Here is a 144,179-nt window from a genome sequence, read left to right on the forward strand (position 1 = left end):
GTGACAAACGGTGACTCACCAGTGACTCACGGCCTACCCGTACCCGGCCGCACCAGGGTCGCAAACGGGTACCCGTACCCGGCCGGGTACGGGTAGCCGGGTATCGGGTAGGGTACGGGTATCGGGTACCCGATTGCGACCTCTGGTTCATTGGCTTCCTTCAAACAGTAGATTGAGACTACAGCACGTACATAGAAGGGAGTATAATGAAACTAAATACTTTAAAATGTGGCTCTGATCAATGCCATTCGAAAAACAGTGCCGTATTGTATTTTGGAATGAAGGAGTCGGCACATGCCTCAGGAGAAGTTTGTGTTGGGCATCCTGGAAACCTTGGGGTGACTCCTTCTTCCTGTGCATACCTCCAATATTAAATTGAAGTCTGAACAATATTCCACTACACAAGATGTCCAAATAAAACCAATGTGTCTCGGCTCGCTGCCTGCAATGAAGTTGTTATTTAACTCCCGGGTTTACATTTTAAAGCGAAAAAATAATCTTTGGAGATTTCCATAACATTCTCCAGATAAACCCTTAACCCCTTCCGCAACAAACTGCTTGGTTATCATTCAGAAGCTCATTTACAACTATAATTAGTATACATTCACCCCTCAGAAAATACAGAATAAAGGACAGAACATGGTTCACTTCATAGGCAAAAATAATCTTGTCAAAATTAACGTGGCCTGGGTCTTAGCTCGGAAAACTAAAGCAAACAACTTAATCCAGGGCTTGAGAAGACTCAGAAACGTCTGTATCAAAAAATATCCGATTTTCCAATTCAAGTTACTGTACTTTAGTAAAACAACTGACAATCGAAACCAATTCATAAAATATATACACATTTAGCTCAACTACAGGACCATTTCAAAATCGTCCATGATTAAAGTCTCTCCGGTCAGCCACCTTTGTACCGTCCAGGATATGACAATGGCACGGCAGTAGGTACAATAACAACTTACCGTATTGATTATGGTGACATGATTTAAGCTACTCGGAGCACAGCTCTCAGTAGCTTAAGCCCCTGTTATCTGTCCCGGCGCTTTATTGCAAACGAGGGGGTTCGTGCTGTTGATGACTGTGACCTCTGCTTTAAATATGGTCTGTCGCCTTACATTATCTCGTCCGAGAGAGACGCACGTAATACGCCGCCGGTCTACGTTTGCTCACGAAGCGATCGAAGCAAGAGCGGCCTCGACTCTCAATTTGGTTTGCTTGTGCCAAATTAAACTCCCTGTGATCCAAAATGAGCTGTAAAACTCCTCTACAATACGCCGAGGGTGTAATAGCACATCCTGGAATTTGGAGAAAGATCCAATCGTCCACGGTGCTTTCGCATGCCTGGAATAGGCTGCACGCTTTCACTTTGCAGTAAATGTCTGTTCCTTTTAAATTTTACTTTTTATAAAAGTCCGAGCGTGTTTTTGCCTCTGAATTTGCACCGTGTTTTATGACAGCTCTACGTTCGCATTGCGTTAGCTTTGTCACGATATTCTGTCAAGTTGTGCTTAACTTCGTTGTGTCTTTAAATCACTCCGTAGATCACGTATCTCTGTAAGCTCACCCTTCAGTGCACTGCGCTACCGTCATCACTTGCTTACACCCAGCTCACCTTTGCGAATGAGATGTGATGCCTCAATGGGGGGTGGGGGGGGGTCTCACCTGTTTCAATAAAGAATACCAGTACTAAATGGTGCAGAGAAAGAAAATCAGAAACTGTTATTTTTGGTTAGACCTGAGGCAATTAGAGGTGAAATTTGCCAGCACGGTTTCCAATCCAAGAACAATACATTTAGAATGCAGCCCTCCCTCGGTGTCACAATATTGACCAGAAAGAACATCGCGGTCCGATTTCAAAATCCACTGCAGCAGAACGTTTTAATTTTCATCTTGGTGGAGAGTGGAAAGTTTTTGCAATCACTTTCCACCAGGCCAGAAGCATCCCAGGAAAATTCGAGTCGAGCTGTGATTTATAAGGACAGCGAGTTAAGCCAATACACTTCGACGAGGAGATCTTTTGGAAACAGCGATTGCGGTACTTCAACGACAATGACCACACCGCTCCAGATGTGCACCCTTTGCTTTGAAATACATGCGTGATTTGTTGTCCACTATGAAAGAACAAGACATTAGACCAAGTCTCCTGAAATTCGCCCAATCTGATCAGGTCTCGGAAGCTATGTGGCCTTGAGCCTATTGAGTACTCGGATGGGTACCTGGTGCTTTTGTAGGTTTGGGCTGCGGAGATGGCCCCAGAGATGACAGGAAGGAAATTATTTTCTGACACCTACGAAGAGTTTTGAGTGGTATCGCATGCATCGTTTTATTCCAGCGACCCCGCTTGCCTCACACACAAAGCCAAAGAAATAAAGCCAAACACATTATAGTGCAGGATCCTCCTGAAAAAGACATAAAATAAACTCTTTGTATTTAAACTAGAAAAAAAGTCCGTCCCTCCCTCCCTCCCTACCAGCAAGCCAGCCAGCAAAAATGTTTTTTTCTCATGTAGTAATATAGTACGATAGCATATCCCGCACATTTGCGTGGGATACACGGGCAGGGTAGATGGCGGGTTCGCGGAGGGGCATGGCGTTTGCACGCACGAATCTAGCTCAACGCTGTGAAACGTGGGTGAAGTAATAACCATGCACGCAGACTTGCCCACTTGCGAGCCAGCCAGCCGGCAAAACTTATCTTTTCGAATATACTACCATGAAAAATTGCATCTCTGCATGAAGGTGTAAGAGGGCAACCATCTTTGCAAACATTGCTACGTGAAAACTCGCAATAGTGCAGACGTGGGTTGGGTTCCGAATTGTACAACTGCGTAATTGATGCAAGGGATTCAACGAAACCGATCCATGGAGAGTCGTAAATATATCTTTTAAAAATCAACATGCGTAGCTCTTTAATTTCCCTCGTGTATTTATTAAAAGAAAACAACAGCCAACTCTGTAAAGTCCAAACGATGGGCTCTGTAAATGGGGATGCCGTACGGCCTGTAATGTCGTGGCCGTATGTTTGTCGATCGAGTGTGCCTTGGCGTCGAAAACGTGAACAGAGAAAGCGACTATATACATTTAATAATGTATACGGTGGTCTATTTCTATATGCACCCACTAAAATGCTTGAGAAAAGAACACTTTTTGTCAAAGACTCTAAATGTATCCCACCAACTTCAACATTCTCCTCTGTAAGGAAAGCAGCCATCGTTTTCACAACATTCAATCGCCACGGTGGTGAGATGTTAACTACCTCGCCTGGTAGACAGGGGGTCGTGGGTTTGATCCCGACCCTGACACCTGCTATATATTTGGATTTTACATGTTCTCTTTTTCTCTCTCCCAGTGGTCGCGTGGATTTTTCTTCGAGTCCTCCGGTTATTCCCTCCACATTTAGAATAAACATGCGTTTCGAGTCTTTGGCTGCTATAAATTTCCATGCCATAAGCCAGTTTGTTGAGCTATCATTTGTGGCAAGGTCTGAAAAAGAGTGGGCCTTAGCTGGATAAAAAAAAATATATTTTAATAAAGAGTTTATAGTAATACGATTAGTGAAAATAAATGATGAGTCTACAAATTGGTTACGTTGTACAATATTATCGCTTAAAACATGTATGAAGGTGAAACTTATATTTTATTTATTGTTGGAATTTAATTAAAGGTGTTATTGATGTCAGGTTATGCAAATGCATATGAAGACAGATGCTAAGTCAAATAAATTATATTTTTTGTATCTTCCTCTTTTTGTTTGACGTATTCTACCTTGAGATGATTTTGTCTCGCGGCTCATTTCACTATGTGACTGACTTTAATAAATGCGGGGGGCAGTTCAGGTTATGCCTTTGAGGTTCGCTTAAAGGTATAAAGTAATGTCACACTGTGAGAAATTGGCTTTGTACATGCCAAAAATGGGAACAGCCAATTCATTATCACATTTTTTATTAAATTGACATCCGAGTTGAATTCCGAAAACTCTCTTGACAGATAAATCACACAAGTTTCCATCTGTCCAACCGTCCGTCACGCTGTGTGTCTCTCAAAAGGTTATTTTGAGGAACACGTGAAAATACTAAAAATGGTTCTCCTGCCGAGGACATCATCGGAAAAATTTGCACCCTTTATTATCTTCAAACATTTGTCTCCCCAGCCATGCGGAGACAACCTTCTGAGGATCCAACCAAAACCTTCACTTTACCGTACATAGCAGGGGTTACCAAATTTTTTTCCAAAATCTTAAACCTAAACACAAGATCCAGGTTCGTTTCAACACAGTACACAAAATCCGTGATTTAATCCCATCTGTAAAGGATGTGATTCCTGACATGCAATACCCTGGTGTCTACAAACTGAGTTGTGGTTGCGACAGCAGTTACATTGGGGAAACGAAACGACATGTCTCGGACCGCGTTAGTGAACACAAGGCAGATCTGAAACACGGTAGGACCAATACCTCTGCCGTTGCCGATCATTGTTTTAACGCTGTGGGCTCACACGAAATTTATTTTTCCAAGATGGAGGTACTCTGCAAACCTACCGGCTACCTTCAGAGATTTGTTCATGAAGCCATCCAGGTATATAAACACAGACACAACTTCAATCGAGAGGATGGGTACAAACTGAGCAATCATTGGAAGGACGTTATTAACCAGGCAAAGTCTTAACTGACTGTCATGTTTCCATCCTACCTGCCTATGTCAGCTGTTATTTCCGACTCTCTGTCTCTCTCTCTCTCTCTATGCCTCTCTCTTAGATCTCTCATGCTCACATGTCCTTTGCATTGCACTCTCATGCCTTTGGATTGCACTCTCATACTCACATGCCCTTTGGATTGCACCCATTGGGTTGCACTCATGCCTTTGGATTGCACCACTCTTCGATTGTACATTAACATGCTAATCTCTCACATTAATGTAATAACACGCTGGAGACGGCTTGTAGAATCGGTCCTTTTATTTCACTTCCTTTGCAGTTCACAAACACTCCCCGTTGCTGGCAGGCAACGGGAAGCGGGCAGACAGTCACCAGAGACCCACCACCACGTGACACCCGGAGCCCCACTTGCGCGTGGCCTCTCCCTCTCTTAGTTCCGTGTCTGACCCCGTGTCTCTCCTCTCTCCCCTTATTTAATGCCTGGGTCACGTGGTACACTCCAGCCAATCCTCAATAGCCTGCGCCGAATGTTCCAGATCCCCCATCAACTCCCGGGACCACGCCCCCGACTTGTCTTCCCATTGGCTGAGGCCAAGACCACCGAAACCAATCACCTAGCTGACATCCCGTGATCACGCCGGGGCCATGCTCCCAGGCTCTCCCCCCATTGGCTGTAAAGCGGGACCGGCAAAGCCGATCACCACGTGAATCTGACATAGGCTCTTATTACATTAACATAGCCACTTCCGTACCCTCGTCGAGGAGGCCGCTCTCCTATCTTACATTTATATGCTAATTTCTCACATTAACATCACTAGCCCCGGCCACTTCTTTATGACCCTTGGGCTACACCCATTTCAAACCTTTTAAAACAGTCTGCCTCAGCAGCAGACCATGCTTTCCCACCTGATGATGGACGCTTGTGTTGCGCCCAAAACGTTGTTATTTATTTTATACCCACGTGACTTTACCGAAATAACCAAAGAGTATCGATTCTTGCAGTCACGAAAGCTTCAAATCAAGATTTGATCCCACCATTTCTACCAAACGCATCGGAGCGTACAATAGCACGCACCTCCGATTCGCGCGGTTGGCTACGTACGGTGTAAAATAAATTCAACACACACACACAAACATACATTGAAACGCGCCTTGCACTTCGTCGCTCAAACAAGATGAAGGAGTTGGGATTAACAGTATTTCGATTGAAAGCTTTCGTGACTGCAGGGATTCATCTTCTTGATTTTTTCGGTAAAGTCACGTAGAAGGGAAATAATAAAATAATAAAAATAAAACATAATAAAATTATTCTCACGACGTTTCGGCCACAACGCAAGCAGCCATCCTCAGGTGAAGAACAGGTCTGTCGGGAAGACAGCGTTGTGGCCGAAACGTCGTGAGAATTATTTTATTATGTTTTATTTATATTATTTTATTATTTCCCTTCTACGTGACTTTACCGAAAGAACCACGAAGATTAAAAGTATTGTTTGGATTATAACAAATGTCCGGCTTTGGAGCACGTGTGCTTGTGACAAGCGTGTAATGTGTCTACACGTGTCGATGATGATGTTGACGTGAAGGCATGCGTATGCAGAAGCATGCATCATTATCTAATGTAAATGTGCTCTATATCTCTGACCTAGTTATGTTGCTGTGAACAAGGGCCGTTACCTGAAACGTCTCCGATGATATACTCTATTTTAAAGGCGGTGTTATTGACGAATGTGTTGAGTTATTTTGGTTAATAATGTACACGTGTATGGATGAGTGAAGTGCTGCATACACACGCCTCTCTGTGTGTGATGATTTACATATACATTCATATTTTTTGCATACATTCTATTTCTAATATGCATGAACACGTGCGTATGTTTGCCGTATTTGCACATGTGTATGCATGAAATGCACTGGAGTGTGCGCGCGATTGTTTGCTAAGCTGTTCATGTTCATGTGCGAACGTCTTGTGTATAGACGATGTATGTTGAACGTAGCCAACCGTGTTAAATGGAGGTGCTGGGGAAGGACAACAAACTTAATACCGTAAAAGCAGTTGTAAAGAAACGAGTTCTCAATTTGCACGTGTGTACGTGTACATGGCGTATACGCGCATTGTTTACCTAATACCCTACGCACCTGTGTACATGCGTGTTTGTATTTAGTATACACGTGTGTACACATGTGTAGTGTCAACGATTCAGAGACAGAGTTTCTAGTTTCTAGCAGGCAGAGTTTCTAGTAGCTCAGCCTAGCCTTACATTACACTAGCCGTCTAACACTGACAGCGCTGACAGAGATAGCCAACTACTACCCTTCATAGCACAATGTCTAGCGGAGACGTTTAGCGACGACGGCGACGAGACGACAGCGACGACGGGATGAGTCCAATCCCAGCACCGGCAGTCTTGAGCCCCCCGCTCTCGGCTCCTTTTATGCTCCTAGCGCGGCCTGGCTCCGCCCTGACCACGCCTCCCTTCTCTAACTCGCTAGCAGATTCCAGGGGCCTCCAGATGGAGTCCTCCGTGACCCTTACCCTAGTTCCCCCCTCTGCCAACACACCGTGCACACCCCAGAGGTCGCAATCGGGTACCCGATACCCGTACCCTACCCGATACCCGGCTACCTGTACCCGGCCGGGTATGGGTACTGGTAGCCGTTTGCGACCCTGGTGCGGCCGGGTACGGGTACGGGTAGGCCGTGAGTCACTGGTGAGTAACCGTTTGTCACTCATCTCCCAACGTCTTGTCTCTTCTCACAATTCAAGTTCCTAGAATCAACCCACCCGCGCCTGCAACATGACTTCATCCCAGAGGTCGCAATCGGGTACCCGTACCCTACCCGATACCCGGCCGGGTACGGGTAGCCAAGTATCGGGTAGGGTACGGGTACGGGTACCCGTTTGCGACCCTGGTGCGGCCGGGTACGGGTACGGGTAAGGAATCAAAACCCGTTTGCGACCTCTGGCACACCCTCACCGGCGTGTGTGCTGTCTGTCCACCACAGTTGCCGCTGCTGTCCACCACCAGACGGCGCTATTACACTACACATACATTGCTTGTTTCACGTCGCATGTACGAGCTTATATGCACTCTTTAATAGACGTACGTGCGTGTGTGTAGCTGTGTTTATATAACAGGTATCGGTGAACATGTACATTATAAGCCTATTATGTACACACGTGGGTGCGTGTGGTGGACCGGCAGTTAACGCGCTGTGCTACAAACTCGTTGGCGCTGAGTTCGATTCCCGCTCACGGCCAACACCAGTGCCCGTTATCTGAACCGGTCCCGAGCATCCCTTATGTTGACTCAGCCTGAAATGAGTTCCCGGTGCGATGTGTAAATATTGCCACTGGGGAGACAAAGGAGGCCGGGCGTGGTGCTGGCCACCCACCCCGTCCGTGTGCCGTGTGGGCGCTGGTTAAGTCGTGACGAACAGCACTTGTCCCCAACAGTCTGTTAAGGCGATACCGGCGATCTTTGTCCATGTGTTTAACCAATGGTTTTGATGGGATAAGGCATCCAACCCGTTATTGCTGTTGACATTACAGATACATATTTACGCGGCATATTCATAACGTGTGTTTTATGATGTATAATTCAGCGAACACAAATCCATTTGGAAGAAACATTTTTCTTTCAATTTTGTGCAACAAAATACCCAAAAATATGGCTTGACATTTGATATTAACTATTCAATTGCACGTTACGTCGCTTTTCATGACTCACAATTGCCCTTTATCTCCTAAATTAAAACGTATTTACGAAGTAATTATTTCTTGCAATTTAATATTTTTTTGAATCACTCAACCCTGGCCGTGACCTACATTTTCACGGCTACGCGTTCCTCAAGTTTCAACACGCTGACTACTGCAGTCGGCATTTGTTGTTAACACGACACGAAGCGCCTACGTTCGCCACCCCTCGTGCCCATGCCATCGCAGAATGACCCAGCCAAACATTCCCTTGCCGTTTTTAAAACATGCGCGCCTTGCGTATCGATGGCCAAATGTGGGGGGGGGGGGAAGTCACCGCTCGCGGTTTCGTTGGGCCAGATGAAGGAATTCACGTGGGCCTTTGCTTGACGGAGGTAGCAAGAGGCCCAACTCCGTTGCAGATAAACTGGTGCCGTTCAGCCGCAATCATTCGGCCTCAGACTCTTCTCGATCGCCGTTGGAAATAAAATGAAATGAAACAGACGTGGCAAACGCCCTGTTAAATCCTTGGGTGGCTGAAGCTGCGAGATTAAGCTATTACTTTAGGAAAGCCTTTAATGATCAGAAAACGTGATGTGGTGTGGTTAATTTAATATCACATTTCCAAGAATTGTAAAACTTTAACCTAGTTTTTCTATATTGTTTTCGTGTGCTATTATATAACAAAAAAAGTACGTATAGAAATGTAACAGGGTACTAGTAAGCATAGACAATGGACAACGGTGTTACCGCCGTCACTTTGTGCTATTGACTAATTGCGAGAGTGAACAGTTGACGAAACTTTACTTGCAAAAAAATCGAAACCAAAATATTTCAAAAGGATACAAATTCAGCAGTTGGCACTTAACAAAGAGACAACGCTGCGTTTGGGTATTTAGCTAATCCTCAAAAATAGACGGCTGGAAAGCTAAACCTACTTAGCGCGCAGGCGAATTACACCAAAGTCCAATAGTTGAACTTAAAGTTTTTTTTTTTAACGAGGCCATTTAAGATTGCACCCGTGTAACGATTTAAACGTTCACGTTGACACTCCCTGATGCCGCGTGCTTCGGCAGAAAGGCGGCTCGTCTAATTCCGTCGGCCGTCTCCTTGCCAGCGTGGTCATGGCTGAAATGTGAGAAGCCATTCAGCGGAGAGCGCCATATCTTTGCCTGCGTTCCCAATGTGGCATGCAGCTGCCCTCTGTGTTTGGTCACATGAGTGCGCGCGGTGTGGCTCACGAAAATATATGAGCGGACTGTATGTCCAACACAGGGGCGACCTTCTCCGGTTCAGCTTCGTGGGGCGACAGGAAGAGGGGTGGGTGAGGAGGGGAATTGGAGTGCTGGCGGATTCTGGAACCTCGTGGGGGTTTTTTTTGGTGGGGCTTGTGATAGAGCAAAGTCTTCTTGGTTCTTTCGGTAAAGTCACGTAGAATGGAAATAATATATATATTTTAATAATATTCTTTTTTTAATTTAAAGCTTTCGTGACTGCAGGGACTCATCTTCTTGGTTCTTTCGGTAAAGTCACGTAGAAGGGAAGTAATACAATAATAAAACTAAAACATAATAAAATAATTCTCACGACGTTTCGGCCACAACGCAAGCAGCCGTCCTCAGGTGAAACCAGGTCTGTCGATGCGACAGCGTCTGAATGAGACACTGAATGAGACGCTGTCGCCTCGACAGACCTGGTTTCACCTGAGGACGGCTGCTTGAGTTGTGGCCGAAACGTCGTGAGAATTATTTTATTATGTTTTATTTTTATTATTTTATTACTTCCCTTCTACGTGACTTTACCGAAAGAACCAAGAAGATATTCTTTTTTTAATAATAAAATAAGACAGAGTCTGAATGACTCTGTCTTCTCGACAGACCTATTCTTCACCTGAGGACGGCTGCTTGCGTTGTGGCCGAAACGTCGTGAGAATAATTTTATTATGTTTTATTATTATTATTATTATTTTATTATTTCCATTCTACGTGACTTTACCGAAAGAACCAAGAAGATGAATCCCTGCAGTCACGAAAGCTTTAAATCGAAATAGAGCAAAGTGTTAGGTCATGTGTCAGTGGAGTTTGACCCAAGTTGAAAAGGTTCCACGCCGACTGAAATGGAAGCGTGATGCACGCGCTTCGAGTTCTCAGTGGTTGCTAGCACTGTGCCACGAAACCTAGAGACCCGAGTTCGACATCTGGAAAAAGGCTACCAGTGGCAAATTCGATCTGAACCCGTCACGGGACCTGGGACCATCCCCGTCCCTCATGTTCACCAATGCGTTCTCACCCAGCATGGTAAGTTAAGGTCAAACACGACTGACATAATACCTCCATCTAGCAGTGGATTGACAAAGGGCCGTCGCTGTTATTTGTACACGTATCATTTTACGAGTGCACGTGTGAAAAGACAAGTTGAGTTACGTCCATTCACTGGCCTTGTAACAGAGGATGGCGCAGCCTGCCTTAGGCGTACAGCACAAAGGCCGGGATATGTAATACAACATAACACATATCTTTAAACACATGGAGCATTCAGTCTGTAACTCCCTCCATATGTGTGGCCTCAAAAGGTCTGCTGCTGCTGTTATAAAGTATTGGAATCATGCGATGGCTTTCTGTCCTTTGGCGTCACGGTGTATGCCATTTGGAATTGGCTTCGACTGTTTTTGGGGGTAGCAATGCAGGCTTAGTAAGGCGCTTACCCTCAAGTCCAAAGACTAATAGCTAGGTTTTGTTGACTGAAAATGTGCGCTTAGTTTTTGCACAGTGATCGGAAGCTTGCATTTGGGATCTATTTTTGATTGGTGTGCAAATATGCTTTGAGATGGTGACTTCATATGGGCATTAAGTCCACGTGTCTGTCAGCTAAAGCCAAACAGTAGACTCGTTAGTGGGTGACATGCTACGTTTCAGAGCACACAGACCTTTGGAGTTGCACGCATCACAGCCATATTAATGCACAGCAAGCCACAATAAAATAGTATTTCTTACAGAAAATAAAAACAAAGGATGCTCTTAAGACAGGGTTCGTGAATGTTTGAATAACAACTAAATCTGAACACACTTATATTTACACCTTTAGTTTATTTTAGGATGTGTATTGTAGCCCACTTGTGGGCCAGGGAGGTTGACACTGTATTCCTAAACATTTACTCTATATTTAGGGTTGAACACCCATCATTGCTTCACATGTTTTCTGATGACATGAGTGTTGGCAGCAATTACCGTGTATGTATGTTCGTGCTGTGTGGAGAATAGCAGGTGATGGATGATCATGGTGAGTTGATTATCGTCAGCAGGACAGCGATGGCAGTGTTCACATGAGCTTGGTGCTTAGCTGATTGCTTTGTCACCACTCGCATCATTTTAAAGTTAAATCGAGAGCAATATCTCTTCCAAGTCAACTTCAGAAAGTAGGAAATCACCCTTTACCATCAAGTCCAATCCAGTTTGCTAACTCGTAAAATAAAACCCATATAACCTCGGTTGTAAAATTAACTGTCAGGAATGTAAAATAAGTAAATAAATACCAAGTGTGGAAATGTCCCTTTGAAATATAAGGTATTAAACTACATTGTTAATTTGTGGTTGGGCATTTTTTACATGTGGCTATACACTAAGCATTGTGCTTATAATATACAAGCAATGTTCATGACCTGAATGTGGCGTTACTTCTATTATTTGTATGTAAACATTTGAGACGTCCACTTTTTCTTGGCACCACATCAGTTTTCTTTTTTATCCGACCTCTTAATTCTAGATTTGAAGCTTTCGTGACTACAAGGAATCATATTCTTAGGTTTTTTCGGTAAAGTCACGTAGGTAAAACATCAAAATTAATGAAAATAAAATAAAATAAAAACAAAAATCACGACGTTTCGGAGGCAACACAAGTCTCCGTCATCAGGTGGGACCGTCACAGCCAGATTAGCTGCATCAAGTGAGGCAATGATTCAAGATGTAATCCCTTAAAAGCGAGTTGAGGGGGGAAGAGAGGGAGGGGGGAGCTCATCAGAATATGGTAGCCAATGAATGGAACGTATCGAGAGGGAGGGGGAGCGGGGCCAAAAGGGTGGGCGACGGCGTGGAAGCGATTGTGCGCAAGCGACAAACTACTGCACACGCCAACACAATGGACAGAGAGGGGGAGGGGAGGTCTGATACACATGATAGACAAAAGAACGAAAATGCCCATGTTTATACCAATGCTGGCTGAACAATGATGAGAGTACTGTTAAAAAATAACTGGGGATGTTAACACTCGGTAAAGTAAAGTAAAATAGTGCCTGTCAGGTAAGATGGTCCAAAAAAATTGTAATTAAGTCTTTTTTGCGTGGTTGATAACATCTTTCCAATGATTACTAAGTTTGTACCCATCATCACGGTTTAAATTATGTCTGTGTTTGTATATTTGTATGGCTTTGTGTACAAACCTTTGATGGTAGCCGGGAGGTTTGCAGAGAACCTTGGTCTCGGAAAAGACAATTTCATGAGAGCCCACCGAGTTGTAGCAATGATCGGCAACGGCAGAAGAATCAGTTCTGCCGTGTTTCAGATCTGACTTGTGCTCGCGGACACGATCAGAAACATGACGTTTCGTTTCTCCAATGTAGCAATCACCACAAATGCAACTCAATTTGTAGACTCCAGGATACTGTAAGTCAGGAACGACATCCTTCACAGATGGAATCAGATCACGGATTTTATGCACTGTACTGAATCGGACTTGGATCTTATGTTTGTTTAGAATTTTGGAGATCTTTTTGGTCACGCCAGCTATGTATGGTAACGTGATGGTTTTGGTCGGAGTTTCATGTGGCTGTTTCTGTGTGGTGGGAGAGACAGCTTGGCGGATAGTACGGTCAGAGTATCCGTTCATCCTGAGGGCCCGATGTACATGTCTTAATTCACCGGTCAGGTGGTGTTTGTCAGAAATGCCATGGGCTCTGTGGTATAGCGTTTTGATGAGAGAATTATTTTGAGATGGGGGGTGGTGGGAATCCGGTTTCAAGTAGGAATCTGTGTGGGTGGCTTTCCTGTAGACAGAATGTCCCAAGGATCCGTCAGGCCTCCTCTCAAACAGAATATCCAAGAATGGTAGTTTACCGTCTTTCTCCACTTCCATGGTGAATCTGATGGATGGGTGTCTAGAATTGATGTGGTCCAAGAAGTGGTTCAATGCTGGGAGGCCATGTGGCCAGATGACGAAAGTGTCATCCACATACCTCTTCCACAGGGAAGGACGCAGGGTGGATGTCTGGATGGCGTCTGATTCAAACTTTTCCATGAACATGTTGGCTATAGCTGGTGACAAAGGGGAGCCCATAGGGGTACCCTCATTCTGTTTGTAGAAGGTGCCATTCCAGGTAAAATAGGTGTTGGTGAGGCAATGCCTAACCAGCGCAGGTGCATCAGAATTCAATCCATGTTGGACTAAGTCCTCAATTATTGTTAGGGTGTCCGGTACTGGGACTTTGGTAAACAAAGATACTACATCAAAGCTGACGAGGATGTCATCAGGAGATAGTACCATGTCCTTAACCATAGAGACTAATTGGGTTGAGTTGAGTACTGCCGAATAAGTCTTGCCTGTGAAAGGGAGCAGAGTATCTGATAGAAAACGGGCAAGTTTGTACGTAGGAGAGTTTATCGTCGACACAATGGGTCGTAGCGGGGTGCCTTCCTTATGGATTTTGGGAAGACCATAGAGTCTGGGAGGTCTTGCCGCCGATGGTTTTAGAGAGGGACGTTTGCTTGGTTCGATTAGGGAAGTCGAACTCGTGATGATACTGTTGGTTTTCGTCGTTAGGCTTTTAGTGGGATCGTTTTTAATTTTGGAGTAACTCCCATCATTAAGAAGGTCCAGGATTTTGTTGTTGTATGAATCTTTATCCATGATGACCGTGGCATTGCCCTTGTCTGCCGAGAGGATGACTATATCATCTCTCTTTTTTTGGGTCCGCGAGTTCAGAGCGTTCGTTTTTGCTGATGTTACTAGTGGGTTTCTTAGCATTCTTAAGAATAGTAGCTATTTCAGCTCTTGCTACATCCGCATGGATGTGTCCTATGCCTCTGAGGGCTACATCAATCTGGGAAATCATATCCTCTACTGGTATATATTTAGGGGTGACGGCGAAATTTAGTCCATTGGCCAGTACCGTTTTTAGAGTGTCAGAAATTGGGATGTTACTCTGATTAATCACGGTCTTGTTAACATCCAGCTTTGCGATGTGTGGCTCTGGTTTCTTCTTAGATAGGAGGTTGAATTTAGAAATCAGGTTAGCTTTGCATTTGGCTGACATTGAGTCAGCAGAAGCAGAAGTCATGTTATCAACGTGGTTCCAATCAGAAGGTGACATTTTTTGTGTTAACATTAAATGTGTTTGTAAGAGAGTCTTGTCTAAATTATCGAGTTCAGATCGGAGTAACCTTATTCTCTCCGAGATTAGTGATAGGCTGGCTTTAAATAAGATCTGTTTGGAGTTCGGTGAGGACAGCAGCGGATGTGAGTGTGAAAGCGATGGGTATTACCTTGTTATCTCGGCATCTCTTGAGGAAGGCCAGCGTCTCGAGAAGCTGTGACTTCTTGTCTCGTTGTCTGTTAAAAACTCTAACAGATAGGTGGAATTCCTCCCCGTAGAGGGCATTAATTCTAGATTTGAAGCTTTCGTGACTGCAAGGATTCATATTCTTAGGTTTTTTCGGTAAAGTCACGTAATATCCGACCTCTTGTTAGCTTTAGAGTTTGTCAGTGATATATTTACTGGAATCTATCAGCTTGTTGGTTAGTGATTCAATCTTCAGGGCGGCGCGGACGAATTTGCTTTTATCAGTCAACAACTCGGCGCTAGCTTTCTGTCCAAGTGATTTTTTTTGGCCCAGGACAAACCTGACCTCTGGTGGTTCTTCATTGAATATCACAGATGCAAATTCTCCGGCCAATTCTGTACAGACGTGTGACATCGTGTGCCATAGACAAAATGTAATAATGTAATCCTTATATTCAGTGAGCTTTTGTAAATGCACTTTGTTTAGCGTCGGATTATTCATAGGCTGGGTGGAGTGGTGCGACAGTGGTGAACTCGGCAACCCGAGTTTGATTCCTAACATCAGTGGCGAGTGATGCTAGGACCGATCCTGCACCAACATGCAGAGCCTCACCATTCTGGCGAATTGCTCGATGATGCTGGATGCAATTACCAGCGAAACGTCGTACTCAAATTATAAATGTTGTGGTTTCACGCTTCAACACACCGGTGGGCTAAAGCAGTGAACTATTTGTCTTTTGTCAACGTGACACTTTTTTTTTACTGATTGGCCGTGTCGGGTGGTGGAGGGTTACGACACATTTATAAATAACGCGATCTAAACCCAAAAACGTTGATTATGACCAACATGCATGTCCAGCATTGTGCAGTATGGTGAGAAACAAACCCCTCATGCCTGACGCCACATGGAGATGCCATCATGTGTTTGTGGATAAATAATAGATTACATGTTTTTTTGTACTTTATTTGTGATTATTACTAGATTGGTGTCTTCCATAACATTGTCATTTTTTCACCCCTGAATCAATGCCTACAATGTGTATGTATGATTTGCATTTCAATGGGTGACGAGTCGAATGTGAAAAACGCTAGGCGCGATGGGCCGGTGACAAATTGAGTTTGGACCAGCCTGGCATAGAGATGTATTTAAATATAAATACACAAAGCTTAATTGCACAATATGACAGTGGTGTTGTCAGGGGAAACCCCACATCGACCAATAATAACTGCTGCCACCCATGCTGGCGACAGAAACCTGTAGGAGGTTCATCGCGGCAGGCATCCGTGTGCATGTCCTTTGATGGTGATGATGACACTTTGAGCCTCACCCATTCCAGAAAAGGCATGGCCGTACCACGTGCCCTTTGGTAAGCGCAACTCAGCAACTCAACCATGGTTAACCAAGCATTGGCAGCAACATCTGCCAGTCCCGTACGGTGTTAGGTCCCCACCTCGATCTCCCAGGGCTAATTTAGGACACGTGGGAGGGCAAGGCCACTGCCATTACTCACGGAGTCTGAAAGCTGAGGGGGCATGGGTGAAATATTATGCGAAAGGGGGATGCATTTTTTTCCAGAGGCCATCCACGGGAAAAAATAGTCCCAAAGCAAAACACCAGGGTGTGGCCGCACGCTGCATAGTTATGTTTGATTAATTACACCGGTAGTTTTGTATAGGGTAGTTTGTGGACGGTTGTTTTAGTACTGTGGTAGGTGTTCGTGGTTATGTTGCACAACTCTCAAATTTAGATTTAAAGCTTTCGTGACTGCAGGGAATCATCATCTTGGTTCTTTCGGTAAAGTCACGTAGAAGGGAAATAATAAAATAATCAAAATAAAACATAATAAAATAATACAAATAAAACATAATAAAATACAATTCTCACGACCTTTCGCAAGCATTGTGGCCGAAACGTCGTGAGAATTGTATTTTATTATGTTTTATTTGTATTACTTTATTATTTCCCTTCTACGTGACTTTACCGAAAGAACCAAGAAGACAACTCTCAAATGTTTTTTTGAGATTAATTCATTCATTAATTTCGTGTCCATCATCCCAGCTTATCGATGTTGGTATTGACCGTGTTGCAGATTAATGAGTAAACTCGCAGGACTTGCGGCGAGCGGCGCTTTCTCTGTGGGTTTTTTGAATTGCTCAGCAATATTGTTTTGGCATGATGTCAACGTTTCACCCCACGTGCTCGGGGATTTTGCAGTTTTTGAGAACTAGTTTGCCGAGCCGGTCAGTAACCTTTCGTTTACTGGGTGAAGGTATCATCCGTTATTAACGAACTACAATTAGCAGTTTTAACTGCATGGTTGTAATGCTGGCAACACTTTGGATTTTATTAAATTGAAAAGCTCTTGTGATCTTCAACAGCAAACAAAGGAAGCACCTAAAACAGTTGCTCCCCAGGTGTTGACAAACACCCGAAACTCGAAAATCTTGATGCGATGTGTTTCGCCAATTCTATGGCAGACACGTGGAAATGTAGAGGCATTAGATTCAGACGATAACATATTTACCCCAACAAACATGGAACGTTGGGGCCAATGTCGGTCCAAAATTCCTACCACGCATTAACATTGACCCAACGCTTACTGGGCCAATGTTTACTGGGACACTGCCAAGTGGGTGTGTGCAAATTTATACACCGAGTATAAAGTCCTGCATAATTCTCACTCCTCAATAATGGACATAACATTCACGGATACTCCATATATGATAAATGTAACCTATTGTATTGCTGCGCATACCTTTAAGATGTATATTTGTGGAAACAAACCAGCCCGTGTGCAGGATGTGTGCGGATCGTTGCGATTGTGAGATCAGGAGAGATGTGGAGGGCTTTGGAAGGCTTTCATACAACAATGGATTAAGCATGGCTGACGATGATGTGTACGCAAATCAAGCAGAGTCGGTTCTCCTCTCAAGCACGCACGATAGGCCGGAGCCAGTGGAGAAGATTTCACATTGCGATGGCACAAGGGAGTCTATCTATAGGACCATCACTGTGTGCTGTCAACACAGTAGTACTGTGTTCATTAACCAAAGGCTGAGCCATATGACGACATCGTATTTAATATGATGTAGAGATAGATGTCTGAATACCTAATGAGGAAAGTGTTTCGTTGATGGCACTACCTGCTGTGAATTATGGATCGATAACTTAGAAAGAAAACAGTATTAATACTTAACTATAATCTCCAGAGGAATAGCAAGCAATTAATTCAGCCACGTATAAAGCCTTCGAGTGGCTTCACAACTTGGATTTAGATGTTTAAGCTATTATTAACTATGCCATTTGCAATAATATTTACAATGTTTGATGTTGGATCTGAATATTATTTATCTATACTCTAAACACTGGGAAAACCGTGCCAGCAGAGTGCAGCAGAGATATCTGGAGTGCAGTGTTCGTGAACGATTGCACTGCAGATTAGATGACTGCGTTTGGTTCCAGCCACACACGAATTTGCGTGACTTTGTTTTACAAGTAGATAGTCTGCATCATCACCACGATAAAATAACAAAAAAATGCAGCAGTTATTTCCACTGTCCACCGTTAAGGGAGCACGAGTAGGCACGTTAATACTGGTAGGAACTTCCTGGTTACACCAGCCCACAGGGGATTATTGTGTCCGTCCGTCCGTCGTGCATCCAAAAATGGGAGGAGTGGGGCTGGGTGGAGAGGGGAGGGTAGGGAGGGGCTGGGTGGGGGGTGGGAGGGGTGGGGCTGGGTGGGGAGGGGCTGGTCACCCCGTGGTGCCCTTATAAAACTCAACGTTTAACCTACTCACGCCGGCTTGTGCCCGCCCTCACAGTCCGCCATATTTGCGGAATACACCACGCCGCCGTTGACCCTGCAGGCCATTGACCGAGCAACTCAACGTCCCTACCAGCTCCCTCCGCAGGACAATGTGTTACATTACTATGAGAGCAGTGTGTAAAATATGTGTCTGCCAATGGGTGTGTTGGTGTTTGCGGATTTGTATGAGCTTGAGTAGTAATTCGCGAGTTTTTGCTGTTATTGTCATATGTGCAAATTCAAAAATGTCTATTTGTTCAACGTGTAATTTTTATTGTTTTATTCATTATGAACTGAGATATAAACTGTTTCTTTTGTGAGTGGCCAGCAGATGGCAGTAATAGCAATGGATTTGGGAATATCTCTGCGCACAGAGCTCTCATGTCGCGTTTCTCTGGGTGCTCCGCATTCCCCCCAAACAAAGATACACTCAATAACGACATTGGCTCAATATCCCAAAGCAAGGCCCTCCTGAAAAAAACATTGTTGAGACTCAGTAAGGATTACCCTTTGAACAAAATACATTACGATATTATGTAATATAATCTTAGATTGAGTTTGTTTTACATCTCAACCTTCGATTAGCACGCTTAGCTACGTATGGTACGAAAGAAGTCCAACACACATCCACAATTCTAACAACGTTCATTTGTGAAAATGTACAAATATTATCACAGGCGTGAGATTGGTTTCTAATTGTAAAAAAACGAAGGGCATTATTGGTGTTGTTATAATATTGGAGTACTGCCCACCTCGTTGTTGTATGCAGCTTACGGTCATCGGATAGAGCAGTGACAACAATTTATCAAGCGCCCTGAAACAATCGTTCTCAGGGTCGCTGAAAGTTAGCGAAAGATGTAAATCATTCAGACGAGAAGAGCGATGAAAATGAGGATATGAGAACGAAAGAAAACAAAACAAGGAGCTAAACAGGAGGAGAGGAAAGGCGCGAGGCAGGAACGCTGAGACGAGATGCCGGGTTTCCCTTCCAACCTGGAAGCTTGTGATGATGGCCCAGTGGTCGTGCATTCGTCGCTTGGTGCAGTTCGCAGTTCGAACGTGGCAGGGCACCCAAGGTTCGTAAAACTGTAAAAGACGCGTCATCTGCGTCGCAGTGGATGTGCGATATCTCGTGATGGCATTCAAAGAAGAATAGGCCATCGTGGACTGAGCTCGTGGTCCGAATTTGATACATTTAAATTATTACTCGCACCCACTCATGCAACAATTGTATAAGACCCTCCTGAAAAGTTGTTTTGACACTTTCTTGTATAAATAAGCATGATTAATATATGCATGGTTTTCATGTTCGAGAGAGAAATGACAACGTGGTTTCTCGTTTTGCTACAGTAAAACACGTTACAAGTGATAATTGTTTTTTTACCCTTCTATCTGGCAACAAAACTGACACCTTTTTACAAGGAGTCATGTTTGCATAGACCACAATACCTGCAGTCATAATGCAAACAAAAAACATAACTCTGATAATGTGCACTGTCCTTGAAGTTGATTGGTCCACACCCGAGACAGCTTTCCTTAGAGCCTAGTCTCACATGGGTTGGACCAGATGACGCCGGGTGTGGACCAATCAACTTCAAGGACAGTGCACATTATCAGAGTTATGTTTTTTGTTTGCATTATGACTGCAGGTATTGTGGTCTATGCAAACATGACTCCTTGTAAAAAGGTGTCAGTTTTGTTGCCAGATAGAAGGGTAAAAAACCAATTATCATATTTTTACTGGCAAATGAGGTTCTCATGACGTTACAAGTGTTTAATTAATTCCATCTTCTTTTTACATCACGAAGATGTCATTTTTTCTCACCCGATGTCATCTCATAGCCGCGGCCAAAATCGGTTTGGGTTATCATAAAAAAAAGAAACACACGCACGAACAACCTTGCTTGCAAAATGAATCCACCTTGAAAAATGTTGCAAACATTTATTGTGGGAAAGGTGGCAAATCAAATTGTTGTGGCACACTGATAGAATCAGTGCCCGGACCATGGCTACGGTGTGGCGAGGCTCCGTGCATGGCAGCAGGTGTTTACGACACGCTACGATTACGTCTCCTATTTGCATTTTTTCAAAATTTGCACAAACGTGCTCCATCAGCACGGGCCTGTTCCACCCTTACAGGGGCCGGAAATGCAGGGCCCCCGCCCACAATTGTATATATTTTTTAAATCCTCACAAGTTTTAAATCATCACAATCGGGATATGCATTGTGTGAGGCATATCTTTGGAGAATGCTGATATTATCATCGTCATCATTAGTCATGGTCAATCCACGACTAGATATGTAGGCCTCCCCAAACTGCCACCATCTTCCACGCGCCTGGACATGAGTTGATTTTCACAAGTCCATCTTGCCTGGTGGATGTCCTTTCAGAAACATTTACAATAGCTGATTGCAGCTTCATCACTCATCTTGGCAATGTCCGCACTTGTGTCTGTTAAGCATAGCCTTGCTATAACATCATCGTTCCCATCACCAGCCAATGTCTATCCATCTTCTTGGTTCTTTCGGTAAAGTCACGTAGAATGGAAATAATAAAATAATAAAAATAAAACATAATAAAATAATTCTCACGACGTTTCGGCCACAACGCAAGCAGCCGTCTTCAGGTGAAGAACAGGTCTGTCAAGAAGACAGTCTGAATGACAACCCCAGGTTTGGAGCGTCTTTTTTAAGCTTATTTCCATTCTACGTGACTTTACCGAAAGAACCAAGAAGATGAATCCCTGCAGTCACGAAAGCTTTAAATCGAAATGTCTATCTACTGCTGGATGAAGGCCTCCCCATTGCTGCCACTGTCCCTCATGGCCTTGTACTGCCAGAGCCCCCGTCTATCCTTCACGTGAACTAATCTCATTGCTCAGTTTCCGTGGATGAGTTCCTCCCGCCGTTCGCTTCCTTCCTGTCACCAGTCTCGTGCATGGACCCATTATCCTTTCCAACAACGTTTCCTGCCAAAGCGCCCCACTTAGTTTTCTTTGCATATTGAATTGTCTTTTCACCGGTGTTTATGTTCGCGATTCCACCTGCTCCTCTTTTTGACCTGCAATGTAATCCCAGCGTGTGTAAAGGAGAGCCGACACAAGATTGCAGGGGTTTCGTCCTTTAATCCTTTTCTCCCATCCACACCTGTCCCCAGCCGTCCCAGTCTCGTTCCCGCCAAAGGCCCCGTCTTGCCGCCCGTTCTCCCCTTATATCTCCTCGATCACCCCTCCCACTAACCCTCCCAGAACCGGCCCTAGACCTTTGGGGGCCCTAAGCAAAATTTGGTTGGAGGCCCCTTTGATGTATGATTTTTTTGACCCACTCGCTAGCAGTGACTCTAGGGGGCCCTCTGCTGGCCACGGGGCCCTTTGCAATTGCAAGGGTCGCTTAGTGGCTGGGCCGGCTCTGAACCCTCCTATTGGTGGGAATCCTTCCCCTGACACCCCTACGCATGCATATCTCCATGCTTCTCTGCACACCTTTCAGTTTGTTTTCCAATTTGTTGTTTTTTTCATAATGGCCATGTTTATGAAGCAAATGTCACGTGTAGTTGGTAGGCACATTTGTCCACTTACCTTTCGTTATTAATTTCGGCTGTCTGAAAACGCTCCAACCTGTTGCCATTTGCCTCGTTATATAATTATTTTGACCCGCCTCTGTCTTCAAAAGCTGGCCATGGGAACACATTCTGCTGTGTTTTTTCATTTGTGTTCATCCAACAGACATCTGCTTTCTTGTTCGGTGAAATAGTTGCGTGCTATATTTTGAAACAATATTTGGTCTGCAATTACAGTACACATTTCAAGCCTGAGGAAATTTAGATCAGCTCTCGTGTACAGCTGTCCAACCATGTGAATTGGTCAAAAAAGGTAGCATTACAATTCAAAAAGCAGTATTGATATTTTTTAAAAGTAAAATCGCACAAAAAAAATGTTTCCACCTGTTGGTGGTCAAATGAAGATAGGCGGCTTTAGTTTTGCACATAGTTGCTCACAATGACAGAAACCACGATAATTTAAATTATAATTGTGCATGAAAACTGTTAGAATTCAAACGTGCAATACTATTGTACTTGGGCTCTGTCTGAGACATTAATATTTAATTGGTTTGCAATTGGGGAAATTATTTTGTTTTTGAAGCGAGTGCTCTGAAAGTTTGTATCTGGAAGTTTTTTAAATGTCCTGACGATTTTTTTTTATCTGAAGCCCCAACTACATGAATAGCAACTTCAGTACAAAGCGCTCAGTGAAGGTTTGAAGTCATGTAGACTTACCCTAGCGTGATATAACACATGTGCTTTAATCGCATTACTACTTTCGATACTGTATAATCCATATATTTAGCGATATATCAACATATTAAAATATATACCTTGTGTGCATCTGTGCATGCACCGCGTATTATATTACAGAGGCCGATTTTTTTTTATTACAGTGGCGTTAAAAGGAATGTATTTATAGAGAGCGTTAATACGAGGACGACACTTGGAGACACAAAACCAATACACTAAGTGAACTTAATTGAATCAACTCTAATGTATTTTGGGGCACACGTATCGTTAACAATAGATTTATTGTCCCGAGGCTTATTACGAATTCTGTAGTATATACTGCAGCGTGTCATGTGGCTTCGATGTTCATCAACGTTTTGAATGCGTCATGGGTTATCGTGAGGTCTCTAATGCACAGTAGAAAAAAAATGCACTGTACATGCACGACCCTTAAGTCAATCCACTGCTGAATGAGTGCCTCCCCATAGATAACGTTGTTTGACGATGCTTCATTACCGCGAGTCAATGCAAAGTCGAAGGTGGGGGAGAGCATAGACGGATCATAGTGCAGTACAACAATGATTTTTGCTGCACTGGGCTTCTGCTGATCATGTAGCCCCGCAGTCAACAGCATCGGTTTTTATGCATGGAGGTCACGCATCCAAGCACTATTCAGGCTCAAACCCAGCTTTAGATTGTGAGATCTGAAGACATTTCATGCATTATGAGTTATTTGATCATAGGCAAAGGAAAAAAATATTTATAATATGATACATTCTCAAAACAAGGTCAACATTTTGGTCAAAGGGTCATTCTTATACACGGCATGCCTACAGTACATACAGTGACAGCACGCACCGTGTGTATTCATAAACAACAATAGTATGCTGTTAGAGTTACTTTTTAAGCTCATGTGTCTACATGGCTCATGCTATATATAGCTGGTCACGAGTGAGTGAGTGTGAGTGATGCAAATGTTAATGCTATCATAGAAGGTCTGCGGCAGCTACAGTTGGGCACACATATGGTGGAAGTCTCTGCCCATATCTATAAGCATCTGAAAACGAAATATATTTAAAAATAGGCTCCAAAAAAAAAATCGAGGGGCCAAAACCTTGAACTATTTTGTTTTTGAAGCGAGTGCTCTGAAAGTTTGTATCTGGAATTTTACAAGGGGTTCCGATTCCAAATATTACATATGGCATCAGATTTTACAATGTCAAAACCATAGCTGTTCATTCTTGGTTTCTCCAAATTGAGAAGCGATTTGCTTTCACCTTTTGTTGTTAAACATAGGCGAATGTGCATTTGCACCTGCATGTTTTGAAGTGTACTGAATTCAAATATGACATAACGTTAATGATAATTCCATTTTTGTGAACATTTTTGGAAGGACATAATGGAAAAAAACAATGCTAAATCCCACCCCCAGTTATCTGTGTCATTGAAAACAACCCAACAGATTAATTAGGGAACCCATTGAGATAAATATATAGACTTCAATCTAGCTGATAGGCATGAATTAAGCGCTGCTTAGAAACATTAAAATGTAGGTGTTAATTCAACAATGAATATTGTGATAGTTCTTACATCTAGTTTTAGGCTGCAGTGAATACAAAGCTGCAATGTTATCCTGCTACAAGCTAGTATATATATGAGTAGTTATACTGAATAATGAAGAGAATGTTACTCATTGACTTTCATGAATTAGAATTAAATTAGATCCCATTCGTATTTCTTGGCTGATATTTAGTTTAAATATGATTGGTTGTTCCTGAGGTCATGACATTATTTAAGGAAGACAACAACAATAACAACCCCGATCGCCACTAAGTGGCCGTGATACCTAACCTGGCACTTAGCCTGGCACTTGTGCCAAGTGCATCTTGAGGCCACATTAAGTGTCAAAGGTTTTCTGGCAGGAGGTCACGGAACAAACCCAGGTGCCATGGGTTGAATGTGACGACTTACAGATCCACCACCTGTGCTCCCACACAGTGGCAACTTGCTGCATTCTATCCGCCTCGCTGTCTGCTCGTTGTTGTGAGCTTCACTCATCTGCCCTCCACTGTTCTTGGAGGGTGGCAGCATCTGACTCCCCAGAAGTGTCATTCACGAGCCTCCTGCACATGGGCCAATCTTGACACCGCTGGTAGCAATTATCTGCAAGTCTAATAAGCTCCACATCCTATCCCGCCTCAGTCCATCCCGCCTCTGGCACATGCCGTGCCCATTTAGCCCCATCTATTCAGCCAAACAGAAGCAGCTTGGACATGCGGTGGCTGGGTATGCGGACTATACGGCCCACCCAAATGCAGCATCGGTTGCCAGAGGATACTCACTGTTGGGACTGTGTCAAGAACTCTCAAAGATCTGTGAGCTCACACAATCCAGTCTGGTTAAACCCGGGATGGATCGAAGGCAAGCCAGCCTGAATGTTTCAAACGGGCACAGATGGTCGTTCCAAGGGATACACATTTCGCAAGCATAGAGAAGGGAGGGCATCTATGTGGCCGAGAAGACCCGCAGCTTCAGAAGGAAGATGGGGCAGGTGACACAGTCACTTCCAGGATTGTTACTGGATAGTTACTCTGAAATTCTAGATAATGTCTGATGATGTTTGACCAACGTACTGGTGAGCTGAAATAATAATAATAATAATTGGTACATTAAATGCTTGCACATTTATTTGTTCGGCTGTGTCGGGTGGTGGAGGGTTCTGAATGACACAGATCATTCCCAAAAATCTATTTTGAATTATATTGATTTTTATGAAACGTTTTGTGGGCTTGGACAGGACGTGGCACCACAAGGAATCCCGGCCAGTCCATTGTTTAAGCCTCATGACAGCCAAAGCAGGCAATGCACCAGAGAGGAGATGGAGCGTGCAATGAGATCCTCTTATAAGATCGCACTCATTGCACACAAAGCGCTTGCCACAAATGAACAACAGCACCTTGCTGATCTCGTCAAGGGGCAACACCCATCACGTGAACTCCGATCATGCTCGCAGTGGCTTTTGGCTGGCCATCAAACAAAGACGGTCACTGCATCGCGTGTATTCAGATGCGCTTCTGCGGCCGTCTGGAACGCTCTACCTTCCGATATTGCAAAGCCATTAGAGCTATGCACGTTTAAAGCATCTATATATATATAAAAAAAGCATTTTTTTAGAACTGCTTTTTGTGGTTAGATCGTTGTCCTTTCCCCGTACCTCCGATTGGCATGGTTGGCTACGTATGGCGCAAAAGAAGTTCAACATGCACACGTACATACAGCTCGTGCGCAGGATAAAGATGGATTGTTGAATCGCACGACCTTGAAGGATGATGATGGCATGGTGGAGGCCTTCATCCAACAGTGGATGGATCATGGCTGCTGCTACTGTTGATGATGATGAAATGGGCTCTCTTATTTCCGCATCAATCTGCTGTGTTAGTAATACTTAGAAACTAAAAAAAGCCCAAATGATGTTTGTTATATTGAGTATCAGGTTCTGTGTCCCATGGCTATAATTCCATTATATAACAAATAATTGACCTTACATATTTTTGTTGTTGATATCCCAAGTGGTAAATACAGCTTCGGTGGAAATGTGTTCTCACTGGTCTCTTTACTGATTTTTCATAAAATTTGTAAGAGCGTTGTGCTTTACAGCTCTGTATTTAAAATGTCCCCTGGCTCGAATACAATGCCACGTTGCGGTTAACATTTGCCAGGCACACTGACTTGTAGCAGGACATCGTGTGCAGCAAGCCAATTTAATTTAGAGCATAATAATTCATTTTAGGGATGGATAAAAGAGAACGCAAATAATGTTCTCATATGTCCGTCACGTGATCTTGTTTTAATCTTTGCGGACACTATCCGTGGTTCTTATATTTCACCGCGATTGAAGCACGATATCATTGTTCTAAACGGCTGTAATTATTTAAGAGAGTGCTTTTAATGTGCACAAAAGACGTCGTCAAAAAATATTGCGAAGACATTTTTGGCTTTCTGTATTTTTGTATAAGAAAAAAATTTGCAAGTGATTTATTTGCTTCAATGAGCATTGAGGCAGTACTCATATCCTGTGTATAGCCTTGAGCCAGTGGTTGAAATTCCACATTCCTATGGTGGGGATATGTCTTTTCATAGGACGACCACTTTTGACACCCCCCTCCCCCCACAAAGTGGTACTGATTTAACGGTCTCGGACGGATGATGGGCTGAGTTAACCCCCCCTACCAGTATTTGAACTTGCAACCTTCTGATTGCGACCCGCTGATGAACCTGGCCGGATATATTATATGTTTACGAGGTCGCAAATATCCCAAATAAAGGTTTTGTCGTTTAGAGCGTGTACATATTAATGTGTCATTAACCCGACGGCCAATTAGTAAGGTTTATCATGTAAACAAAACGTGACAATTAGTTACTCATTGGCTGTGTCGGGTGGCGACGGGGTTAACGACACATTCATATTTACGCGATCTTACCCAAAAAACCTTTGTTACGGATAATATTTGTCGCGATAGCCTGTGTTTTCAACAGGTCACACATAATTATTACAAGAATTTACCTGGGAAAGCCTTGCTGGGTCTCAAGGCTCTTCTTCAGGGGGGTATTGTGTATTGATGTTTCGCCCAGTTCCATGAATAATGGGCCTCTCGGAGGAAACTGGAGAAACACTTGTGAATAAATCAAACAAAGAATAATCTCATGGGACCTCCTTTGCCAGTACAGTACCAAAATATACTAATAGGGATTTTCCCCCTTTTTCTGGCAACAAAACTGACACCTTTTGCAAGGAATCATGCCTACATTAATCACAATAAAATAATTAAAATAAAACATAATAAAATAATTCTCACGACGTTTCGGCCACAACGCAGCTCTGTAAGAACAGGTCTGTCAGAAAGACAGCGTTCATTCAGACGCTGTCTTTCTGACAGACCTGTTCTTCACCTGAGGACGGCTGCTTGCGTTGTGGCCGAAACGTCGTGAGAATTATTTTATTATGTTTTATTTTTATTATTTTATTATTTCCATTCTACGTGACTTTACCGAAAGAATCAAGAAGATGAATCCCTGCAGTCACGAAAGCTTTAAATCGAAATTTAACCACAATACTTGCAGTCAAATGCAAACAAAAAACAATACTCTGATAATTGGTTAATGTAAGCATGATTCCTTGCAAAAGGTGTCAGTTTTGTTGCCAGAAAAAAGGGGAAAAACCCTATTAGTATATTTTGGTACTGGCAAAGGAGGTCCCATGATGTGGCTGCTCACCCCGAGCTCTCATTACTCTGGTAGTGCGTTGTCTTTGAACTGTGCGCCTTCTGGCGTCATCTGGTCGAACACCATATGAGACGAGGCTCTAAAGAAAGCTGTCTCTGGTGTGGACCAATCAGTTTCAAAGACAATGCATAAATTATCAGAGTATTGTTTTTTTTCATTTGACTGCAAGTATTGTGGTTAATGAAAGCATGATTTCTTGCAAAAGGTGTCAGTTTTGTTGCCAGAATAAAGGGGAAAACCCCTATTAGTAAATAATAATCTACAGCCCTTTGTCAATCTACTGCTGGATGAAGCATTCCTCACGCCATGTTAGCCATGGGCGGTCGTTTGACCATACTTCACCATGCTGGCCAGACCAGAGTATGCACGTAATCATATTTATTATGAGCATATATGAGTGGCCAAAACAAAAATGATCATTATCCACAGTTAGGGTGGCTTGTGGTTGCTTGTACTGGTAGGTACCACCTGGTTACACCAGCCCACAGTGGATTATTGTGTCCGTCCGTCCGTCGTGCATCCAACAATGGGAGGGGTGGGGCTGGATGGGGAGGGACTGGGTGGGGAGGGGCTAGGTGGGGCTGGGTGGGGGGGTGGAAGGGGTGGGGCTGGGTGGGGAGGGGCTGGTCACCCCGTGGTGCCCTTATAAAACTCAACGTTTAACCTACTCACGCCGGCTTGTGCCCGCCCTCACAGTCGGTCATATTTGCGGAATACACCACGCCGCCGTTGACCATTGAATGAGCAACCGAACGTTCCTACCAGCTCCCTCCGCAGGAATGTGTTTAACTGTGGCACGACAAGAATATTCCATTTACTAGTTGCAACACCTACCCAGCAGCCAGACGTCGTGTGCCACCCAGCATTTGCCAAGCAAACAATTATGGGATTATTCGTGTTCTCAGAATCTCAGGGCAGAGTGTATGTGTTTTTTTTTTAATGTGTTCTTAACTGGACCGTGCCAAGGACATTCTGTGAGTAGAAATATTGTTTTTTGTTGTAGCACCTTATTACGGGGCTTTGAGGTGTGCAGCGACTGACTTGGTCTGACACAATTGTGCCGCCCCATTAACCGCAATGTGGTGGCGGTGATGATGTCCATTTTTTGTTCCGTGCTGTGACACCGCCCGTTATGGCTCTGATTCCAATTGTCACACTTGCCTTCGCAGTCTATGAGGACAACAAGGAGATTGTGTATGCGTATGGAGAGATGCATTCTTGGAATTACACTCAGAGTCGAGAAGCAGAACGCATGCATTTGAAAACATGCTCAAGTTTAATACGTAGGCTTTCGCGGCCACTATTAACCATAACAAAGGTTTTTTTGGGGGTTAGATTGCATGAATATTTTGTCGTTAAAACCGCCACCACCCGACACAGCCAATTAGTAAGGTTTGTCACCGAAACAAAACGTGCAAATTCGTTACTAGTTCAGCACACGGGTGTGTTGGAGAGTAAACCCACAACATTTACAATTCAAGTCCGACGTTTCACTGGTGATTACAACCAGCTTCGCCAGGCGATTTAGCCAGAATTGTGAATACGTCTTCCTGTTTGGTCATTTCTCAAGTTACATACATCAGATTTACCGTTGTAACGTTGTTATCCGCCCTAACTGGACATCTATGAAAAATACCTTCATAGCTCATCGGATTCCTCCAGGATAAATATTCTGATTCTGATACCGCTAGAAGGGATGACGGCCGATGTTTGACATTAATTACAGACTGCCAGCCAAGGGATGGAAATCATACTAGACTGTACGTCCGCTGCAGAGATGGAGCCACGGTATTAGCTCGTGTGCAGGTGCTGGATGGAACGCTACACCACAACACCTCCCCATGAGGAGATGGTGATGGCTTGGGGAGGACATCATCCAGCAGTAGAAATGATCATGGCTGATGTTTGTGTAAAATAAATGGAAGTGTTTCCCACGTGCACAAGCGTGAGTAACTTTTTTGACACATAGGCATTCGTGACTAATATTATTTATGATAAAAAAATATGTGGGGCTAGGCCAGGGCCGGATTAACATTTTGTAGACCCCTGGGATACAGGTAGTGTGAGGCCCTCAGTAATATTTTCAAAAGGAAAACAAAGTTAAAGATTTTATTTTTTTCACAAGGCTAACAAAAAATACAATTCAGCATTCACAAATGAAATAACTTTTCACTTTTTTTCGATTTAAAGCTTTCGTGACTGCGGGGTTCATCTTATTGGCTCTTTCGGTAAAGCCACGTAGAAGGGAAGTAATAAAATAATAAATATAAAACATAATAAAATAATTCTCACGACGTTTCGGCCACAACGCAAGCAGCCGTCCAGCTCTGTCGAGGCGACAGCGTCTGAAACGTCGTGAGAATTATTTTATGATGTTTTATTTTTATTATTTTATTACTTTCCTTCTACGTGACTTTACCGAAAAAACCAAGAAGAACTTTTCACTTCAATCTCTGGAGGCCCTTCCAGCTGGCGGAGGCCCCTGGGTTGCAGCCCCTAAAGTCCCCATGCCTGAATCTGGCCCTGGGTTAGGCACGTTCTCATCACGTGACACACCTTACTAATTGGCTGTGCCGGGTGGAGGTGGGTGGATGGGTGTACAACACGTTTACGTTTCCGTGAATGAACTCAACTGAAAACTTGGCTATCATGAGTTGGCTATCATCTGAGCCGGTGGAAAAAATGAAACTCCACAATTCTATGGTAGGAGTGAGGCTTTTTTTAGGATACTCACTTCGGATTGGCAACAAAGCAATGCTGTACTCATTTTATAATCATGGAGAGTTGAAGCACTGAATCATTATCGCTATATCGTATTTCATACCATTACTAAATATTAGACGATAATTACTCAGTGACTGAGTGCCTGATTTCAAATCTAATCATACGTAGGAAGGGCTCGAAAGATAACATTTGAGGTCAAATGTAGTTGAGCATATCTTAAGCACTATCATCATTGATGAACATTTATCCTTGTAACTAGAAAAGATAAAAAAAAACTTTTGGCTCACAAAACTTATGGCCAGGGGGTTAATTGGTTTTACTAGTAGGGTAGTGTCAGCCTAAAATTTTAATGATGATGATTATCTCCACAATCATAGAACCAAGAAATATTCCACCCGTGGAGTGTGTTTCTTAAGCCATTAGAATGTACCATGCCTGCTACAGGTCACCAGTTTATGCGTGTGTCACGCATACAGTTGTTCTGTGCCGCCATGTCCTTTCTCAAAAACGTCGGCAATCATGGCTATCTTCCATTCAGCTCTGCCCATGATATTTACTTAATATCTTTTGCATCGGGTACCCCGGGATGCATTCAATTGATCAGATTTCTGAAGTCGTTTGCCATCTTTCCCGCCATCTTGTAGCCGCGAATATTCCCCAAGTCAAAACGTATTCAATCTCTCATGTTCTCACGACAAGTCTAAGAACTCTAACTTGCCTTCTCGAATCGATTGTTTATTTTCTTTCCGCGCCCAGCTATCCGAAATGCATGTGCGGTGCTCAGCTTGTCTGTCCATACGGCGTGCGCGTGACAATAGGACACACTGATGTGCCAACGTTGTCGAGCTTGGCTGCATAATTTATGACACTGGGAGGATTACCGAAGGCCGCCGCTCTTTAAGTGTTTGTTAAATTCCCCGCACGAGTTTACAGCTCCGTGGACATGTCCTTGCAGTGCTGTATATTTAGGTTTGGTTATATCTTGATTTGAAGCTTTCGTGACTGCAGGAATCCAGTTAGTTTAACAAGTAGGCTTTCGCGACCAATACCATTTATAATATAGGTTTTTTCATGTTATATCTCGTAAATATAAATGTGTCGTTAAACCTGCCACCACCCAACACAGCCAATTAGTAAGATTTGTCATGTAAACAGAACGTGCCAATTTGTTACTATTTCAGCACACCAGGGGGGAGGGAGGGGAGGGGGAGGGGCTGCCATAAAGGGCGAGAGGGTGGGGGTGAAATTCAGAGAGGGAACAAGGAGAGAGACAAAGAAAAAAGATCAAACTTATCAAACTTAGAAATGTAATGCAACTCAGAGAGTCGGCCAACACAACAGTTAACACTTCACCTGGTTGATCAACGTCCTTCCAAAGATTGCAAAAATTTGCATCCATCTTCTCGGTTGAAGTCGATTGCTGGTGTTGCAATCGAAACGTCGTGATCTATTCGTTATTTTCTATCCACGTGACTTTATCGAAAGAACCAAAAAGTATGAATTACTGCAGTCACGAAAGGTTCAAATAAAGATGTTAGAATTGTTTATTTACAAGGTATGCAATATGCATACTCTTAGGTTTTTTCGGTAAAGTCACGTAGGTAAAAAATAAAATTAAAATTAATAAAAGTAATACTAGAAATAAAATAAAATAATAAATCACGACGTTTCTTGATACAGTAAATCTAGCTGTGTCGGTCCCACCTGATGACGGAGACTTGTGTTGCCTCCGAAACGTCGTGATTTATTATTTTAACTTATTTCTATTGTTACTTTTATTAACTTTTATTTTTTACCTACTTGACTTTACCGAAAAAACCTAAGAGTATGAATCCTTGCAGTCACGAAAGCTTCAAATCTAGAATGCAATATGCATGCCAATTATTTCCTCCCGATCCATTTAGCCTCAATGGAGCAAACGTAACTTTACAAAGTGAGAGAAAAGTAAATTGAGAAACGATACAAACGAGGCAATAGAAATGAGACGCAAAAAGAAAACACCCTCGAATCAAGTGGCGAATTCGAGTCATGGGAATTCGGCGAATCACTGAAGCGTTAGCACCTTCGGTGTCGTTTCTGCCCTTCCTCGATCTCAGGGCTGGCTGCGAAATGGACTCTCCTGCACCAACGGGCCCCGTTGTTTCTAGATTTGAAGCTTTCGTGACTGCAAGGATTCATACTCTTAGTTCTTTCGGTAAAGTCAAGTAATAAAAAAATAAAATTAAAATTAATAAAAATAAAATAAAAATCACGACGTTTGCTGCAGCAAATCTGGCTGTGACGGTCCCACCTGATGATGGAGACTTGTGTTGTCTCCGAAACGTCGTGATTTTAATTTTATTTTTATTAATTTTAATTTCATTTTTTACCTACTTGACTTTACCGAAAGAACTAAGAGTATGGGCTCCGTTGTTGGCAATCATTGCGAGGGGTTGTTCCACACTGATCCCTGCCCAAGCAGCGTTCTTACCCGCCCCTACTGGACATGTGTGAAAAATAACTTTATAGATCATTGGATCTCTCAAGTATAAAGAAATAGTCTGATTCTTTCTGGTTCGGTAAATCCAAAAGTTTTGGGGTTGGCGTTTACGAAACCTGAAGAAAAAAAATAGGCAACAAAAAATGTGTGAAACTAACAATGGAATTGTAAAAAGATAAAAAAGGAATTGAATTTTGAAGAGGACCACTGCTTGGAATTTGATTGATTTGCTTGGGGTAAGGTGGGGGTGAGTTGAATAATTATGTGTATATAATACCATTGTACAATAATCAATATGTGTATACCATTGTACAATAATGCCCGCAGCTCACACATCTCTTTGATCAATTTTATTCTCAACAGAAAATAAATACAAATGCATTGCCTGCTGTAATGCACAAAGTATGTGGCGCTTATAAATAAATTACAATATATTGTGACTGAAGAACACCCATACTGTGCAACAGTTAGGTACAAGATCAGGATAAAGATGTGAAGCCACATCTAATAATGCTTCACTGCATGGTAAGCTAACAGACTTGAAATTCTGGATCTGCAAATACAAATAGCAACATTTATACAGTACAATGTACAAATACACCAAAATGAACTTGCGTTAAATAATTTCGCATTAATTATTAGATATTTTTAAAGTCTATTTTTCTTGATTGCCAATGTGCTTTGGATGTCAGTTTTGAGTACACATCCTTATTTCTTTTCCATTGTGCAGTTTTATTTTAACCTTTTACGTGTTCTAAAAATCACTGATCCCAGTTTGGCACAACACACACACACGCACAATTCTCCGAAATTATCATGCTCCCACCGTGTGTCCAATGTAACCTCAACTCTGGTAGACAGGGAGGCATCCTCTGCTTGGCATGCAACATGTCCACTCAAAACCCCCCTTCCTCATGTTATACGCTCGGAGCTCGGTACAATCAAATCAAGTGCAAGCACAAAATCCCGAACCAGTGGTGTAGCGTGCTTGGCATGGGCCCTGATGCAATGAATGAAATAGGGCCCCCACTGTTCAATTTCTCCTGTTCTTTGAAGCCTGGCAACTGGGCCGCCCCTACCCACCCCACCCCGCTCCAACCCTTAGTCCCTTTGTGCAGTTGCACCGCCTGCACACTCGATAGCTACGTCGCTGGCTGGAAATGATAACATTTTGTGCAGTCGTCGTCATAGGCTGCAATGGAAATGTCAAACCCATCGGAACGTGTTTTGTTGTTGGTGGAGACAGAATGAAAGGGTTTATTTTTTTAATTGTATATCAACGCCGGAGTTTGAACTTGAGAACCACTGTGGCGTTCTGCTCGGTACCCTGGTGTGGTGCATTAGCCCTTTTGGTCACAAGATAACGCTCCGCCAATTTCTCACGAGTGTACGAACCACGCTCGAGTCCTCTTGACATTTCATGAATGAGCAGAAACAGCACACAAATTGTTTTCTTATCGTGAGAAAAGTATGGTATTCACATTTAAATGTTGGATGCAAAATTACCATTTGAGCACAGTACTTGTGTTGGCGCTACCCAAGTGTCCTCTGCCATGATAACAGATTTACAACGGATTAATTTTATTTCAAAGAATAACGACGTTAACCATGAATTTCTTCACCAAACAAAGAGCTTAATATAATCCTAAATGAATGTTTTGCACTTACCCTTCTCCATTTGCTTTCATTTATACGTATCTTTTTGGCCACTAAACATGCCCTGTGCTTGCAATGAGCCGATTGAATAATCCGGGAAAGGAGATCACGTGCGTGCGTGAGTTAAGTGTGGTTCCAATGCAATGCGTGTAATTTAGAACCAACCGCACATGTGTCGAAGTCAAGCAGCATAACAGATAATAAAAATCTGTTCAAGTGAACTGCCTTTGGCCTCCGCCTGTATGAGGACGCTCATGTAATTCATATTAAGCATTTTACATCGACGCTGCTGCCGTAAAATGCATCATCGGTATTCACTTCAACGTGCAATAGTGGATTCTAACGCCTATCCCAGTGCACTGCATTGATTCTTACAGAGTCATTTATTCAGGAAAAGGTGTATTTTTAGCACGTTAACTTAATGATCAGCATGACCTTATCAGATTGAACTGGGTGATGCTCAGCGAGGGGTTAAAATGGATGGCTTTGGACTGCACGTTTAAAATTGCTCTTTCTCTCTCCACTTGAAAATCCAAAAAGCTTAGGAACTTTACAAATAATATTAAGAGTAATTGTAGCCAATTTTAAAGTTATTCGCAAATAGAATGCGGCAGTCTTGTCATTGACTCGAATTATTCTTTGGGCCTGGATAACGTTGCTCTGTTTTCGTTTCTGCAACATGCTATTTGAGAGATAAAAGAGGACTAGGCAACCCAATTCGGCCGCGTGGAAGACCGAGTTGGGTTTATTTGCGTACGTGGAAGAAAACGGATGCACGAGCGCTGTACATTGAGCTATCTGAAGAGTATCCTGACAAGTTTTTTCGTGTGCCAATTATATAACAAAATATATATATCTAGATTTTTTTTTACCAAAAAAATGGTTGCATTTAATACAACGATGTTCTCACAATGAATACATTATCAGTAAATGCACGTGATAAGAGATTAAGCATCTGTCTCTTGGTCTGACAGTCTTAATTATGGCAGCTTAAACCATCTGTCTCTGTTCCTTTGCTGACACAACTTAGGCCGCAAGAGAAAAAACACAACCGTTGGAGCTCACACACGTTCGTGCCCACAATCACGTGCATCGCTACACGCAGGCCAATTCTAGAAAACAAGTGGAAGCTCTCATAAATGCTCGTTGTTGGGTGTTCCCTGGTTGTATATTGGGCTGTGGTTTGCCAAGACGTCCCGACGCTCCACGTGCTGGGAGCATTTTTATATTCGATTCCTAAGAAGAAGCTCCGAGCACATAAAGCCAAAGGTGGGACATCGCGACGAGCGACGGAGCGGTACCGAAAACCCATCGCAGAGCTACGAACGGCACAATCGCGAACAACCCCGCGCAGTAGCTTATTATACCAGCAAGTGACCCTGCAAGATCTCAACTTGGGTTGGGCAATTTCCTCTCCAGCAACCCTAATTCAACCCCTACTCAATGCAGCATTTTAGCACCGTATGGAACATTGTACATCCACGTCCGTGTATTTGGCAGCCCCAGGAATTTGCAAAGGAATAACCCCATTGCCTGCATTAGGAGTATGCACCCTTAATGGGTGCGCGTGTGTGTGCATGTGTGTGCGTGTGTATGCGTGCGTGTGTACCGTTCCAGCCTTCATAGGTGCTCGCTAACAGCACTTGCCCCTACAGTCTGTTAAGGCTATATGGGGGATATTTATCTTTGTCTTTGCGTGCGTGTGTGTGTGTCATCTCAATGATTTCAAACATAGTGCCCTCGTGATAGGTAGCCGTGCACTATACGTAGTGGCGCGAACACCATATGTACTAAATGATCACGATGTATCTCTTTATCTCTCAAATAACCTGGCACGAAAGTAATTATCATGTTTATTTTGAAGATTTATTCCCGGCCCACTCATTTTGTGAATTAGTTTTAACAGGTTGCATCTATTACACACTGCATTTAGTTCCCTGAAGTTTCATCTTAAGTTATATATGTTTTTAGTTTAATAGCAGCAAACTCTATATATCTGTACACAGTTTTAAATCACTTTTCAATATAGATTTTTGTTGTTAAATCAAGTTAAGCGCGGTACATGGGTTTTAATGTGGGGAACACGGTTACAAGCTTTACTACACATGGTACAGAGTCTGCATCAGCAAGACATGGTTGCGAGACATTATCTACAGCATAAGTTTGTTTCAAATGTGCACAATTCATGTCTCTTGTGCGTGCGTGCGGTGCGGTGCGTGTCCTGTCATTTTTTATTTTTTGCGAGACGACATTCATTGATTTCGATCATTGCACAACGTGTAACAGAAGCGGCACTTCAAAATTCGGACACGTGGGCATCGGTTTCGAAGAAAAGAAGTGAAGAAGCACTGTTGTGAGAACGCCAACGCGATTGACCCCCGGGGCGCTGATCGTTTGCCACGGCGCATTACAGCGGCGCGTCGCCAATGTGTCCAATCATACCCGGTGAGGGAGGGGGGGGACCGCTTTTTGGTCACGAGCGATCAAAGAGTTTGCCCACGTGCATTTTCACATTTTTTTTGTCGTTGCAAGATATCGCAAAAAAAGTGTGCGCGCCGATGGCCTCTCTATGGGGTTTTTTCTCTCTCTCGAAAAAGCTTCTGCTTCCTGAATAAACCCTCAAGCTCCTTTTCAAACCAAGGCACTCGCCCGAGCTCCCATTCCTTCTCCGTTCAGCAGCAATCCGACCGCTAGCCCGTGCACATGCCCTACCCAGAACGTCGGTGATGTGAAATCGGCGAAATGAAATATGATTGTGCACTTATGCATAACTCCACGTGGAATGTGCGTTGGTTCCAAATGACGGTTGGAGAAAGAAAACAAACACAAAAGCCCAGGAGCCCCGTGAAAGAAGGCTGCCGTGTAAAATGAAATTCATCTCCTAGCGTGACATTGCCAGGAGATAAATATCAGTCCCATCGGTATCCTTTAATTAACCAGGAGGACGAAAATTACCCGTTGAGATGCATGCAACAGCATTGCCTCTTTTGCAAGCGTGGCCTGGTTTCACTGGTATCAATTTTACTTCACTGGTACCACCCAATCAGTGTTTGTTCTATGACTGTGCATTTGTTGAATATGTACAGTATATACAATACACCTCTTCTAACTTCACGTTTGGTTCACCATTTAATGTATTAATTTCACTTCCCGTTGCTTTAAACAAAAAAAAACATCGCTTAAAGCCATTTAGGCTTTTAACGAGGGGTTAAATCACCGTATCGTGCCAAGTTTAGTAAATGGCGTTTAAAAAGCACAATCCAGGATAATGAAGTTCATAGTGATGATGAAACATTTTTCAATTGCTAGATTACATTGCAATTACAATGTATTATAAACAGCAAGGATATATGTAGTAAAACAGGCCTAAAAAAAGTCTCCATATAAAAGTCCCTCCCATTGCTTTATTTATGTATTTGATCAGTTTTTGTTTTATATTGACGTAATAATCACCATCACAAACGTGTGAGGGGCAGCACGAGTTAATATGTTAACATTCCATAGAGTCACGTTTAACAAGCACACGTCTGTGCAAATAGATGAATTTGCTCAAAAAGAAATGTTAATCAAAGATTTGTTTTTCATACACGTAGACAAAAGATACTTTTTTTTGCACATCATAATTTTATATATCTTTTATACATATATTCTGTCTCTTCTTTTACGAAATCATGAACTCAAGTAGCCACGGCTGGCTTCGCCAATATAACAATCTTAAAACCGCGTGTAAAAAAATTAAAATAAATAAGCAGCAGATACTGTATTGGTATTCAACTTCAGTTTTCATAAACACCCACATTTTTTTTTTTCGACCACAAACACCCTTTCTTTTTTCCCTGTAATACCACATGCCACAATACAGCAGTTTGTCCTTTTTCCCATTATATATAAATGTAAAAGCACCCGTTAAGTGATTTCTTCAGCGGGGGTTACAGCGTCTCACTCTTTGATGACCTCCGTCACGCACTTGTCCGTGACGTTGCTGCCGTTGTACTTGACCTTGCGGTTGCGCTGCGGCTCAATCCATGAGTTGTGGATGACGGCGCCGCTGTGCGGCGGAAGCTGGTCCACCTCCACCACGGACACCACACGCTTCTTCATCTTGTTCTTTAGCACCTTCTGGAACTTCTGTCTGGTGAACGCGTAGAGCAGCGGGTGGAAGATGGTCGTGCCGTAGGCCATGGCCAGGAAGCAGAGTCTGATCTTCACGAGCACGTCGCTCGGGCCCATGCACAGGATGACCGTGTTGAGCACCGAGATGGGCGTCCAGCAGACGAGGAACGTGGAGATGATGATGAGCGACATCCTGAAGACGCGCTTCTGCCTCTCTCGCCTCTCCCTGTGCCTCTTGACGGCGCGCTTGAGCGCCAGGATGACGGACACGGACGTGCGCACTCCCATCGGCGCGTTGTTCTGAGCGCCGCTGCTGTGCGACAGCGTGCTCTCGCGGTGGCCGCTCGACGTGGTGGATGCCGTGTGCGCCGTGCGCTTGCGCTTCTTGTTGGCCGCCTTGCCGGGCTTCTTCTTTTTCCTCTTGGGCGCCGTCACGGAGAACCGCGAGCCGATCTTGATGTTGAGCGCCTGCAGGATTTTGGAGTAGGTCACGAGCATGACGACGGTGGTGATGGCAAAGAAGGGCACCTGGACCAGCAGGTGGTAGTACATGCCCATCTCCTTGTGGTACTCGTTGCGGTTGACGCACAGGAGCGTCTTGTTCTGCCAGGGTTTGGAGTTGGGCTCTTCTGAGGCCGCCTCCATGAAGAAGCTCACCTGCAGAGAGAAGAATCTTAAGTAATCCTACGCTGTCGTCAAGGGAGGAGCGATCGCTCAGTAGTTCACGCAGTGCTACAAACCCGGCCGAACCGAGTTTGATTCCTCTACATGGCACGAAGTGGAATCAGTCCTGGTCTCCTCGCGGCCTCCCCTGCCCCCAAACCCCTTCACCATCTGGCACTGAACAGCGTGGTGAGGTATGGTCAAACAACCACCATGACTGACGTGTCATGGAGAGAGGCCTTCATTCAGCGGTAGCTTGACAAATGAAATAAATTAAAATTCTGAAGAGTGCTTAACTTGAAAACAAAAGGCCACAATGGAAGGAGTGAAGCGAAATGTATTTGGAAGAAAATATATACTCGCAAAAGTGAGAGGCAGTCACATTTGAAGGGAATGACGGGAGATACAATTCATATTACACGCACATTCTTCGTCTCAAACTTACAATTTTGCTCTTTAAATTCATATCATTTTGATGCCTGGCACACTGCAGCAATTTATCAAGAATAATTACATCATGCTCCGCCTGGGAACAGCACCCTGCATTCAATGGAAAATGGGTCTATCTGTGCGAGCACATAAGTGACTGCAGCTCAAGAGGAGTGCCTGTTTTTTCGTTCTCTCTTTTTTGGTAGAGAAGTAAAATTCGAGAGGCAAGTCCCACATCAGCGGTGGGGCTCATTGGTTCGCTCTTACTGAAAGCCCGTGCCGTTATTGAGTTCATCTTCTTGGTTCTTTCGGTAAAATCATGTAGAAGGGAAATAATACAATAATAAAAATAAAACATAATAAAATAAAATAATAATAAAATAAAATAACATAATGAAACAATATAATAATCTAATACCATTTTATTATTATATTATTTAATATAATTTTATTTTATTATGTTTTATTTTTATTATTTTATTACTTCCCTTCTACGTGACTTTACCGAAACAACCAAGAAGATGAATCCCTGCAGTCACGAAAGCTTTGAATCGAAAAATGTTCTTGAGTTTTCACAGCTTCACCACGCTTTGATTTTCTGTAATTGTTTGCATTCTGTATACTTTGCAGAGACCTTCTAAGTCTCAAACATGAGCAAAGGTTCACCTGATTCCAATACACCTTAAAGGAATTTCAATGGTTTATATTCCCAATGCTCATGAAAGCGCAATCCCCGATGTTTACGTGAATAGCTGATCTAACTGAAATCTGTCAGAAGAAGTTTGCTCGCAGCGTTACGACAGCCGGATAGTTTATGACAGCTATGGCACAGGGGATCACTTTTATGTTTGAGAAGCCAAGAATTTAATCTCAACAAATACACTTGAACGGAAAATGCGTAGTGGATTTTGGCAAATAAATAAATTACTGTTTTGTTTTCTTGGACACTGCCACGTATAACTCCACCGTCTGTCACATTTGGTACTTTTTGCATGAATGGCATAATAAGTCAAAAAATTCCCACGGTTGCTTTGGCCGGCGTAGTTGTGCCACCGCGTCGCGCTATGAATCACAAGCACACACGGCGTCTATTTCCTCGTTGTGTACGGGCAACACATTTATAATCTATTTTTGGAAATGTGGCCTTTTCCCCAATTTTCACTCCGATAATTCTTTTGGTGACATCTCATGGGGGACAAAGGATCCATTTGGAATTCTGGCAGAGCAATGCAATCGCACTGTTGGACATTGGCCCACAGATGGAGATATAACAAAACTACATGTGGGCTCCCTTTAGAGCAACCTCTTATCTACACCCATGGAAGCACTTTCCCACATGCTGTGCTACACAGAAATGTCCACTGCAAGGCAGTCAAAACAATATTTTTTTTATTCTCAAAACTGGGCTTTGGTGTCCAGGCTGAGACCACTAGACTTGAGAAACCAGTTTAAATCGCAGTACACTGCCCAGATTCGAGGCCAGGGTGTCGACAGTGCAGGCTGGCTCAGTGCTCTGACCTCTGAACTCCCGGGTCACCTCGCACTGACCCATGCTTTCATCAGCCAGCATTCAGCGTCTCGTAAGAGAGACGCTGCTATTGTCTCTGCCACTCGTGGTAATCTTATCTCGGACACCGAGGCGATGTCTGTCAAAGGTGAACACAACTTCCTTTCGAGCTATGTCGAACAAGACACTCGAATTCATTGCATGTTGCTGATAAAGTGGCTTAGTCTAAGCTTGGAAAGTATGCTAACCATTCATCTTCAATTAGCACGTGCTGCATTCGTGCTGTAGTCCACCTCCAACAACAACATTCCATTCACCCCCCCCCCCGCCCACAGCTCCACTGCCCCTCACCTCCAGGAACGGGATGAGGAACGCCAGGAAGGACAGCGCCCACACGATGGCGAGGATGGCGCCGGCCCGCGCCGGCGTGAGCACGCGGTTGGCGGGCCGCACGGAGATGTCGTAGCGGTCGATGCTGATGACGAGGACGCTGGCGGCGGTGGCCACGCCGGCGAAGGACGTGGCGGCCTCGTGCGAGCAGCACAGCAGCGGCGTGCTGCGCTCCAGCGGGGACAGCAGCAGGGCCACGGTGAGCGGCACGCAGCCGAGGCAGATGAGGACGTCGAAGACGTGCAGGCTCACCGTCACCGCGTTGCTCACCGAGCCCACGAGGCCCGACTTGGCGCAGTAGAGGGCCAGCACGATGAGGTTGCTGCCGAGGCCCAGCACGATCTCCAGCGTGAGGAGGCTGGTGAGGGCCACCTGCAGGGCCAGCGGGTAGGAGGGGCCCTCGGAGGCCGAGGAGTTGTCCCGCGGTGGAGTGACGCCCGCGGCCAGCTCCCCCGGGGGGATCGGCGACGACGACAGCATGTCGGTGACCATTTCGGAAAGATTCCTGGTGCGCATCACGGAGGGTGGCCGGATTTCCCGGTGCCGCAGCTCGATTTCCTGGCCCTCACTATGAGTTCGAAATTGAGAGAGAGAGAGAGAGGGAGATACGAACGTATCATGGCAACGGTGAGCAAAGTTATATTACTCTCGTGCGGTGTTTTTGTTTCCAATAAACATTGGCCAAATAACATTATGGGCCTTAAAACACATTTTATGTAACAAATTAGTTGTTTGTAAAAATTGTAGCTTCACCTTCAAGCGTTATTTGCAACGATAAAATTCATCTAAACAATATAGAAGTTGGGACCTCCTTTGCCAGTACCAAAATATAAGAATAGGGTTTTCCCCTTTTTTTCTGGCATCAAAACTGAAACCTTTTTACTAGGAATCATGTCTGCATTAACCACAATACTTGTGGTCAAAATGCAAACAAAAACATGCTCTGATAATATATGCATTGTCCTTGAAACTGATTGGTCCACACCAGAGACAGCTTTCTTTTGAGCCTGGTTAATGCAGACATGATTTCTAGTAAAAAGGTCTCAGTTTTGTTGCCAGAAAAAATGGGAAAAACCTATTCTTATATTTTGGTACTGGCAAAGGAGGTCCCATGATGTAGATGCTCACCCCGAGCTCTCATTACTCTGATAGTTCATTGTCTTTGAGCTGTACGCCTTTTGGCGTCCTCTGGTCTAACACCGTTTGAGACGAGGCTCAAAAGAAAGCTGTCTCTGGTGTGGACCAATCAGTGTTTTTTGTTTGCATTTTGACAACAAGTATTGTGGTTAATGCAGACATGATTCCTCGTAAAAAAGGTTTCAGTTTTGTTGCCAGAAAAAATAGGAAAAACCGATTCTAATATAGAAGTTGTATTCGCAAAAACATATTAATATCTTTGGTTTAAGACATAAATTACCACCGTGATATGTTTACATACTTTCAGAGCCAATTTTCCGCCAGCAAAAGAATATATATTGATATCTCATTATCCACAAATTCAGAAAAGGGCTTCTCAGAAATGACTGTAATTTCAAAAAATACGATTGGTGTTTTTGTTCCTCCAATGTTGATATCTTTCATAATTAGGCAAAAGCCCTCGCGTCATTTTTTGACACGGTATATTGCGTTTTACACGCTGAAAGACGACGGTACTCACTGTCAAAAAGGTCCCAAGGGGGGTGACGTTAATCCGACTCGGTTCCCTCATCCAGCGGCTGTTGCATTCCTCTCCGTGATTCATATTCAGGGTAACGTGCGCGCAAACACGCGGCGGCGGCTGCGGCGGCGGCGGTGGCCTCTTGCCCCAACAGCCCCGAGCTCCCACAGCGTCCACCCGATTGAACTTTGTGAGTCACTGGCGGCGGCGGTGGCGGCGGAGGAAAGCGGCTGACTGCGGCTTCCTGCGAGATGATTTTTCCTGCTGCGTGCCCTGCTCGTGAGCCCTCCGCATCATTCCGAGCGGTGCCACCTGTCCGACGAAGAGCAATCTCCGTAAATCACGGTTTTCAGTGCCTCTCCTGCGCTCATTTAAACGTTTTGTTTTTGCCATGTGCTCCAATGATAAGAAACAAAATGCACGCTAAATTTGATAAACCGTATAGAACCGCGCGCTTGGCAGGAGGCTTCATTTAACTGGATTAAACAGGTCATCCCAGGACATACGACAATGAATCACACACACTAAGCCAATTTCCCTGTTTAAATATACATTGCTTTAATATTTTTTGACATACTAGAGGGATTATGTTAATGCGAAGAGGTCTACGGGAAAGGGTGCGCCCAAAGGCTTTCTGCAGTGCAGCGGCAGAATCTCCGGACTGGCCGAGCAGACTTGAAGAACCGAACTGATGAAGAACCCAACTGATTCTCCTCCCCGTGCATGTTGTTGTTGTTTTTTACTCTCTTTCCCCCGCGGCAGAACAAAGCAGAGGAAATGTCATTACAAGGAAGGTAATGCTCACTGCAAGGGAATATGTTGGCCTGTGTGGCCAATATTGAGCACTGAATCTGTATGCAGCACCCAGTGGGAAGATTGATGTTGTGTCTTTCGACATTCTCTCCCTATACATTATTTACCGGCCGGTTCCAGAAGTGGCGAGCCCCACATTTTCCTACAATGTGATTTTTTAATTATTCAATACCCAAGCTACGACACAGCCATGAGACCATTTGTATTATTTATCTTGGTCCGTGCCTCATGTCTGCTTCCAATCCTGCTGACCTCCAATAAACATAAAAAAATTGTTACAATTCACTCAACCTTTCAGAAATGCACACCCCCCCGCATCCTGACAGTAACAAGCCCCCCCCCTTCCCCAATCAAAAAAACAAAACCGCATATGTACACACCTTTTACAAATCCTGTTCGTAAATCATGGAGTTCCACACAGGATTTAAATGATTTCTCTGGCTCCCAATTGACTGCTGGGTCAGGAGGTAAAGCTGAAGAACCGGGAAAAGGTTCCTGGTGTGTGGTTTCAGCAGGAAATTGAATCTAAGAATGTATCATTAAGATACACATGATGTATGGACAAGATTTATTGTCCGTCACGTTGACTGCCATGCGGCAGCAGAAGTCTGCTTTCCATCCCAGCGTCACCGGCGATAAATTTACGGACTGAAGTCGAAATGGCTGCGATGTGTGACGCGTTCTTGCACTTATTGCAAAAACCGTAAATCATTCGCGGCGAGGCATTTTTCCACGCCGCGTTTTCTGATGAAACGTTCGAAAAAAAAATGTATTATTATTTTTTTGACTGAAGATCGCTCGGGTCACACTGCCGGAGTGACAGCATTGTTTGTATCGATCAGGCCGTGACCTATCTCGAAGCCTTCAAGACTCTTCCCGGTGTATTTCGTGCGCTCCTCCCTCCTGCCAACCTCCTTTTATTTCCTACATCTTCCCTCCCGCACGATTGAGCTTTTGTTGTCACTCATCCGGAGCGCACAATGAATACATTAATAAGGTTGGGGGGGGGGCACCCAGAAAGCTTTTTTCTAGATTGATTTTTTTTCCTCCCTACCTTCCTGCTCTCTTGCGCCGCTCAATCTGTCAGCTTCTGGACATTTTCTGCTTCCCTGCTACCATGCAGGGCTCAGCCAAAATGGTTGTAAATCCACTCGAGCAAATGTTTGCTTAGCTCTTTAGGCACTGCGCTTGCTCAGTACTGCCCTCCTACCACAGAAGGAAGAGGCGTGAGGGCTTATTACCGAGCAGTCCTTTACTGCCGCTCGTAAATTACGCTGCTGCTGCTGCTACGTGCGGCACCGGATAGTACGTACGTATGTTGAACTTCTTTGGCGCCGTACGTAGCCAACCGTGCTAATCGGAGGTGCGGGCGACGGACAGCAAACTGAACACAGAGAGCAGTTCTAAGGACGAATAGGAAAGCGGTTCTCGTTCAAAAAATAAAGGCGCAGCCCTGCAAATCTTTGTTCATGCGACTCCTGGTGGAAAGGCCTCCCATAAGAGAAGCTATGGAGAGGGGTTTAGCGTCCTCTGGTCCAACACCGTTTGAGACGAGGCTCAAAAGAAAGCTGTTTCTGGTGTGGACCAATCAGTTTCAAAGACAAATATACTGTATATATTATCAGAGCATGTTTTTTTTGCATTCTGACCACAAGCATCGTGGTTAAGGCAGGCATGATTCCTTGTAGAAGGTTTCAGTTTGGTATTTTAACATCTTAACACAGCTGTTTTGTTACCAGCAAAAAGGGGAAAACCTATTCTCATATCTACGGAGAGGGTAATATTGGCCTACTCTTTCATGCTGGAAGAGCATCCACATTTTACCCCTCGGCACACGTGACCTGCAGATGAACTGACTGCGTCGTACCCACACGCCGCAGTCAGGAGACACAGACGGGGTTGGGTGGAGGGGTTTAAGAAACCTGCCGATCAGTTCAACTGCCGCGCTTCGAGATCGAACCGGCGACCTCTGGATTTGACATCCAGTGTGCTACCCCACTACATATCGTGGCAGCATGTAATGCCGTGGGGGTCGTGCCCAGGCATCAATGTGGATACAACGTGCCCACCCCCCCCCCCGGCTTCCCCAAGTCCTACTCCAGCTTGCGGATAGCTAAAGTAATGACGAGTCTTGTTCCTTACGTTCGAAATATATCTCCTACAGTCACCCGAAGCCTCGTTTGATAAGATACCCTGGCCGATAGAAAAACCATCTACACACACATTGTTGGTTTTATCAACCCGGGACTTGCCGCACAAAGGGCAAGGAACGGCTCGTGTCAGTTTTGACGGGATGAGCTCCACGATTCTATTACAAAGCTATCTCTCATCGGCACCGCATCCGCCAGTCTTTATATGTAGCCACGTGTCGCTATTTTTAAGCTTGCATTTTGCCCTGCCCAGTCGTTTCCGTCATTCCCACAAACCCCTGGTAACGCTTTTGACAGTTTATTGTTGTTGTTGTTATTGTACGTGCAGCGATTGGGATGAGAGCTGAGTGAGGTGTCCCCAAAGCAATGCCCTCCTCACCCCCCCCCCCCAAACTCTTCACTGCAGCGATTCCATAGCTGCAGAATCAACAGCCGTGTGGATTCCGGGTGCTGATTCGCACCAAGGGGATCATTTCACATTAGAGGCGCTATTGACCGTTTTGAATTGGCGCGCCGTCTTGTGAACACGACCAGCCCACTGTCGCCGGTCTAGTCTCAATCTTCTCTCTTCTTACAACGGAACACAGTGGCCCGGACCCCATGAAGACTTCTAGATTTGAAGCTTTCGTGACTGCAAGGATTCAACCGAAAGAACTAAGAGTATGAACCCATGAAGACTGTAAGGGTGGCAATCGCGTTCACCATTGTAGCAGCACTGCCTCGCACTGAGACTCGTTCTGTTAGTCGGTCATATAATTAAAATACGCCACCCGGGGATTGCCAGAACTCCTGCAATAATGAAAGGCAATTAGACAGGAAACAAAGAGGCATTAGCAAACAAAAGAGCCTCGGGTTATCTCAGCCAATCTGGTAACGTGATACTGGCCTTGCTAATCATTGCGAAGTTATACACTGGAGATGCCTCCCAGAATTACCTTGTTATGCCGCCAACACCGCTACGTTGAATACATTTTTGGTAATAAAAAAAACGTTGCTGTAATTTGGAACAACTAAGTGTTTTTAATATTACGTGTTAGCTTGCAATGCAGCCAACAAGACTACAGTGGCTATATTATTGTAATTAAAAAAACTAATTTTTCAGTATTATGGAAAAAAAGCCTCATTAAAATTATATTTTAGATTAATTTGCTTATGATGCAGCAAACATGACTACGTTAATTACATTTTTGCAATTTATTTAGTTAATTATTATATTTTCGAGAGAGAGAGAGAAAAAAAAATTAAAGTCAATTACATTTAATAGTTTAAATCCTTTTTCCCGGCTGAAGCTATTTTTGGTGCTTGTTGGAATTTCAGAGTAATTTCATTGTTTATCACAAATCATACACCCTATGTATGCGCAAATCCGGAGGTCCACAGCTTATTGTAGAATCTGATGTCTTTTTAATCTGCGTACAGTACATATGTAATGGGCCCAGCTGGTGTGATTTTTTTGTCTTGGCTGTCTCTTATATAATACGGAGAATGTTGCCGTCGTTTCATGGATGGCACACTCGACTTGAAATCCAGAGGTCCCCAGTTCGAGTTGATCTCCTGGTGTGGCATTTGTAACGATGGTGCAAGATTCTTAAATCTCCCTTCCTCTGGCCGCGCAGCAGTACAGACGAGTACGACAATTAGTAGATCGACGCAAGTGTGGGCACGCTCGCGTATGTTGAAGGAAGTGAAGTGGGACAGGGCAAGATAATTGCCGATGGTCGAGACTGATGCTGGAGTGGCAGCCAGAGGAGACAAAAAGATTCCCAAGAGGATGTCCACCATGAAAGTGGAGTGATGGTATCAGCTCTCATGCAAGGAGCGAGACTGATTGTTTCATAGCGACACCGTGAGATGGTGGAGGCTTACGAAGGCCTTTCGTCCAGCAGTGGATACGTTCTTCCCCCGCACCTCCGATTAGCACAATTTGCAACGTACGGTGCTAAATAAGTTCAACATACATGGCTGATGATAGTATCTAAATGCAAACGTATCTCACGTTGCCCTACTCAACAGCGGGATGTGCATCGCAGGGAGCAAGGAGTATATTTAAATGTTTTTTTTTTTGAAAGATGGGAACCGTCTTAGGCAGAGGAGAAGAGGCTCTTCAGCGTGGACCTGAGCGAGGGCTGGGAGTTGAGAGCACGAACGACCGAGTGCAGGGAGTTCCAGATCACAGGTGGTGGGTGCGAGGAGGGTTGGGTGGGTGGGGGGGATAATTGAGTAGGAGCAACCTCCCACTGATCTGAAGAACAGGTCTGTCTTCTCGACAGACCTGTTCTTCACCTGAGGACGGCTGCTTGCGTTGTGGCCGAAACTTCGTGAGAATTATTTTAGTATGTTTTATTATTTTATTATTTCCATTCTACGTGACTTTACCGAAAGAACCAAGAAGATGAATCCCCGCAGTCACGAAATCTTTAAATCGAAACCTCCCACTGAGTGAAGAGCGAATGGGCATGCATCGGGTGCCGCTTGCAAATCATGCATTTAACAAGATATGGAAATTGAGTGGGTGCAGCATTATTGGGTAGCAAGTGAATGAGTGACAGCCAGTGATTAACGGGCCTCATTACAAAGACCTGTATATGAATAATGGAGCTTTGTTTTCCACGCGTATGGCCCCCCTCACTCCTTAATTCAGAAATAATGAGGTCCCCACCTGCTCTGTGTTGTGGCGTGTACTCGACGAGGTTTGTGTGTTATTAATAATAACAACAACGTTGTATAGACTGAGCCATATTCTCCGCAGGAACAACAACAACAGCAGCAACTGCTGGTGATGTCCAGGCCTCAATATTAAATATCGCAGATGGTTTGTACGCTTTCACTTTGCGTGACAAAAGCATTGGCATACATTGAGGCGGGATAGGGAATGGAAATTCAGCAAAATGCACGCTTGAATCGACCTGTAAGCACCGCTGAGTGTTTATTCCCTCATATGCACGGGTCTTCTCCGGCTTCTCCGTTTTCCTCCCAAAGGCAAAATACTCCTAAATGAAAGCGGCCAAGCATCCCAATGCAAGGCCCTCCTAAATACGAGTCTTGAATCTCGGTGGAGCTTTCCTTGATAAATAAACGATAATGTTCTGGAAAATAAATATGGGCTACATAACACCAATGACTCAAAAGTCAGTAGAAAACAACAAGCCCTACTTTATACAAGTAAAAGTTGCGTACCGCTAATACAAATACCGTACGACCACTGCTCGTGTTTCTCCACTTTAGCTAGCTCCTTAAAGTAATGGGCAATTAGTAAAGACCCACGGCATTGACAGCTGTCACTAATCTCAAACCGCGGAACGCACAGGTTCCTTCATTTGCTGGCAGCATTTCAGATGTTTAACGTGACGCTACTCACGGAAGCTGCTGCCCACTGGCTCGCTCGTCAACCTCGACGTGAGCATTTAGATGTCACGGCTCATTTCATTCCGTACGAAAGAAGAGGCGGCGGGGGGAGGGGGGGACAAAAGTTCATAGAGCTTCCCTTGCATTTCACTACAGCTCCTGGGCACGGCAGAACTCAGAAAAGACGTCTCTCTCATATTCGCAGCGACTCCCATGTCAGCTGTTCCTCCCTGGTCACACATGCCAAAGCTTTTTCGCCGTGTTAAGTCAGACTAATGCCCACTGTCACTTGCAATGCACACACATGCACTGTCACTTGTGTCTCTGTGTGTGCCAATTGTGTTGTGCAGACGCAAACCAAAAAAACAACATGCCACCCACGTGTTTGTCTCTGTTCACCATAGCTTTGCTATAATATCATCGTCATCATCATCGTCATCAGCCAATGTCTATCCACTGCTGAATGAAGGCCTCGCGAAGCTGCCACCCGTACCTTGAGGCCTTGTCCTGCCAAAGCCCCATCTATCCTGCACGTGAACTAATCTCATCCCTCCGTTTCCGCGGATGCGTTCTCTCGCCTTCCGCTTCATTCCTGTCGCCACAGTCTCGTCCATCGGCAATCACATCCCTTCCGCTAGCGTACCCTGCCAAAGCCCACTGACGCTTCTCAACAGTCAAAGACATGTCTCTCTCTGTCTTGCATCTTCCCCTGATCCCACGCGTGTTCATCTTTCTGTCTCTCAGTGCAACTCTCTGTTTTACTGGTAGGAACCACCTGGTTCCACCAGCCCACAGGGGATTGTTGTGTCCGTCTGTCGTGCAGGGAGGGGCTGGGTGGGGAGGGAGGGGCTGGATGGGGAGGGGCTGGGTGGGGAGGGGCTGGGTGGGGAGGGGCTGGTCACCCCGTGGTGCCCTTATAAAACTCAACGTTTAACCTATTCACGCCGGCTTGTGCCCGCCCTCACAGTCGGCCATATTTGTGGAATACACCACGCCGCCGTTGACCCTGGCCATTGACCGAGCAACCCAACGTTCCTACCAGCTCCCTCCGCAGGAATGTGTTTCTCCATCGCTTTTCAGCTTTTGTTCCACTTGGGTTTGTTTGTGCCCATGCTCTGATCCGCGTCATAGCAGCTACACTTAATATGCACTGATTATAATTGTGTGCATATTATGCGACGCATGATAATCTCAAATAAGCTATCTGCAATATGTATACTGTATATTTTATGTCAATCCAGCGTGGTCGAGCACATCTTTAGGGTAAGGTGGATAAAACTCATGATTGTGTTTCTAACACATGAAGAAAACCATATTCACTTCTCTGTACCAGCAAATGTCTCAGTTTAATCATCATCATCATCATCAATTGTTCACGTTGAAGCCAAAACAAGTATTTTGGTTGCTGGGTCCCTCAAACGCAATCATAATAAAGTCACAAATTGTATACACAGTTGCCAACGAGGCATTTATCATTGTTAATATTACCGTCAGTTTGTTGTTAATTTTTCCATCCACATATGTGCGCATTAGTTTGGCGACGAAGGAAAACATTTAAGGAACCAAACGTGTGGAACTTAAGAATGTGTGTTCTTGAGGCTGTAGCTGCCAGATTGCTCACCGATAACCCGAACTACATCTCTCATTGTCCTCATCACCATCAGCCATGGCCAATCCAAACAGCTCAATGTGATTTAAATTTCGATTTAAAGCTTTCGTGACTGCAGGGATTCATCTTCTTGGTTCTTTCGGTAAAGTCACGTAGAATATAAATAATAAAAACGTCGTGAGAATTATTTTATAATGTTTTATTTTATTATTTTATTATTTACATCCTACGTGACTTTACCGAAAGAACCAAGAAGATGAACTCAATGTGGATTATACACAGCAGTCATCGCCATTTACTGCGAAAACTTGTGGCAGGAGCCTCCTGCAAAAAGATTCAGGAGACTCGGCGAGGTTCTCCTGAGTTTAACAAACTTAGAAATGAAATAAAAGAAAAACACCCGCTGCATGATGAAGGCCTGCAACAAGCTGCCGCCATCTCCCACAATCCTGCGGTGAAACAAGCCACCGAGCACCCCTGGACACGAGCTGATTTCGTTGCTCCATCTCCCCGGTGGACGTATTTCTCTCAGACGCCGCTCCATCCATTGGCAGCCACTCCCTCATTGTTCTTGCCCATCGGCCATCGCCGCTTCTAGCGACGTGACATATCCCAACTCGATTACTTTCATTCACAGTTTCAACCCAATGGGTCAAGTACAATGCTCACTTCCTATATTACCATTTCATTGCTTGATACATTGTATTTCAAGCGACTTAAAATACACGGTATGTTATAAATACCTTGAGTTATTGCCTCAAAGTCAGAAAGTCAACGTTGTTTACACTTCAACGAGCATGGTGCGGTACTCATTTGAACCTTACAGCGGTACCCCGGGGTACCATAGTACCCTGGCTCTCGCATAATGTCCGTGATGCAGTCATTTTTAGTCTCTGTTAATGGTCGGCGATTCGGTAATCGACTCATCTCGACGAACTGTACACGATGCACCGCTACGGTGCGTACGAGCGTTCAGGGTTTCGGCGTAATCTTCCTCGCTGCGTTTCGACATCGCGCAGTAGCACTGATTTCGGATTGATTGGTACCCCAGTCGCGGAGTGAAGTACACCCCTGGAAAAAATAGTGTTCCAGAAATAAAATATTTAATTGCCTCGGCCCATTTTGTATTATTTTGTACCCCGGGGGACTGCCATAAGGTTCATTTATTCTTGATGGCTCGGGTCACCACCGAACCCAGGCATGGTTCTTAGTCAGCCGAGGTCTATCAAAACTGTGCAGCACTGCCCATTATATTGGAGTAAAGTTCAACACAATGCCACCAGATCTCGGTACACACAATCAATTCCTGCCACCTGAACACAGATGCCAATTCGTGAAACTGTCCGGGTCAAACCAGGACATGTGGCAACACTATATATCCCTAAGCCAGTGGTGGAATTTCCTCATTCCTATGGCAGGGGTGAACTCACCTGCAGGACAACCAGTGTTTGCCTGCCACGTGAAGCGTTAGGCATTGAACCTGCAGTGACAATGGTTACACTCATCTCCTGGCGGTGATTTAAAATCGCATCCTTCACGCTCCCACTGCAGCACCACCCAGCTGCAGTCACATTGGTATAAAACTACAATGTTCTTCTTCTTGGTTCTTTCGGTAAAGTCACGTAGAAGGAAAATAATAAAATAATAAAAAATAAAACATAATAAAATAATTCTCACGACGTTTCGGCCACAACGCAAGCAGCCGTCTTCAGGTGGAGAACAGGTCTGTCGAGAAGGCAGACTCTGCCTTCTCGACAGACCTGTTCTCCACCTGTTCTCCACCTGAAAACGGCTGCTTGCGTTGTGGCTGAAACGTCGTGAGAATGATTTTATAATGTTTTATTATTTATTATTTATTATTTTATTATTCTCCTTCTACGTGACTTTACCGAAAGAACCAAGAAGATGAATCCCTGCAGTCACGAAAGCTTTAAATCGAAATAAAACTACAATGGTTTGTGAAATATTACATTTCCTCCATGGCACGGAGTGGTGGCGCAGCGGCTAGCACGCTGCGCTATGAACCCAGCAACCTGGATTTGATTTACAGTCATGACTAACATCAGTGGCGAGTGATATCACAATCAGTCCTGGGCCGCCTCTAGGTCGACTCGGCTTTAAAATGTGTACTTTCAAATGAGTGGTGTGTAAACATCACCATTGGGGAGTCAAACGCACCGACCACACGATTCCCTGATGCACCACACCGGGCCTAGAGAGAGGCTATAATGTAGATTTTTGGCTTTTTTGTATATGTATGTGTATATAAAAGACTGTATTCGGACAAGATGAGATCTGCCGAGTGAGCCAGCGTTACTGGCACTTTAAGTGCAACAGCCTAGACGTTTTCCATCGCCATGGTGTGGGGAAAGCCTGTTAACTTTCGGCTTTTGCATTTAGATTTCGCATCTCCTTGCCAGAACTGCATTGATTTGTGATGTATCTTTTACCCTGGAATGCAGCAGCCAACACACGGGTGGCTTTAAAACCCAGCCCAAATGATCTCAGCGCAAAATAAAAATGAATGTCTAATGCTAAGCAGTGCTTTTAACTCGAAGCATTCAATAGAATCTGGCACGTGGTCCCAACATAATTTAGATTTTGCTCGATTCAATGTAACGTATGCTTTCAGAACATCGTAAGTTATAAAGTAGTTGCGGAAAAAGGTACGTAATTATAAAAAAACAACATTGTTATAGAACTAAGCCATTCTGTATGTCGGAGACTGTGGGTTCGAGTCTGGGTTTCGCATAACTCTTCCATGTTCTTGAGTGCAGCATGTTGATGGTCTCAGTCCAGGCACCAATGACTGCACAGGAAAAAAAATCCCACCAGATTAAATCGGGGCTTAAACTTAATTTAGAAAAAATATATAACAAAAATCCAACTTTGAGAGTTAAAATGTAAAAAAATACGTTTCATTGCTGTGAGACGAACACCTCCATGGCGGAGTGCGTGGGAATGTGCAGAAGGCTTATCTCAGAAGTAGCTCAGTGGTATCTACTTTGGTAGGCCGTTCTCTAACACGCGGTGATGCACTGTCTTGTTCGATTTTTGAATGGACATTTCGTTTGGTGAAATGACATATAGCAGTGAAATATGGGTAAACGCAGCCTAAAGTGTGTAATGCAGTGTAATGCTCATGGAGTGTAAAAAAAGGCGGATGGGTGTTGTTGTTGGCACGCACGACGTATCGGTGTGTTGTCCTGACCTTAATAGGTGCTCACTAACAACCAGACTAACAAGGGCATCCTTATTCATTATTTATTTGTGCATTGTTTTTCATGTACACGTGTGTGTGTGTGTGTGGTTATCTAATCTAGCCCTGGGTCCTCCCCTCGATTAACTCAGCCTCGAATGAGTACTGTAACTGGTGCGGTGTGTGAACATCGCCAATAGGGAGACAAAGGCGGCCGGGCGTGGTTCTGGACACCAAACCTCCTCTGTGCGCCACGCCAACCTTCTGAGATGTACGCTCACAGTACTTGCCCAAGAAGTCTATTTCTGGATATATATAAGGGGGATCTTTGTCTTATTTGTTGGGTACACAGTGTCCTTCGGTTATAGCATGCGGTGCAGTCGCCATATGTTTACTGAATACAACCCGTGTGTATAAAACAGACAGACCTAAGGCAATCTTTTACACTCTTGAGGCAGTATGTCTCTTGCAAGAGACCTTGGAATACTCAAGCAAAACTCGATACAGTCGGTGTGTCGTGAAACATTGTTCAAAATAATAGTCCGGTGTCAATTCATTTCGCATGAAGGCCTCCTGCCCCCCGCCACGTTTGACCGTAGGCATTGTTTGACCATACTTCGCCGTGCGCGTCGGTGAGCACTGCTGCGGTAGCGTAGAGGTACGGTGGTAGCAGAGGTTGAAGGAGGGAGGCCCAGGACTGGTTTAATTATAATTACCACTCGCTGCCGGTGGTAGCCGTGGCCAGGAATTGAACTCAGGATAATCAGATTCATTGCGCAGTGCGTGAACCGCTCTATCGCAACCGTTTTTGTCGACCCACTGTTATGTGAGGGGCCTCCCCACACCATGAAGGGAGGGTCATGTGGGGTCATTTGACCATACTTCACCGTGCCGGTCAGTGCGGGTTGGTGAAAGTGTCGGGCATAGACATGTTGCCAGATAGAAGGGTAAAAAACCAATTATCATATTTTTACTGGCAAATGAGGTTCCCATAGTGTAGATGCTTGCCCCGAGCTCTCATACTCTGATGGTGCATTGTCTTTGAGTTGTGAGCCTTTTGGCGTCATCTGGTCCAACCCATGTGAGATTAAGCTCTAAGGAAAGCTGTCTCGGGTGTGGACCAATCAACTTCAAGGACAGTGCATATATTATCAGAGTTATTTTTTTTGTTTGAATTATGGCTGCAGGTATTGCGGTCTATGCAAACATGACTCCTTGTAAAAAGGTGTCAGTTTTGTTGCCAGATAGAAGGGTAAAAAAACAATTATGAACAATTTTTATTTTATTTTACCAGGTAAGGCCCACTGAGTTATGAAGCTGTATTTCAGAAGCGAGCCGGCTTTCACAAATGATAGCTCAACGAAGCGGTTCATCACGTGGAAATTTATATCAGCAAAAACACTCAACTCTAAACTCATGTTTCTAATTGTGGAGGGAAAAACCGAAGGACCCGGAGAAAAATCTACGCAACCACAGGGAGAGAGACACCGCAAACTCTAAATATACAACAGGCGTCAGGGTCGGGATCGGACCCACGACCTCCTGTATTCCAGGCGAGGGAGTTAACGTCTCGCCACCGTGGGTGTAAAAATAGTGCAACGGCAGAATAGTACAACAATGGACTTTACAACCCTGTCCTCTGCTGCCCGCAGTGTATCCCCGCAGCAGCCTATAACACCTGTTTTATGCCTGGTGGTTGCTCATATAAGCTCTGTTAAGGCTCAGCCCTGCTCAGCTTACGGCCAAAAATCGCCCACGACGTGTCCGATCCCGTCTGCCCTCATACACGACAGCGTGAAACGATGTAATTGCATCGAATGAATAGAGCAGGGTTCTTTTTTTTTTGGTAACACAATCACATGAACCTTAACTGTGCTCCAGGGCACGCTGAACTGTCATACAATATTCATAACAGTTGCTGGCAGTAATGAAATGTAGATAAATAATATAACCTCTTAAGCATAATCGATATGAAGAGCTGACCACTAAAAACCCTTGATCAATAGAACCAAAGTGCACGTACGCTGTGCCATGTACAGGCGCTCGCGAGCAGAATGCTGACCTCCGCGTACCGTCGTCGAGCCATGCCGGTACTCGGCGCGCTATAAATGTGCAACCCTAATAATGCCTTCTCACGAAACAAATGCATTTACTGGTGATGTTATTTCCTCCGATAATGTACGGTGTACAATTTAATACGGCGGATGATGAAGCGTTGTGTTTGCTCGAACCAATTTCAGTGTTTTCTAAATTTCGATTTGCATTATTGAAATATTACTCAATGCACGAACGTCAACGGCGCATCATTTTGTTTTGCTTCATGAACACAATCACACGGACGTACCTGTGCCGATGCTTGCATCCTGGGATTATATCCCGTCATTGGAGGCAAGGAGAAAACGAAGGCAACGAATAGCAAAGGTGAGGATAAATCCTTGTTTGTTATAGCCCATTGGAGTAAATCTCCGCCGAGGTCCTTTCCCTTTTCCCTCCCACGGCGCGCAGATTTCTGCGGGGAAATCGCTCCGTCTGCCGTCAAGCCAACATTCGGCACACACACACACTCTCTCTCGTCCCCCCAACACCACCGTCGCTATCACCCAGCGCTCGCCAACCCCTCCCCTCCCGCGCTCCCTCCTGCCCGCCCCGCCAGCCCACCAGCTTCACACGTTAGCACCCACGGGTGGATCAATAAGCACCCCCCCCCCACCACACACACACGGAATGAAAGCAATTTAAATCTCGGCCGACACTCTTCTGCTCTGCTGCCGCAGCCGCAAGTCGCTTGCCGGCCCCCGAAAATTCACTTTCACCAGTGAGTGGCTTTGCCACTGTTACACTCTGGGCCGTTCCGCAAGCCGCAACGAAAGCCAATTTGTGCCCTCCCGAAATGTTCCCTCCCCCCTCTCCTCACCCCCCCCCCGCCCCGTTTAGACAAACCGAGTTCGTCACCCCACCGCAATTCCTGCACATCGGAATCGGAAGTTTGTTTTTGCCGAGGTTATAAAGCCCATGAGAGCGATGCAGCTTCCTGTGCAAAGGCCCACCTCGGCCAGCAGAGAACAGTCGGCCCGGCCGATGACAATGTTTGCAAATAAATACAATGAAATATGATCCTGCCCAGGGCTCGTGTTCTACGCCCTGCAATGAAGGGAGGATCTGGAACATTGCGACACGCGGGTCGTACCTAAGAGGATGCCGCAGCACACGAGTGTATTATAAAACTAACACTGGTCAACACATTTTTTTTTCTGGCCTGGACTTTTGCAGCTGTTTTAGACTAATTTCAGGGTGTTGATTCCAAATCTGATCTCAGATTGGCTCTATCACATCTCATTCTTATGCTATCGGCATACCCCATTTTCATTGATTTTACCCGAAATTAACTCTGTCACTTATGATTGCAAGTTGTTGCGAGTCAGTGACTGCTTTAGTGTTAAAATATGGTGCTGTATTTTTAGGATAGTGTGTTTATAATATCATTTTATGTAGATATCCACATTTATTCAATATTTTTCTTCTGCAGTTTTTATTGAAAATGCAATATTTGATATCTCAAAAACCTGATGTGATAGACAAAAACTGATGCCAGATTTGGAATCGGCACCCCCAAAATTACCTTAAACCCGTTGGAATACCGTATGCCAGAAAAAGTGTGTTGACCAGTGTAATATATGTCACCATCATCTGCTGCGCGGTCTCGTGGCTGGGTATGACAGCACCGCAGAGGTGCGCAACAGCAGCAAGTGGCATTACCGTCACGAGACCCCATCGGGCAGCGCGAGCCGCAAGAATTGCTTGACAGCAAGAGGATTTATGTCGAAGATGCCCTTGCAGCCGCCTATCTGTATTGCCGAACGGAATCTTAAATGAAGGACCTCTCTTGTTGCCTGCAACTGGGAAGGAGCGTTCGTCGTGGCAAGGATCGTGAGGCGGATGGCATATTTCCCTGCACACCCATTGATCGATGAGAAAACACAGCAGAATAATGACCCTCTGCCCCGAAGCCATTCATTCTGTTGCTTTGCGGACGCGAGGTCTACAGAGTTTTACGCGAAGACACCGCATCGCCTGCGACTGCACTCAAGGCACTTTATCACCCGCGACAGATTTAAACAATATTGGGTATCAGCGCTCGGTCCCCGGCGTTTGAGGCTGTCTGCCGGTGTTGTTTTATTAATAAAACTTCAAATTGTGCATCATATACTGCTGCAAGAAGGCTTCGCGAGTAAAACATTTACGAGACTCGCGCTGTCATCGTTTCCGCCATGGCGACGCGACGACGTTTGCATTTAATTTGTGCAAAACTCTCACGGAAATAAATATGCGATCGAAAACATCATGAAAAAAAACAAGTTAGTGTATACATTCGCGACGAACAAGAAAAACGTGGGAGGGGGGGGGGAATAAATAAACGGAGCTTCAAACCGTCGCTGAAAAAGGATACAAAATGGGAAGAGCGCCTGTTTAAATAAACTGTGCACTAATCATTCAGCATGGGCCGAGAAAGCTTAGGAAAGCGTGGTGACGACAAATGCGTTTAATCGAAATGCATGCAAGTCCCTTGCGAGGCCACCAAATCATTCTATTGAACCGACGGCCCACACCTGAATCGGGCTCTCCGCAAAAAAAAAATCCCAGCTTGGCTTTTGCCAGCGCGGTGCCTGTAACTTATAGGCCAAGGCAGCCAGCCACCAGGGCTGACAACATTTTAATGACATTTTACCACGGGATGACATACTGCGCACTGCCCGCCGCCAGCGAGTGCGGGGAAGCCGGTCGACTGCGGGAAGCTGCTTATACAACTCCGGCGATGCGTTGACTTAGCGATGTGGACGAGGTCCAGCGTTCTTGGCCGTCTTTCACACGGCAAGTCGGCACTCATTATGTTCTGGGTGGTTTTTTTTCATCATCGGTGATGCCATGGAGGATGGGTGGGTGCAGTGGGGGGCGGGGGGTTGTTCCTTCTCAACTTGACAGACTGTTGGAGGGTGGGGGGAGGACAATGGATTGTAGACCCGCCCCACTAAATATCGCTGTGTACAGAGAGGTAGGAACCAATATACTTCATTTTAACAGTATACAAACTATTATCTTTAGTCCAAACGTTTTATTTACCACATATAAGTTTTGATCTGCGCATTCAATCTTTCCATTTGACAAATGTGCCCCTTTGTAATATTTCTCCTCTACCTCAATGCAACCTCTCGTTGGCGTTTGGACCCACATTTCTCTCCGTTTGCCTTCTCCCCTTTTAACCCTCCACTTTCCCCGTGCACTGGAACGCGTTCCACAGACTCACTGGAAGGTCATTGGCGGGTGGGCTGGGGGGGGGGGCACAGCTGTAACACCCCGCAACGCGACAGTGGCCCTCGTCTGCTCTGCTGAGGGACACTTTGCTCTTCCTCGTGGTTCAGCAGCAGAGATCACGGACCCCGCCATACAAGACGGTCGGTATCGGGGACGCCTTAAGTCCACTCCAACTGAGTGTCTCCTGGCGCTGTCTCGCCTGGCATCCGCTGCGACGCCATCGTGCAACACAGGATGGGCCACAACAACAACAACAATAACCCGTAAGCAATTCCCCGACTTCCCATCCACAGAAGACTTCAAAAACCAAACCACGAAAGCGCTTCAAATGTTGTTGGTCGTTCTGGAAATTAAAATTGCGGCCGCTATTCATGTAGCTGGCACCAACCCATCATCTGGATGGCCAGAATCGTGGAATGCATTCAACATAGAGGACCAACACCTCATCGCCGACCTAACAGGTCCCTGCCTTCGACCTCCCGTGAATCCGCACAGGACACAAGGCGGCCACCTGCTTCGCGAGCGGAAGATGAGGGATGACCCCCGAGTGCGACTGTGGCCACGCGTCCCGGACCGCGGAACGCATCGCATCAACCTGGCCCCACACGCTTCATTTCTCCGCTTAGCATCTCGGGTGGTCGCCGAGTGGATCGACAAACTGGACGTCCCACTCTGAGCCCTTTCCCGTCGTCACGAAATCAGAAGAAATTTGCACGATTCATGACTAAATTACTTGTCCTAGAAATAGCGTCACTTTGTGGAGGAAAAAAAAAAGCTCTAGCTGAGCCGAGTGGGCACAAGAAAGTGCCACGTAATCTGAGGCAGGGACTCGTACGCTTGTCCCCATCTGCTCTCTCACCCCGTCCTCTTTCTAATGAACGCCTGGTGGTGGTGACTGACACCACCGGAGTCATTTGCCCTGGCCCCTTTTACGCTCCCGCCATCGTGATGCCATTCCGCCTTGTGAAACGGTGGCATCGCCCATGGCTTTCAACATCGACCGAGCGCGCAGCAATTGCTATCAAATTCCCGAACGCGGGGCACGCGTGTACGTCGAACCTGAATTTTGATTTAAAGCTTTCGTGACTGCAGAGATTCATATTCTTGGTTCTTTTGGTAAAGTCACGTAGAAGGGAAACAATAAAATTATAAAAATAGAAAAAATACAATTCTCACGACGTTTCGACTGCAACACAAACGTCGTGTAATTTAATTGTTTTATATTTTTATAATTTTTTTGTTTCCCTTCTACGAGACTTTACCGAAAGAACCAAGAATACGTTGAACCTCTTTCGCACCGCACGTAGCCAACCGCGCTCATCGGAGGTGCATATCCACATCTGGCTTTTCCCACATCAGAACTCCCTCGACGTCACGTGTAAATCGGTTCCATTTTACACGGGCGATAATTTAAAAGGACTCAGGTCTCGAGGCGCACACGTATGGGTCATTGAGTATGGCCAATACCACACTCCGTGGGAGACGACGGAATGAAAGTTACGTGAGGAAGGACGCGCCGAGCAGGGGCGCTACAAGTGAGTGGCGAGGTTGGATTTGCGTGACAGGTGGCATCACTTACGCAGCAGGAGGGCAAGGATCTTGATGATGTTCCTGCCAGGAACCCCGCGTAGCGAGTGAGAGAAGATGCTCGCTTGCGTACTGGCTTCCGAGAAGGGGCTTGCGAAGGCTTGGCGGTGGGTAGGGATCCCTTGACCCCCTTTAAATGTACGCCCCCCCCACCCTACCTCAACCCCCATCTAGGGCTGCCTCTGTGGACTTGAAACCCATTTCGTCAGGCCGCATCGCTGTTTTCAGTTCAGCGGCAAGCCACTTGCGGTCAGCCGAAATCGTGGCCGCTGCTTTGTTAATAATGGCCCCCCAAAGTACGATCGCCAATCTAATAACGGATCCATTAAAAGCGGAGTTTGTTTACCCCCCCCCCCACTCCTTTAAGCGTGATATTGTCACTCTGCTGTTATTCCAGTCACGTCCTGCAGAGTAAAATAATTAATAAAAAAAGGGGCAGAATCGCTTCAAAGAGACGTGCGGATCGTGAGTGAATTCCTAATGATGGAGATTTTTTTGTACATTAACCCATTTACCATGCCTAAAAAAAAATATTCACACATTATGGAAGGGCTTTTGACAAAATTTGATCACATTTACCTAATGAGAACATAGCAGCAATGCGAAATTGACATCTTAAATTGTTCTCCGCGTGACGATAGGCGAGCTTCATACGTCGTCTTATGTGACATGTCAATATCTTCCTTTTGGTAAATTGCTTCTTGAAAAATTGACTGCAATACTGACGACCAAAATAATGGTTTATGTTGATGCCTTTTGAAAGACCTAAAATGTGGACTGATTTTCTGAGTAGCTGCAGAACGAAACGCATTTTCTAAAAAGGTATTGAGCACCCAATTATGGTGCTTATTTGCGTTTTAATGCAGCAAAACTCACTTAGAGCTCTGTGCTGACCATACGAAATTAATTATTTTCACAAATATAAATGCCGCCACCTGTCACCCTTCAACACCTTGTGTTGTTGGTGATGTATGTTACAGCCCTTTGTCAATCCGCTGCTTGATGAAGGCTTACCTACATTGTGTCGGTCATGGGATTTAAAAATAAAATGTGTTTACCTTACCATACTTTACCACGCTGATTAGTGCGGGTTCGTGAAGGGTGGGTGGGAGGCATAGTAGGGGGTGGGGCACAAGACTGGTCCACACATCACTCTCGCCCTGGCCGGGAATCGAACTCAGGCGGGGTTCTTTGTGCTGTGCACTAACCACTGATCCATCTTGGGGAAAAAAAACCCACTGCAGCCACACTTCAGAGGTATATTTTTACCATGGTAGAACTCGCTTAGAGCTCCCGTGCCAACATTAGAAAATGATATATTTCACAAATATAAATGTCTACAACTATCACCCTTCAAACCCCTATCAAAATTGTGCCATTTCACATTATAGTACTGTTATTGGATGGCTTTGTAGTGGTTCTGCGAGTCTTAAGTGTATATCACTCGATCTCAGGACTCTCAATTTACCTGCATGGTATACTACTCAATAATAATAATAGGGTCAAAAATTTACGGTCTCACCCCAGGTTCCCACCTGGTTAATACATTGATCAGTGCAAATGAGCCATGCAAAGAAAAACGATGTCCATGTCACACAGTATAATGGGGAAAACACCACAATTCCTCTCAGCAACCGGAGCAAACATCCGCATTTGGCTTTCTGCTGGCCTATGCATTTATTATTTGGGAGTGATGCATGATTGGAATTAAACTGAGAGACAGACAGAGGAACGCGTGAATTAGAGAAGAAACATAGGTTAATTGGATCATTGAAACTGTTAAGGGAAAATAAACAACTGGGGCTTGGGCAGGAAGCGTCGCTCCGAGGGTTGATGGCGAGCGGTCAAGAATGATGACGGAGTTGCAGCCGCGAGATGGAATGCGCCTGAATATGACGGCCACCCAGGAGATGGAGCTACGAAATCGGCTCGCGTGCAGGTGCGCTACGTGGATTATTGCATCACAGGAAGGCCTTCATCCAGCAGTGGATTGACCGTGACAGATTATGACGATTTTCTTGGTTTTATGGGAATTATTATTAACTGTAAAAGACATTAGATTTTTTTTTCTAAACAAAGCATTATCTGTAATACATAAATTATGATTAAGTAGGGTGGGGAGGAGCGACGGTACAGTGCCACTGCTTTATTAAACCAGCTGCCAGGGCTAACACGATTCCCAGCCGTGGCTAACACGAGTGGTGAGTAATTTCTGAACCGGTCATGAAACCCGCTTCACCATCCCATACCAGGCAGCGGTGTGAAGTATGGTCACATAACCACCCTCCCCCCCACCGACAGCATGTGGAATCACACATCCAGCAGTGGATTGTCAAAGGGCTGTAAATTATTATTATCCACCCCCGCTACGTAAACGCTCCACCGCAGGTCTGTCCGAAACCCCACGAGTTATCCTAAACCGCGCATTAGCATGCGCAACAATTCGTCACGTTTAAAAAATTAAGGCATTTGCTCATCAAGGTCACAGCGGCTCAACGCGCACGTTGATTATTGCCGCACGTCCCTGTCGGGATTTTATCTATTTTAAACACCTGCGCAAGGCAAAGATAGACTTTTTGCACTGAAGTCAAGTTCTTTAACCGTGGTTGGTTGGTGGCATTGCCACCAGCACAACGAACGTTAATTGTCATGGTCACGGCCAAATATAAAAGCGGCATTGATGCGGCGATGTTTGCCGGGCGGACAAAACTAAAGTTGGCACGGTCATGAAGTCGTTCAAGAAATATGAACGATAACAATCCCCCAGTGCCGATTATCGTAGAAGCAAAAGTAGCATATGCTACGGGCCCCGATATTTAAGGGCCCCGCGCTAAATGTTTTCAAGCCATCAATTCCGCTTCAGTGATTCTACACTTGCTCTTACGGTCGTACTATACCGCCTTCAAACTTTTATGAACGACTGCGTGTTTACGGTTAGCGATTTGTCGTATTATCTGGCTGTATAGCAAATGAAAACATCTAATTACTTTACTATGCAAGTAATGTTTTAAATATATTTACGTATTTTTATTATATTTAAGGCCCCTTTATAACATATAGGTTAATCTGGCACTGCAACCCCCCTCCTCACGCCACCCAGAAACGTTACCTATTTCCTTCCCTGTGAAAATGACGCATCATGCACATTTAACCGGCGCTGCCTCCACCAAATGTGGCGCTTTTCCTCACGAAGGACATACAGGCTGCACACCTGGAGAACTCCACGCGCTCTTCTGAGAGAAAATGCTGCTCTGCGAAACTATACAAGGGCACACACGAATCTAACTATAGCTTTTGTCAGGATGTTGTAATGGCAGAGTAATTCCACTGCATCAATGCAAGGTTATAAGCTGTAAATAGCCTCAGAGTACTTGACGGCTGTGAGTGCATTTTTAGAAGCAAGAGAGAAACGTACTAATTGATTGTAAACATTTTGAGCAGAAAAAGAAGAAGAAAAACCGCACGCTATTGCTGCCAACAGCCAGCATCCTTGTTTACAGACAAACTCTCTCCACAATGCGCCGAGAATGACAGCGGCGCTTTACTGCGGCAGGCATCACGGCGTGTGATTATTTGAACAATTGTCGCAACAAAAAAATCATCGCCGAAAAATGAAGGCTTTTATTTGCAGAGAGCCGCAGCATCGATTCACAACCTGAGCAGAGTGGTAATATCTTGAAATGAAAGAGATTTATTTTTTGGGGGGGAGGGGGGGGCTGGATGGGTTGGGTGGGACGGGGGGATGATGGAGTGTGATGAACAAAAACGGAGCCAATCACGCGCGGGTTACCTTTGACCCCCCAGGTCCGAGCTGACATGATGGTGGCATTTTTAAAAAGACCTCACTGCAACTCCCCCACCAAACTTGCTTCTGTAACTGGCCATGTAAAAAAATGGAATACTCTGCATTGTTCTCGTGCTCAAGCTGTGTGAGGGCCTCCATTTTGTAGCGGTAATGGAGAATTCTAAAACAAATGCCCCTTGCTTGACCTCGTATCACCATTATCATCTGTCATGATCATTCCACTGCTGGAAGGGAGGCTGCTCAAGCTGTCGCCATCTCTTACAATCAATCCCGTTATGTAACAAATCATACTCGCACCTAATTGTTTAGAATTTTTCTAATTTTACGTGGAGTTTGCTTTTTAATGTGACAGCGCTTTGTGTCAGAAAGGCGCCACGTGTAAAAAAAAAAATACTTGACTAACCTGTCGCCATTGCTCAGTCAAGACTTTTGCACGTAACCTAATTTCATCATTCCACCTCCATGGGGGACTTTCTGTTGGGCCCGTTTCCTTCCTTTGACAGCCATTCTGTCGTTAGTCTCGCCCACCGGCTATCTCAAACCCACTTACTTTTCTAAACAATCAATGCAATCTCTATAAGGTGCCGATGTTTTTTAATCCACATGTACATTTTCCCATATCTCAATGTCATTGGAAGCATGCATCTCTTCTCATATGTTTCTTTGTGCATTGCACCATATGAAATGCCAAGGGTGTGTTTCTGCTCACATGCTCTGGAACACATTGTTTTCTCTTTAATTTGAGATGGGATATCTCTGACAGAGGCATCTGCTGTGTGTATGGATTCACAGGCAGGCCCGCGGCCATGTTAAATGATTAATCATAACGTCTCTTGCACATCCTTCAGAGCTGCCCGCTCATATGGGGAGATGAGGTTTTTTTTTGATGTGGAAAGATTTTTGTTTATATTGGCTGAGTTTATTGTGACAACTTTCATTACACTGTACCGTTCGTCTGCCCTCAATTTCAGAGATAGTTCAGTAGGCTTTGCGATTATGTAACTGTACAAATACGTGTAAAGCACTAAGGTGCGATCAGAATATCCTTGCGATGACAATTTACTGATACGGTGTGTGCTTGAGTTAACTTTTTTTTTATATTACTGCCCTGAGAAAAGACACTGCAGGAACCACACCGAATGCAGGGGCAGCGAAGGGAGGGGGGCGGACTGAATTTCTGGCAAACAATCACGTGCATAGTTGTGCTTCATTAATGAGACATGCTAGGGTGCGTGAGGCAAGGTAGGCTAAGCAAGGCAGAAGTCCAAAATAAGAACACGTGGACAGGTAAGTGTTTTAAAAAAGGTGAGGCAACAAAAGAATGGACGGCCGTTAGGGAGACGGGCACAACCTTTGAGTGGTCTCCACGAGTCCAACAACCAAGGGGAAGACATCGGAGTAGATGGTGGATTCGTGTTCAAATCAAATCTTGGAGGTTCGCCACGTCGACCGTGCAGCAGCTGTGGGAACTGGCTGAAGGTGGAAAGTGTTGGTGCCGACGTGTGCATCCGTGGCTTCGGCCACGGTTTCTGCTTGATCTTGAATGTTATTTCATAATTGACGTCATCACACAAGGCCATCCCGAGCTCACAATACACGTGTAATGACCGACAATGACCCCAAGCCAATGTGCAGCCTAACGGCTATTCAAAGACAAACCAAGGTCTCCAATTGGCGGAAAGAGGCTTCCACAAGCATTGGTCGGGAGGCGTCGCTTTCAAAGTGATTGGAGGAAAAGGTTTGAACGAGAATAGGCGGGAGACAAAGTGCAACCCAGAGGCGACGGTTGGGATCCATTAGAGAGGACGGACAGGGATTGGCCAACGGAAATAGTGAGGGAACATTCGAGAAGGAGACTGAAACGATATACAAGGGCAGAGTGACAGAACATAAGCGGAGGAAACGTTTGAGGGAAAGTAGAGCTTCAAGGTCAAGCATGAAGCCCCGACCTGGATTGTTCTATGTCAGTGGTTCTTAACCTGGGTTCGATCGAACCCCAGGGGTTCGGTGAGTCAGTCTCAGGGGTTCGGCGGAGGTTAAGACACACACCCGACTCGTATGATTGTGCACCAGTAAAACATATACCTATGTTTTTAATTTGAAAAAATCATATTCTATTTTTACAATTAAGAAGGGTTTGGTGAATGCGCATATGAACTGGTGGGGTTCGGTACCTCCAAAAAGGTTAAGAACCACTGTTCTATGTGAATACAAGTGGCTCCTAGTACTTCGTTGTCCGAGTCTTGACACATGGGCACTGAAACATGCACGCGTAATGAAGGTGGTGACATTTTGATAACTCTTTACGTAGAAATATGCTTGTGATGACCCATCTATAAATTGGAATTGACTATTCTTACAATACAGGCATCGATCATCCGCACAGGAATCGATTATTAATTGCTTGATTAATGCATGTTTTGGTGGAGTGGTGGTGTAAGTGGTCAGCGCACTGCACTGTTAACTTGGCAAACTGAGTTCGATTCCTGGTCACGGTAAACATGGGTGGAAAGTGATTCGTAGACCGGGGCAATAATGGTGCAGTACAACAGTTGGCTTGTATTCCCCGCCATCTACTACACACCATGTAGCCTCACAGCCTATACCAGTCTGGCAAGCCGTGTGGTCTCCCGTCCAAGTACTATCCAGGCTCAAACCTGCTTGGGCTTTCGAGGCCTGACAAGAGGAGGTTCGACACACAGGTGTGGGATCCGTGTTTGTTGCTCTGCCATTGCTGCTGAATGACAGGTGGACTTTTGAACCTCCCTTTTTCGTTATACCTCTTAGCACTTTTGCCTGTCACGTGGTAATTGTGTGGTGCTTTCCCCCTAAATGTTTAATAGGGGACCTTGGCATAACCCTCTGACATTCAATTCCCTAAATATCTGAGATGAAATAAAATTATGACAAGATATCTTTGAAATGAAGGGTTGTATCCCCTGGACCATGAAGGAAATGATCATGGGGGGGCGGGGGGGGGGGTGGAAAGAAAAAAACTGAGGCCACAATCTGGGGACCTAAAAACATTCGCAAGACGCGTTTTGTGAAATTGCCGGGAAACCAGCAATCCTCGAGAAAAGCCAAGTTTTAATATTGTTATTTTCAAATTCACGCCTAAGAACATGCTTTTACCCAATTGGAGCTGCAATTTTGGAAACATTTCACGGACCCGACCAAGGTCAAAATAATGGCCTGGTTGTTTCGTGTGAAATTTCCTTAATGTTTGGTTGACACGACAGTTTGTGATGGGGAAAAATAACGCCCTCTGAAAAGGTTACGTACCAGAGGTTTGACGAGGGATTCAGTTTCGTAAGAAAAGGTGGTCTGGAAATATCACATATTGAAATTAAATATATTCCCACATAAAATAACATATATGATGTCAAAGATATATATATGTGATATGGCAATTTTCTTTTCCGGTGAAAACGCCTGCTTGTAATGTGGATATATTTAACATTAACGACCTTCTGTGTCCTGGTGGCAGGAGCAGTGGCGCAGTAGTTGGCCTATTGCGTGATGAACCCAGCGACCTGTGTCGTTCAATACCACGGCCACAGCTAACATGAGTGGCGAGCGATATTTAAACCAGTCCTAGGCCCTCTAATCACCAATCGGTAATGACCAGCGTGGTGAAGTATGGTCAAACAACTGTCATGACCCCTAAGATTTTGGAAGCCCTTTATCCAGCAGTAGATTCGAAAATGGTCTATTTGTTATTATTATTATTAACACAGTGTACTTGGAGAAAAGCACATAACATGTTTCCCCAGTGAAGTAAAGAGGCTTTCTATATATAGGTGCTGCTGGATGGTGTATTGAAGCTGTCACGGCTGTAATGTGTGATTGATCATCAGATACAAGTGTTTGGTGAGGTAGCCTCTCCATACATTATACTTTGTTAAGACCAATGGGGAGATGAAATAAATGTTTTATTTTGAGACATTTATCATGCCGGGCGAGAGAGAACTGCAGGCCAATCGTGACATCGGCAGTGCTGAGAGGGCAACCTCGTGTCGTTGGGAAACGCCGGTTCGGTACGTTGGACTGCACGCGTATGATTTAAGCATGGGTGATGCGTCGCACATTCGAATTTGTAATGCTGGCGTTAATTTAAAAGGGACTTAGAAAGGCAAGCTTTAGATTATAATCAAATGCCGTGGCTTTCAATCTGTTCTGATGTGACGTTCCCCAATTTGATGGCTGCGACTGAGGTCTTCTGTGTGCATTTTAGACAACCGCAGCTTTCACGTTTCACTTTATACACTCGGATTTTCTGTACCAATCCAATTTTTCGGTGACCCCCTTTCTGGAGGTCAAGAAAGCATTACTTCTCGGTTTCTTTTCATACATTTTTTTATGCATTTAAGAAGTTGCGGTGGAAAAAACAGTAAGGTGTTATTTGCCGAAGAGGTGACTGTGGTGGTTTTAAATATTCTGTTTGATGAAAAAAGTCATAAATATGTATATATTCTTTCAAGCAATGATGTCACGGACTGCTGTTTTTGTGTGTATATAGCTGCTTCTTACCATTAGAAGCATCCTGTTTGCTGAAGCAGGTAATACTCACGATCAATTTTGTTTCTGCTACGTGGCATTTGTCAACATTTCATCCGTGGAAATCTCAACGTGACTAGCCGCCACTTAGCCCACAGAAGTTCTAGTTGTAATTTATTTTTAGAAACATTGGGCGAATTGGCAAGGATAACAAATTGACACAGCGTCGACGATACGTGCGCACTCTTGCATGCCACTCTGGTATGATACTCCGGCATTCGCAGGATGTGTCCGTGACTCCATGTTCGAGTGACACTCAATAAGATTTGAGTGGCGCTGGGATTCGCAAACAAAGAGTCAGACACATTCTCGCAAGGGTGCGCAAATTAAAACCTGTACAAAGACCCAACGCCACCACAGACGGATGGCTCCGTGATGCTCCTAGGTCACCGGTGCATGTGAGGACACTAAAAGAAAAATGTCCCAAGAGTTTAACAAGTGTGATTAAAGTGTCGTGTCAAGCCCCGTCATTGTTACGTGCGGGACACATCTACTCACTGCGAGAGTATAAGGGCACTCCAACGGAGCACTACCCACACAGATATTGGCTCCCTCCTCTCTGTGTTGGCTTAAAATTATTTTTGCACAAGTGCTGCAGGTGGAGTGCATCTGTGATTAAATTCGAATCTGGATGTAAGCATAACCCTCGGGGAGCAAGGCCAGATGTGCTTGTATCCAAGTTGTACTTTGCATTCTACCCACCAGTGTAATGTAAGGACATGTTGCTAATATCAAAACTTTCGATTTAAAGCTTGATACGCGGTGGTTTGGGCTGTTGCAGTTCTTTATTGTTAAAATTTCCCTCCCTTTATTACTGATAATCCTACATAATACACTACCATAATATGACTTTGAGACCCCCCACCGCCTACACATTCCACAAGGAGTGACTGATCTCATATCTGCATTTGTCATCAATATGCTAAATTCATCTGTTGATACGTAAACTCCTTTGTCAAGGCGCTCTCCTCCTCCCACCCAGCTTAAAATACGCTGCCAAGCTTTGCAGTGTCCATTGGGACGCTGTCTTTCCGACAGCTCTGTTTCTTCACCTGAGAACGGCTGCTTGCGTTGTGGCCGAAACGTCGTGAGAATTTTATTTTATTATGTTGTATTTTTATTATTTTATTATTTCCCTTCTACGTGACTTTACCGAAAGAACCAATAATATAATATCGGAACTGTTATTTTTATAAGGCGTGCTTATGTACAGCTTCTACCAGCAGGCTATAATAATAATAAAAACATAATAAAATATAATATCACATTGACAATCGTCCGCTGAGTAAAGGCCCTTCCCTCACTGCACTGTTGTCATGGGAGTTGCTTCACTATTAATCGCTCCTACTGGACATCTGTGAAAACGGGCTTCACAGGTCATCGGATTCCTCCAGTCTAAATAAAGATTCTGATTCTAAATCAGTGGCCACATATGTTTGGGTCACAACTCGATTCAAGAATATACGTTCGTGTGTGTGCCAATGTGGTCCACATCATATGCCTCTTGTGGCTGGCTGCAGGGTTTATTCGAACCAATTGCATCCAAAATATCACGCCAAGTCGTTCACAGCGGATGTTCAATTGTTACTTCACCACGCTGGTCAGTGCTGATTGGTTAAGGCGAAGGGTGACAGCTTATGAAGGAACATGGAACGCTTGTGTAACGTAGCTCTCAGAGACACCGTCTTGTATTTATGTATGTTTATTATGAATAAAGTCCGCTGACAAATTGACGAGTAACTGCGGGTGACTATCTACACTTGGGTCATCAAACGACTCTATTCTGAGACGACATAACTCTAGCATCAAGACAACTCGAAGACGACGATCGAGACGACCCGTTTCAAGGCGACGGCGATTCCCAACAACAACGGTTGACAGGTCCGGTCCGCGCCGACCACGCCCCTATTCCCGAACTCTCGCTCACCGCACCTGGCCCTGTCAATCTCCGCCCTTAAGGGCCGTCCATAAATGACGTCACGCGATTTTGTACGATTTTTGACCGCCCCCCCCTCGTTCAACGGCGTCACAAAAAGTCAGACCCCCCCCCTCAAATATGACGTCACAAAGCTCTGCCCCTCCCCCCAAAAAATAAAACATGCTTCAAATCGCGTTAAACTATTGTCGTTGTAGTGCGTATTTAATGTGCCGCTGCACTCTGATGTTGCAGGAAAAACATTTATTAAAAAGTCAATTTAATTAAGGATTTATTTAAAGTTGCTTTTTGATGTGACGTCACATTTCTGAATCTCCCCCTCCCTCGTCACACATCGTCACGAATGGCAGAGCTAAACTTCCACGGACGGGGGGAAAGATTCTAGATTTGAAGCTTTCGTGACTGCAAGGATTCATATTCTTAGGTTTTTCGGTAAAGTCACGGATGCTGGTCCCCTTTGCGCGTGAGCTTTTGCACGATGCGCACGAGAGAGAGAGGGCGAGGGCCGGCAGCTCCTGTAGTTTATTTACGGTGTTCACCAACTCAATTGGGCCTCCGCTCGGAAAGTCAATGCGGCAATTCTTTCTTTCCGTGGCGGCCGGAGTCACGCTCTCAGTGGCAGAATTTAACGATCGGCGATTCAAAGAGGAGCGGAGGGAGGGGGGGGGCGACACGGTTCGCAGTGCATGGCTCACCCGGGGACCGATGATTGGATTGAAATGCAAATTGGGCATTTACGTCTTGGTGGCCTATCGGTATGAGCAGCTTTTTTGTTGTGACATTTGCAACAAAGGATTTACTCTTTTCTTTCTAATAAGAGATTGGATTTGTATTTGTATTAATGTCATGCGTGACTTGTAGACGTCTACCACTGGAGAAAAACATCGTTTGCTCAGCAAATGGAAGGCAACAAGCACGGCCAATCCCTCCCCCCCCCAGGGAAAACCTAGATATTGAAACTTTGTGAATGAATTTGCCTCACTCCAAATTGATGGGAAAAAGATAAAGGTGCAGCCCTGCAATTGCATGCTCATGGCACTGCTGACTGCAGGGTCTCAAAATAGTGAGAGCTCAGGAGGGCCCCTCCAAAGGTCACTTGATCTACCCTCCCATGCTGGCCAGACATCTTGGAAGAGGTGGGCCTTTGCCCACGCTTTACCCTACCGCACGGCACCTGCCGATTAACCGACCGCAGCGAACCTATCTAAATTTCGATTTAAAGCTTTCGTGACTGCAGGGATTCATCTTCTTGGTTCTTTCGGTAAAATCACGTAGAATGGAAATAATAAAATAATGAAAAATAAAAACATATTAAAATATTTATTTTATTATGTTTTTATTTTTAAAAAAACATAAAAAAAAATCTAAAAACATAATAAAATAATGATTTTATTATGTTTTTATTTTTTTATTATTTCCATTCTACGTGACTTTACCGAAAGAACCAATAAGATGAATCCCTGCAATAATTATTTTATTATGTTTTTATTTAAATTTTTTATTATTTTATTATTTCCATTCTACGTGATTTTACCGAAAGAACCAAGAAGACGAACCTATCTACTTATGCCGCCCGGTGAACAGAGGCGGCGTGGGGAATTCAGAAAACCTGCAACCGTCGTTTCAGCTGCCACGCCGGGAGATCGCATCGACGCAGTGAGCCTTTCGGTTGGCGAGTCGAGCGCGGCTGCTAACCACTGCAAGCATGACGTCATCCCCTGGGGCTCACGGTAATTTGTGCGACGGCCAAACGAGAATCTCTGAGCCATTCCCACTTGCGACGGAGCGAAGCAAATGCTCGTCCGAGCGTGGTGGATTGATTGACCGGTCCTGATGTACAAGGCAGATTAGAATTCCCGCTCGCGGGAACTAGCGCGGTGACATCAGAATGCCGGGGGAACAGGTAAACTGCCACGTGTTAACTATAAACTATTGTTTTTATTTTTCGATTGAAAGCTTTCGTGACTGCAGGGATTCATCTTCTTGGTTCTTTCGGTAAAGTCACGTAGAAGGGAAGTAATACAATAATAAAAATATGCATATTCTTTTGTCAAGGCGCCCTTTTCCCCCCTTCCAACCCAGCTTATATATATATGCTCCAAGCACGTGTGCTGTTTCATTCAGACGCTGTCGCCTCGACAGACCTGGTTTTCACCTGAGGACGGCTGCTTGCGTTGTGGCCGAAACGTCGTGAGAATTGTTTTATTGTTTTATTTTTATTATTTTATTACTTCCCTTCTACGTGACTTTACCGAAAGAACCAAGAATATATTTTTGTTATTTTACCAGGTAAGGCCCACTGAGCTATATATCTCTTTTTCAGAAGCGACCTGGCCACAAATTATAGCTTAACGAAGAGGCGTATCACGTAGAAATGTATAGCAAGGAGCCAAATACTCTAAACGCATGTTGATTCTAAATGTGAAGGGAAAAACCGGAGGGCCCGGAGAAAAATCCACGTGACCACGGGAAGAACATGCAAATTCCAAATATACAGGTGCCAGTGTTGGGATCGAACCCACGACCTCCTGTATACCAGGCGAGGTAGTTAACATCTCGCCGAGTGAGGGTGGGGATGCTGTGGACTGGAAGCACCAGGAGCCGGTTTCCTTGCTTGAAATGCTGAATAATGAGCAGGGGGTGGGGAGAAAAGAAAACGCTCCCTCTTTGGTCGTTTGGCAGCGACTGTCAGAAAGCCCGCCTGACGCTGGGATTGCCGTTGGGCAGCCGAGGGAAGTGCAGTGGAGGTCGGGGGCTCAGGGGCACCCGAAGGAGATGCGCGGCTCCTCATTGCCGTCCCTTTGTTAGAGCCGACGCAGCAATCTTTAAAGCATTTTTTCAACCGCGCCACACCGTGACAGCTGAATAGCTCGGCGCTTAGCGTATTTGGAATACTTGCTGGTAATGCTGGGGGTCGTTCGTAAAGTGTGCCGTCTACCGCAGTAGGGAAGGACATTGACGACTCTATGAAGGAAGAAGGTCATTGTTCACATGTAGACGTGCAGCCTCTCCATAATGTGTGTTTGTAAGGAACATATAATTGTATATTGATGTTCCCGAACCAATTCCCTGCAAATGACAACATGGATTGCGTAAATATATTCGAGGCAAGGTGGGCCAACTTTATGGAATTTCAACAATTACAATAAATATATCTTGGTTTTTTCCCGCCGACAGTGTCATATTGAGAAGAATGGTTGATGTTTTGAGAGCCAACTTAGAACATCCCTGACTATTTACACAGTTTAACCTATTCGCTCATGAAATCATATGGTAATTATAATTATTCGTATCATGAGAGACAAAGACGCCGTAGTGCCAATCTCCATAGCCAATTGGCTGGAGGCCAATAATTATCATATATATTAATCAGTCCATAGCGGGTTTGGCCAAATAGATGATTTTTAATGGACATTGATTCATCAATTAAAATTTAGTTTTATGCTCATGATACATGCATTGAATCGTCCATGTGTTAATCTATATAATTTTAAATGCATGAACATTACGTGCAAATGACGCGTGCTTCGAATTACACCGACGACAGTCGGGAAAGAGAGGCATGTGGATCAGCGAATGAGCTCAAATGATATGAGACATCATCACGTTGACTGTCAAGGAAAAGGAGCGGGGCTTGTGCAGCACACATCGCGAGGAGTGATGGTAGCGGACGGACAAGACTGGCCGTGGAATACTCTTAGTTTTTTTCGGAAAAATCACGTAGGTAAAAAATGTAATTAATAAAAGTAAAATAAAAAATCACGACGTTTCGGAGGCAACACAAGCTTCCGTCTTCAGATGGAACCGTCACAGCACGATAGCTGTATCAAGTGAGAGAAATTCCAAGAAAACAGTCCTTGTATATATACTGGTTGAGCTGGGAGGTGCCAAAGTTGTTAAGGTGCGTCTGCTGCTGGCAGTGGAATTCCAGCCAAAGGCAGGAGCACAACCAACAGGGCGATCGCCCGCTGCCGAGATGGAGCGATGAGGATAGTTCATGCGCATGAAATGTCATGGACTGTGGCATCACGGGGCCTTGTTGGGAAAGCAACGGCACAGAGAGGCCTTGATCTCGACGATGGCTGTTGGTGACGCTTTGCTTGTAATAATTTCACATTATAAGTGTTACAGCTCGGCTAATGGGGAAGAACGCGACTGCACCGAGGAGACTAATCGTCGTGGAAACGATAGAAACGACGGAGTGAAATCGAAACGACGAGCTAAATCTATCCGCACAATTGAATCGCGCGATACTGAATCGTGACTCTTCATCAAACTTGCTCGGGGAGCGATGACGTGCAGTTGATGGGAGGGAATTGTTACGGAGCTAATTGCTTATGAAGGTGGCGGTTTGGCAAGCCTGCAAACGCCGCTCTGTTGTTGACAGACAATCGATGAGCGTCGCCTGATGTGCGAAATTAAGAAAAAGATGCCTCCCTCCTACTCCTCACAAGTGTCCCTCTCAACATTGCAGCTGCAGCTTGCATTGGCCAGATTCCCCATCCACTCGCTCAAGAGGCAAATCATTGGCGCCTTATCTCGCGACGAAGCACGAGGCGCCTGAATTATCAGCTAATGAGGTGGGGGGGGGGAATGAAGATGGGAATCGGCAACAACTGAGAGCAACAAAAAAAATGTCTAAAGTGATTTCGGTTGCTTCCAAAGAGGAAGTTGTGATGACAATCGGGCGGGTTGTGAGGCATGTTCGCTGATTAATAACTGACGCAATTGGAACGAGCGAGGCTTCACTCTCTGTGCGAGGAGAAGCCCTTGCCACCATCGGCACGGAAGTGACAGAGGAGTCAACGGTGTGGCGAGCGAGCGAGCGAGAGGGACGACTGCTGGTCACGTCGTGCGAGTCGGGTCGGCTACCAGAGCATCTACTCGGGAATCAGGATCGTGGGGAAATAAATCCGCTAGAAAAGCCGTACCCCAAGGCTTTGCTGTTACAAAATATCCAAGAGTTTTAAAAGAACGCCACCCCCCCCTGTTATTCGATGCAGCGACGCTCTCCGAAGAAAGTTTGGATGTCAGGGTATAACACTGCAACGGCTGGATATTTTTTTTCTTAAAAGCGATTTGATTGCATGATTGAGGAGTAACTGCTAAAGTACGAGTGTGTGTATATATAGCTTTAATTGTGAACTCGAAATGTTCGCCGTGGAATGGTTGACAAAAAGAAATAACATGTGGCCTGTCAAACAATTATTTGACGGTGCCCAGAATATTTTGAGAAAGGGAACGACTGTGGGTTGGAGTCCGCCTGGGACACTGCCGTGTGTGTGGTGTGTGTGTGTCGTGTGTGTGTGGTGTGTGTGTGTGTGGTGTGTGTATGTGATGTGTGTGTGTCGTGTGTGTGGTGTGTGTCTCGTGTGTGTGTCGTGTGTACGTCGTGTGTGTGCCGCGTGTGTGTCTGTCGTGTGTGTGTCATGTGTGTGGGTCGCGTGCTCATGCCAGGTCTAGACCGAGCCATTCCCGGTGCAATTATGGAGCATGGAAACCCCCCACCCACCTAACTGCACTACAGGCACGAATCATTCTACTCCCCTCGACACACTCTCCCAACCTACCTCTCCCCTCTCATCTTAATCTATTCCCCTCCACGCTGTCTCATATCTATTCCATCTCGGATCACTCTACTCCCCTCCACACACTCTCCCAACTCTCCCCTCTCGTCTCACTCTATTCCCTTCTGCGCATCCTCCCACCTCTCTCTCTCTCATCTCAATCTATTCCCCTCCACGCTCTCTGCTATCGACTCCATCTCGTCTCACTCTACTCCCTTCCACTCTACCACATTCTACGCTTCAGCAACCGACGTTTTCTCGTGAAGCTCCCGGTCCACTTTCGCTCCGTACGATGTCGCCTATTCTCCTCTGCTGTCCCCACATTCAGGAATTCCACTCCCCCAGCAGTCTGTGTTCTCGACTCCCTGCCTCGATTACACATTCCTGCGGAGGGAGCTGGTAGGAACGTTGGGTTGCTCGGTCAATGGCCAGGGTCAACGGCGGCGTGGTGTATTCCGCAAATATGCCCGACTGTGAGGGCGGGCACAAGCCGCGTGAGTAGGTTTAACGTTGAGTTTTATAAGGGCACCACGGGGTGACCAGCCCCTCCCCACCCAGCCCCACCCTCCCCTCCCAACCCAGCCCCACCCTCCGCACCTAGCCCCTCCCTCCCCACCCAGCTCCTCCCTGCACGACGGACGCAATAATCCCCTGTGGGCTGGTGTAACCAGGAGGTTCCTACCAGTATAAAGTTCAGGCTCAAGGACTTTATTTTTCTACTTTGACGGACGTGACCGCTGTGTCTGTACAGCTTCTTAACGATGCACGCTCAGAATCGCGCGACTGCCCACGGGAGAACGCTGTTCGTGGTTAGACATCCACACGCAGACGCAGGCAGTGCCATGAAAGTGAAGTTGTCGCAGTGAATGCGCTAAGCTGCACGCGAGGTCGTTGATGCACATTTAGAATTATAGCGAATTGCATTGTGGTCAAATTCGCGAACATCTTGAATCTTGATGTTGAATAAAGGTATTAAATTATTTAAGTTTGAATGGATACCTTTCAGCATTAATTATTCGAGTATGGCGCAGAGGCTGTGTCGTTTTTTTTTCATTCTATAAGCGTCAGGGGGGAGGTGGGAAGGCGCATACAGATACGGTATTCAAGATTCACGCCTCGAGGTCGGAACACCAGGAGGAAAAAACCTATCATGGCATTCGACTGGTTCACGTTCTCGTGCGAAGTGCGCACGATATTCCCAGCCGCAGTCCATTGATGGTTGTGAAAAAGGGAATTAACCCCCCGACGTTGCATTTGCACCTCTCGTTATGGATTAATCAGCCACAGGTGCGCGTCGCAAATCCGCGTAGCTCGTTCCAGCCGGGGGGTGTGGTGGTGCACAATTGCCGGCAAGAGGGCATCTTGAAGAGCTTCTGGAGGAGCGCCTGCGGTGCGTCATTTGTGGTGGTTCCACCTCGGCGGCGATGAGTTTGAGGACCGTGTGAAATGGGGCCACCGGCTGCTGCCCAAATGGCACCCACAACGACGTCGTGGCACCCACAACGACGTCGTGGCACCCACAACGACGTCGTGGCACCCACAACGACGTCGTGGCACCCACAACAACATCGTGGCACCCACAACGACGTCGTGGCACCAGCATTTTGCACCGACGCGTCTTGGCATCGGCCGCGTGCCAAGACGCGTCGCTCGATGTGTCGCGACCACGCCGCGCACAGTAATCACAGACGACGGGGGCTTGTGGGATGAGTCTCCGATTCACTTTAGGGCAAGCACGTGGGCAAGCGTTACGGATCGCTGGCTGCGTAGCCGCAAGGAGGCCTAACGCCCGCGCGCACACTCCTCCCTATCCCATCTTGCTAATTAAAACTGCACGGGGAAGTCGGACGTGTCGCACAGAGGAGAGAGAGAGAGGCGAGGCGGCTCCCGGGGCTTGTGGGTAGTGTTGCAAGCGGTGGGGGGTGGTGGGGGGTTACTTGATGGTTTCCCTGCCGGTTCTCACACACCCAGAATCTTAATTTGCAAATTACAACGTGGGTTTTGTCGACGTGTGTGCTGTGCGCGCAAGCAGATTTCAGCCTCCCACGCGTTTCGCCACCACCACCACCCACGTCCCTGTTGCATGAGTGTGCATGCGTGTGTGTGTGGTGAGTGCGAGAGAGAGGAGGCACCGTAAATAGCGGGTGTCTGGCCTGCGACCTTGGCGTGACATTGAGGACACTGACATGGCGCTGTATCCCAAACGCGTGGCTGCTCTCTGAGAGCATCCACCCCCCCCCCGCCGCCCTCTGACGCTTATAGAACAGAAGGAAAAAAACAACGATACAGCCTCGGCGCGTTGCTTATGTGTTGATACAAGGAATAATTTAATACATACAAAATGAATGGGCGTAGCAAGCAACTGGTTAGAGAGGCTGTGGTTGTGATCCAGTAAGCACAGCGTGACAAAGGCATTGGCAGGACTTTTTTCAGGTTTGTATAATTTCGCCATGGGATATCTGTCACTGCTGTTATGGACTCTTTACCGATGGCATCGTTGGAACGGTTCGGTCGCGCGTGTGTGTGTTTTTGCGGAGCGATTAGCTTAACGTTGCCTTTATTCTCTCCTTCTCTTTCAAATTTCAGCTCTTGGAACAACTTTTGGTCGATTTGTCGTCCGATTTTCACGGGCTTCTTGCCAATGTGCAGAACACATACGGCTTACAAGTACACACGGCGGCATTGCGAGCTGGCCTATAAATAGAACGGTTACGGTTAATGAAATAAGGGAAAAGCCACACTCGCACGCTTTGTTTGCCAGCGCAGTGGCTTCTGATATATTGATTAATGACTACGGGATGACTCTCTTTTCAACAAAATTAAGTCCTTGAAATGCAATCCAGATAATGCATTTCACTGAACACGTGGTCGCAAATGCGCGTCTAGAATTAGAGTAAATAGCATATGGCTTTTTTTTTTTCTTGTTGAGTTCATAACAATCTTGAGGCTTAATGAAGACGTGAAAATTATCCACTTCATTTGATGCCTCTCGGAAGAGCCGTCCCTCGGGGTACGTCGAAACGGGAAGACTGCCTCGGGCCCCGCGCTTTGGGGGACGGTGTCTGATGTAGTACTTCCGGTTTAGTTTAAAGGCGTCGGGGTGGGGGGGGCACACACAGTGGGGTTTGCCCCAGGCCCCGCACCCCCCTTATGGATGGCCCTGCCTCTGGGGGTTATTTGTTTTTTCTGACAGGTCATTATTTAGGAGGTGATGCAGTTAAAGGGCTAATTATGTCGGCAACCAAATCTCCCTCCACGTGTCCGATCGTCGCTGGATTTCGTAAGCTAAGGGAGGGGTTTGAGCGTGGTAAGTCCTTGGATGGGTGACCGCCAGTGCATACCAGGTGTTGTAGGCAACAATCTGTGAGTTGCCAGGAGATGGCAGCACAGCAATAGGTTTGGTCCATTCACTGGAATGGTTGTGTCACTGGACTGAATCTATCTCTGCGGACTTTTGAGTGTGGTTCCTTCGTATGCGTGGATTTTTTTTCTGGGTTCTCAACTTTTCTCCTTTGCGCCAAATTCTCATTCATTGAAATGAGCAAACATCCCGATGCAGGACCCTCCTGATTTTTTTTTTGTTTAAATCAAAGACTTGATGAGCGTTTGCATGGGGAAAATAAATGTGAAATTGCGGAGATGTGCGACGCATTCTGATTAGGTTACAGTGTACGCTCTTCAGGTTTAGTTTTACGATGCTGCCCTTAGCGGCTGCTGCATCATCGCCCCCGGTAATTACACCTTCAAGCGAACAATTTATTAACCTGAATTTCACTCGAGCGCAGACAATGTTGTGCACCCCTTCTCCGTGCAGAGATATTACCTTTGCTCGTCCCGTGACCAACCCAAACCAAACTAACCCCAGAGCATCCAAAACCATTAACATTTGCGGCGTTTCGTTGTGCCCTGACAACCTTAACGAAGCGATTCTAGATTTGAAGCTTTCGTGACTACAAGGATTCATATTCTTAGGTTTTTTCGGTAAAGTCACGTAGGTAAAAAATTTAAATTAATAAAAGTAAAAAAAAATCACGACGTTTCGGAGGCAACACAAGCTATCGTGCTGTGACTGTTCCACCTGAAGACGGAAGCTTGTGTTGCCTCCGAAACGTCGTAATTTTTATTTTATGTTTTATTTTACTTTTATTAATTTTTATTTTTTACCTACGTGACTTTACCGAAAAAACCCAAGAATACTTAACGAAGCGTTTCGTGAAAGTATGCCGAGTTTGTGATCTTGTCACGTGGCAAGAGTTGATTGTGTTTCGAGGCGCCGCGTAACTTGGGCCCATTTTTTTACGAAGCGCCCGTGTGCTCGCTCTCTACCTAACGGCGCTTGTATGAAATAGACCCCCGTCAATGTGCATTACCGAGCCCCTGTGTAACGGCGACACGCGTTTTATGGACAATCAATGGGGAAAGCGATACGACATTTTTTCTCAAACCGATTAAAAGGTGCGAGCGACGAAAGCCTGTCTGGAAAATGCCACTCCGGTTCGGAATCTTTGCTGTATTATTTATCAACAATGTCACATCTCCTCCCTTTGGCAGTCTCTGGCTGATCAAGGGTCGACTTCCTTCCACCGTGGCACCGTGTGTTCTGAGATGACTGAAGGGCCCAAAATGCAAGATGCACAGACTCTGCCGTAGGTGGGGCGGGAGGTCTTGGGCGCGATGGATCCGTGGGTGGGTGGGTGGTAGTGAGCTGCAGAGCACTCGATTGGCTTCCTTATGCGCTCGCCGGTGAGACTCAAGATGCACGATGCCAACCCGAATTCTTCCCCTTCCAAGTGTGTGCGATCTTAAAGTAAAATTGCATTTGTAACCATGGATATAATAGAATAACGCATTTTTTTTTCAACGCCGTGACGTGGCATTGACACACGACCCGGCGTTTGACTTGCAATCCGCGCGTCAAACACATCGATGTGATTTAAAGGCTACATTTGGAGTTAACATTATTTATATATGGTTGTATTTTGGAGCTGAACAGATGGCTCATTTGGTAGACTCGGCCCATCATCTCTCTGGGGTTCGAGAAATGAAGTACCACTTTGTGGGGAAGTCAACAGTGGTTGTCCAATGGAAAGGCCTCCCTCCCACCATAAAAATATAGAATTTACACCACTGGGTCATGGCTGTAAAGGGCATATGAGCACCACCTCAATGCCCATTTGAGCAGAATGCGTTTTATTGTTACATGTTCTACACGATCTTTTTCTTTTTCGCCTTGGTGGACAGCTTAAGAGCGCGTACCCTGAGGGGTTTTTATGATTACCTTTATTTAATTCACTTAGCGTTTTGCCCCGTTGCATGCCCGATTAAGCAAAACAACAGAGAGCTCTCCCAGATGTGTGGAGTTTACAAGCGCCTTCGCAGTACGACGAACAAATACCTGGCACGACACATACGCACACACCCGTCCTGGCTGCTTGCAACTCGGTAAACATGTAAAACGCGCACCGCTGGAAGTCCTCTCGCATGCACCCATGCTGCCACACTTTGAAGGTGCAAGGGCTGCAGCAGCGAGTGACACCGCTCAATGTTTGTTCTGCGTTTGGGTGCAGCAGTTGTGCAATACCACCCCCCCCCACCCCCTTCCTTCATTAAACGCGCAGCGAGCAGTCGTGATGAAGATTGACCAAATAACCCAACTGACCAATTTGTCTGTAAGGAGGCAGGTCTTGATCTAGCAGTGGATCGACAAAGGACTGTCCTGTAAATTAATTTAAAGGTCCGTAAGTACCGTTGTGCAAAGCTCTGTGATTTCCAGCTCAATTTAGCACGAGGCAGTGTCCATCTCCTGTTTACATCCCCGAGCCAGTGGGGGACATTCCTCATTCCTATGGCGGGGACAAGTCTTTCCATAGCACAACGACGACGTCTCTTCCACACATCGTGGTGCTCATGTTATCCCGTCGAGTGAAGCTTCATTCGCGCCTTGAATTTACGTCTTAAATATGACAGAAATATGAACCAAACAATTATTCACCTCGTTACTATGACATGGATCGGTAAATTCGATGCAGCGGCCAATGAAAGAGCCGTGAGTATTGGCACCTCTGTGCCAAGACGCATTACAAAAGCAATAACGCCGCATCGATGACATCCGCGCACGTCTTGAAATTTCACGAAGAGACCAAACAAGTGTTTTTTCTATCCCACCCACTAGGTTGAGGCGTGCAAATCCAACTCGTATTTTTTCCCCCAGAAAACAACGATGACAGGTTAATAAAAAAGAGAGATATATATATACACATTTTACCCGGCCAACACAAACAAGCGTTTTCTATTCACAGTGTGGCAATGCTATTTTCCCTTTAGTTTCGTGAAAGATAAGGGGTTTAATTCACCTCGTTGACACTGTGAAAAATGGATATTTAAAAAATATATATGACTTTTTAACAATCAGCATTTGCTTTGGGTGTTTAATTAATGCACTTGCTTGAAGCAACCACCCAACTCTCCATTATTGATCGGGCGGTATTGATCACAATTTAACGTCGAACACTCGGCAAGAATGCATCTCGTCCTTGAACACTTCCAGCGAGGGTGAAGCATCTGAGGACAGCCTTTTGACCTCAAAATGTCACATTCCTGTCTCAAAAGACCTTGCCAAAGGTCTGACATTTATGCCAATAGGGGTTGTCCTTTGCGGACGACGGATACATATGGAAGTTTATATATTTCATGTTCATCTTTGCTGCCACAATTTCTCTCCCCTGCTTTGTCAATGACTTTAGAAAACGAATGTGCACATTAAATTGCCATGTTAGCATGTATGAGACGGAGGGCAGTCTGGCTTCATATGCATTCAATACATTCCAGAGAAAAGACAAAGCAATCGAATGTGCTTATTTGCAATGAAGCTCTTGCTTTGAAAGAAAAGCAAAATCCAGATGCATTTCATGACCCTAATTATTAATCAACTATGCCGTAGTTATTAGTTTTTTTTCTAACTTGTGTGTGTGTGTGTTTATGTAACAAGGCGGCTCTGCAGCGAAATTGAATGACATTTGAAAAAGCCTCTTCTGTCGCTGCAGGAAGCACAGCCTCGAGCTAATTACTTAAACCAAATTCAATTCCCTTCCTTTTAAGCATTCTAAACGCATCTGCAGAACAGCGGGTTACCAGATCAATACAGAAATGAGGAACGGAGGGATACGCGCGCACACACACGCACACACGCACACGACACTTACCTGCAGAGTTATTGGAACATCGGAGCTGCAACGTTACTAGTTTTGTCCTCTGTGCGATAACCTTGCGAGTGTGGCTGACGGCCGCGCTCGAGAATGCACCGGACTGGCGAGCTTGTTGTTGTTGTTGCTGCTGCTGCTGCTGGGAGCGCCGCTGTCCGTTACCGCGCGAATCACGAACCGAAGCTTCCCACTTTGGGCTTCATCGCCGCGACCAATACAAAAATTACCCAGGGGGGTGGGTGGAGGAGGATGGAGGGGGTGGGTGGGTGGGAGTTGCACACGCGCATCGCTGCTATGGCGAATGAGCCCGCGCTTGCTTGGATGCTAGAAGTTTTTTTTGTTTTGTGCGTGCAGAAATATTATTCAGCGGGTGTGTGTTGTTTTGCCTAAAATAAGTTTGCCTCTACGGAGCGCGTTTGCCAACTGTCCACGGCAGTGACAATCCGACAATCAGGACGATGGAGGCGGTGATCGGAAATGAATCGACCGCCCCCCCCTCCTCCCTCCCTCCCTCGCGTGACAGAAACGCATTAGACGAAATGTGCGTCTGAAATACGCAGGGTGGGTTTCCAACGTGTCTAGTTTAAATTGTATACTTGGTTGTTGCATTGCTTAAAAAAAACGAATATATTTTAATTATCAGTCTTTTCCAGGGAAACCTTATTCAAATGTATATTTTATTCTTGGGTCTTTCGGTAAAGTCACGTAGATAGGTTAATATATTTTACCGACAGACTCAAGAATAATATACAAGAAAATTTATTCCTGCCGTCACGAAAGCTTTAAGTCCTTATTCAAATTATTATTTTGTATTTGGACACATTTCATGCAACAAAAAAAATGAAATCGATGAGAAGGTCACTTACCCTGGGTAACGTGAGCTTGAGCCGTGCAAGAGAAAGTAATTGGCTACTTAAGCGGAGTCATTTTATCATCACAAAGAGTGAAAAAATAAATACGTCCTTAATAAAATTAAATAAACTGATCGAGGCTGTCTTTGTCATAGCTGTCCGAAGGCATGCCCAGCTTTCAGAGAGGGGAAAAACCGTGAAGAAAACTAAAAAGACGATAACATTTTGTATAAATATCTTCTCCCAGCTTATCTTTCGGCAGATGAACCAACGAAGAAAATGTGCTTCAACCGGCGCGTCCTTCTTGTCAGTGCTTGCGGAGACGTACGGACACACACATGCGATAGATGCGTCCAAATGCTCCTAATCTTCACAGCGACACTTGGAGGATGACTGGGACATCCCTGGTAATAAATAAATAAATCGTAAGGCGCGTGACACGTACACACGCTGTGTGTGTGTGTGCGTCTCAACGTCGATCGACAGCCCGTAGGCTTTTTTTCCTTCTCTCTCTCTCCCCTCCAGATAGAGGCGTTCACACCGCCGAGCGAGCGAGCGAGCGTGCGTTGTGAGCGTTGCGTGTGCCGCGCGCGTTCACGTGGCCTGCCCCAGAGCGGCTCGAGACTGCGGGGTCCGCCTTGAGGCTGCGTCGCCTCTCGTGGCGCCGGGGAAGGGCACGTGGCGTGCGTCTTCTGGGACGGAATGGGGAGCGGTGGCGCAGCGGTTAGCGCGCTCCGCGACGTACCCTCCATCCCCAACCCCCCCCCCCCCCGGGAACGCGAGTTCGATTCCCCCTCACTGCCAACGCCGGTGACGATGATCTGAACCGGTCCTGGGCTTCCCCTAGGTCGACTCGGCCTCCAATGAGTACCTGGTGCGGTGTGTAGTAAACATCGCCACTGGGGAGACAAAGGAGGCCGCGCGTGGTGCTGGCCACCGTCCCCATCGTGTTCCATAGCGGCCTTAATAGCTGCTCGCGAACAGCACTTGCCCTTACAATCTGTTAAGGCTATACTGGCGCTTTTTCTCTTTGTCTTGTTTGAAACAGGATGTTTATATGCGGAGCCAGAGTGAGATGCAAAATGGTGTAAATGGAAAGAGCCATATTTCGATTTAAAGCTTTCGTGACTGCAGGGATTCATCTTCTTGGTTCTTTCGGTGAAGCCACGTAGAATGGAAATAATAAAATAATAAAATAAGACATAATAACATAATTCTCACGACGTTTCGGCCACAACGCAAGCAGCCGTCCTCAGGTGAAGAACAGGTCTGTCGAGAAGACAGAGTCTGACTCTGTCTTCTTTATTATGTTTTATTTTTATTATTTTATTATTTCCATTCTACGTGACTTTACCGAAAGAACCAAGAAGTTGCCTCGTTTGTTCGGTTTCCGTTGTCTAAATTTGGTTCCAGGAACGTGCAGTATCCCGGTCCAATGAAATTGGATCGTTCGGTTTGAAACGTGCAAATACAAACTGCGGCCTGTGTGACACACTTCTGTGCTGAAAAACAACACTTCGACGCGTCTGAAATAACAACTAAAATTGGTGAACAAGAAACACTGTGTGTGTGTGTACTAACGCTCCGGTTACTTTGGAGGTCTAGATTTTAGACACATTCGTTTGAATCAAGGAGGCGTAGGGCATAGTTACAGCAACTGAGTGTGGCATCTGAGAGTGTGACTCACAGTCTCCATATGAATCTCATGGCAAAACACACGGCCACCCGGTGCCAGATCTTCTGCGTAATCGCCACTTTGCAGGTGCCATCTTCTTGGGAAACTCTTCTCCTTGATGCTGTGCCAATTAAATGGGCAGACTGGTGGCTGTGGTGGAGACGGGTTCTGTTTGCCAATTCACCATCACCACCATCACCACCACCATCACCACCACCACCACCACCATCATCACCACCACCACCACCATCACCACCACCACCACCCACATCACCACCACCACCACCCACATCACCACCATCACCACCACCACCACCACCACCACCACCACCATCACCACCCACATCACCACCACCACCCACACCACTACCATCACCACCACCATCACCACCACCACCATCACCACCACCACCATCACCACCACCACCACCATCACCACCACCACCATCACCACCACCAACACCACCATCACCACCACCACCATCACCACCACCACCACCACCATCACCACCACCACCATCACCACCACCACCACCACCACCACCACCCACATCACCACCACCACCACCACCCACATCACCACCATCACCACCACCACCACCATCACCACCCACATCACCACCACCACCCACACCACCACCATCACCACCACCATCACCACCATCACCACCACCACCATCACTACCACCATCACCACCACCACCATCACCACCACCAACACCACCATCACCACCACCATCACCACCACCACCACCCACATCACCACCATCACGACCACCGCCATCACCACCACCACCATCACCACCACCATCACCACCACCACCACCACCATCACCACCACCACCACCACCACCACCCACATCACCACCACCACCATCACCACCACCATCACCACCACCCACATCACCACCACCACCATCAACAACAACAACCGCCATTCGCCACTAAGTGGCGGTGACGTCACCACGACCTTTGTGCCAGGCCATGTGCACCTTGAGGCCACGTGAAGTGTCGAACGCCCGCTGGCAGGAGGTCACGGGGCAGACCCAGGTGCCACGGGTCGACTGACCGAGATGACCGAGATGACTGGCTGATGCACCACCTGTGTCCCCTACTGTACCAACTTGCTGTGCTTTAGCCACCCGGCGCTCCGCTCGTTGTTGTGAGCGTCGCTCCTCCGCCCTCTGTTGTTGTTGGAGGGCGACTGCCTCCAACTGCCCAGTAGCGTCCTTCACGAGCCTCCTCCACAGAGGCCGATCTTGACACCGCTGGTACCAGTCATCGGCAAGTCCACTCAGCTCCACGTCCTCCTGAACCACATCACTCCATCTCTTCTCTAGCCCGTGCCGCGCCCGTTTAGCCCCCTCGATCCGGCCGAACACCATCACCACCACCACCATCACCACCACCATCACCACCACCCACATCACCACCACCACCACCATCACCACCACCACCATCACCACCACCACCACCACCACCATCACCACCACCACCACCATCACCACCATCACCACCACCACCACCATCACCACCACCAACACCAGCTCTCTGATTATCCCCTTGACTTCCAATTTGCTCCAGAAAGGTGGCAGAGTTCAGATCGCAAAAGCTGGTCCCCCCGCTCACTCAGCTGCGCGATAAGGCTGAAGGGAAGAGGCGGACGCGCAAAGAATGATGATAATAAAATGATGAGACGCCCAGAGCAATCTCTCCGCAGCGCACACCGACACGTGTGAATAACGCTGGTCGGCCTGGCCTATTTGTTATGCGCGGAGCAGCAGAGAAAAAATCAATGCTCCATGTCTATTGTGTAGCCTCACCACCTCGGGAATTTTTTTTTTTAAAAAATGCAAGAGGTGCAGCCCTGCAATTGCGGTGAGAGTACATCCCGTCCTGAAACACTTCCATCGAGTGTGAAGCATCTGAGGACAGCCGTTCTTTTGACCTCAAAATGTCACATTCCTGTCTCTGAAAGACCTTGCCAAAGGTCTGACATTTACACTTAGGGGTTGTCCTTTGCAGACTACGGATACATATGTAATTTTATTTATTTCATGTTCACCTTTGTTGCCACAATTGCTCACACCTGCTGTGTCAAATAATTCAGAAATTTTACATGCAAATTAAATTGCGAGATTGCGTAATGGATGGTATTTTGGCCTTACTGTATCATGCTGGCTGTACATGTTTGTTTGTATGTTGAAATTCGTTCGCACCGTGCTCATCGGAGGTGCATAGGAAGGGCCTACAAACCAAACACAAAAAGCAGTTCTAGAGAAATTAGTTTTCAATTTAGATTCAAAAGAGCGTTCCAGACGGCCGCAGAAGCGCATCTCAAAGCCACGCGATGTGGCCTCTGATCGATTGTTAGCCAAGAGCTGCTGCGAGGATAACCGTAGTTCGCGCGATGGTTCATGCTTCTTGACAAGATTAGCGAGGAATTGTCGTTCATTTGTGGAAAACACTTTGTGTGTAATGAGTGCGACCTTATTATCATGTATTCGTTCCGCAACTGGAAACCAATGCAGCTCTGCGAGCACCGCACGGACACGATCGGATCTTGCCGAACCTGACATGACACGCGCCCAAATAAATGTTGCACACGCTGCAGCTTGCTACTGCTTTTTGCCAGACGTCTCGTAGAGTAGCTAGTTGCAATAATCGAACCTTGTTGATGCTATGCTACGTGCCAACGTGTTGGCTATGTCACGACTCACTCGTGGCCGAATGTGTTGAAGCATGGTCAAACAACCCCGAAGGCTGACAATGTGTGAAAGAAGCCTTGATCCAGCTGTGGATTGACAAAGGACTGACAATTATGTTCATAATCATAAACCCATATGCCCTCCTGTACATACGCATGCAAACACACGATATGTGTTCCCTTCTTTATCTTAAAGTAAAATTGCATTAGTAACCATGGATATAATAGAATAACGAGATTTATTTCTACGCAATTTTATTTTTTTAACGTTAAAGTATTGAAACTAAGCAGCAATATAATTAATCAGGAATATACAATGCCACATCACAACAAGGGTAATGTGCATATAGCCGAATATTTATACAGCGAAAAAATATATATTCTGAATTATATATAGTGCCTCTACAGCAATGGTAACATCTGGCAACCCAGCAGCATTTGTTTAATGAGTCTGACTGCTGATGAAACCCAGAATATCAAAACCGGTCTAGGGTTTGCTTGAAAAAGCAAATGCTCCTGGATAATATTGGTCTAGATAGCTAAAGCACATCCATATTAGTAAAGTTCAAAGTTCATTTATTAGGTATAGCCCTGTGAGCCATTCGGCTCTTGAATCGGGTGCAACCGCAACAAACAAAAAACAAAAACATGAACAAGAAAACATCTTAATGTGACTATCTTAAAGTTTGTGTGCGTGGGGACACAACATGCCACTCCTGTTTATATTTGGAAACATTATGACCAAGAGTAATAGGAAATTATGTTTGATGCATTATGTTGCGTGTTTTTTTCGTATAATAAAGCAATGATAATAACAATATCCGGTTATTTCACGTAATTAAAATGTAATTGCTTATGATAAGCAGGTAGTATGAAAGTGGGTGGCCAATGAACCATCAATGAATTGTCACTTGACTCTGCAACTACAAAGCATCACAACTACTTGGTTTTACTGCTAAATCTCTTGGAACCAAGAGTGACAAGGCTAATGAATGGGCAATTGAGTCCACACAGAATTGCACTCCTTAACGTTCTACCCCGGAAATCAGGCAGTGTGAGTGGGGCTCTGATTTGGGTTAGCACAAAAACAAGATAGATTTGCCTTCTTGAGAAAATAAAAAAAAACACAGAAGAAATGCAACATTGTATTTGCTTATTTAATCACCATCATCATCATCCTCCTCATCCTCCTCAAAAGCCATGGTCAATCCACTTCTGGATTAAGGTCCCTCTACGTAGTCACCAACCCTCACGGTCTTGCAAAGGTAGAATTTATTTTGCCCGGATCTCCTCGGGCTTTGGAAGCTAAGCCGGGTGGAGCCTGGTTAGGACTTGGATGGGTGCTTGCTATGGCTTGCCAGGCGTTGGAGGAAGGGGGCTGTGAGGTGACAGTGCTGTGTGTCATCCCCCTTGTGTGCATGGATTTTCGCACGTGAATCCAAATGCTCATATACGGAATTGGCCACATCAACCAATGCAGGACCCTGCTGAATGCATTTTTATTCAGACTCAGTGAGGCTTTTCCGAGTAACGAATTGCCATTATTGTTGTGATATACATATTAACTTTATCATTTTTATTTTTTTCTACGTATATACATATGCTGATAATAAGATAATGAAAAAAATAAAATATGCAAAATAGATGTATTTGCTTTAGTTAAGTACGTTTATTCCATATTCTTCCCCTTGAGCGATGCGGTGATTTTTAAAAGGGTGGATTGTGAATGGTGGAAGACATTTATATATTCCAGGTGACATATGGACCCAGGATCCATTGCAATTGGCATCATCTTTATTATTTCTCCTCTGCTCCCACTCGCTAAATTTACCGCTTATGGCAAGCCCTGCGCCTGACGACTGCACATAGTGGCGGTAAACAAACCAAGCACACACCTAGGGGACCGTCCATAAATGACGTCACGCGATTTTGGACGATTTTTGACCCCCCCCCCCCTCGTCACACGGCGTCACAAAAAGTCAGACCCCCCCCCCCCTCAAAACCATATTTCCATTTTGAAAATAAAACAAGCTTCAAATCACTTTAAACTATTGTCGTTGTAGTGCGTATTTAACGTGGCGCTGCACTCTGATGTTGTAGGAGTGTTGTTATAATAATTCGTGTTGTTATAACAATTCTATATTTATTTAAAGTTGCGCATTTTGATGTGACGTCACATTTCTCAACCCCCCCTCCCTCCTCGTCACACGTCGTCACAAAAATCTGACCCCCCCCCCTCTAGGTGCGTGACGTCATTTATGGACGGCCGCATAGGGCCCTGAGCAGCTCAAAGGGCAGCAGATTCACGTGGCATACAGGTGTGCCGTCAAATAAAAATAATACTAACACTAAAATGAAAATAACAAAAAGTAAATTAATCTTTCTCATCTCTATTTCGTCTGCATCTCTCATCTCACTCCATCTCTATAACTGTGCGTCCCGTTGTCTCCCTGTGGACGTCATTTCAAAATGTATTGCGTTGTTGCGCCCAATTGGCCAGCACTAGCACCAGTGCATCCAGTGCTGGGGCAACGCTGCCAGGGCTCTGGGCACGTGGGCTCAGGCGTCCCTCGCGAACCTCTGCACCTCCATAATAAACCGGCCCACGCGGTCACCGTGACACACAAAAAAAAGGCACTCTGCAAGCCATTGCACTCTATCACCTTGGCGCTAATGGACAGACTGCTGTGCCCTTTAGAAGATGGGCAGGGAGTGGATGAGATTAAGAATGATGCCTGCGTCAGACAATGGTAAATGGGGATCCCTGGAGTCAACGGGGCTCAATGAAAACGTGCGAATAACAATCGCTGACATTTCATGCACTTAGGGCTCGATTGCACGCAGGTGGTCTGGTACACGCAAACGAGTTCGTTTACGGTGGGAAACGCCTTCTGAGAGGTGGTGCTCCGTTCACGTGAGGGCGGTCGCGACGTGAAAACTTCTCTCTGCCTACTGACAGTGCTCGACAGTGAATAAGCTGCTAATGTGTTTAAGAGGACTTCATTTTTCGTGGGGCAGGAGGGAGGGGCAGGAGGGAGGGGGGTGCAGTGGGGGTGAGAGGGAGAGGAGGGGGTGGAGAGGTGTAGGAGATTTAAGGAAAAACTCAAGATCAGACGAATATTTTTTTTGTTAATTGACTGTGTCGGGTTTAACGACACATTCATATTTACGCGATCTAACCCCCACCCCCAAAACCTCTATTATGAATACTCAAGATATTAATTCATTCATTATAACAACAAAAATGTAACTTGAAATAAGGATATTCCGAGGCACAAAAAATGACACACGCAAAGGAGCAACTTGCCTCTTTGTGTAAATGGGGATAGTAGGGCACTCGTAGCTAAATTGGAAAAGTAACATAAGTGTTTTTGGCTTCCTTAACACCGATGTGAGAGCCTTTAAGAATGTTTAAACTCAAACAAAACTATTTTTTTTATTGAACCAGGTAAGGCCCGCTGAGCTCTATAGGTCTTTTTCAGAAGCCACCTGGTCACAAATGATAGCTCAACGAAATGGCTTATCACGTCGAAATTTATAGCGGCCAAAGGCTGCATTAACAGGGTTGTCATGGTGAGTGCGCTAATTTACCATGAGCTCTAAGCCAACGATATTTACAGAGGACGTGCGGGTACATTGACATGTGGTCACGAGCGCGTCTCTGATTTCGAAATGCTGAAATATGACTCGGATTGTGTGAGTAATCTGGAATTGGGAATGCATAATGGGATTGTTATTACTTTCTCCCATTTCCTGTGATATCCAAAGGTGACGTTAAGAGCCTGATTCTTGAGCACGAAGACAAATCCTTACTACTGTAGGCTTTGCCATCTGTAATGAAGATACAGACTCATTTTTATTCATGCCAAAAAATGTTTTCCCCACAATTATTTTCCGATCGTCCCATCGGCATCATGCCGTGTGGTCGTAACAAACAGACTATCACAGCGAGCAGTGCACCACCCTGTGTCAGATGAAGGGCTAAGATGGTGGCACGGCAGAACTGCACCTGTCTCTCTTTCGCATGGCATTCGAAGAGCAATTGACGAGATGTTGGTCAGTTTAACACGTAGGCTTTCGCGACCAATATCATCCAAAATAATTCACGTTGACTCATTAATCGCCCATCCCCCCAACTTTGCACAAGAGCACAGAAATGTGGTCACCACATCTACGCCTCTATATAAGAAACGAAACAGGTGGACTTTTCCACAAATCTGACTGTTGCCTGATGAAGCTAGTTGTAATTACTGGCGAAACGTCGTACTCAGATTGTAAATGTTGTAGCTTGGCTCTCCAACACACCGGTGTACTGTACTAGTATACTACACTATACACTACACTGGTGTGCTGTACTAGGGACGAATTGGCACGTTCTGATCACGTGATAACCCTTACTAGTTGGCTGTGTCGGGTGGTGGCGGGTTTTAACGACACATTTATATTTTGACTTAAAACTTTCGTGACTGCAGGAATTCACAATCTTGGTCCTTTCGGTAAAGTCACGTATAAAAAAAATGTTTATTAAAAATAATAAATGTAAAATAATCAAAAGCAAAAAACCCACGACTTTGATGAAGACCGCTTGTTGTGATAGAAACGTCGTGGGTTTTTTTTGCTTTTTACTACTTTTAATTTAAAATTAATTTTATTATTTTTATTTTCTATTTACGTGACTTTACCGAAAGAACCAAGAATATGGACACATTTATATATTTACGCGATCTAACCCCCCCAAAAAGCCTCCATTATTAATTGACGAGACATTGTAGCGAGTTTGGTGCGCCCTTCGAGGGCGTCACGAGTTCGCTTGATGCAGAGCGGTCACGCCTCCAGTGTAAAGTGTTTCATGGGCAGCGGTCGGCCGCGTGATGAACAGATTGCACTTCGCGTTCACAATGGGGGGGGGAGGCGGGGGGGCGACTCTTTCGTTTTCCGCGTGTGAAGGAGATAGCCGCACGGGCCGCGTGTTGTTCGAAAGCGATTAAGCGCAGGCCCATTGCGGTTGACAGTCTTGAAGCCGGGTGGTAATTCCTGCTCCTACTGCTGCAGTGCCCTCAATTGCCTCGTATCCACACTTGTATGCTATCCCAAGAATGTGCTGAAAGAAGCATAATTAAGTAAAAAAAAAACATTGTATATGATTCTCTGTGTTGCGGACATTGGTGGTCAGGCGAATCATCGGCTCGCTACACTTGGTTAATCCAGAGTGGATGAGGCCTGGATTCAAACCAAGGTAACTCGGCAATGCTTACTTAGTGCCTCTGACGAAAAACATCGTCTTTCTGAGCAACCCGGCCACCTCCGACTGAAATTTCTGCGCAATGAGAAATTGACACCGTGACAATGATGACCACGATAACGACGGCGATGACGTTGGCGGTGGTGGTGGTGACGACGACGATGACGATGATCGCACAAGGCGCGTTTCGTACGCTTCACAACCGCTGGCAAAAAATCGGGCGTATGTTTTTTTTTTAAGCGAGGCAATAGCATCGGCATTGCGAGCTGCGTGCAATGTAAAAACAAGAGAAGAAGAAGGGAAAAAAATTAACCCGTAAAAACAAAGTTTTTCACTATAAATCCTTTATATGCGTGGCGGCTAGAGTCCTCTCGTCCTCTGGCTTGAGATGGCTGCTACCTATGGGTCAGATGATTGCCTGCCACCATTAAGAAATTGGTCATTAAATATAAAAAAAAATTCCTAAAATGTTGAAAATTTTGGAAAAAAATTTTCACGAAAATAAATTGTCACGCACAACGAGTCTGTGTGCAAAATGTCAGCTCGATTGGATCACGGGAAGTGGGTTAAAAAACGACCGAAAGATTTTCGTAAGCGCGCAAGCAAGCAAGCAAGTGAACTTAATATAAAGGATTTAAAAAGCGACGAAATGTCGCAGGGGCGGTGGGCGCTGTGCCGTTGCGAAATCCCTCCCTTGACTAGCGAGTTGCTGCGCTTTGAACGCAAAGTGGGAGCCGTGTGGAATAATGATGGGAATGAGGTGGGTGGGGAGGACGGGGCATGATGGAACCTCGCTCCTCACCTGCAGCAGTCGGGATTGCGTGGAGTTGGCGATGTCATTTTAAGGGTGGACGAGTGCCAACTACGGCGGCACCGATGAATAATATCGCCATCGTCGATGATTATTTTTATATCGCGAATTATAACGCGTGCGCGCGTGTGCGTGCGCGTCTACGCGTTCACTGCATCATCGTGTAGACGCGCGGGGGGAGGGGGGTGCATTTGCAGTCGAGGCATTGGCAAAAACAATAGCCAACATCCTTGCCAATCCTTGCCAATAGCAATCCAATGGCAGTGTATTTAACGTTTGGCGACGTAGTGAGACGCGAGGCGTCGTTATACATGGGAGTGTGGATGCCGGTCGAGGAACGTGTCCGCTGAATACACACAGGTTAGAACAACGTACGCCAACGACTGCGATTTACTTAAAACGTCAACTCTGTGTGTTTTTGGGGGTGAGGATGAAGGAGGGAGGGGAGGGGAGGGAGGGAGGGGGAATTTAAATCCGTGTTTAATAAAGGAGGTGTTTAGCGTGTGGCATGCTTATGGATGATTGAGGTTTGTCAAGATTAATGCGTAAAGTAGCAGCGGGCGCTACATCAGGGCTCTCGCCCAAATTGCAAACGCGTCTCTGTAATGCTGAGTAGGCGTGTTGGGGAATTTCACACCCTCCGCTGAATACTAATGTCTTCCCTGCTTCTCCCCCCGCAAAGAGTGGGGGTGTTGGGAGACGTAGCGCAGTGCAGCGCCGCTGCACTGCGCTACGAACCCGGCGAACCCGAGGTTCGAACCCCGCTCACGGCCAATACCGGTGACGATTATCTTGCACCGGTCTTGGGCCTCCACCTAGGTCGACTCAGCCTCAAATGAGAACCTGGTGCGGTGTGTAGAACGTCGCCACTAGGGAGACAAAGGCAGCTGGGCGCGGTTGTTGGTAACCCACTCCGTTGTGTGCCGTGCCATGCCAGCCTTAATAGGTGCTCACTAACAGCACTTGCCCCTACAGTCTATCTTTGTCTTTGGAGTGTGCGGGCTCGTGAGAGCATCAGTAATTTATCCGGTAAATTGTGATAATTTATTTTGAAATGTCTCAGGTAATTATTTATCATTCTGAATATGAGTGATAAATAATGCTATGGGGTTTAGACACTCGTACAGTGGATCGACACCCCCCACCCTACTTTCCCCCCAGCAGTTTGACGCATTGACACGATCCAGCTCCACAATTTAACATTTCCATTATTTTATCGTCTGTTTTTTTTACTAACCATCTCATTTGTATCGTTTCTCATTTCATCCGTCTCATTTGTGCAGTTTGGTTCGCTCCCAGATCCAAAATGTAACGTGCGGATATAATTTGCGTATCGTTTGTATGCATCGTACTTCTGTTCTCAGACGCGTGCTTCAGTAATGTTTCATGCACACGCGAATTGATTTATCGTGATTAATTCAGTCATCGTTACACGTCCAATAGATATTTAGTTTTTGCATATACAGTGCACTTCGTGCGACAATGAGTGGGCTTAGCGCTACGTGTTGGGGAATATTAATCGAGATGAGATTTGGAGATGGATGTTGGGAATATCTCTCAGGGAAAGGAGGCAGAATGACGAAGTGAAGAGCCTCAGCAACGTTGATTAATATTCTTGAGGTCGGGCAGGCGAGATTGTAGATGATTTTGTTCTTGTGTTGAGACAAAGAAAATTCTATTCGAAGGGCTATGGAATTAGAGACTCAAACTCACATAGAGACCCATTTACTCACACAGAGACCCACGGAGATCTATAGACACAGAGATCCACAGACTCACACAAAGACCCATCGGCTCGCACAGAGACCCAAAGACTGATACAGAGACCCACAGATTAACACGGAAATACATAGACTCACACAGAGACCCATAGACTTACAAATACCCATACACTCACACACAGACCCATAGACTTACAAAGACCCATACACTCACACGGAGACCCATACACTCACACGGAAGACCGCATACAGTATATTGGAAGTGCGATAGAGATGCCATCGGTGCAGAGAAGACAGGGTAGAGGGAGATCGAGCTTAAACTGGGGGATGCGGTGGGATGGAGTATGATGAGTGTAGATGTGATTGGGTTAAGAGCCACAGAGTAGAAGCTCATGGACAAAGTCCAAGCAGCAGAGATGTGGACTCGAGTCATGTGACTTGGACTCGAGTCAGACTCGAGTCATGAATTTGATGACTTGCGACTCGACTTGGACTTGCATAACAATGACTTTGTCCCACCTCTGCCAAGCAGTCAACCCCATGCAATCATGGGACCTCTGGCTTTGAATAAGAAAACATTTCAAAAACTAACTACACAAGATTTCAGATTTATAAGTCGGTGGCCTGTTTATCAACACGAGCCCATTGCGAGTAGGAGTCAATTTTTCAACAAAAATCAGAGACAATATCTTCGAAAATAGTGTTTACTTAGATTGTACGGTCAAGATGTTTGTACAAAACAATCGGCTACTTGGAGTGTCTTAAAGGTCATTTCGTTTCCTCCAGTTGTTTTAATGGCAGGGAGACTAATGTGAGAGGCTTGCCAGCGGCGGACGTGCGTTGCCGGTAAAGTTGAACTGCTGACCTCGAGCCTGCAACAACGACAACAACAAAAAACGCCGCTGATATTCCAGAGCGACGCTCAAAGCGGGTGAATGCGAAACGGATGGCGAGAATGGATTTTGACCGGAGCGATTGACGATGCATTTCATGTCATGATATGGAGCGGCGTTAGCGTTTGAACTCTTTAAACGGATGTGTGCGTGTGCGCGTATGTTGTGCTCCGCTTTGCTCTCTGAATATCCTGAACCTTTCTTCATGGCGGCTGAAGATCAGCAAACACAGACGCGTCGCACATTGCATTACATGCCGTGCATGCATTTACAGAGACAAAGAAAGATTCCCACTGAAGCCTTACCAGACTGTTGGGGGCAAGTCCTGTTGGCGGGCACCCATGAAGGTCAGCACGGCACACGAGGGTGTGGTGACCACCAGTGGTTCAGTGAGGACGTAATCCAGCTCTATTTAACACTCCTGACACCAAATGTAGTGTACTCATTCAGCGTTATCCCTCTTGTTTATTCCGGCTCTCACAGCCATAGGGGATCACTCCACACCGGGTCTGGACAGGCAACACGCTTCCAGACCCACAGCTTGAAGAGGCGAAGACCACGACGACAGCAGCATGACGAGCTCCATTCCCGATTCTGGCAAAAATCGCCCGATGATGCTGGATGCAATTATCAGCGAAACGTCGTACTACTCAAATTGTCAATGTTGTGGATTTACTCTCCAACACACCGGTGTGCTGAAGTAGTAAACTGATTGGCGCGTTGTTTACGTGACAAACCTTACTGGCTGTGTCGGGTGGTGGAGGGGTACGACACAACATTTATACGTATGCGATCTAACCCAAACTCCTTTATTATGAATAATATTGGTCGCGAAAGCCTCCGTGTTAAACTCACCAGTGGTGATGTTTATACACCACACCAGGTACCAATTTGAGGTTGAGTCGGCCTAGGGGAGGCCCAGGACTGGTTTCGATATCCGTTGCCGATGTTGGCCACGAGCGGGAATTTACCTTGGCTATCGTAGTGCAGTGCTCTAACCACATCACTTCCACTCTCCACATACATACAAACAAAGACAAAGATCCCCTGTATAGCCTTAACAAACTATTTGGGCAAGTGCTGTTAGCGAGCACCTATGAAGGCCGGCACGGCACACGAGGGGGTGGGTGGCCAGCACCACTCCCCACCGCCTTTGTCTCCCCAGTGGCGATGTTTACACACCGCACCAGGTACTCGTTTTAAGCTGAGTCGACCTAGGGGAGGCCCAGAACCGGTTCAGATAATCGTCACTGGTGTTGGCCGTGAGCCGGAATCGAACCCGGGTCGTCAGGTTCGTAGCGCAGCGTGCCAACTGCTGCAAAGACAAAGATCTCCCTATAGACTTAACATCCTGTAGGGGCAAGTGCTGTTACACTTGCCCCTGGAAATAGTTTCTCCCCACGTCCAGTGGTGAGATGAATTGTCATGAATCTGTGTCAATGTTTAAATCAGGAATGTATTCTCTCGTCTCATATTTACCATCTTTTTTTATTGTTTCACGTTTCTGACGTCCCATTTGTACAGGTGCGTTCACTTCATGAGCCTTCATGTAACATTGGAATATCAGTTGCATGCATCTTGAGGTTAAAATTTATTTTAATTGATGACTTTATGTGTTGTTAGATGTCTTTAATTATCCATACGAACCCCTATCGTGATTGAATGATCGCATAATTCTGGGTCATGATTCGGGTCAATAATCAATAATTTGCTGTCTGGTTTTAACTTTCGTTGGTATTATTTATTATTTGTTTGGTTTCATTCTCCACCCTCATTGAAATCCATTTCCCTCGATAATCATATTCCCATGAAATGTGCGTACAGTACCAACAATGCAATGTTAGAGTGTTACAATTCTATGCGTTTATTATGAGCACGAGAACCATTTCAGTTGATGAATCAATACAATGTTACATACCGAAAACACACATACAAACGTACGAACATACTTAGATGTACGTCCACACATGCGTACGTACGTACATACGCATGCATTTAATAGCTGCCAAAGCACGTAGCGACTGTATTAACATGCATGTATTCACCGCAAGCACCCTTTGACGAGATCATCAGCTGTGACAGCCGCACCGTCACGCACTAGCGGACTCAACTCTCCCCGCTGGTTGCTGCTGATGGCGGTGACAACCCGGGCCATCGAGGCTAATGTGGAGAGTGTCGATCGCACCAAAGGGCACGGCGCCATCCAGGTTGTCGGTCACCATCTCAATCATCTGGTCCTGCCAGGCGTGGCTGCACCAGCGGTCCTCTCCGGAAACCTCCACCAACGAGAATCTGTGGCCCCACAAAAACAGCCGCTGTGGTTTTTCTTTTTTTGCTCACAGCAACACGCATCTTTGGCATCGGCCGAGCGGGCTGTGGAGGCAGAGACAGAGCTCAAGCCACTAGATCCTGAAGCGCCCGTGTCAGTCAATATCATCCCGATGCCACCCTAACACCACGACCACATGTATTCTTGCCCTCAACGTGACCGCGCGTACGCGCGCGTGCCTGCCACGTGTGCATCGGCGCTTGGGTTCGCGGTGTCAAGAGGTTAATTGTGGTCGTGGAAAGAGACTGCGAGCGAGGTGTCACTGGATCCCTTTTGCCCCTGATGAGAGCTCCAGATAAAGCCAGCCAAGCCACAGCACTTAGGGGTCGCAAGTCACGAGACTTCAAACCAATTTACCGTGCCACCGCCTCCCCAACAAAACAAAAATAGGCAGCCTCTTCCCATAGTTCTCTCGTTCAACAAAACCAGTCGCATCACTCGGCCAAGAGCTTATTGAAGGATCATTTTGACTATTTCTAAGGTAGGGCCACTTAATTACAGTTTACGGAGACTCAAAGTCCCCGAGCACGGTCAGGGCAGTTTCCAGTTCGCGTTTCTGCACCGCCAGATCTCGTGCGCCTGAGGCCCACGTCGCTTGCGCGTTGACGTGGGCAAAGCCAACAGCGTGCGATGTTTATAGTCGCAACAACACGGCCGCTGCCTGCACGAGGAGGTTTTGCTGGTGGCGTCATTTTAATGAGCGGATATTTTTAGCGCTTAAAAGCACTCCCGTCGCTATTCTAAACAGAACTGAATAAGGCCGCGCCAAGGTAGTTTGGCGGTCGCTGGGTCTTCACGTTGTAAAGTAGCAAAACAAAAATTAGTCAAATCATTAAAATGCCAAGCAAGCAAGGAATCTGAAATAACGCGTGCGTCTACGTTGTATCAATATTGATACATGTCACACCTGTGCGCCTCATGATCGCAACGAGTAATCAGAGGCATGCAAACGAGTAATCAGAGCCATTTAACATTCTGTAATGGAGTTCAACTGGACCAACGCGCACGCAAGGATATTCGTGCGGGAACATCTTGTACAACGAACACAGGGCCGGGCGTGAGTGTGGAAGTGTTGGAAGAATATTCCGTTTCTCTGAGCCCTCTCCTCCACCGTACCACCCTTTCCCGCCTCCCCGATCCCTCACCTTTTTTAAATTTCAAAAGCGACAGAGCAACGCGACTGTTAAATTGGGTGCGCGTGGCTCAGGGGGACGTTGGCTCTCGGTTTGTTTTCGTGCATCGTCGCAGGTAATGAAACGGCAGCAACGATCCCATCACGGGAACCCCCCCTCTCCTCCTTCCACCGAAGGGCTCCATCATCCCTTGACACCACCCCGACTCTCCCCCCAAATCCATTTGTGTGTAAATGTATTGATTACGTTCCATTAAAAGGCTTTTATTATTAAATAGACAAGTTGGAAACGTTATCGCGACTAGCTTTCGTGATTTATATACCACGTGCTGTAGGTTATCTTGATGTCACTCCTCCCTCCGCACCCCTTTAACTTTTAAAGTCTATTGTATTTTATAGCGACACTGGATTCACGCTAACGCTAATGGGGGAGGGGCTGGGGGCTCTGTAGCTAAACAACAAGCGGCAAATTAATATCTCACATTTACTGGACGTCGTATTGTTGTTTTTTTATCACGGGTTGGTTTTTGTTTCGTGTTTTGTGACGCGGCCTGCACGGGGCGTAAGTTTGTTTAAATAATGAGATTGAATACCGTGCGGTTCATTTAATCAGCAAGTGTGTGCGTGCGTGCGTGTGTGCGTTTGTTTACGCAATCTCCGCCCGGCACACATTGCAGACGCAGCCCGACCTGTTAGCGGCATCACTTCGTCCCAGATAACTTCGCCCCGGTCACACTGCAAACTAATGATGGATTCATTCTCCACCATGCCGGAAAAAAATATCATTCCACCGTACTATGCCACTGAGCAAAGAGCAATAGTGTGGGGTGGGGTGGGTGGGGAGGTGGTGGGAGGTGGTGGGGGTGGAGGGCCATCACCCACTCAATTATGAAGGGGCAGGGGGCTAACAATGAACCATAGCACCCAAGCACGAATCCCTAAAGACACAGAGGTAGGAGCCAATTTACTTCATTATATCAGTCGTAAGTATTGTATTACAATGTACATTTACTATTACAATACGGCTAAAGTACACGAATTATGTAATGCAATGTTGACTTATACGTATTATAATACAATGAAGTAATTTTCAGCATGTGTCAATTCACTGCTGGATGAAGGCGTGTTGTTTAACCATACTTCACCACGCTGGTCAGTGCAAGGAGTCCAACTCAGGTCGTCGGATGATTTTTAATTTACAAAATCAGTTTTTGATGATGAACATGAATGATCCGATGATGATTAATAATTTTCGTCATAAACATTCATCATAATACTGATTTTAACATCTCACGAATAACAACGAGTCATCGGTGTTTGATTCCCTATCACGGCTAGCATCAGTGGCGACTGACATCCGAACCCCGCACTGACCAATTATCTTTAAACAAAACAGCATCGCTCGGTGAATCGACTCTGTGAGAGAGTGGTGGTTCAACAATCGGGTTACCGCTTGCATGTAACCTTAGCCAGGGATACAAACCGATGCCCTTTGGGTGTCAACACAGCTTCCCTGGTGTCCAATCCAGTCGGCTGCACCCCCCGCGCACAGAAGCTGCTGATTACCCCCTTCTGAACGTCCACCGCTGCTGCTCCATTGTAGCCGCCGTTGGCAACAAGGGACCTGAAATCCACAGGTCGCTGGTTCGATCCACCGGTGTGAAAGTTGAAACAACCAGAACGTTTTCTTCTTCTTCTTGGTTCTTTCGGTAAAGTCACGTAGAATGGAAATAATAAAGTAATACAAATAAAACATAATAAAATAATATAATAATATTATAATATAATAAAATATAATAAAATTATATAGTAATATTATAATATGAAATAAAATAATAAAATTATATTATAATATACCAGAACGTTGATAATTGTTTTTTTACCCTTTTATCTGGCAACAAAACTGACACCTTTTTTTTTACAAGGAGTCATGTTTGCATTGACCACAATACCTGCAGTCGGAATGCAAACAAAAACATAACTCTGATAAAAAAAAACACAACTCTTTGTTTGCATTCCGACTGCAGGTATTGTGGTCAATGCAAACATGACTCCTTGTAAAAAAAAAAGGTGTCAGTTTTGTTGCCGTATAAAAGGGTAAAAAAACAATTATCATATTTTTTTTTCCTACTGGCAAATGAGGTTCCAAATTATTAACGCCCCCCCCCCTCCCGCGCTTCCGCTGCTGTCCACCCAGCCATATATAAATAGCTCCGCTCCCAAACGACAACCTCAACATCAACAGTAACTTCCAACTCGTAACGCGCACTGTTTTCGCTCGCCCTCTTCGAGAGCAACAGAGAGAAAGTCTCGGAGGCGCCAAGAACTACGGACGAGCGGGGAAGGCAGTCACGTGGTGCGCTGGCGGCAATAATTGCCAAAGCTCTGAGGACCTCTCTCTATATGAAAGTGTTGTCAGCCAATTAATGAGTGTTTACATGCGGGAGAAAACTGGAGCACCCAGAGAAGACCGGCGCGTGTAAGGGGAATTCGCTCGATTCCGTACAGACGAAATAGGTGGATGCTTTTTGGGTTTTTTTCGGTAAAGTCACGTAGGTAACAAATTAAAATAAATTAAAACAACTAAATTAGATCGCGACGTTTCGGGCGCAACGCAAGCGTCCTTCTTCAGGTGGGGATACAACGTAGCGAAAGCACAACCGATTAAGTAAGTCAGACACATTTAAGCGGTGTGCTTTCGCTACGTTGTCCTCACCTGAAGAAGGACGCTTGTGTTGTGCCCGAAACGTCGTGATTTAATTTAGTTGTTTTGATTTATTTTATTTGTTACCTACGTGACTTTACCGAAAAAAACCCAAAAAAGTATGAATCCTTGCAGTCACGAAAGCTTCAAATCTAGAAATAGGTGGAGTCCACACTTTTGCTATACTGCCTCCTTCTGCAGCAAGCCCCAGGGTATTGCCACAAATGTTGCGAAATGCCCATGGGAAGGGAGTTTTTGCAACATTTGTGTGACCCACCAACCCCCTGCTTCACAGTGCTGGATTGCAGGCCACGTGCATAACCACCACCGGCCGAACACCCTTCCAGAGGTGCTCACTCGATCTCGATCTCTTGGAGGTCCTTCTGCCAGACTTTGCTTGATGCAAGCCATTGCAGGGCTGCACCTTTACCCTTTTGTTGATCTCCTCCCACCGTGGACACTCTTTGTTCCAGCTACTCCCCTTCTTCTCCGGCAGAAGGCTGCGGTCCATCAGGACCAAAACCTCACGCCACAAAAACAGTTTCTTCCCATTCGCTGCTGGCCTCTTCAACAAGGCCAGGGGCTCAAACTGACTTTAACGCTCAAACTGACTTTAACACAATATCTGCAAAATGACACCCTGCCATATTTGCACTATGTTACCCTATTTGCATTTTTGTATTTTTATATTGTATATTATAGCTATTGTATATTTTAGATTTTATTTTATTCAATTTCTACATACTTTAGCTCCTTAGTATTAGTTAGACTTGTACCTTTAGTATAGTTAGACTTGTAAACCACTTATTCAAGATTTAAGATTCCTAAATGTTGAATGTATGCACCTACCGGCCAAAGTAAATTCCTTGTCTGTGCGAACTTTCATGGCGAATCAAACCCTTTCTGATTCTGATTACCTTTTCACATCACTGAAAAACATCGTGGCATCCGCGCGCGTAGTCCCACCGATCCTGCTCCCCACATGCTCCATAAGCCGTGAGGTTGATTGAGCCCCCCCCCCCCTCAATTGTAAAATGACGTTGCAGTCCACACGAGCCGCAGACCTGCTCCGTCGTCACAACGCGTTCGTGATCCCAAACTAATTATAGACATGAGTCAACCTCACCGGTCCAGAGTGCACTTCACGGGGCGCGACAGATACATGCTATACGTGAGCACATTAAAACAAAACAAAAATCAATCATTTCCAGAAGCACATTGCTAATGTTTAATGTAATAAAAAACTAATTATCAGAGTAATAATGTCAATTATATACCCGGGAAAGCCTCCCTGAGCCCCCAAAACTATTTTGGAATGGATTTGCATTACGAGTTTTTTTGTATTACTATTAATGAGTGTTGGTATGTGGGTAGAAAACGAAAGTAAGCTGCAGAAGCCCACACATACGAGGTTGTATTGTCATCTCCTGGCCACGATGCAGCCCCATGCCTGCAACACCTGGTAAGCCCTGGTAAGTCATCCACCCGAGGTACTAACTAGATTCAAACCATGCTTAGACTTAAATTTCGATTTAAAGCTTTCGTGACTGCAGGGATTCATTTTCTTGGTTATTTCAGTAAAGTCACGTAGAATGGAAATAATAAAATAATAAAAATAAAACATTATAAAATAATTCTCACGACGTTTCGGCAGACTCTGTCTACTCGACAGACCTGCTCTCCACCTGAGGACGGCTGCTTGCGTTGTGGCCGAAACGTCGTGAGAATTATTTTATTCTGTTTTATTTTTATTATTTTATTATTTCCATTCTATGTGACTTTACCGAAAGAACCAAGAACATGCTTAGACTGTGATATATGACAAAACGCATGCAAGCAGGAAGGACTGCCTTGGCTTACACGGCTAACCTGGGGTGGAATGGGATAAACTACGTTGCCCTTTAAAAAACAAAATGTGAATAAACAAATACCGTTGAGTAATCCGAGCCAAGATGGATAATTTGTCTCTTTGCTTAAATATTATGGATGCAAGAAGACAAGAAAAACCCTAAATGCTACGAGCTGCGAGCAGCGGCCAGAGCGTTCCCTCGATTGTGTATGCAGACGCAAGGCGACTATTGCCCGCTACTAATGTTCTTCGTAAATTATGAATACGGCGATGGCTGTTTACAATGAACCGATGCATCATCCGTCCGTGGATTCTCACCCCAGCCCCCCCCCCACGTCCCACCAGGTCCATCGCCGCATTTCACATCGCGCTCACGTTTTCCTCTCTCCGTCGCTCGTATTTCGCCAGCGTGTTTCTGGGATATCATCGAATCTTGGAAATATAATCTGCTGCTGCTGTTGCTGTTGCCTGTGCGTGAAACTGCCAGCCGATAATAATGTGTCTTGCGGAAGCTGGCGTTGTTTTAATGCCCTAGCTAAAGTTGTCCTTTCAAGAAACATCCCAATATTTTAGTGCAGTGACAACCCGCACTTTTTCAAAGCCCTTATGACAATGTCTCAATGTTCAAGTGCTGTTTATTCTACTCTTAATCATGTGATGTTCTGTTTAGATAAGAGTTTTTCAAGATACAAACACAGCAATAAATTAAATGTAAAATACACTAAAGCCCAGTGATAAAACTCTCACCGGGGGTGGGGGAAAGTCTGGAGCTTCTGAAAGGTTAAGGAGCAACCCTGCAATTACTCTCTCATGCCATTGCTAACAGAAGGGCCTCCACTACAGGGAGTTCTATAGAGTCCCTCTCGAAGATATTTGGTTTTCACCAAGTTGGCCAGACGTCATGAAAGAGGCGGGGATACCCACACTTTACCCCACCACATGCGGCCTAGCGATCGAACAACTGTGGACGTACCCATTTAGACTGCTGGGTGGACAGAGGGGGTGGGATTTAAGAAACTTTTACCGTTGTTTCCACTGCCGTTCCGGGAGATCGAACCGGAAAACTCTGTATTGAAAGATTCCGTGTACTTACCATTACACCATACGGCATTCCCCATTAGCAGGTGAGATTATGACATTAAAACCATTCGGCCTCTGAGTACTGGAAATGTAATTCCCAACTGTGTGCACAGCAGTGACTTTGCATTCCCAATATAGACAGCACTTTGAGGTTTGCTTTTGGCAAAATTAACTTTCCATGTCCAGAGCATGTGTGTGTGTGAAGATCGGCCTCAGTGGAGGAGGCTCGTGAAGGACGCTACTGGGCAGTTGGAGGCAGTCGCCCTTCAACAACAACGGAGAGCGGAGGAGCGACGCTCACAACAACGAGCGGAGCGCCGGGTAGCTAAAGCACAGCAAGTTGGCACAGTAGGGGGCACAGGTGGCGCATCAGCCAGTCATCTCAGGAGCGGTAGTGCAGCAGTTAGTGCGCTGCGCTACAAAACCTGGGACCCAAGTTCAACTCCGGCTCAGGGCCAACACCAGTGACGATTATCTGAGCTAGTCCTGCCCCCTCCCCCAAGGTCGACTCAGCCTCAAATGAGTACCTGGTGCGTTGTGTAAACGTCGCTACTCGGGAGACAAAGGCGGCCGGGCGTGGTGCTGGCCACCCACCCCCTCGTGTACCGTGCCAGCCTTCATAGGTGCTCACTAACAGCACTTGTCCCAACAGTCTGTTAAGGCTAAACGGAGGATCTTTGTCTTTTGACCACTGTTGAACTCGTGTTGGGGATTCAAAGATGCATCTGTAGTTCTCTTATCTCCACAGCACAAGTCCGCTGGTAGGAATTCTGTGCGGGTTGGGTTAAGATAAAGATACATCGCTGCAGTTACTCGCTCATGCCACTGCTGGAACGCATTGCTCCACCAGGGAGATCTCTGCAGAGAGCCCCACACTATTCCACGCTCGCCCGACGACTTTGGAAGAAGCAGCAGTACCCACACTTTACCCCACCACATGCGATCTGCCATTCGACTAACTGCGGTTGCACCCATTTATACTGCTGGGCGCACCGCTGTTACAACCGCCGTGTGCCGTGACATCGAACCGAACCGGCGACCTCTGCATCTCGAAGTCCCTTTGCGCTGAACCCCGTGACACCGCGTCTGGGAATTTCACCGAATTGTACGCGACATGCAGGTGGCGCTCCAGCGCGAATTTGCGACCTCCGCCATCGACTCCCGTTCCCTCGCCGGGAGGACATCAAGGTCACGGCCACGGGCATTTTGCCTGCCGCCCGTTCGCGAATTTGCGCGCACTCGTTTCAGCGCTGCCCAGCTGCGCGGCATCAGTCCTTGATTTTTAGGCGCACACGGAATGCATGACCGTGTTAGGAATTGCTTCGTGGCCACGGGTGCAGAACGCGAGGGAGTGGACACGGGGCGGTAAACTCGTAAATGTGCGCACTGCGCGCGTTATTTTGCCGTGGAAAGTAGCAGCTTTGCTTTTTTTAACACTCTGTGTCACCGTAGGGCAGATCAAAAAGCGCGATCGTAATTGTTCAGCCCTTGGGGTCTTGCACAGCGCAAGTGATGTCTCGTATTAGGAGCATTTATCTTTAATTTGTTCTGATAGTTTACCGGTGTTTTAATACCCTCCTCTTGTGCCCTTCAGGTTAAGAGTAATTATAATTATTCGTACATGTTAATGGGGAAATAGAATAACGACTGATGCCAAAACTCAAAGAGGCTGGATGCATTGAGACCACTGAAGGAACATGATGTGTTTATTTAGTATATATCTTTCTGCCCCAGTTTTATTTCAATTGTGCAATCGGTGTCGTGTGGTGAGATGGATCTGTAGGTACAGAGCAGGGCAACTCTTTGTGTTCGAGAAGGGCTCACACGAGCGAAAATCACAGGGTGACATCTGACATCTCTTTTTGTGACTTCTGCTCCAAGCAGCAGGAGGCAGAACTTGCCCACCGACTCCACCATCGAGAGCGACGCTCGTGACCCGACAAAGTAATTTTACTTTTGATTTTCTCATAGCTGGAATTTAGCCAAATTAAGTGATGGGGGTTTTGTGTTTGTGTGCGTGTGTGCAGTCATTGGTAAATGCGTGCAACAAAAGAAAAATTAAATCACAGGCGGGGCACATGGATCTCAGTGGTGCCAGCTCAGCCCTCTGCCCTCTAATAAATTAACAAAAATGTTTTATATATAGAAAGTGCACGTCGTACACGCGTGACTTGTACGACACGATGATGCGAGCGAGAAAAAGATTAACGTAATTGCCGGCTGTTAGTCTTGTCCCCCATTAGCATCCCCGTGATTTCTGAACGCAGTGGGTAGTCTATGAACGCTGAACACTGCGGTCAAAGAAATGGTCACTCAGACCAAACACAATAGCTTGGGAATGATTTAAAGCGGCGCAAGTTGAACGGAGTCAGGTGAAAAAGTATGGAATGGTGTCTGGTTTTGTGGGCGTCACAATTCCACCATTAACGGTATTTACTACAAACGATCGGTGCACACATTGTTTACGTTTGCGATGGTTTTACGGTATATTCTGTGCACAGTAGACAGCATCAATTATTGGACAAGTAAAACCTTGATTTTGTAAATAAATATATCTCAGCAGCGATGTTATGCCTTCCATGGCTGTGCTCATGCCCAGTTCTCTTGGCAAAGCCTGTTCATCATACAAAATCAGATGATCAGTGACTCAGAGGTTGCTGCGAGAGTTTGTCAATGAACACATATTTGTGTTTGCGCGAAGTTTATCGCCCTGATGGGCACAGCTCCCACGGAGTGAATAAACACCGATTTTGAAAGCAGCATCGCATTGAGCCCTTTGTGCGTAATGCGTTACGAATAGGACATGAAAGAGTCCACTAAAAATGTTTACAACTTGCTCCAAACCAGTGGAGCGAAACGTCCGGACACCGTGCTGAGCAACAGACAGGTCAGCGGGCTTAACGGTCTTCAGAGGTTTGCGTTTGGGTCGGGGGAGGGTAGGGGCTCTAAGGGGGGGGGGGGGGGGCAATGTTGTGCCTCAAAGTATGAGCGAGCTGTAAACAGACCACCCAGCCACACCTCGTGACAGTCAAGCAGCTGCTGCAATGTGCTCGCCTGGCATGAAGTAAACTTGAGTCAAGTCGACAGCGCCGTTCACGAGAAGGCCACTGGTGTTTACCCTAAAACTAAACAAAATTATTACGCTATTTGTTATTTTATCCAGGTAAGGCCCTATTAGCTTGTCAATGAACACATTTTTTTTATATATACGGTGCTTTTTCTGGAAGTCTTTACTGTTTTTTCCTGGATTTTTCTGTTGCGCGTAATCACTTTAAGATGTTTCTTGTTCATGTTTTTGTTTGTTGCGGTTGCACCCGATTCAAGAACCGCATGGCTCACAGGGCTATACCTAATAAATGAAACTGAACAGAAGCGACCTGGCCACAAATGATAGCTCAACGAAGTGGCTTATCACGTGGCTGCCAAACACACCATAAACGCACGATTCTAAAATGCAGAAGTAAATACTGGAGGACCCGTAGGAAAATACACGCGAAAACGGGGAGAGAACATGCAAACGCCATATATACAGGCGTCATGGTTGGGTCCTAGATTTGAAGCTTTCGTGACTGCAAGTATTCATATTCTTAGGTTTTTTCGGTAAAGTCACGTAGGTAAAAAAAAATCAAAATTAATAAACGTAAAATAAAATAAAAATCACGACGTTTCGGAGGCAACACAAGCTTCCGTCTTCAGGTGGAACCGTCACAGCACGCTTGCTGTATTCAAGTAAATGAGAGATTCCAAGGGATACTACCCCGTATATATACTGGTTTAGGGGAGGGGGATGGGCCAGGAACGGCCCACTTTTATTATTATGGTAAGGTGCGGCTTGATCGAACCCACGACCTATTGCAAACCAGGCGAGAGAGTTGACATCTCACCACTGTGCAGCCGGTCTCACAATGCGTTACGTCCATCGCTACCAGTTCAGACAATTCAGATAGGAGGCATTGTAATGCTCAATGCTGATTTGGCAATTGACCAAAACGTCTATTCGTGAGATCTTTTTAACGGATTCGACGTTCATATTGTGGCTCTGTGGTGGTGAGATGTTATCTCCCTTGATTGGTATACAATCAAGGGGTTCGATAAAAAAAACTCTGATGCCTGCTTGTATATTTGGAGTTCGCATGTTGTGTTCCCGTGATCACGTGTATTTTTGTCCGGGTCCTCCGGTTTTGTACTTAAAATTTAGAAACAAGAATTTAGATGATTTAGCTGCGATTATTCATTCCCACATATGATGATATAAGGCACCTCGTTGAGATATAATGTGTGGCCAGGTCACCTCAAACAAAGAGCCAATGGCTCAGTAGGCTTTGCCTGGTAAATGAAATCGTTTAGTTTATATTGTGTGAACGATGCTGTCACGCTTATTTTCATGAAGTCTGTGTGCAGACGGCTCTATTAAAATGGTTTATTTCGTAGTTTATCATATCTTTCCGGAGCTGAACACAAAAAGATTTAATCATCCCGTTGGCCGTTTCAGAAGTCATTACCATGTAAATTAAGGGGACATGGTGGGGAAAAAAGTATGGACTAATGATTGACTTGGCACTAACTGTGGCCAACCCCAGGCGTAATGGTAGGGAAATTGAGAATGTGGGCCAGATCAAACGTGCAATTTTGCTGCTAAGAATTAACCCTCTGCTCGAAAATTGCACACCGAATTTCTGTTTACATTCTTGCGCTACAACGGACACCGAGTGGTTTTTTCCATGCATAATTGAGTGTCGTTAATAACTTTATGAATAACTTCCCAGCCCGAAAAAGTTTTCACTTCCACTTTTATAATTGGGGTAATCCACTTGCCATTCAATAATCATTCTTGCGGAGATCACGTTTTTTTTTTTTGCTCACAGCGAGAGGCCAAATTCCGTACGGAATTAATCTTGATAATGAAATCCCATGGTGCGGGTGCTCAACAATTCTATAGTGAAGTGACCAGCAGAGTTGCTATGGATAACGATCATCAGTCGTGTATTGACGACAGCGATTTTGGCTTGCTGGCTTCAGCACAGTTGTGGCTGCGTGGCAAGCGGAGGGCATTATTAAGATGATCTGGCTGGGGCGCAACCGAGTCGATTGTTGTACCCATCTCCTGCAGACAGTTGCTTGATGAAAAACAACGGATGCCCAGCCAATGTCATCGACCGCCAACATTCCTCATCTATGTATTTAAATAATGAGCATACATAACATTTATAGCATGTCTAAACATCTACGATTGTATGCACGTTGAACTTCATTCGCACTGTACGTAGCCAACCGTTAATATCTTTTGTCAATTTACTGCTGAATTGGGGCCTCCCAAAGTGGTGTCATTTTATAAATGCTTCACCACACTGGTCGGTGTGGGAGGTGGGGGGAGGGCATCACTGATTCAGCTATAACTCGTCACTGATGTCAGCCGTGGCCAGGGATCGAACTCAGGCCGCTGGTTTCATAACACAGCAACACTATAACCGCTGCACCTTGCGCTCCATCCCCGCAGAGGTAGACGTTGCTCGCTAAATATTTCGATTTCCGTGGCAAACGTGGCAAGCGAACAATTCCACAATTTGGGACGTACATAGTGGTATATACCGTATGCTCGTCTGCAGTGTTACGTCTCAAAGTTGCGTGGCCTGACTTTCTCTGCTGCCAGCCACCTCCCATCTTATTTTTTGTTGTTGTTGTTGTTGTCGTTGTTGTTAGCGGTGACCTTTTCAACTGTAGCGTGTTGTCCATTACGCAGTGACAAAGGAGCTTTTTTCACGGTCGCGACAACAAAATGCGTGTGGTAATTGGACATTTGAGGCGCTCTATGCATTCTGAAGAGGAGCCGTGGTGGCACGAGGCAAATGCACGCCAATTAAAAATGCTAAAGGGCCCCGTGTAGCTCAAGGCGTCCCTGGAATTCATGAAAAATAATATCGATCCGCTAAGTATCAGCTTGTACGTACGTCGATTATCCGACTGCTTCCAACGTGATCCGGCGAAACCGGTCCGAAGGCTGCATCAGTCCGGCGATCATCAAACACGTGGTTGCTGAACGAGAGCGTAGTGCCTACGGACAGCACCCCATGCACAGTCTTCGAGATTTGAGTGGTAGGTACGGTATGGTAAATACGGTCCCTTTTACAGTAGAATATTTCTTTTTTGTCAATTTGTATGATTTTTTTCGCCAATTTCATACAGTAAGCAAATGCAAAACACAAAAACCCCATATATACAACACCTAAAACATGGAATACAAGAATGTGCAAAAATAAGCTATTTTAAATAATGATGATTAGTGATAATCCTGCGTTAAAAAAACAATCCGGCGCTCCCTACCCCTCGAAGCCGCCAGGTAATCGATACTCTACTGTATGTTGAACTTCTTTCGCACCGTACGCAGCTAACCGTGTCAATCGGATGTGCTTCAAGTGAATCGGAGATTGAATTCACATTGTAATAAGCGTGGCGATCAAACAGCATTAACAAATTAACAACTCTTGACTTAAAGCTTTCGTGATTGCAGGAATTCACACTCTCTGGGCCTTTCGAAACGTCGTGATTTTTTTTCTTTTTCTATCTACGTGACTTTACAAAAAATGAATAACTCTTATCTTGTCTGCAGCTCGCTTCCTTAACATCACCACATCGGTCTCTTGTCGACATCCCTCATTTCACTCCATTCCTTTACACCTGTTTAATCTCTTATCATTAGAACTCGACCTCTCGTCAAGATTCATCTCTCTCGTCACGCGCGTCTCTTTGCCGTGTCTCCACGTCGCATGCGTCGTCTTGCTAAGGAGTCAATGTGTTGAAAAGGAGGAACCCCCGTCCTTAAAATGAGTTATGTTTGCAGCACACCAAAGGGGCCAGGAGCGCATTGATCGCAAGAGGCTTTTGTTTCACTATAGGCGCCGTCCATAAATGACGTCACGCGAATTTGGACGATTTTCGACCCCCCCCCCCTTTCGACACACGGCGTCACAAAAAGTCAGACCCCCCGTCAAATATGACGTCACAAAGCTCTTCCCCCCCCAAAATGAAACATGCTTCGAATGGCTTTAAACTATTGTCATTGTAGTGCGTATTTAATGTGGTGTTGTACTCTGATGTTGTAGGAGAAAACATTTATTAAAAAGTATATTTAATTAAGTAGAACGTGTTGTCTATATTTATTTAAAGTTGCGCATTTTGATGTGACGTCACATTTCTCAACCGCTGACAAATATCTGACGCAGTTTTTCCGACAGACGCTGTTCTTCACCTGAGGACGGCTGCTTGCGTTGTGGCCGAAACGTCGTGAGAATTATTTTATAATGTTGTATTATTATTATTATTTTATTATTTCCCTTCTACGTGACTTTACCAAAAAGAACCAAGAAGACCGATAGATCCCTCGTGGAAAAGCCCCTTCGTCTCGCAATATCGCCGGCACGTCGTCGTCGTAAGGTGGCGGCGTTAACTACCGCGGGGACCCATCAGGAGGGTACATTAATAGAGAATTTCACAGGCGCAGGAAAGAGCCATTCATTGCACTGAGCCAGATCGGCAAGGATAACAAGACCGGTTAAAGCAAATATGTGAGTGCTTACGTGGACCGGCGAGTGGATAGAAAGATAATCCTTAATTTTAATTAACTGTCACGTGTCTCCTGCCTCCGCCACGCAGCCTTTTGCCCACATGTTCACCGAAAGTAAACGTTTTGTGATGACTGTGAAAATACACATTTAATGTATTTCTCATAGTGATTTTAATCACTTGATATACGATACGCTCAGTGTGGAATGCTTGCAATGAACATACTACGATTATTACTATTTTCTCTGTTGCAGGAGGTTTTACTGATAGGAGCCTTGCCCTGCCAGGTCCCGTTTAGAAAGTAAATGTAATTTTGAATTGCTCTCACTTGCTGACACTGTAAGTTTGTCCATCGGAAGGTTGTCTTGGGGTCAACGTCGTTTCTACTTAGTGGAGACAGTGCAGTTCTTTGTGTGTGGCGTGCCGGCCTTCATTGGTGCTCGCTAGCAGCTCTTGACCCAACGGTCCGTTGAAGTTTATACGGGCGATCTTTGTCTTTGTGAAAAAAAAGTTGTGGAGTGGTCCACGCACGAGGCTACGAACCGGGCCCCCCCCCCCCCCCCCGAGTTTGATTCCTGCTCAAAGGTAATATCATTGGTGAATATCTGAACCGGTCCTGGGCCTACCCTAGGTCAACTCAGCCTTAAATAACTGTGTTTAAACATCAGCGCTGGGGAGACTAAGACAGTCAGTCAACTATCCATCCCCTTGTGTGCTGTACCGGCCTTCATAGGAACTCGCATACAGCACATGCCCAAGAATCTGTTAAGACTATACGGGTGTGTTTGTTTATTATTGTATACTCATAATTGGTTTTTAACGTTTTTCAATTTCAACAATAATTTCCACTAAAGAGAAAACACAAGTTTTATATTCTTCTTCAGTGGAAATTCGGGATGTATTGCAATAATCTATTACAATTTGCGTTCAATTTGCAGACAGAACGGCCATCACAGTTGAGTGATATCTCTACAAGACCTGGGCCCCCCCCACCCACCTTCATCATCCCAACACTGATCAGCGCGGTGAAGTATGGTCAAACAAACCACCCCTGTAATCAACGTGCGATGAAGGAAGCCTTCATCCAGCAGTAGATCGATGTAGGTGCTGTGAATTTTAATGAATCTTTCTTCTGTTAAAAACACAAAAAAGCCCCCCCCCCACCCAAAATAAAAAAACTGTTTATCGTCAGCCGTCGCTAAGCTTAGATTTGTGCTGTGTTTGTGTTGGTGTGTGTTTTTGAATACCTTACGCGTTCTGCCCCCCCCACCCCCCGTGTCGTTGATTAACGGTGTTTTCAATGCCATGTTAAAAGCGTACATTGGTGTACGCCTACTTTGGTTTAGTTTTGGAAGCGACTGTTTCTTTGTAAACGCCGGAACAGTTTAACTCCTGGATACACTGTGAGCCTGGTTTATTGTTTGTTTTGTCTTAGCCGTGTGCCTGGCGCTCGTTTTAATGGCAAAAAACTGGCACCTTGTCAAAGTTAGGCATTGTTGGCGGGGAGGTTTTTTTTGTTGTTTGGCCCATCCGCCGTGACCCTTTGCCCCCAAGCAATGTGCGCAAACCCATAACAGGTCATCATTCTGCACGTGGAATTTCGTGCCCGTCAACATCTTTCGGGGGCTTATTTATGCTCCCCGCACTGCCGAGGTTTGTGCCAGGTACCAAACGCTTCCCCCCCCGGCCCCCATCAACCGTGATTGTGTGGCACTGCTAGGAACCGAGCGACTCGCAGAGGCGCTCTGCCCTTTAGAATCCCCAACCCACCCCCCTTCTCGTCTTGACAGCTCTTTACCATCCCTCTCATGCGTGTTGCGAGTTCCCCAAATATTTACCAGGGTGGCGCGTACTTGCAGCCCATCATACCCCCACCCCTCGTCACCCCACCGCCATCGTCAGGCAGGCGTGGTGCGTGCGACCCACTCCGTTGTGGGGAGCGGTCCTGTTCGCGGTTAGCGCGCCGCGCTACGAACTCGCCGGCCCGAGTACGATTCCTGCTCACGGCCACAAACACCCAGAGACGAGCATCCGAACCGCTCGTGGGCCTTCCCCCTAGGTCGACTCAGGCCTCAAAATGAGTTCCCGGTGCGGTGTGTGTAGTAAACATCGCCACTCGGGAGACAAAGGCGGCCGGGCGTGGTGCCGGCTACCCACCCCCTCGTACGCTGTGCCGGCCTTCATCAGTGCTACTTACTAACGGCACTTGCCCCAACAGTCTATACTCTTAGTTCTTTCGGTAAAGTCACGTAGGTAAAAAATGAAATTAAAATTAATAAAAATAAAACAATAAAAATCACGACGTTTCGGAGGCAACACAAGTCTCCGGAGACGTTTCGGAGGCAACACAAGTCTCCGGAGACTTGTGTTGCCTCCGAAACGTCGTGATTTTTATTGTTTTATTTTTATTAATTTTAATTTCATTTTTTACCTACGTGACTTTACCGAAATAACTAAGAGTATGAATCCTTGCAGTCACGAAAGCTTCAAATCTAGCCCCAACAGTCTGTTAAGGCTATACGGGGGATCTTTGTCTCTTTCTTGTTTTTTTTTGTTGGGGGGGGGGGCAGGAGAATCGGCGCCTGGTGCAGTCACGTCAAAGTGGGGGGGGGTGGGGGGGGGGTAGTGCGGCGAGCAGATGTAACCAGGAGATGGCCGGGGATAATGGCACGCTAATGTCATTTGCACCCCCCCCACCACCACACCTCCCTCCCAAGCACCACGCATCTGCGGGACTCCATCGCAGCGCACCGCGCGCCCACGGGCGTGTCTCTCTCGAGCGCGCTTAAACTCTTTACCTCTAATTCAATCAAGTCAAAGGACGGCTTATGGAGACGTTGAGAGGGTGGCCTTGTTGGACATGTGCTCGCTGTTACTGTACAGCAAGGACGTGTATTTGTTTTGACGTGCCGGACAGTTGCTCTCTCTTTTGTACGATCAGAGGAAACGAGGAGATGCTCGGTCTAGTCGGCACTTTGCTTCGTTCATCATTTCGTTCATCATGCCGGCCAGTCGCTCTCCTACTCCGCGCCCCCTCCCACCACCACTGCCATCAAGTGTGTACACACTCTGGGTTTTTCTTTCAGCCCTTCGCTCATTTAAATATCACTCAGGCATGGGCGTTCGGCTACAAAGAGCCCTCTTTCGGATGCTCATTTGTCACGCGGCCGTAGATTAATTCCATTAATCACCGCACCAGTGTATACGCATTCTGATAAACATCAGCTCCTAATGGCTCGTTCCCACTCATTTTGTCTACGTCAGTATCTTATTTCCAAGCGGCTGCGTGAATAGAAATGTGCCTGCCTCCTATTTCTTTTTTACCAATTGAGTCGCTGAAGAAAGACGTGGCTGGTTTGTGTTTCAGCTCACCATTAGCGGGATCAATCCTAAGCAACAGACGCGAAGCACGCTCTGTGTTTATACACACACGGAAAATGTTCATGCGTTGTGCAGAGATTGGCTTCCCTCCGCGGTATCTGATGAAATATTGATGATTTAATAATATCATATGGCTTCTGTCCAGCACTGAAACATTGCTGTGGCATATAATCATGACGCTAAGCAGATAAAAGTGTCATAAAACGAAATTCGTATTACAAGGAACATGTTACTCAATGGGACGTGGACATTAACACTAGCAACGGCTTCAATAACGCGCCAGGTAATTGGGCAGCATATTGGAAAGCGAATGGAACTCTGTTGTAGTTATTACAGTACGATACACATACGCATAGATAAATACAACCGAACTTTGGCAAAATGTTTCACCTCGCTACACGTTTAATGCTTATTTATTTGATAAGCTACTTTTTAAAACGTCACCGAATATTGGCAGATTTTGTTTCACGGTAGAGACCATCATAAAATGGTGTTTATGTACAAATCACGGTGATAGACTGATAACTTGCTGACGAGGAAACAAATCAAGCAGAACACTCACACAAATAAAATTACTTTTTGACGCTCAAAGTGTTTTCTGTGCAATCAGTCAATTCAACCTTCGCGCAATTAGTAGTAGTAGGTGGCTCATTATGCCCTGCTGTCACGTACGTTTGTTTGACTTCATTCGAACCGTACGTCGCCAAACGAACTAATCAGAGGTGCGATGAAATGACAACACACTGCCCCCATGGTCTGGTTCTCCCCCCCCCCAGCCACATGTGTCGTCTGCTCCTGCTCAAGTCTGCAGTGCCACATGAGCGCTGCGCCTATTGGATAATAGAGAGGGGCAGTTATATAGGCAACATAAATGAGCGCTGTGCCTATTGAATAAGACGGTAGCACTGTGCCCAGGGCCTATGGAACTGAAGGGCCCACGAAAACACACATTTTGACCGTTTTTTTTTGTTGATAAAACAAATGTAACCAGGATATCTTCTTAATGAAATATATTTAGATAGCAAGAATATACATTGTGTTGATACAACGAGGTAGTCATGTCAATGCCAACGGGATTTTTTCACGAGATGAGAGAAATTCCCACCGGAGATGAACTTTTCGAGATTTTTTCATTGCAAGATCAGCAATAACATCTCCAAATTGTGTTTTTCGCACAATCTCATTCTCAATCGAGAGGAGTGCAGGGGAAGACAAAGGCGGCGTTGTTGCGCTACGCGTGAAACAAGCGCAGTGATAGCGGCGGTAGTTAGTAAAACACGGGGCAACAGCAGCAGCAGCAGTATCAGCTGTACAAAGTTATCACCGAAGGCCGACGAAACCAAAGTGCCATGGGCCTACAAGAACCTTAACTCGGCCCTGGGGGCCATGCAACCCACACTGCTATGGATCATGTAGTAAACCACTGTAGGTAGTCTTTGATCCTTCAATAGAAGAAGAACCTTCATCTGAAGCCCCCTCGTGGCTAGCAGGCCTCGACATTGGCATCCACCTCCTGAGCATATTGCCATGCGCGAGTTTAGAATAGTCCATGCTTGAGGTCTTTCTGCTATTTGCCTATATCACTGCCTCTCTCTGTTAAACAAATACGTCCGCTGTTCATCTACAGCGTCTTGACATCTTATGAAAATAAAATGAACCTTTTTTCAGTTCCTTACCACGATGGGGTGTAACAACGCATTGGTTAATCGATTAATATCGACGAAGGCTCGCGATGCATGCATATAATTTGACGTCCAAAATATTTTCACGTTGCGCAAACTATTTAGCAGCTGAAATGCCAATGGTGCAGTCAGGCTAATGAAAATGAACAACTGTGAGAGTAAAAAATGAAAAACAACACTAACAAAATTGTAAAAATAAAATAATAAAATATATTAACAATCAGATCGCAGTCATGAATCATGATGCACATCTAACTACCTATAGGGGCTGGGAGGGGACGCATCGTTATCACGTACCTTACTCTCCACTAACGAACAGATCAGCAATACATTTCCACAAAACTACATCTGCATTTTATAATTATGGGCCGTTTTGAATTTGAAACGCGCTTGGTTGGAAACAACACTAAATTCAGGCGACAAAAAGGCATGCATAAGTCTGTACATTTTGCCACGGTCTGCCATGCGACGCATTCAATTATCTCTCCCTCTCTCTATTTATTATGGGTGCTGTGTTGACTTCCGCTGGCTTTGTAGCCCATTGTCAACCTCAGGTAAAGCGTAAGGTGCAACATCACCACGTCCCAAGTGATGTGTTTGTGAGACAATATCGTGACAGCGCAGGGTGACCCGCGTCGGGCGTGTATCACCGAGCGTACTCAGGTAGGCCGGCCCCGTCCCACCGTGCCATCCACGGTTTGTTTTGGAACAGCAACAACAACAACAAAAACAACAACAGCCCAGACGGAAGAGGGGACATGTCACACGCGGATACGTCTGAGAGGCACATCCACGTGCACTCACCGACAGCGCCGGTTGACTGACGATCAGGCCCCCAGATTTTGCGTCGCCGTCGAACGTTGTATCCAACGCAGGTGCGGCACGATGCTTAGACGGAACGATCGATGTCAACCTCTTAAGCTCGACATGCTTGCCGCATGAGCACATCGACCGAAATGCACAGAGCCGTCGTGTCAGATCATGGAAGCTAAGCAGAGGGTTGAGCCTGGATGGCGCTTGTATGGATACACGCCGTGCATAATGGGTGTTGTAGGATGCTGCAGGGTAGCAAGAGGGCAGTGAAGCAAAATCAGCTGTTGTACTGCACTTTCAATGTTCCCGTGACTGTTGTTCCCCGCCTTCGCCGACCCGGACAGACCACCAGCGTTAAGATAGCACGGTCAAACGGCCCTCATTACGACTGGCACGCCGTGAGAGAAGGCTGTCATTCGGCGGTGGATTGACAAGAGGGCTGTAAGTGCACCTCCGATTAGCAGGGTTGGCTACGTACGGCGCGAAAGAAGTTCAACATACATACAGTGCGCATGTGTTTGGCTCATGATGCAGGCATCGCATTGCGTGCGTCATTTACCGATGTTTCGAGATTCATTAATGCTTGAGTTCGCATTGCCCCTGCAGCCAATAGAGACGCGACCATTCACCGTATGTGATGTGAAAAAAACCGATTCGTTTTATTGAACAGCATCACAAACCCTGGATCGAAATAATTATTTGCAGCGCTAGTGGAGGCGGTGGCGAGTGCATGATCGCAGCGTTTGTGGATGGCGGTCTCATTCTTGGGGGCATTCGTGAGCGAAATGTGAATATCATAGGGTGTGTGGTATTAAGGTCATCATAATATAATAATGAATAACAATGATTAACCCTAAGCTCCATGCCGTGAGGGTTTTTGACCATGCTTCACCATGCTGGTTCTGGGTAGTGGGGCATCCAGGGTTGTGTCTCACCATTGCTGTTAGCCGTGGCTGGGAATCCAACTCGTGTCACCACCTTATTCACAGCGCAATTTTACTGATTGCTGCGGCACAGGCTCTACATCATCTAGGCCACATGGCCTTGTGATTCGGGACTTTTCATGCAAATGCTGTACGAAGCGATAAAGAGCGAATGTGCTTTGTAACTACACGTCAAAGCACATTAGCCCTTGAGGCTGCGGCTAATAGCCGCGTGTGTTATGCCGCGTTTCACCATCTCGGCTTGAAGTGTTTAATCTAAAAAACAAGGCCAAGCATCCAAGGGAAATGGTGCAAACATTTCAGCAAGGTAAACACGTTTCACGACAAGTCCGCCTAATAGCGATTCAATTAACCAAACGTGTGTACGAGCAAGCACGTTCAGATGCACGCTTTGCATTACATTGAGAGGCAGAAAAAACACACGGATTGGAGAACGTATTCAGGTTAGAGACGTTACTCAAATTGTTAATAAAAGTGGCCATAGGCACGACAATTCGCCAGCAGAAAGGGATGATGGCAATTGGTCGAGGATAGTGACCGAGTGGTAGCTGAGGCGTGGAACGCGTCCGTGGAGACGTCCACCGGGGAGATGGAGCAATGAAATTAGCTGCTGCTGGATGTATCGATATATTGTGGGATCGCAGGATCATACAGAACACGACTATGACTTGTGGTAGCAATTCATCCAGTTGTGGATAGATCATGGCTGATAGTGACAAAGGGGTTATTTATTTTTTAAATCTCTCAACGAACGTGCTTTATACGATATCACTTTAATTCGACAGTCTGCTACTGCTCATGGACATTTTTGTACAAAATCAAGTATTAAAACATGGTGAATCGCATGCATTTATTTTTCCAAATTCCAATTCAAGAAAGAGACTTAAGGCTCAGTAATGTATCCTTGCCCCTGCTGCGTTGCCAGTGGCAACGAATGGAAAATGTTCTCATTTCCTTATGTATTTTTGTAATAAATTATCCTGTAGGCAATGCCACACAATTTAGCGGGGGAGGGGGGGTTGCATGTGCTTGCATTTTAATGAAACGTGCGAGACATGACTCGGTGCAGTATTTCAATTCACTTCACAGCACGCTGCTCTTGTTTTGCACACGCGGTGTGGCTGTGGAATAAAAGTTGAATTGCAGAATAATAATGAAGAAAATCGTAATTCTTAATGTCACAGGGCTCCTGAAATGTTTAACTGTAACCGTATCTGCTTCGCCAGCATGCGCAATGGGCCCTTGTGCTGTGAATGTAGAGACTCATGAGGCTGTATCCTTGCTTCAGGCATTCAGGCATGCCGTTGTGTGATTTTTACTCATTTTACATGAACGAAAATGACTGTTTTAGATGCCAGAGGAGGTACGTAATCAGTACATGTGACTTGCCAATAACTCTACATTCATCATGTGCTCGTGCAATCGTGCAATGGGGTGGGGTGGGGGGTTAGAGTACTGCGTAATGAAAATGAATGTTAAAGTCCAAAAGGACTTTTAAAAAATTGTCCAAATTTGACATAAATGTCATCAGAAAATGCCATATGTCAGTATGCGTTTTTATTGAGACAATTCAGTCTATGCTTTTCGTTTAAATGATATCATATTCGCATGTTCTCTGCTGCACGTGTTCCCCTTTGTGTTTTCTCAGAGTAATTCTAATCGTACATCCACTCTCGATGATTCTTTGTTCGCTTTTACGTTTCTGTTCCGAGTTAAGAAAGGTGGGCTTGGGCAGGACACTTCGCTCGAAAGGGGTGGTGGTTGATGGGCCGCAAAGAGGGATGGAGTGACAGCCACGTTGAGATGACGTCATGCAGTGATGGTATCAGTTCGTGTGCCAGGTGCCGGGTAAATGTGTTGCATTGCACGGCCGTGTGAGAGATGGTGATGGCTCGCAAAGGCTTTCTACCAGTTTAACACGTAGTAGGCTTTCGCGACCAATGTCATCCATGATACAGTTTTTTTGGGTTAGATCGCGTAAATATATAAATGTGGTGTTAAACCCGCCACCACCCGACACACAGCCAATTAATAAGGATTGTCACGTAAACAGAACATGTAAATTCGTTACTAGTACAACACACCAATGTGTTGGAAAGCAAAGCCACAACATTCAACCAGCATGAGGATTTACTGGATTCTGTGGCTTCCAATGATGCTTTTAAAGTTGAGCACGATTTGCACTGTAATCCATAATGTGTTTGGGCTGGCGTCAACCTTTCATATCCTTTCTGTGCACCTGAATCGTCTTGTAAATAAAATACTTTTGGAACAAAAAAAGAGTTGATGAACACAAATTCCGTCCACAATTGAGAGACACACATACGATAATTCTGTATCACATCATTCTCGACGGAGGCATCGGCATGTTCCTCCTCCACGAGTGGGCGCGTGGTGCGTTGGCATTGCTGAGATCTGTGGCACGTTTAGCACGTTTCGCAATGTCAAGCGTGGACGCCGCTGGCTGCCTCGTCCCTGCGAGAGCGCGGCTCATTTGCATACCTCAGCATACGCTTTTTTGCGGAATGCGGGTGGGAGGCGCGGGTGGTGTGACGGTCTGTGCAGTGAAGCGTGGAGAAAGTGAAAATGAATTTTTAATGCTTGAGATTTGAATGAGCCGCAGGTAATGATAAGCACGTTTCAGAATTGCGGTGTGTTCTGCGTGTCTGACTTGCATCCATGCCCTCTGGGTATTAGTTATCGCTTCACTGACACACGTGCAGCATGCATACATATTTCTTTGGAGATGGTGAATTTTAGTCTGGGGAAAACATCTTACCAATACTAAAATGCTCAACTCTGTTCCTAAACAAATCGAGGAAACCATATGTTGCTTCTTTGAGAACGAGGAAGTGATTTAAATATGAACGGCATCTCCTTAAGTCCTCTTCCCAATGGCAGATCTTTGGCTCAAATTTCCTCCGTCATGTCCGATATTTTGAGCTTCCTTTCTTCATTTCAAAAGCAGCGTTTCTGCCTCTTGGCCTCCGTCCCGGAATCCTTTCAGAATTTTCCTCCACGAAGCCCTCACCTCTGAGAGATATGCCCAATGTACCACATCCGTTGCCTTTCCTGCATTGCACTGATGATGATACGCGGCTCTTAGAACTGTTCCCGTACTTCCCCGTTAAATTGTACCGCATCTCTGTAAAAAAAATGTATATTAAATAGATATTAGTGTATGCGCACACGTATTTTTAAAAATTGTGGTGATATATTACAATCACGCAGATTTCAATAAATCGCTCCAGTGACCAATATTATGATTTAGAATTCGTATATTTTCCCTTTGATCGTGTCAATTTCAGTACGGTATATAACTATAACCATTCACCAACTCGCAGCCATTTAAATATCTTAGAACAAAAAACTTAAAAGTCAACGAAGAATCATGGAGAGATGATGCATGATTGGAATCACATTAAATCTTAACTTTCGTGACTCTTTTTTCTCTCCTGATGACGATTGCTTGTGTTGCGATCGAAATGTCGTGAAATTTTTTTCATTTTTTATTCACTTTATTTTATTTTATATTATTTTATTGTCATTATTTTTTCTATCTACGTGACTTTACCGAAAGACCCAAAGAATATGGAATAACATTAATAAACACAATTAGGAAACACGTGGGAAAATACGCCAATCGATTAGTTTTTTTCAGCAAACCGGAATGAATGTTGAATAGCATGCAAAATTGTGACAATTAAATACGACAACCTGATTGTATAATTATCCATTTTCAGGCGGTGGAGTGTTTTAGTTCTACAAGTTCATGAAGCCTGTCTTCGCCAAGCAAAAGTTTTCAATAAATATAATGAACCTGATTTTTTCTACAATTTTATCAACGATCAGACACTAACAACTACTCTAAAATGTGTATTTTTCCGGAAGAAAAAGAAAAAAATTGTTGACGACTGTGATTCAACTTCCTTTATTTAAGGACGCACCCATTGGAAACCGTTCAATTTAAAGATTGGGTTCTTTTTTAGAAGAAAGAACATTTATGATCTTCATACTTTATCAGGGGAAGCTGCTATCTTTTACCGTTTTCGATTTATTCAGATTTTAAGATCATAAAATGTGCATTTATTTCGCTCAAAACTGCTTGAATCGGAAATATTTCAAAAACAATAAAAGATAGAACAATGGTTTTCGTTTTTATTGTATTTGAAGTTTAACGCTCTATCAAATAAAATAACACGCAATCTTATATGTTGAACGGTTTCTGAATGACACCAGGCACAGACATGATTATGGAGCACTTGAGATCGAGATTTTGGGGCCTTAAAATGAAAAATGTTGGATTTTCGAATTTTCAGATTTTCTCTATTTGTGTCGTAAAAGCTACATGTGTAGCAAAGTTCAGCTTTCTTCCTAATCGGGAAGTACCTGAGAAGTTTTTGACACATACAGATTAAGGTCTTTTTAACATAGATGATTGCAGTGCGAATACAACCACGTGCTTGTCCACCTGTTGGGCAAATCGGACCAGCTTTGCCGTATTCCATAACCACAGCAGTGCAAACTTACACTATTCTCTACGTCTTGCGAAACTAAGACCAATGTAGAAAGGAAACTGAAAAATTTGTACAGAATGTGTTTGATATTAAAAATTATAATAATCTGCACTTATAAATCTACTTGTGTTCGTCATATCACATCTAGCTTCCGACAACACCAATATAAAGTAATTCTAGCATGATTAACATAACCTCAACAACGTGATAACATTCGGATGTTTAACAACATACTAATAAACCTTGACATAATTGATCATTATACATTTAATTTGATCACATTCACATTCGGCTGGCTGAACCAATGACATATTTCTTTTCGTATACTCTAACATCATTAAAATAACCTTCACAGCAATAACATTATAGTGCTTAATGTATCAACGATAGAAATTGCAAATGATACATTTTAATTATCACGTGATCCTCAGCTTTCATTTGACCTGTTTGGCTGGGCTGGTGACGTCACCACACCTTTTTCAGGTCCTGGTCAGAAGATGCAGTTACTTGCCGAGTACCATCTGATGGTCACCTGCTGATGCTGGGTGTCATTTCCAGTTAATAGGTAGCCTTGTGTGCAGTTTGTCTTTCAACATACATCGCGGTTTTGCTCAAAACAATATCACTTTGGCGCGGTTTTTTTCACGGGACAACTTTATTTCAGCTAAAATATAAATATTTTTTATTTTACCAAGTAAAGCCCACTTGGGCTACGTTGTTCTTTTTCAGAAGTGACCTGGCCACAAATGATAGCTCAACGAAGTGGCCAATCGTGTGGAAATGTATAGCAGCCAAATACTTTAAACTCGTGTTTCTAAATACGGGGGGGGGGGGGGAGACCGGAGGACCCAGAGAAAAAATCCATTTGACAACGGGGAGAGAGAGAGACACGCAAACTCCAAATATACAGGCGTCAAGGTCGGGATCGGACCCACAACCTCTTTTATACCAGGCGAGGTAGTTAACATCGCGCCACCGTGGCGGAGGGTGTCAGGTGGTGGAGGGTGTACGACAAAGTTTGCCTGCTATACTTCTGCGGTGTAACCCAAAAGTAATCGTCAAACAGTGGTCACAGTGCAGCGTTTCATTGCACGTGATCTTCACCCCGATTTCAGAAGAACATTTCATAATCGATTACGCTAATTTCAGCACAGCTGATATTGTTTACGTATGAATAAAAGTGTGCCAAGAAGCACAGAGAAAGAGAGAGAGAGGTTCGTGTTTGGAGAGGCGAAAAGAGGAACACATGGAGTCCGGGATACATGCAATTTATAGACCTCATATTGACTGTTAAGAGAAGTTGGCTTGGGCGCGATACGTCCCGAGGTGAAATGATAGCCAGCGGTCAAGACTAACGATAGGATGGCAGCCAAAGCAGATTGATCGATGTGACGATGAGATAGGCTTGTGTACAGGCCCGAGTTGGATTATTACATCACAGCAGCATGAGCAATCGTGATGGCTTCTCGGAGCCTTTATCCATAAGTGGATTGATCATGGCCAATGATGATGATTTATATTTTTTCATAATTCTAAATATATATTTTAAATTTAGATCGCAGCATTGTATGCCGCGGTTTATGTTTTCTATCCATTTCACGCTTCTTAATTTGTGTTTATATTCGTATTTATATATTTAAAACAGTCAACGTTATGAAATGGCCACCGTTCATTTTCACGAATCGCTGAGCTCAACGTTACACCTCGATCGACAGAATTTGCACAAACACAAGACCCATTCGTGAGAGTGCCTGCAGCACTTGACCTGGACGTCATTGAGGCTCTTCGATCCTAATCGCAACTTTAATAAGGACAAGTGGCTGATTGCATTCTGGACTCGAGTGGTTGTAAAATAACATCGGTCTTCAAAATGCTATCTTGATAGCGTGTTAAGGAAAGAAAAAAACGGGAGTCCGCGTCAATGCCTTCAGTGTTTTGTGCTCGGTTAGTAAAGTGTGTGTGTGTGAAATTGCAAGCACAATCATCCGCATAACCCGCAAAGCATTTGAATCATGGAAAGCAGGTGGCACAAGTGGATTCGCTGATGTCTCCTTGCAGCGCCGTCCACAGGGGGGTGGTGGGGTGCCTGGGGCAAACCCCACTGTGTGGGCCCGCCGACGTCTTCAAACTATAATGATTACATCTGATACCGTGACGTCAAAGCCCCCCCCCCCCCCAAATCGTGGGGCCCCGGGCGATCGCCCCGATTCGCCGTGCCCTCCTTGTTTCCAGCATGTTTAATGGACGTGTTGGTGGTCACACACACGGGCATTCTGTGGCTCAGCGATAGAGCGAGGGGCCATGCAATCGGAAGGTTGCGAGTTCACATCCTGGTTGGGGGGGGGGGGGGTTAGTTCAGTGCATCAGTACAACTCTCGCCCTGTGGAAAGACTCACTCCCGCCACACGAATGAGGAATGTCCACCACTGGCCCGGCGACCCGAGTTCGATCCCCGCTCACGGCCAACACCAGTAATGATTATCTAAACCGGTCCTGGGCCTCCTCTAGGTCGACTCAGCCTCAAATGAGTACCTGGTGCGGTGTGTAAACATCGCCACGAGGGAGGCAAATGCGTGGTGCTGATCACCCACCCCCTCGTGTGCCGTGCCGCCTTCATTGGTGCTCGCTAACAGCACTTGCCCCAACAATTTGTTGAGGCTATACGGGGGGATCTTTGTCTTTGGAGGAGGAAGGCAGTGAAGGTGAAGTGGTTAGAGCACTTTAATTCTGGTGATTTGGTTATGATTTCTAGCCGAGTAAAAATCAAGGGGAAAGTTGTATTTTAATCAGTGCTGGGTCTCCCTCTGTGAAACTGCTGTAAATGACTGCATTGCCTGCCGTGGTGTGTGGACATCAGCACTGGGGAGACTAAAGTGGCCAGGTATAGTTCTGGTCACACCATCGCCTTGTGTAACATGCAGGCCTTAATATGTGCTCTATAAAAGCGCTTGCAACAACAATTGATATGGCTATGGGAGTGTGTTTCTATCTTTATATTGACCCTTGATGGATAAATAACACATTTGACGAACAATAATGCAATTAATATGAACTTAATGTTAGGATTCATGTGTAAACATCTACGAGAACAGAATTTGTCCATTAATATTGTGGTTCACAACTAGAGCTGGTATATACTTTATTTGAGTAATAAATTGCTAAACCGATCGTCGGTTCGATTGTTCCGATAGACGACACGTAAATAGTCGGGAGAGAAAAAACAGTCTCACCACTGTTCCTACATGTGCCGCTGGACGGGAGGTGAAGGGTGGCGTTTTGTGATTTCATCGGAATGATCGGCTGCGTCATGCTGGGCGTGGCTTGTCGGGGGTTTCCTGCCTTCGGGACGAGCATCATTTTGGGACAGACACCATTTTTCTAAATGGGCCCAAGTAATTTATCATAAAAAGGTAGTGAATTAGAATTTTTAGTCGATCAATTGACTCAACTAATTGGTACGGCTCCAGATAACTGTATCGACAAATAAAGTTCAATGCATGCAATTCTGTGCTTGTAAACATCCAACTCTTAAAACGTTTGCGATCGCTGCTCATAGACTGTGCTGTTTTTGTCCGAAGTTGGGATCTGGAGGTCATCGCTAACGTAGAGTAGGCATTTAAAAATGCATAGGTTTATTGGTTAAAATTGATTCCCAGCCTCGTGATACACGCATCGCACTGGGTATATGTGATCATCAATTATGTTTTCATTTGCACGCCATGAATCCATTGGTTCACGTGACCCCTGCTGCCACTAGAGGCCGCTGCTTTCGCCACAAGTGAAAGCAATTCTTGAATCGAATGGTGACCCCGAATAAGTGACAATTTGCCTAATTACAAGCGGGGAGGTGGGGAGGTGAAACTGTAAACATGATGTAGAGTTAACAGATTCAAGGGAAACTTTGCACGCGTTCTCTTTGTACACGTGATGTAGGTCAGTCGGTTCTGACAGCTGAGACGTCCAGGATTGATGCGCTTACTTACGAATGGGTCTTACATAGGTGACACTGAAGCAGGGCTCAGTGTTATGATACTGAGCAGCTGATATAATTTTGGCTCTGTACTTTCGAATTCCCATTCCTGTATAGTCACCAGCTGTGAAGGGTCAAGATGCAGCCCCGCAATTCTCTGCTCACGTCCCTGCTGCCGGATGGAGCTCCACTTTTGGGAGCTCTAGAAGGGCCCCTGCAGAGTGAATTGTTGGCCTACTCTTTCACACTGGCTAGACATCTTAGAAGAAGAAGATGAAGAGGATGTACGGTGGCCAAATATTGTTTCTTATATCCCAGCACAGCCTTGAACCCTGCCGTTCGTCTGCGGTGCCACAGCTGACCTGCCGGGGACGCGGTCTGTGGAGGGCAGTAGGGGTAGACGGGGTGGCGGGGATTTAAGAAATGTGCTCCATTGTTGTAATTGCCGCGCCGGGAGAACCAACACGGCAAGCTGTGGACTGCAAGTATTGGTGTGCTCACCGTTATACCACGGCCGCATTTTCCGTGCACCACTATCGAGCAATATTAAGTCTTGATTTGCAGCTTTCGTGACTGCAGGAATCCATACTCTTTCGGTAAAGTCACGTAGATAGAAAAAAACATTAAAGAAAACACGACGTTTCGATCACAACACAAGCGGTCGTCTTCAGGTTCAATCTACGTGACTTTACCGAAAGAACCAGAGAGTACACCATTGGAACCTCATTTGCCAGAAGATAAAATATGATAATTGGTTTTTTACCCTTTTATCTGGCAACAAAACTGACACCTTTTTTTACAAGGAGTCATGTTTGCATAGACCACAATACCTGCAGTCATAATGCAAACAAAAAACATAACTCTGATAATGTATGCATACATTACCAGAGTTATGTATGCATACATTATCAGAGTTTTGTTTTTTGTTTGCATTATGACTGTATGCCTACATTATCAGAGTTATGTTTTTTGTTTGCATTATGACTGCAGGCATTGTGGTCTATGCAAACATGACTCCTTGTAAAAAAGGTGTCAGTTTTGTTGCCAGATTAAAGGGTAAAAAAACAATTATCAACCAGAGAGTAAGCAATATTAAATTTAATGCGAATATATTTTTTTGTTACGCAAAGAAACACCCCCACGTTGGGGAGCGTTTGTAGACGAGGCCTCGGGTTGGGGACGCGACTGGGTGGTACGTTGAGGATTTAGTCTCGGCTTGAGGCCCTGAAAGATGTCCTTGAAAACACAGTCACAGCATTAAATAAGGGGGCTAATTTATCGGCAGGGATATCCTCGCTGGGCACGCTGGGCGGAACGTTAAGCCGAGGCTACGACCTGTGTTTTATCAGACATGGGCATATTTTACAGCCTTCGCAGTCTTCTGTGAATGGCAGGGTTAAAATACCCCCCCACCCATCTCCTCTCCCCACAAAGAAACCCTTTAATGCAGCCTCTTTCAAACGCTGTACATTTTACATATGCATTTCAAATGTACATAGATACATATATCAACACCACAAACGTTTGCACGTTTTGCACGTGTGGACGAATGGCGAAAAGATAAGAGCGCCACGCTTCCCTTTAAACGATCTAAATAAAGGCCACGTGTGTAAGGCGGTATGCACCGAGATTTCGCTACGAACACAGACATTTTGTTATTGTTGTTGTTGTTGTTTTCAATTCTGAACGGATCGAGGACAGCTGCAGCTCAGGTTCCTTCTGCGAGTGCGTCAACGAATGGCGCGCAACAACAAAGTCGCATTTTTCCCCCCACGAAATTTGTCTGGACGGACGGAGTTGGCATGCCGTGCGCAGTGAACCCTCGGCACGGATCGCGCGTACAGGCAGAGGTGGGACAAAGTCATTGTTATGCAAGTCCAAGTCGAGTCGCAAGTCATCAAATTCATGACTCGAGTCTGACTCGAGTCCAAGTCACATGACTCGAGTCCACATCTCATAGGTGGGACAAAGTCATTGTTATGCAAGTCCAAGTCGAGTCGCAAGTCATCAAATTCATGACTCGAGTCTGACTCGAGTCCAAGTCACATGACTCGAGTCCACATCTCATAGGTGGGACAAAGTCATTGTTATGCAAGTCCAAGTCGAGTCGCAAGTCATCAAATTCATGACTCGAGTCTGACTCGAGTCCAAGTCACATGACTCGAGTCCACATCTCATAGGTGGGACAAAGTCATTGTTATGCAAGTCCAAGTCGAGTCGCAAGTCATCAAATTCATGACTCGAGTCTGACTCGAGTCCAAGTCACATGACTCGAGTCCACATCTCATAGGTGGGACAAAGTCATTGTTATGCAAGTCCAAGTCGAGTCGCAAGTCATCAAATTCATGACTCGAGTCTGACTCGAGTCCAAGTCACATGACTCGAGTCCACATCTCATAGGTGGGACAAAGTCATTGTTATGCAAGTCCAAGTCGAGTCGCAAGTCATCAAATTCATGACTCGAGTCTGACTCGAGTCCAAGTCACATGACTCGAGTCCACATCTCATAGGTGGGACAAAGTCATTGTTATGCAAGTCCAAGTCGAGTCGCAAGTCATCAAATTCATGACTCGAGTCTGACTCGAGTCCAAGTCACATGACTCGAGTCCACATCTCATAGGTGGGACAAAGTCATTGTTATGCAAGTCCAAGTCGAGTCGCAAGTCATCAAATTCATGACTCGAGTCTGACTCGAGTCCAAGTCACATGACTCGAGTCCACATCTCATAGGTGGGACAAAGTCATTGTTATGCAAGTCCAAGTCGAGTCGCAAGTCATCAAATTCATGACTCGAGTCTGACTCGAGTCCAAGTCACATGACTCGAGTCCACACCTCTGCGTACAGGGCACAGGAGTGCAATGTAACGTCGTGTGATAGTTCTAGATAAAGACACGGTCGCCAGCCTAAAGTCATTTCGATCCGCGGGATATGCGGCAACTCGCGGACTTTGCATCATCGTGTCAGCAGACGATGATCGTCATAGAGGTTTTTGGGTGAGGTCGCGTGAATATAAATGTGTCGTTAAACCCAAATTAGTAAAGGTTTGTCAAGTAAACAAAACGTGACAATTCGTTACTAGTACAGCACACCGGAACAGGAGGATTTCTCCACAACTCTGGCTGTTACCTGATGATGCTAGCTGTAATTACTGGTGAAACGTCGTTCTCGAATTGTTAATGTGTTTACTCTCCCACACACCGGTGTGCTGTACTAGTAACGAATTGACACGTTTTGTTTTCGTAACAAACCTTACTAATTGGCTGTGTGTCGGGTGGTGGCGGGTTTAACGGCACTTTTATATTTACGCGATCTCACCCAAAAACCTCTACTGTGGGTAATATTGGTGGAAAAAGCCTACCAGGTGTTATACTTAGCGGATCATCGTCGCAACACTGTAAGCAATCGGTGCACGTTGATATCATCACGTCTTTGTACGCAAGCTCGTTGTGAGTTGTTGCAGAGCGTTATGGAACTCCGTCCTGGGTCTCCACAAAAAAAAATGTTGTAGTCCATCAGTGTGTTTCTTTTTATTTTCCGGACCGATATTATCCATATTCTTTGGGTCTTTCGGTAAAGTCACGTAGATAGGTTCAAAGAAAATAACAAAAAAACAACAAACAAAAAACAACAAACACCAACCTATCTACGTGACATTTACCGAAAGACCCAAAGAATATGAATTCCTGTAGTGATGAAAGCTTTAATTCAAGATTCAATATTATCCAGCGGTATTTGTTTAAGCAGGCAACATGTAGACGGTTTTGACCTTCCCAGCCTCATCAGACTTGTTGAACTAATGCAGCTGCTGTGTTAGCAGACATTATTGGCAATATCATTCCATATAAACTATGGGGGCCTATCTTGAATACAGTTCCAATAGCAATATTGCTTGCAAACGCATCTGTTGTTTTGTAGCATTATAGAAAAGAGGACGTATAAGCTGATATTACATCATACATTCACAGGAGGAAAATGCATTACATTAATAAAAAAAAACCTACCACGTGTGTGTGTGTGCGCGTGGACTGTACGTATTAACTCTTGCGTAAGATTTTCATTGTAAGCATCATTATTTAGCGCGATAATCTTCTTGGACGGGTTTGGCAACAACAATCGTATGGAGTGATCTTGCATAGTGAAATGTTAAGGGGTCGTGAAACCAGGCAATTATGTGACACGGTGGGATTGGAATGTTCCTCATTAAAACGCACTCACGTAATGTGTACTAATTACATTAGTAATGGCTTTCAGTGGGCAGAAAACAGTCGTGCAATCTTGCCATTGCTTAAAGGGTAAATGGGGGGGAGGGGGGGGAAATAAAACCCCAACAAAAACTGAACGCCAGTGGAAGAGGAGTGATGAAGTCGCATTACCAAAAATGGCTTCAGCCAAAAATCTCGACGTCGCCAAAGCCTCTCTGATGCTAATACACTTTTTGTTAAGTTAAAATTCACGGCGTCTCCTGCCGGGATTTCCATATCGAGCAGCTCCTTCACTCCGCTTTAGCCATGGCATGGCAGCTTTATGATTTCTTTGTTACCTCGTGTTGCCAGCAGCCATACATGTGAGGAAATAATTCAGTATTACGGTGAAAAAATTAATCATAATCCGAATTTTCATAGCTTCGTTTTTTTTTACACTCCTCCATTTAATACAGCCCCGTAGTGGCGGGGGGTATGGAGGGATTGAGGGGGGGGGGGCTGATTGTATGCATGTTGAACTTCTTTCGCGCCGTACATAGCCAACCGTGCTAATCGGAGATGCGAGTCAGGATAACAAAACCCTGCCCACTGAAGGCCCAACCCACAACCTGCCTCCCCCACCCGCCCCCCTGCACATTTCTTACAGTAACGTCAACAATGTTGGTGCAATATTTAACGCAAGTGATGAGCGGCGTGCGCCATGGCTCACCTTGGTGGTGAGAGCAGAGCGCACGGCGGACAAAATCAAATCGTGCTCATTCTTCCTCTTGGTTCTTTCGGTAAAGTCACGTAGAATGGATAATAATAAAATAAAATAAATAAGACTCTGTCTCCTCGACAGACCTGTTCTCCACCTGAGGACGGCTACTTGCGTTGTGGCCGGAACGTCGTGAGAATTATTTAATAATGTTTTATTTTTATTATTTTATTATTTCCATTCTACGTGACTTTACCGAAAGAACCAAGAAGATGAATCCCTGCAGTCACGAAAGCTTTAAATCGAATCGTGCTCATTCTGTTTAGTGTTTGACATGTGTTTTCAAGTTTAATATTGACTCGCCGCCCATAAGTTTTTGTATGCCCCCCCCCCCAACACCTTTAAACAATGTATCGGCGACTTGACCGATTTAACGTCTTTGCGTTGTGTGTAAAAAAAACTAAGTAGCTTGGAATGGCAAACACGCGTAACACCTTGTTGAAATTCCTGACCTGCGCCGGAGCCCTCGGTGACCTCCACCAACCGACACGATCTGACGACAGACTCTGCGCGCCGCCGCGTGTGATGATCACGCGATCGTCCACCACGGGCCCCACGGCTCAGCCGAGGAGGAGCCCAGGCAGCGAGAAGCCACCACCGGCGCGTGCCGCGGTTTGATGGCGTAAAGGAGGAAGAAGGACCGCCACTCATTTATTTTAAGGATCCGCTCGTTAAATTTCGATTTAAAGCTTTCGTGACTGCAGGGATTCATCGTTTTGGTTCTTTTGGTAAAGTCACGTAGAATGGAAATAATAATAAAATAATAAAAATAAAACATTGTTTAATTTTTATAAAAATTTAACATTATGTTTTTTATTATTAAAATGAAACATAATGTTTTATTTATATTATTTTATTATTATTTCCATTCTACGTGACTTTATGTTTTATTTTATTTATTTTATTATTATTTCCATTCTACGTGACTTTACCGAAAGAACCAAGAAGGTGGATCCGCTCGTTGTTGTCTTTTTTGTCGTCTCGTTTTTGCCATCGCATTTTGCATTGTTTTGCGTAAAAGTACGTCTCTTTGTTACAGTTTTGTTTACTTAACTTTTTTTTCCAAATAACATAATATCATTTTTATATAGAATACGCATCAATTGTAATTTCAGTTGCTCCTTCGCCTTACCCTCACCAGTGTAATATAAAGAAACGCTGCTTTTATCAGCACTGTGTATATATAAGGAGCGCCTATATTCAGTTCGCACAGCAATGCATTCTTAAGCACTCAATTAGTTGCACGTGTCGTGAACGTGCGGAATCTATTTAAAAGCCATTAGTCGGTGCATTGTTACGACCCTCCCGCGTTCAGTGTCTATTATTTATACCGCAGCCCTCCCACGGATGGCATCTCAGGGCACCGCGAACACAGGGGGCATTGAAGATCATAACCAGAGAGCCAGCCCACTCGCCAAGGAAGCGACTGCAGCAGGCCAAACACAGCATGCAGTGTGCACAACATGGGTATAACGAACGTGAATCAACTCAATTTAAGAGGCACTTGGTCAGCACGAAAAAAATTCAATCCAGGGGTTACCGGTTCAAACTCCCGACGTAGCGGTTTTGAAACAAAGGTGGCAACTTCTTGGTTCTTTCGGTAAAGTCACGTAGAAGGGAAGTAATAAAATAATAAAAATAAAACATAATAATTTTATTATGTTTTAATAATAAAAATAAAACATAATTTTATTATGTTTTATTTGTATTATGTTATTACTTCCCTTCTACGTGACTTTACCGAAAGAACCAAGAAGATGAATCCCTGCAGTCACGAAAGCTTTAAATCGAAATTCAAAGGTGGCAAGTTTCCTAAACCTAGCAACCCCCCCCATCGCACTCCCTGCATCACCTCTGGGCCACCCAGCAATCTAAATGGGTGCTCGCCAAAGTTGCCTCCATCTGCCGGGCACGCGTGGCGGGGTAAAGTCCGTGTGCTTCCACGTCTGACAAGACGCCGATCACCGTCTGTAGGGGCTCTGTAGAGCAGGGGTCCCTACCCCCCGGGCCTTGGACCGGTACCGGTCCGTGGCCTGTTAGAAACCGGGCCGCACAGCTGGAGGAGGTGAGAGCGGTGAGTCCGCACCGTGGTCCGCCCCCATTTTTTTTTTAATTATTGACCACTTCCGTCCGCGCCTCTTTCCCGCACTGCGCACTGGTCTCAGCAGTCACAGTGTTGGTCAGCCCACAAGCTGCTAACCCCGAGTAGCCAAAATGAGTCAGAAACAAACGTCGCTGGAGAGCTTCTTTGAAAAGGGGAAAAGACCCAATGATGACCTCCCCACCACCGATCCGTGAAAAAAATTGTCTTCCACGAAACCGGTCCCTGGTGCCAAAAAGGTTGGGGACCGCTGCTGTAGAGCTACCCCCACACCCCCCCAGTGGAGACCCTTTCCATTGGCAGTGGTGCGAGCCAGCAATTGCAGGGGCTGCGTATTTACCTTCCACGTTTCATGGCTGTATAGTAAAGGGATACAAAAAAAAACCGGGACACAAAATTATATCAGCATTTCAGCATCACAATATTTTTTCTGAATTGGTTACGTATGAATAATATTTATTTTGTGTACGTCGTCATTGTTGTTGTTGTTGTTGTTATTATATTTTGCCCTTAATTGGTTTACATGTCGATAACGTTTTTGCGAGAGATGTATGGGATTATTAATTGTTTATGTATATTTGCGGCTGCTGCAGCTGGTATCCAAAGTTTTCACGTAAAAAAATTCAAGTCGTGGACGGTGGTGGGATGCTAGTGGGTGGTGAGGGGGGTGGAGAGTATCGACCCATTTCAGAGGCTACGGAGTGAGTCGCCTTTACCCGAAGTGCCACGCGTTGTTGGCATCTGTAGTCCTTCCGTAAACAAAACAACAACAACAAAAAACACCACGTGAGTCATGATGTTTTCAACGGCACAACACGATTAGAGATTCATCGGTGGGAAAATGCGGATGCGAAGCGCAGTGGCTGTGACTTCCTGCCACCACGTGGCTTGCACGGTGCACATTTATCACGGACGGAATTGAAAATGACAAGTTACATGTCGAAAAGGTTTTTTTTTACTATCCACGGAAAACCTGAACAAATTGTAATGGAACATCTTGAAGACAAGATAGGATTTGGTTTGAGGATAATACTGCATTGCTGTATTTCAAGAAGCTGCGGGATTTACCGTTTTTTTTGTTGTCAAGGTATAAACAAGACAAGCGTAGCGCAAACGACGGACAGATGGCAAGAGATTTGCTCCCCACGAGTCACCAGATTACTATTCTAAACTTCCATCATCAGCTCAGCGGTGCCACCCTGCTGTGTTTTTACTTGCATCTATACTTTTACTTAATGTGCCACTCACGAATCCTGAGCAGCTCACCCTTACATTGCGGATTACTTAATTCCACACCGAGCCATGCACGACATATATATGTAAAGTATACATTGGTCCTTTGCTCCATTTTCATTCCCGGTGCGCTATTGGCGTCATTCAGTGAGACACGATCATTTTTTGTTCTTCAATGCGCTACAGTTAAGCTGCAGCACATCACTCTTGTGTCAGAGCACAGCCCACGTGAAGATGAAGTCACAGCTCATTCCCAGGTCCCGTTAATACGTACAGAGTTGAAATAATAAAATAATAAAAATAAAACATAATAAAATAATTCTCACTGTGAGAATTATTTTATTATGTTTTATTTTTATTATTTTATTATTTCCATTCTACGTGGCTTTACCGAAAGAACCAAGAAAATGAATCCCTGCAGTCACGAAAGCTTTAAATCGAAACGTACAGAGTTCTCTTTAGCCACACGAGGGACAAATACCTTGTGTATGCTCTCCAAATATTATCGTTCAAGTGACAATATCGTGAGTCTCAGAAATATTTTTTGCGCTTGCCTTTTTGTCAGTCCTTAGTGACAAAGCTTAGGACCCGGTTTAATTACCTTCAGCTGCCCAGATTCAAAAGCAGGATCTCCAGAGGGTGCCAGCTCAGCAACTGACCTTCTCAGCCACCCCATTCACCTCTCATGCCTCTAATATTAAGGATTATATTCTGTTTGGCGAGCAATTCGAATTGAATATCGCTTTCGTATGATCTTCATAAAAGCGTACAAGCAGCTTTTATGTGATGCAGCAATTGAATACATCATTATTTAGTAAACAACATTGTAAAAAGTAAATATATAAATCAGTTTTTATAAAACAGCTATGATCATTTAACTTCTGGATAAAAGCTTTCCAAAGCTTTCCTAAGCTGAAGCTATCAACTATAAGCTAGTTTTATTGTACCAGGTAAGGCCCACTGAGTTAAATAGCTCTTCTTCAGAAGCGACCTTGCCACAAATGATAGCTCAAGGAAGTTGCTTATCATGTGGATATTTATAGCAGCCAAACACTCTAAATGCGCGTTTCTAAATTTGGAGGGAAAAACCGGTGGACCCGGAAATAAAATCCACGCGACCCTGGAGATAACATAGTGTCAAGGTCGGGATCAAGCTCACGACCTCCTGCATACTAGGCGAGGGAGATAACATCTCACCACCACCCAACCCCCCCCCACAATCTCTTCATGCACCAATCCATCGAGCTCCTACACACGCGCTGATCTCATCACTTCATCTCCACAGTGGACGCCCTCTCAGGCGTGTCTCTTCCTTTGGCTGTGACTCCGTTAGTCTCGACCACTGGCCATCATCACGTGGATCAGAGTACGAACGCAAGTTAGGGACACCATGAATGACTGTCGAGAAAATGTCGGTGGGCTTTTTTGCAAGACACATCTCTAAAATGGATGAAATGGATATCTCCTTTTGTGCAACACGACACAATGCAGATGTGCATAGCATCTAAATGTGACCCCATCTCAAGACACTCTGCAGAAACAGCGGGCATATTATTTTCAATTAGAGAGGCAGTCAGTCATAGGCCATGGTGAGAAGGGAAGGTTCTTGAGCCTGGACCTGAACAGGGGCATGGAGTCGAAAGCACAGATTACAATCAGAAATCTGTTTTTATCCTGGACAAATCGGATGAGCTATGAAGCTCTTTGTCACAGACGTCCAGTAGGTGGGGGGAAGGGAGCTCCAGACAATGTGGTCAGCAAATGACAATGAGAGAAGGTTTTCTGAAGATTTCTACACGAGGGTTTTGTTTTTCCTGGGGAGGAGGAGGGTGCCTACAGATGATAGAGTGAGAGATGAGATGAGAGGGGAGATGTAGGAGAGTGTGTGGCATGGAGAGTGGTTGAGTGAGATGAGAGATGCAGGAGAGTGTGTGTCATGGAGAGTGGTTGAGTGAGATGAGAGGTGGAGATGCAGGAGAGTGTGTGTCATGGAGAGTGGTTGAGTGAGATGAGAGGGGAGATGCAGGAGAGTGTATGGCATGGGAATCGATTGAGTGAGATGAGAGGGGAGATGTAAGAGAGTGTGTGTCATGGAGAGTGGTTGAGTGAGATGAGAGGGGAGATGCAGGAGAGTGTGTGTCATAGAGAGCGGTTGAGTGAGACGAGAGGGGAGATGTAGGAGAGTGTGTGGCATGGATAGCGATTGAGTGAGATGAGAGGGGGGATGCAGGAGAGTGTGTGTCATGGATAGTGGTTGAGTGAGATGAGAGATGTAGGAGAGTGTGTGACATGGATAGTGGTTGAGTGAGATGAGAGATGTAGGAGAGTGTGTGTCATGGAGAGTGGTTGAGTGAGATGAGAGATGTAGGAGAGTGTGTGACATGGATAGTGGTTGAGTGAGATGAGAGATGCAGGAGAGTGTGTGTCATGGAGAGTGGTTGAGTGAGATGAGAGATGTAGGAGAGTGTGTGACATGGATAGTGGTTGAGTGAGATGAGAGATGCAGGAGAGTGTGTGTCATGGAGAGTGGTTGAGTGAGATGAGTGGGGAGATGTAGGAGAGTGTGTGTCATGGAGATTGGTTGAGTAAGATGAGAGATATAGGAGAGTGTGTGTCATGGAGAGTAGTTGAGTGAGATGAGAGGGGAGATGCAGGAGAGTGTGTGGCATGGATAGCGGTTGAGTGAGATGAAAGGGGAGATGCAGGAGAGTGTGTGGAATGGAGAGTGGTTGAGTGAGATGAGAGATGTAGGAGAGTGTGTGCCATGGATAGCGGTTGAGTGAGATGAGAGGGGGAGAGGGGTACAGGAGCTCATCGACGGATGGATCTTGAAGATAGTGAGTGAGGTTGACGTTAATCCAGGATGGGATTTGGAGCGAGTGGAGTGATCTGAGTATTGTGGTGATGATGTGGCGTTGAAATTCAAGTTGTGCAAGTGAGGAATCTGGCAGCGGCGTTTTGGATAATGCGGAGTTTGAAGGTGAGCTTTTTAAGAGTTCGGAGAGAAAGACTTAAAAGCAGCTACGTGTTTTTTGTTTCAATTCAAGAAGTTTAATTTGTTCATAAAGTAAAGTTACTCTTCACATATGATGGATGTTGGTCGTAAAAAGTTGTAGAAATTCCATTAACACTGGCAGTGCTGAGTGGACCATTTCGTCCAACACTCATTCACTGTTGAAGAGATTTTGATACGAGGAGCTCGGGAGATTTTCTATAAATCCCTAATCTGATGTAGGTAACAGAAGTGAGACGTATGACATTACTTCGTAACGGAAGTTTCCTGTTATCTGTCAAAGATAATCCGTCAGATTTTTAAAAATCTGCACTTCCGTCCGTCTTGTGTCTGCCCGCACAATGCAGTCTTTGCACGCACACACACGCCCTAATAGAGGGTTTTTTGGGTCAGATGTCTTACTTCCTACTCGTTATATATATTTTTAATATATTTTTGGCGGAGATATCTTACTTCGTACTCGTAATATATATTTTTTTATGATGTAAAAATATTTAGCTGTGCATTTCGAACTCATTTGCATTTTCCTGCCGCATGTTAAATTTAATGTAACAAATACTGTGGTCGGGAAAAAAACCCTCGTTGCTTGTTTTTCAGCATTCCACCATTCGCCGTACATTCTCTGCAAACGGAGAGACACCGAGTGGCTCGCAGTCGCCCAGCTTCTCTCCTCGCCTCGTGCAAACCGTGCGTCGGTGTTCTTCGCTCAGGGGTCTCTTGCGCTTTGCGACTCGCAGATGGCAGTGAGGCAGCGCTCACCAAAGCTGGAAGTTATCTCCACGGAGCACGTGTGGTGCTGTCGAGGCCAGTTCGTTGCCCTCTCAAAAGATAAACCTGTGCTTTGGCAAAAAATATTTTAGGAACAAGATTACAATTGTTTCGTGCGCATTTCTCATTCTTGTGGTGCTTTTATTACAGAGAGTTTACTGCGTAATGAACGAACATATTTCAATGCACCATATTAATAGCAGTAGTATGATGTTTTAAAGCAAATATAATATTAATCCCTTCATTAAAATAAACACTCATTAGTAATGTGTCCGCACGTGCGGTGCAACCTTTAGACCTGGGTACGGCCCAAGTCTGAAATTTAGCCATTGTTACAAATATAGTTTATACGATATGTTGTTTAACCAGATGAGAACTCAAGAAACCAGGACGTCGCATTTGCAAATGTGACCTGGGACATCAGTCTACCGGTATGGGGTGTGATGATTGCTATGTGTATCGTCCCAATTGAGCAATTTGCAGGAAAGTTTTGAACTTTGCAAATGTTGACCCTGGTGCGAGCACGTACTATGCCTAACGCACAGTGGATGGTCACTGCATCACGTGCTTTCATATGCGCTTCTGCGGCCGTCTGGAATGCTCTTCCTTCCGATGATAGGGTGCCACTGGAGCCATGCACTGTTACGTCGAGATTGACAACTCATTTCTCGAGAACTGCTTTTTTGTGTGTGTTAGTTTGTTGTCCTTCCCCGGCACCTCCGATTAGCACGGTTGGCTACGTACGGTGCAAATAAAGTTCAACATACGTACATACACACTGGTGGCGCGTGCTATTGTTGCAATCGATAAACCCCCGGTCATAATTAGGGTGGCCGCTCGATTCGAACCATGAACCTTGCAGCGAGCGGCGATCGCGTCACCGCCGGGTGATGTCCCAGCTGTTGTTAATGACCACAATCGGCCGGCAATAGGCGAGATTCTTCACGAATGAGCCGTTTCTGTGCACCAGAGCTTAGCGCTCTTTCTGGTCAGTGCCTTGCAAGATGTCTACTCTCGCGATGTCATTCTCTCCTCGAATGTTCGCAAACATCCCGTGTGTTGCCTGCGTGTCCCACGTGTGGCTATCGCACTGCGACACGAACCCGGTGACCCGATTGAAATTCCCACTCACGACCAAAGAAACGGTCACGAATATTTGAAGCAATCCTGAGCCTACCCCTAGGCCGACTCGGCCTTAAATGAGTATATGGTGCAGTGCGTAAACATCAATGACGGGGAGACAAAGGCAGCCAGGCGTGGTGTTGGCCACCCAACCGCTTCGTG

The 144,179-nt window shown here is 45.4% G+C and overlaps 1 protein-coding gene across 2 annotated transcripts; it reads right to left on the reverse strand.

Moving 5' to 3' along the window:
- Positions 1 to 37,076: 37,076 nt before the first annotated feature.
- On the reverse strand, positions 37,077 to 85,222 carry LOC144934800 (G-protein coupled receptor 22-like). 2 transcript variants are annotated; one of them, XM_078860966.1, is made up of 5 exons: positions 84,960 to 84,984; positions 57,340 to 57,358; positions 43,880 to 44,191; positions 42,184 to 42,790; positions 37,077 to 39,890 (listed from the first exon to the last, which is right to left on the reverse strand). In XM_078860966.1, exons 4-5 carry the CDS (start codon positions 42,736 to 42,738, stop codon positions 39,060 to 39,062), a joined length of 1,386 nt encoding a protein of 461 aa, XP_078717092.1. In that variant the 5' UTR covers positions 42,739 to 42,790; positions 43,880 to 44,191; positions 57,340 to 57,358; positions 84,960 to 84,984; the 3' UTR covers positions 37,077 to 39,059. The 2 variants fall into 2 exon arrangements, with proteins under 2 accessions (XP_078717092.1, XP_078717093.1); XM_078860967.1 differs by lacking the exons at positions 43,880 to 44,191; positions 57,340 to 57,358 and having other exon boundaries at positions 84,960 to 85,222.
- Between the last annotated feature and the right edge of the window lie 58,957 nt (positions 85,223 to 144,179).

This window comes from Lampetra fluviatilis, chromosome 11 (genome assembly GCF_964198595.1).
Source record: "Lampetra fluviatilis chromosome 11, kcLamFluv1.1, whole genome shotgun sequence".
NCBI classification, from domain to species: domain Eukaryota; kingdom Metazoa; phylum Chordata; class Hyperoartia; order Petromyzontiformes; family Petromyzontidae; genus Lampetra; species Lampetra fluviatilis.

Bases quoted from the DNA above. Each gene is read 5' to 3' on its own strand.
- LOC144934800 (XM_078860967.1), bottom strand. From the start codon at position 42,738: ATGCGCACCAGGAATCTTTCCGAAATGGTCACCGACATGCTGTCGTCG. The intron at 39,891-42,183 runs GTGAGGGGCAGT...TTCTCTCTGCAG, and splicing joins TCCTCATCCCGTTCCTGGAG to GTGAGCTTCTTCATGGAGGC.